This window comes from Astatotilapia calliptera, chromosome 14 (genome assembly GCF_900246225.1).
Source record: "Astatotilapia calliptera chromosome 14, fAstCal1.2, whole genome shotgun sequence".
In the NCBI taxonomy this organism is placed as follows: domain Eukaryota; kingdom Metazoa; phylum Chordata; class Actinopteri; order Cichliformes; family Cichlidae; genus Astatotilapia; species Astatotilapia calliptera.
In genome coordinates this window covers 22,258,121-22,380,016 of record NC_039315.1, presented here as the reverse complement: position 1 = coordinate 22,380,016, position 121,896 = coordinate 22,258,121, and the positions used below count along the sequence as shown (strand labels likewise).

The 121,896-nt window shown below is 40.3% G+C and overlaps 5 protein-coding genes and 1 pseudogene across 15 annotated transcripts; 1 reads left to right on the top strand and 5 right to left on the bottom strand.

The window, feature by feature from the left end:
- Positions 1 to 322: 322 nt before the first annotated feature.
- serpinh1b (serpin peptidase inhibitor, clade H (heat shock protein 47), member 1b) lies at positions 323 to 4,648 on the bottom strand. Of its 5 annotated transcripts, XM_026193257.1 has the most exons (8): positions 4,045 to 4,151; positions 3,359 to 3,390; positions 2,627 to 2,773; positions 2,340 to 2,532; positions 1,960 to 2,230; positions 1,770 to 1,868; positions 1,421 to 1,653; positions 323 to 1,314 (listed from the first exon to the last, which is right to left on the bottom strand). In XM_026193257.1, exons 3-8 carry the CDS (start codon positions 2,743 to 2,745, stop codon positions 1,012 to 1,014), a joined length of 1,218 nt encoding a protein of 405 aa, XP_026049042.1. In that variant the 5' UTR covers positions 2,746 to 2,773; positions 3,359 to 3,390; positions 4,045 to 4,151; the 3' UTR covers positions 323 to 1,011. The 5 variants fall into 5 exon arrangements, with proteins under 5 accessions (XP_026049042.1, XP_026049041.1, XP_026049039.1 ...); XM_026193256.1 differs by lacking the exon at positions 3,359 to 3,390 and having other exon boundaries at positions 4,045 to 4,648; XM_026193254.1 differs by having other exon boundaries at positions 2,627 to 3,390; positions 4,045 to 4,075.
- Positions 4,649 to 16,456: 11,808 nt separating this feature from the next.
- Positions 16,457 to 60,868, top strand: gdpd5b (glycerophosphodiester phosphodiesterase domain containing 5b). Of its 4 annotated transcripts, none has more exons than XR_003274376.1 (17): positions 16,466 to 16,961; positions 34,604 to 34,777; positions 44,269 to 44,372; positions 46,847 to 46,940; positions 47,095 to 47,154; positions 47,535 to 47,633; positions 48,454 to 48,547; positions 49,758 to 49,903; positions 51,044 to 51,126; positions 52,375 to 52,525; positions 54,760 to 54,981; positions 55,165 to 55,322; positions 55,441 to 55,588; positions 56,864 to 56,946; positions 58,836 to 58,948; positions 59,156 to 59,421; positions 59,592 to 59,658. XR_003274376.1 is itself a non-coding variant. In XM_026191300.1 (16 exons), the coding sequence occupies exons 2-16, from the start codon at positions 34,661 to 34,663 to the stop codon at positions 59,672 to 59,674; spliced, it is 1,755 nt and encodes a 584-aa protein (XP_026047085.1). In that variant the 5' UTR covers positions 16,463 to 16,961; positions 34,604 to 34,660; the 3' UTR covers positions 59,675 to 60,868. The 4 variants fall into 4 exon arrangements, 2 of the variants coding, with proteins under 2 accessions (XP_026047086.1, XP_026047085.1); XR_003274377.1 differs by having other exon boundaries at positions 59,156 to 59,430; XM_026191300.1 differs by lacking the exon at positions 59,156 to 59,421 and having other exon boundaries at positions 16,463 to 16,961; positions 59,592 to 60,868.
- A 366-nt stretch (positions 60,869 to 61,234) lies between these two features.
- On the bottom strand, positions 61,235 to 66,642 carry hspa13 (heat shock protein 70 family, member 13). Its single transcript, XM_026191302.1, has 5 exons — positions 66,472 to 66,642; positions 66,039 to 66,379; positions 65,684 to 65,897; positions 65,341 to 65,508; positions 61,235 to 63,246 (listed from the first exon to the last, which is right to left on the bottom strand). Exons 1-5 carry the CDS (start codon positions 66,494 to 66,496, stop codon positions 62,675 to 62,677), a joined length of 1,320 nt encoding a protein of 439 aa, XP_026047087.1. The 5' UTR covers positions 66,497 to 66,642; the 3' UTR covers positions 61,235 to 62,674.
- Positions 66,643 to 67,337: 695 nt separating this feature from the next.
- samsn1a (SAM domain, SH3 domain and nuclear localisation signals 1a) lies at positions 67,338 to 82,021 on the bottom strand. 4 transcript variants are annotated; one of them, XM_026193361.1, is made up of 15 exons: positions 81,843 to 82,021; positions 80,207 to 80,374; positions 79,850 to 79,896; positions 78,985 to 79,025; positions 78,602 to 78,685; positions 77,750 to 77,844; positions 76,677 to 76,800; positions 74,858 to 75,288; positions 71,821 to 71,901; positions 71,379 to 71,507; positions 70,738 to 70,855; positions 70,469 to 70,626; positions 70,144 to 70,356; positions 69,854 to 70,001; positions 67,338 to 68,125 (listed from the first exon to the last, which is right to left on the bottom strand). In XM_026193361.1, the coding sequence occupies exons 1-15, from the start codon at positions 81,864 to 81,866 to the stop codon at positions 67,971 to 67,973; spliced, it is 2,016 nt and encodes a 671-aa protein (XP_026049146.1). In that variant the 5' UTR covers positions 81,867 to 82,021; the 3' UTR covers positions 67,338 to 67,970. The 4 variants fall into 4 exon arrangements, with proteins under 4 accessions (XP_026049146.1, XP_026049147.1, XP_026049148.1 ...); XM_026193362.1 differs by having other exon boundaries at positions 70,469 to 70,620; XM_026193363.1 differs by lacking the exons at positions 74,858 to 75,288; positions 76,677 to 76,800; positions 77,750 to 77,844; ... (3 more) ...; positions 80,207 to 80,374; positions 81,843 to 82,021 and adding an exon at positions 72,661 to 74,848.
- Positions 82,022 to 84,476: 2,455 nt separating this feature from the next.
- LOC113036890 (lymphocyte antigen 6D) lies at positions 84,477 to 85,424 on the bottom strand. Its single transcript, XM_026193475.1, has 3 exons — positions 85,373 to 85,424; positions 85,090 to 85,194; positions 84,477 to 84,942 (listed from the first exon to the last, which is right to left on the bottom strand). Exons 1-3 carry the CDS (start codon positions 85,422 to 85,424, stop codon positions 84,863 to 84,865), a joined length of 237 nt encoding a protein of 78 aa, XP_026049260.1. The 3' UTR covers positions 84,477 to 84,862.
- An 18,132-nt stretch (positions 85,425 to 103,556) lies between these two features.
- On the bottom strand, positions 103,557 to 115,093 carry LOC113036406 (P2X purinoceptor 5-like; annotated as a pseudogene).
- Between the last annotated feature and the right edge of the window lie 6,803 nt (positions 115,094 to 121,896).

Below are 121,896 nucleotides of genomic sequence, written 5' to 3'. Positions count from 1 at the left end.
TGACAATGCAGACTCTACATTGTTTAAAAACTGGAGTGCGGGGTTCTCATGGTGAGTGGGAAATCTAATCTCCAGATGTTTGCGCATAGCAGGATGTAGCTGCAAGACAACAGCACACCGACAAAAGCACTGCATTCCAGACCTGGGAAGACTGTTTGACCTTCAGCCAGCTGGAAAAATTGTTATCCTTTAGAGATGTTAACACTAGCGTGCACACATTCTCCAGTTCAGCTCCCTATAGCACTCTATCATCCGTATTTGAATGGCATTCACGTGGTATTCATTCAGGAGATTCTCAACAAAGAAAAGAGCCACGCACAAATATGTTCTCTTCATTTTTTTTATTGAAAAAGGTCCACATTAATCACATAAATCACACCATTCCAACAGATTCTTTGTGGAAAATACCTACAGCAAGAAAACGACACAGAAGATGGTTTGCAACTTAAATTAAGCACCAGACGATTTGCCACCTTCCCCCTGCAAGCTCAGCTCGTGCAGGGGAACAGTTCAGTGCAGGCTGGAGGCAAAATGAGAGGGGGAATGAGACAGCACTGTAAAACAGCTTGTGCATCGATCTTTTTTCTCTTTAAACATTAAAGATATTGCAAAAAAAACAAAAACGCACACACAGGTCGTAGCCGAACACACGCAGGCAAAAACAGGATGTGAAAGAGGACTCGTACTTAATATAAGCATGCTGTCTGCTGTGCCGACTGCTGTTTGTTTGTGGAAGTCTTAAAAAAGGCACTTTTTTTTTAGATTATTCAAACCAGCATGTTCTTAAGACGAAGCCATGTAAACAGATTTGTTCCCTGGGAAAGTCGAATGTTTCTAAGCTCGGATATTCAGTCCACAGATTGTCAATTGGAATGTGCTACTGAGGTAACAATCATACCAAAAACAAAACATGCGCGCGCATAAAATCACACACAATTACACACGTGCACAGTTTCCTGCCATAATTTCACAAATAATAAAGCTACCCACCACAATTTATAACTTTAAACATTATAGCTCATCACGCATTTTGTCCCCTTTAGGTTTAACCACTCTGCCGATGTACAGGATGGAGTTGGTCTTGTTGTCCTTTACCAGGAAAATGAAGGGGTGATCTACGTAGAAGAGTTTGGGGTTTCTCAGCTTCTCAGTACCGAAGATGCTTGTGTCGTATGGGTTTCCTTCGATGTCAAGCTCCAGGGCTGATGCGTGGAAGACGCTGGAAAGGTAGAGATCCTTCTTTCCAGAGATGTTGGACAGGTCAGCCTTGGCTTTGTCCACAGCTTCTGTCAAGCCCAGCTCAGCCAGGTGTTTCTGCAAAACACAGATGAAGTTGCTCAGCGCTCTGGGTTCACAGTAATATTTTCTAACACTCTTAAAGTTACACTCCATTTGAGCCATCCAGTGTGCAAACATTTACCTGCAGGTTGTGGCTGACTTCCACTGAGATCTTAGGCAGGGAGATGGCTACGGCTCTGTTCTCCATCTTGCTGAGCCAAGTGTCCACCTGCTTCCTTGTCAAGAGTTTCTCCAGGCGCTCCAGGGGCTCCAGGTGATAGGGCATGATAAGGATCATGGAGGCCTGTTTCTGGCCCAGAGGCATGTTCAGCACAAAGACTTTATTTTCTGTGTCCTCGTAGAAATCATAAAGACCTGAGAGAGGGGCAGACAAAGCAGATCTTATCACATGTGTGTACTGGAAGGCGGGGTGGGTTATCAGCTTCTGGAGACATAATAAGATCAAAAAGAAAGATGAGAGAGAAACTCACCTGTGCGGTGCATCATGGGAACTCCGACAGTAAATGAGCGAGTAACCAGGAAACCACGGGTGTCCACCATTTTATCGTGGAATTTCTCCTCCCAGTGAGCTGTGAGGGGGGAAAAAGACACGAGGTCACAACTCTGCACAGGCGTCTGGCCTCACAAAGAGCTTCAGTCAGGCGTTAACGCCATACTCACGCTTAAAGAACATGGCGTTGACGATCATGGCTCCGTCTGGGTTTTGCACGTCCTTGGTGACCTCAGGCAGCTTGCCGCCTGTGGACTTGGCCGCCCACTCGTTGATGGAGTTCACTGCGCTCCTCTTGTCCCTGAAATTGATTTTGGAGTGGTCGTAGTTGTAGTGCTTCTTGCTGTTCTTCACAAACTCGTCAGCGAAGGACACAGAGCTGGGGCCGTAGAGGCGGTTGTTGATTTTCCAGGTGGTGTTGCGTGTCTTGGCGTTGCTCACCTGAGAAGAAGTGGCACATGTACGCCATTAATTTGTGATATAAAGACAACTCGGAGTCTATGGCCTGTGGTGATGATGGTGGAATTATGAAACAAGGGAAGCTCCTTACCTCAGTGAGGAGCTCTGACAGGCCTGCGTGCAGATGCTCATCCTTGAGTTTGTCAGCGCTGAGGACTGTTTTCACCTGGGAGGCAGTGGAGGCTTTGCCACCAAGAGCCACCAGCCCCAGAGAGGAGGCCACCACCACAGGAGAAATGATGATGTTCTCTGTGTCTTTCTCCTTTGCCATGGTGTGGTAGAGGCTAAAGTGAAATTAAAAAAATGCATATATTTATATATAAACACAGAGAATATTACTTTATGTTACAAGTGCGCCAGAATCAATAATATACAAACCTGAAGGCCAAGTTGGTGCTTTTATCAGCCAGCGCGGTGGCGTGGGTGCTCAGCTTCACATCCTCTGCAGAGGCCACCAAGGCCAGCAGACAAAGGCCTACAATGTTAGTCATCCACATCCTGTCTGTCTCCAACAGCAGCTGCACTCTGTGAAAAGGAAGCAAAGAGAACGATGATGACATTATTCCTTAAAAAGAACAAGAAGAAAAAGAAAAAGAAGAGCATGTTTGTGATATTCAGAAATATATTCATTTATTAAAATATATCTCAGAAAGAAAATGCCAGGGAGCCGACTACACTTGGGCTGTGGAGGAAGGGCAGAGTTGACCCAGCCCACTCAGGAGCTCTGGAATGTCCCGAGTTTGAGGGAGACATGTTTCGTGCCACGTCAGCAGCGACCGCCGCCTGAGCTGAACAGCTGAAACTCGACGTTTACTTGGATTGAGCTGGATCTCGCTTCTCCGGACACATTTTAAGTGATACAAATGGTTAATAGTGTCTCCTCAGATGCGAGGATCAGAAATCCCTTTGCAACAGTCTTGCGAGACATACAGTGCAGACTTTTTTCATGTTGCCTGCAGAGAAAGAAAAGGGCGTATGCCTGTAGGCTGCACCCAAATCATCCCATCTCTGGTTCAAACAATGGCTCTGAATAACCAGCTGCACTGGCATACTGTTTCTCATGCAGACTCACACTGCATCTGTTCCTCTGTGATTGCATGTTTGTGATACCTTGAGATGTTTTCATTTCTGCGATTTTCATTCTGAAAGACAAGAGGTGTATGTAGTAATCTCTGTGGAGCAGGCAGTGAGAACATATAGGCAGATTCTCATGGAGAGAAACTCTATGCACAGTACGAAGTCTAACGTCTCTGTTCTAGTTTCAAGTTTTCAACCACTAGAATTTAAACATTAAATATTAAGCTGCCAATCTAGTCAACCCACCGCTCATTCAAGATGAGGCACTTTTCACTGTTTGTTTCCCGACCCTGGAGGGGGGGAAATACTTTGATCCAATGAGCTCCAATGAGTCAAAGTGATACTCTTCCTAGTGGAAAGACAAGCTAAACTGGGTGCAGGCACGCTACTTTCCTGCAAACCTTTTTTTTATTTGTTTGAACTGAATGCATTTAAACTGTTGTCAAAGTTCTGACATGGAAGCAGCAGAAAGCCTGCGCCACCCTGCCAGCTGCATGACAACTTTCAGCTCTGATAACAGGTCAGGATTTGTTCCCTACTGGAAACAGAAGAAATACAAGAAGTATTCTCTGACAGACAGAGGAATCTCAGCTGCAGCTTTCAAACTGGGTAAAATGGAGGGTAGCTGAACTGCAGCTGTAACACATGATAACAAAGCAGTTCATTCAGTCGCCGCATTCCTCCCTGTGAAACAAAGACCGTTATCTTCTGATCCTTACCTGGCACAGATTATCGCAGGGTTGCTTCTCCGAGCTGTGTCCGGTGGATAGCGTGGCTGTGACAGACTTCCCTGGCTCTATATATCCTAAAAGAGAATTTTCTAGAAGTTGGGAATGGGATATTCAAATGAGGGTGTCTGTGTTTCCTCAGGAAGCTGGGAGCTGGGACATCCCCCTCTTGAAATCACAGGGTGGGATGAAAGCTGTGCCGACTGAAGTAAATGCTGGTCCTGGATCAGCGTTAAAACTTTCCCACAAAAGGCTCCTGAATAGAAAATCTGAATCCTGGTCAGTCTTAAGTTTCTGCCTCAGTCCCCTCGGTTTTTAACACTGCTTGCTGACTCAATCTTAAACTCTGGTTTCATCACATGATTGGAGATAAAGATTAAGCTGCCACTGACTGTGAATTAAATGATTGCTTTGCATGCATATAAATACAGTGTTAAAGTTCTTTTTGCACTCTTTGGCATTTGTGTGTATGAGCTTCTCTTCAAGTGTGGAACACCACCATGCATCAAAACAGTCTCCGCAGGCAGGATGTTACTCAGAAAGCATTTTTACTCCAGAATAAAAGCTGTAACTTGTTCCCTGGCTGTTGTTAAACTGCTGCTTAACTTCACATGGAAACATCCAGAAAGTTTCATGCAGCAGTATTCATGCCTCCCCAGAAGTTGCAGGAGCCTCAGCCCTACCCCCACACTGCCACGTCTGTCCAACTCAGCTGCTGATTGCAGGGTAGCTACTAAACGATGGGGGTTGTCTGGAAGACCACTGATGTTTAAAAAAAAAAAAGAAAAGCAGGATCTGCTTTCTTCGGAAAGAAAAGTTTCATAAAACTGCTGAGCCTTTTCTTTAGCACACAGATTAATGTTATTGTTGGTATTGTGATCTCAAAATCGCACATTTACATTCACAAGATTATCTGTCTCCTGTTTCATCTCTGATGTATATAAAGAGACCGAAACCTGCCTCCAGTACAAAGAGAGACATTTCATGCTATAGCTTTACTTATGCAGATAATAAAATATTGATCTGGGTGTCTGACACTGCAGGACTAGGTGTTCTCCAACTAAAGTATTTCCATCTATCTCTTGACCCCCCTCCCAGTGCTTTTCTTTTACTGCTCTCTACAAATTGCCCTGACATGCCAGCTGATGAGTGGCTTGACTTTTTTAGTGATGTGTTGGGGGAGGCATCTAGAACTTTCTATGAAATTTTGAGAGACAAAAAAGTCCACAACCCACTCATAGCCATGTTTAGAACTCACAAGTACCTGAAGCTGAGTTACATACATGACTACCCAACAAATGAGCTCATTAACAGTTTTTACAACCCACCCCACCCCCATGTTTGTTTGTCCTTCTGAAGGCCCAGGAGTGACAGTTTACACTGAGATTCCTCAGCATGTGCAGACTCGAGTTCAACCAGATGCCAATTAATCGAGACTAAATCATTAAGATAAAAATGCTTTTACTCTCTGCCTTGTGTGGTATAAAGGGACATGCATAAGAAATGATGTGGGGAGGAAACAGTTACCTGCTGTTCCCCTCACAGTGCCTCATCTGTGTGGTCTAAATATACACCACGTGTGTGTACGTGTCTGTGTGAGCATGCAGAAGCTTCCAGAGCTTTTCCCAACCAACATCAAACACACAACTGAATAACTGTGACATAATCACGTTCATCAGATAGAAGATGCCTAACCGCAACATGATGCAATTTTTCACCATTAGAAAATTAAAAGACCATCTGCAGATTGCGTTTTATAAAAATAAGCAAAAGTAAGGATGCAGGCACGTGCCAGACACGTTTTCTCTTCTGCAGAATCTGATGCAAGGGTGGGAATAGTCTTCAGAGGGTGGAGCAACTCTTACATAACTCCAGGGAAGAATTGCTATTCGAGGACAAGGAGCCTATGCAACATCTGGACGTCATTGCACCAGCCATCAGCAACGACGGCAACTTCTTTGCTTTCTGGAGTTTCTTCAGTAAACTCTTCTCTTGGATAATATATATATATATATATATATATATGGAGGTTGTGAACAGAGTTCAGTCTCTTCAGTCACTCCTGACATCTGTGTTAGTTTATCAAACAAAACAAAACCTAAGAGAGGCTTTCTCAATGGTGAGCTTCCTGTTTATCATTTTAAGATATATGCCTGTTTGGTTTCCTCCAAACGTACTTAATAGGGCCTGAAAATCTGTTTATGGATTCCAATATATACTCCATCCAGGTGGAATAGAGAGAAGAGGAACCTTTTTGTTACAAAAAAAAAAAAGTAATTTACCTAAGAAAAGTAAAAATGCATAAAAAGTTTTCTGCATGATTCAAAGTTCCCACATCAAAGTATAAAGTTTTAAACAATTTCAAGATGATATCCACGCAAACTACTAAAGGTAGGACTCCAAACTGAGAAACACAAAGTTGTCAGTGAAGAACTTAAAGCACAGCTGCAAGAAGATGACGCAAGACCAAAGAAATGTTTCAGCTCAACTGTATGATGTAACTGTGACGGGCCTAAGCTCACGGTCAGTATCAGTGGTTGGGCCTGCTTTTTACATTCTCCTTCTCAGGTCCAGGTTCCTCACTAGTGGTGTGCGGATCGATACTGAAACATCGATTCTTCCGGCTGTATAAATGTGTCGCAGCCCCTGGCGTGCACACTCACAACAATGGCTGAGCGCAAACAGAGTCCTGTGTGGACACGTTGTTGTGGCAACACCACTGACCTTGTCAAACACCTCGGAGTAAATCACATCACAGAATATGATAAGCTTATGTTGAGGCGAACTGAAGAGGAGGACAGGGACAGGTGCTGCTAGGGCGAGACAGACGTCTCTCGCAGAGTCCTTTAGTGCTGCAGGCAGGCAACATGCTCAAATAGCGTACAACGTCAGTTTTTTTTGTTTCTATATGATTATTCTGCATTATTAAGCAATAAAAACAAGTTGTCTAATGTCCTCTAATCATTATGAAGCAATATGGTTATGTTATTATTACAATTACATAATACAATTATATATTGTATTATGAAATGCAATGAAACATTAAGTTTTTGTACAGAGTATCGGTATCGGATCAGTATCGCCGATACCACCCTGAATTTTACTTGGTATCGGATCGGAAAGGAAATCGGTGGTATCGCACATCACTATTCCTCACATCTAATAAAGGACTTCATCTGCTTGGTAGTCTCTATGAGCTGAAATGTCCTTTGTCTTTTGAGCAGTTTTGTTCTTGGTCAGATTTACAACTGTAAAATGGAGTGCTTTTGGAGTGCTTTTTACAGTAAACACCAATCACACATCTTACTGTTGGTATCTTAGTATACTACCGGTCATGTTACAGAACTAAGTTAAACACACATACATTTGATGGTGTGCGTGTATCTTTACATAAATATATTCATAGATATATTCATCATTTCTGGATCCAACTTTTTTTTGGTACAAACAATAATCAAACCTTCAGTTAATGTATAAAATTTGTCAATCAGCCAGTTTAGTCCACTTTTATAAAAATACATACAGGCTTTTTAATCGGTCCTTGGTTTGTAAGTCTGAAATGACTCATATTAATGACAGATAAAATATTTTTTGCAATCGAATGCTAAATGAGAAAATGATTTAATGATTTTTAAGTAAACTGGAGAGTTACATGAGCTTTTAACTCACCCTGATCTAGAAGTTAAACTTCAGAGCCATCCCCCGATCACTGTAAACTTTTAAAATGATCCACCTGTTCAGCTGCATTAATAGAATTACTGACCCTTTTTTCTCCTGGTGCAAGTCCAGGAAAAAAAAAAATTATATATATATACACTGAACAAAAATATAAACGCAACACTTTTGTTTTCGCTCCCATTCCCCATGGGATGGACGTAGAGACCTAAAATTCTATTGTGTGCAGTTACACACAAGTTACACACAAGCACTCATATATATATTCAAATAATTTAAAAAAAATGTTCATTTACCTGTTACTACCACACACCAAATACCGTCGTTGGTACTTGCTGGCTTGTGTAGCCTCTAGGTAACAAAAACTCAACACTGCCCCTAGCATTCTGGAGCACTTCTGTTGTCTTTTGTACATGTTTTGGAGTTTTTACGTGCTTCTGAGTTTTTACGTGTTTTGAAATTTGTACGTGCTTTGTCTGTACGGGCGACCGTAAATATACTTTTATTTATTCACCCCACATACAATAATAAATAAATCATAATACAAAAACCAACTATTCACATTTCAACTTTTACCCTTTTACCCCTTTACCCCCTTTACACCCTGATTGGGACCCACACCCAGTTTCACACCTTGGCTCAGGCGATTAGAGGATCATCAGGGGGTCCTTTTGTCCCTCTGTGGGGGGAAACTCCCACTGAGTTTAAATCTGGGACTCCCCACCATTTGACCTTAGAACTGAAGAAGCTTCTCGGAAGAGAGGTGAAACGTCTTCAAGTAACTTAAAGAAGTCCAGACGCTTTTCTTTGCAAACTCCTTTGATTTCAACTTTTAAATATTTAAATTTTCAGCTTTTTCCTTTTAAACAAATTTAAAGTAAAACAACACAAAACACTGCAAACCACAACACAATTAAATATAAATTAAAATATGAAAACGAAAAGGACATGCATATTCTCTGTCATATGGGCCTGCATGAATAAACTTTCTGAATCCTTTATCAAAATAGTTGTGGATGATTACTATACCTTTGTCCCTGGCTCTCTTTCTCTCTCTTTCCCTCCCGCTCTGTTCCTGTGCTACTGCAAGTGTAACTACCGCCCCTCCCCCCTCTTCCCAGCGCAAAGGCGTGCAGAGTATAGCAGGAAAAAAGTGCGAGAGAGAGGGTGAGAGAAAGAAAAAAAACCCCACAGCTCGCGATAAGGAGCCGGCTCGCGTCGTTCACTTCAAAGACCCGGCTCTAAGAGCCGTTTCGTTTGCGACCGACACATCACTACAAGCGGTGCGGCTTCGTAGCTTAGCAAAGTCTTACTAAAACATTTGACAGATTTTTGAGCACCGTGTACCACATAAAATCGTTTCGAGGTCAGTAAACACAACCAGAATTCATACATAAGGCACATGGGACTATAAGGGGCACTGTCGATTTTCCGAAAAATTAAAGGATTGATTTTAAGTGTGCCGTATTTTCCAAAAAACACGGTAATAACAACGGCCCGCTAGCATGCTCTACCAGAAAATGTGCTTTGTTGTGTATCTGACGGACGAAAGCTAAACCAGTTTCACACCACTGAAGTTGCAGCATTTTAACAAAGCAATTCTGGTTCATCTGTTTCATTCAACGATCCGCTTTCGCCCTTCTTATTCTCCGTCACCGCCATGCTTTTTCCGCCATGTGTGTATGAAAACAAAGGCACTGCGCATGCGTGTCTTACCCGTATTCTATCGCCATATTTAATTTTCTTATCGTTGCCCAACATTATACCAGTATTACTGTGAATGGTATGATATGGCCCAGCTCTACTTGCATGCTTTGGTCGCATATGAGGTAAATTATATTAAAAAATTGAGTTTCATGATGTGACTGTGTAGCCACTATTGTTTTAAGGCTTTACAGTCATAATTGGTGACGATCCCAACCCAAGTTCCAAACATTAACCCTAAATTTGTAAATTCCTTTTCAACCAAGCAAACAGAAATAATTTTTTTGTAGGGAAACAGAATACATATCCTATAGGGTTAAATTTAGGGCTAAGGTCATCACCAGTCATGGCTTTCTCTTCAGAGGGCCTATATAGCATGAATATGCCCCCTGGTGGGACAAATGGAATGCTCCCTTAAAACATGACCATTTTGTTTTGTGTGTTATTGTTTTTTACTGTAATAAAAGTAGGAGATTATTTTCAGGTTTGAATTCTTTCTGGAGAAATTACTTTAAATTATTTAAAAATCTTTTTCTTAAAATAAAGGCAATGTACTGAATTGCAATAACGTTATTGCACTTTGGCACTACGGACATTAAAAGAAGATTTGCACAGAGCCATATCCCTTCCCCCCAAGACATGAAGCAGGCATGAAGAAGATCTGGGCCCCAGACATCTAGAGGCCCCCCAGAGCGCAAGAGCACAAGAAGAACTGAGGGCCCTCCACACCCCAGAAGGGACCTGGCCAAGCCACGGGGGTGAGGCCCTGCCAAGCAGCCACTGAGAGTGAGCAATACATACCTGGGCATCCATCCCCAGACACAGAGAACCACCAATACAATGACAGGTGGGGGCATCAGCCACTGGCACGAAGTGTGGTGGGGAGAGCTAGGCCTCCATACCTGGGTGTGGGGGCTGAGATGTACTGAGAGAGGTGCAGTCTAAGACCCAACCTGACGCACAGACACAGACAAACAGGCACACACAGACACAGAGATCCATTCCCACTCTCATGCACACATCCTGGAGCCAGCCACTGACCCTGGTAGGCACCCCTGTTCCCCGAAATCCAGCAAGGCGAGGGAGCCCGGGCCCATCCAGAATGGGGCCCACAGAAGCAGCACCGCCAAGCCCTACAGAGCTTGGGGTGGCCCAGCTGACCCCATTGCAGAGGAAAAAACACCCACCCCAACATTCAGTGAACTCCCACACTACATAAGACAACAGACACCCAGGATGAGTTCATCTTCCATCTCTGTTAGCCCAGCCAGCCCAGCCACTGGCAATCATTTCAAATTTGAAACAAATGCTAATCAGACCCACAGATAAAATGTGTGATGTGAATCAACAACCACTAGATGGCGCAAAAACACAACTTACTACATGACACCATTACACCACTGCAGTTTTTGGCAGCATCCTCAGAAATAAATTGCCAAAGCTGTAGTTGTTGTTATATTTAACTTTTGCCTCTTTTATGCATTTTAATTCATGGGCCAGTTTTTGGAAGTGCTACTGATCTTAACAATAAAACAATAAAACCATCGGGGTTTTATTGTTAGATCATTTTAAAATGATGTAACTGTTAAATCAAAGCCCCATCATCTCATATATTATATCTGTAAGAAAATGGGTATATTCTTACCCAGAACTGCCAAAGGTAACATAGTTTTTTTGTCATGTCTGTGCAGAGAAGTGGGGGAACTGCAGGGTGATGCTCAGAGCAGAGCAGCCATACCACAACCATATCTCAAACTTGTATCTCATGAAAGGTATCAAGTTGTTTTGAGCCAGAATGAACATTTAGCCTATGTACAATACAATAAGGCAGGGTCATAAAGATACTTGCAAAACAGGTTATTTTTAACTTCATAACTCATCTTTATTAAAGCCTATTTATCAATATAACCAAAAATGTTGGAGATTGCAAAAGCACTGGCACTCATGTTTCGGAACAACACCAGGCTGTGGACACACTTTTACTGTCATATTTTTACTGTAATTTAATTATTAAAATGTCTTCCTAATTTATTTATTTATTTCGTTAGTTATTTGTTGCCAATGTGAAGCCATTAAAAAAATCTGAGCTCTGTTTTTAATCCGTTCTTTATTTACATAATTACCGCATATTATCCCAAATTAATTTTGAGCTTCCCCACACTACTCTTCTTCTCTGATAATTAACTTATTTAGATGTGATAGTGATTGTGGTGCATGTTGCAGACTTTGTTTATTAGTGAATTTTTTAGTTTTAATTTGTAATGAAATCATCTGAATCATTTATAAAACTAATTTAAAAAGCCTAAAACTTACTCTTAAGTAATTATTTTCTCTGCTTTTCTCTGTGTCAAGCTGACCTGGCTGAATGAAGGACTCCATAGTATCATATTCTGTTCTCATACAATCTTTCAGTGCCTGATATACACAACCATATTTTGCACATAATGTTCTGACCGTATTCTGTGACCATGGCAGACAGATAACTTGTCTCTATTTGTATTATTATTATACTTAACCCCACCCCTTTTTTATTGTTATCTTTAAAACTGGTTTGATGTGTCATACATTAATTGTCGTTCAATCTATTCTTTTATTTTGTTTAGGGTTAGTAACTTGCATGCATTATTTACATGCTTTAAACTGTACCTGCTTACATTTAATATTTAGTCTTGCATTATTTATTTTGTTTTATGAATCCAACCTGCATGCTTCTCTGCATTTTAAGCAGCAAAATGTGCTTCGACATGGAATCAAATACACTATATACAAAATATTTTCCTTACTTTCTTTCATTTTTGATTCATTACATATCATGTATAACCATGCGTACACATGCTATATATAGTTCAGTTCAATTCAGTTTAGTTTTATTGGACTCACTTTTATTTATATAGCACCAAATCACAACAACAGTCACCTCAAGGCCCTTTGTGTACAGTGTTGTGGGAAACTATTTGCCTGCTTCTTGATTTCTTTGTTTTCTGCATATTGGTCACACTTACATGTTTCAGATCATCAGACCCATTTTCATTCTAAACAAAGATAACCTGAATGAATATAAAATGCATGTTTTAAATGAGAAAAAAATAGCTATTCTAACCTGGTCCTGTGTGGGAAAAATAATTGCCCCCCAAAACCAAATAAATAGTTTGAGCACCCTTGGCAATGAGCCTTTCACATCACTGTAGAGGAATTTTGACCTGTTCTTCTTTGCAGAATTGTTTTAATTCAATCGCACTGGACAGTTTTTGAACATGAACAGTCTGTTTAAGGTCAAGCCACAGCATCTCAACCTGATTTGAGTCTGGACTTTGATTAGGCCAAAAGCTTAATTTTGTCTTTTCTTTTTTTAAGCCATTCTGAGCTGGAATTGCTGCTGTGGTTTGGATCATTCTCCTGCTGCAAAACCCAAGTGGGCTTAAACTTTAAACTGATGGCCCGACATTCTCCTTTTGGGCTTTCTGACAGGGAGTAGAGTTCATTGTTCCTTTAATTACATCAGGTCATCCATGACTTGAAGCAGCAAAGCAGCCTCAGACCGTTACAATACCACCACCATATTTAACTGTTTGTATGATGTTCTTTTTTATGAAATGCTGTGTTCGTTTTATGCAGCTGTAACAGGACTCGAAGCTTCCAAAACGTTCAGCCTTTGTCTCGTCAGTCCACAGAATATTTTCCCAGAAGTCTTGGTAACCATCAAGTTGTTTTTTTGGAAAATGTGAGATGAGCTTTGAACTTTCCCATGGATGCCAATTTTATTCAGTCTCTTTCTCATTGCTGAATAATGAAGTCGGACGTTAACTAAGGCAAGTGAAGCCTGCAGTTCCTTAAATTATATTCTGAGTTCTTTTGTGAACCCCTGGATGAGTAATCAATGCACTCTTGGGGAAATTTTTGTAGACCAGCCATTCATGAGAAGGTTTAGTTTTCCACATTATAATAATTACATGTATAATTAATTAATAATTATAATAGCTCTCACCTGGTTCACAACACCTTAGAAATGGCGTTGTAGCTCGATTGATTGATGTCACTGACTTTGTTTTTCAGCTGTTCTTGACTTTCTTTAGACTATTTCATGAAGTGTTCCTTTTGGAGCTTTTTAAGCCTGCTTTAATTTGTCAAACAAGTTGGCAGCAAACAGGTAAGAGCTTTTTCTATTTACTCAGGTTTAAATTTGTTTGATCTGAAACATATAATTATGCAAAGCTGTGAGTTTGATAGTCAAGGAGTAGCACTTTCTGTCCCAATATTTTTTACATATCAAAACCAAAGGGAAACTGAAAAATCCTCCCAAAAGCATAAACCTTCAAGAGCTGACTGCTGGCTGCCAACGTCAGGAGACACCTCTTGGACTGTGGTTGAATATATGATGAAATCGCTTAAATCCGTCCAATAACTTCATCAGCTCCTCTACAAGATATTTTACTGAGTTGCTGCCATGCTAGCTCCTCTCTGAGTTGATGTGAGAACTATGAAAACATCATACCCAGCTGTGAAATTCCAGCAAACCTACAAAGTCAGAAGAAAGCCGCAGTGTTGGCTTTTTAGTCACTCAGTCTAGACTGTCTGTGCATTTCACCATTTCATCCATATTCAAATCTTTCCTGCTCTTTTCAAATTTTGTCTCATTCTAGTGAGCATCAGTCACAAGCTCTGCCATATTACATAATAATACCTGGAGGGGAGACCCCCACCAGCCATCCTGCCCTTCCTGTCTGTGCATGCTGGCTGGCATTTTAAAATGGGTGGAGTTCAAAAGCATGCACAGCAGCTGGAGCTGCTGACTAATGCCAACCTGTGGTGAGAGGACCAGGGAAGCCCGGGCCAGCCACATCAAATGGGGATTTGTCATAGGATCTCTTGCATCCTCATGCACAGAGGCACATAGAGAGGTAATGTCAAGGTGTGTGTGCCTCTGGTGACTCCATGTATGTGAGTATCCGAGGTGGCTGACAACATGTATCACCAGTGTGTGAATGTGTGTGTGAATGGGTGAATGACTGAATGTAGTGTAAAGCGCTTTGGGGTCCTATGGACTAGAAAAGCGCTATACAAATGCAGGCCATTTACCATGCAGGCCATGTATCTGAATTACTTGTGCCAGGAAACTAATGTGCTGTTTGACAACCAACACCTACCCTTACCCCATGAGTTCTCCCACCTGACCTTTTCTTTGTCATGTGACACTACATCTGCTCCCGCTGATCATCTCTCTGTGAAAGCAGACTGCATTATTTTTTACTGTTTTATGTAAGATAGCTTCAGCTCTTCATCTCCATTAGCTGAGAATCACTGGCACTGACTGTTTCCTTGGTGATAAACCTGATTTGGTTTAACCACAACTCCCACATCTCTTGACATAAGGAACACCCAAAGTTCAGGCAAAGCAATTAAATGCAACTCATCTTGAAAACGTTTGAAAATTTCAAATGCTCTATCTGCAGATGAGTCATTTCTCCCACTCGTGAACTTCCATTTTCTAAGACAACCAGATCATCACCGTGAGAATAAGTTTTACTTTTATCACAAGAAGCTTTATGTGCAGAGAAATTCTGCATGGTCTCTCCACATGTGGTCAATTTTTGCACATGAGTACTAAACATTTCACAGTGCGTCCAGCGGTCGATCATGAGGGACTGCTGCCATTACATGCTGTCTCTGATTATAACTGCAGATGGTGTTTGTTTGACAGAAATCAATAAATCGCTTTCGTTTGATGAGTCATAGACATGTGTCTGCATATCAAGTCTGAACTGAAAAAAAGGCTGAGTGCACAGACAAATGAGTGGTGGATTATTGTGATTTTTCTAAATGAATGTAATCAGATATAATGCTTTCAAGTGGTGCAAGAAGGTACACTGATCCAGAGCCCAAGCAATTTATTCTTGGGCCGATATTTGCTGTTTGTCGATCTGTCAAGATTACTATTTATTATGGCTGATAAATAAAATATTAAAAGTAAAGATGACATGGGAGATATTCAATCATGTTATAAGTGTTAATGCTGAATAAGTTGCCCACTAGAGGGCACTCTGCAAATGTCTTTAGAGCCACAAACACAACAAGCAGCTGATCTGAGCTGTTAGGAAGAGTATAAACTAATACATTAAAAAAAACCAACAAAAAAACCCCCAAACAAACTACAGATAATAAACGTGAGAGAAATGTGTTCATATGGCTGAAAGAAAAAAGTATCAGCTGATATATCGGAATACACACACATGTACACACACACACACACACACACGTAGAAAAATATCTAGTATACACATCCAGAAATGCATATACTATTATATATTGTACATATATTTATTAGTTTCAGATGTAGCCATTCTTGTATTTTGCTTGTTTACATTATTGTATTTTGCACAACTCTGTTGCTTGTGAAGCTCGCACACAAGAATTTCACTCACATGTGCTGTACCAATGTATCTGCACATGTGATGTGACAATAAAAGTGATTTGATTTGATTTGAATACCGAATTTTAAATGACAAAATATTGGCATCGGTATTGGTTTTAAAAGTCCTATAAAACAGAGCTTTAGCTATTCACTTGGTAAAGAGAATCACAGAAAATATGGACATCAAGAAATTATGTTTAAAATGGAATTTGGCTAAATGGAAAGACATTGTACCTTAATCAGTGACAGCAAAAACAAAACATTTAAAATCTATGCTAAGGCAGTTATGATGTCACGTATAAAGCAGATAAAAAATAATTTCAAGCTCAGATGGCTTTTGTTGCACTTGTCAAACAAAAGTCAGCTTTTGATCAAGATTTCTTAATGTCAGCTTGGTGAATTAGTTATGCAGTTAAGATAACAGATTAAACCAGTGCTCTTTGGTTTATAAACTACTGTATTTGAGTACTGATGCATTCGTGTCGCCTCGAATTTTCGGTTTACATCTCAGCTGATGGTAATGAGGGTACCGTTTGACGTCAGAGGTGTTAGTGCTGAAAGAAATTTATTTCGGCGGCATGATGTGTCCAAATTTAGCAGAAAACTGGTCACTTTTTTTCTTTTTGGTTAATTCAAACAAACTGGAGGGTTTGGGGGCTGTCTTTTTGATGTGTCATGAACGCGCAGGCCGGGAGTAAAGTCAGCCCGGTGACGCCTCCTCACTGTAACAGAGGGCTGGAGATAAAAGGACCGACACTCACTCCTCCCACTAGCCAGTACATTGAATTACTTTGTCGGTGTAAGTATCCGTATTCACGCAGGGGAGGCTGAGTTAACAGAGAAGAGAGGGGGAAAGAAAAACCCGGACGGAGCGGTTCAAAGATAAAGGAGACAGGAGTTATTTTAGCTAGGACATATACCGGTCACAGCGTCCGCACTCAGCCGGCATTTTTCTCCTTAGTTTTCTTGGTGAAACTTCGGCTCCTCATCCGTTACCGCTGGCACGGGGTGTCCCCGTTTGACTGTTGAGTCGGGGGCTTTTTTTTCTTTTTCAAAGGAAACGAAACTTTTTACACGGAACCTTCGAGCCAGCTGATAACAAATAAAGGCACCCAGAAAGGTGAGTGTATCTATCTTTAACCTGTTTTAGTTTATTTGCAGTTACACACCTCATTAAAATATGTTCCAGAGACTCTTGACCACTAGCCATCAGTCCCGTAACGTGTCGGCGGTTAAATATGAGGCAAGTCAAGTGTCCTTTTTCACATGCAGAGGTTAGAAGTACATGCAGTCCATTAGCTATGACCATGTGCATTTACGCATCACTTACGGCATATTGGTGGATACGCCCATGGTGATGTTTTCCCATTGGAGGGGCTCGAATCATACATCAGCTGCACTCTCTTCATTATCTATTGGACAGTAAGGTTCATAATGCAAGTGGAACTAAGGAAGCTGAACACGGGGTCCTCCATCCATATGCCCAATGTGCGTTTGCTGATGTGTTGTGGACTGCTCTTAGGTTACCACTTGCATAATTCATGGCACTATTATTTTTTTTTCTGTTTGGAGAGGTTGATTGCTGTTTGGATTTCCCTGGTGTACTACAAGAATACAAGATTACCCTCTAGATTTGTTTTATGAAGCACTTTATCGGAGGAAGTTTATTCATCTTCAGACTTTGTCCATTGGACAGCATCCATTTGGTCAACTGTTAATAACCTTCGTGGCAGCTTTAACACTTCCCCATCTGCTACTAATTACACTTTAGTAAAAAACAAAACAAACTAACACTTTCTGTTCAGAAAGTGTTAACAGATGGTATTTATTTATGTCTCACAGGCTACCTATTACTTTTGAAGGACTTGGAGCTTGCTTAGACGGAGTTTCAGTAAAATCAATGACTGAGACTGAGTAAAGACTTTCAAAGTGACTATGCAAGCTTTTTGGTCTCTTATGGATTAACTGTCTTTGGAGTGGAGTATGCTGATCCTGTATTTTTGAACCTCTATGGGATGGCACAGTGTAGGGGAGCTCCTTTTTTGATGGCAGCCAGAACATTATTTTTATTTATTTCTCTATTACCTTGAGGCAAAGTTATTGCTCCTCTTTCAACTGAGCAAAAGGATTTTAAAGCTATGTGTAAAAATTTAGACATAAATACAATAACCTGTACTGTTGTTTCTTTTGAAATTTTTAAGTATAAAAGGGCAGAGCTGTTTTTTTTTTTTTTTTTTTTTTTTTTTTTTATGTTTAAAGTTTATCAAATGCCTCTCAGCTGACTGTCTCAGGTTTGTCTGGGCGGGGAAAGATATACTTCTTAATAGGGACGTGAAATTTCACATAATTCCCAGGTTGTTTTTCTTCTTCTTTACTTACAAAAAATAAATTTATAAGTTAAAAAAAAAAAAAAAATCAGAGAATGCTTGAAGTCCTTAAATCAAACGTGTGTCTTTCAGTACCTAAGTGCATCAGGGCCCAGTCAATGTGACTGTTAAATCAGCCCCTCCACAGTAGATGCACATATTCGCTGCATTTAGTTACAGTTGGACAGATTATAAAAGTTTCACTATGAGCTGTGTGCAAAAAGGGAGTGATTCACTTTGATTCACACTGGAAGCCATTTGATATGACGTGTTGACCCGAGATCAAAGGAAGCCATATTTGCCGACTTTTAGCGAAATGACCACTGGTCAAGGGAAGTGGGTGGGACTCAAGAAAGCTCTTTCTTTAACTTCCAGGTGAACAATTAAATTGACTACTAATGAGAACCCAGGATACTGCTGGTAGACATATGACTTGGTAGTAGTTGTATCAGTTGATCACCTAGGCAACCAGAACCTTAAATGTCTGCAAGACACCAGCAATCAGCTCCATAGCTGTCTGCAATGAGCGACTGGTTTTGATGTGGAAACAGCTTGATGGTTGGCCACTGGTTGGGGTGGGGGAAAAATCAATACAGCAGCCTATTGTGACATTGTATCAATCCAGATATTGATGTTTTATTAAATATATTTAAATTCTTTAGGAATACTATGAATATCTCATGCAATACCACCTTGGGATGATCTTAACCATTGCAACTTGTTTTGACTAAATGGTTGCCCAGAGATCAATAGTGTTCCTCACAGATAGTCCTGTTGAGAAGGCAATTGCACAGGTTGCCTGATGAGAGGCAATTGCCAACCGGATCCCACTCAGTTGTGGATTTCTAGCAGTCTGAATCTGTCTTATGGCAGGTTTGAGTGTTATATGGAGGAAAATTTAATTTTGCAGCACAAAAAATAAAACTAAAACCAAAATATTTTTTCTGAAGCTGTAAAAGATTTTTTTTTATTTTTTTCCCCCTCTGCCTCCTTCATCAATGTCTGTGGTCACCATGTTGCTGTCAGTTGCTTGTCATTGTTCTGTCTTGTGAACCAGAGTCTAGTTTTATTTATGTAGTATACATTTTCCTTATGAACTGAATTTTAACTGCAAATATTTATTCAATTGTTTGATGCTTCAGGTGACTGATTAACAATGGATGCCAGTTCTGAAAAGTTGTTGGCAGGGTGGCATGTTGGGAAATGTTGCTTGTACTTCCTGAACTTGCACTCTGTGATATGTGAAAAATGTGCACAGATTAGAGCTGGGCGATATATCGAGTTTTTAAAAAATATCGATATATTTTTATACGAGATATAAGATGTGACAATATCCTTTATATCGATATAGTCTATGTTACGTTATAATTATACTTGTGGAGCCGCAGGTTTGCCTCTCTTTCGTCCACTTTCGTCTTTACGCAATGTTACTCGGCCTCGCCTCTCCTTCACTGAACACAACTCCTCGTCCCCCATCGCTTCACCTGCAGGAAGCGACAAGATGGACACGGCAAATCTCCGTTAACGAGTTACTGCGCATCGCCCCGTGCGTGGGGCTGGACGGCGTCAACGTGTTAGCTAGCTAACCACGCTAACGAGCTAACCACGCTAACGAGCTAACCACGCTAACGCCATGCAGCCCAGAGGTGCTGCACGGACTAAAATCCTTTCATTTTCTCAAAAGTTGACAGCGCACCTTATGTATGAATTCTGGTTGTGCTTGATGGCCGCGCACCGATTTTATGTGGAACACGGCGCTCAGCAATCTGTCAAAAAATGTTTTAGTACGACTTTAGTAAGCTACGCAGCTGCACCGCTTGATGGATTGTCGGAGCATTACGGCTGAGCCTCGCGGAGTGATACGTACTGTGCTTCAACGTAATATTACCCTACTGTGTATAAGGACTATAAATGGCACCTGTTAAGAGACGCGGTTGCGAAGCGGATTTCAAACTCCAGGCTGTCAGTCACGCAGTACAAGTTGGGAACAGAGCAGCTGTGAAATCTGTCTTTGTTATTGTGCTCAGCATCTTTTAGTTTACATTTTGACTGCACAATTGTGAGCTTTTTGTTATGCACAAAAACAACATTGTTTTCTTTTATTTATGGAGCATTATTATTTAATAAATGCTCAATTTATTTTTGAGTAAATTTTATGTACATCTGCTCTATGTTAATAAAAGTGCCTGTGTGACATCTGGGACACAGCTTTGACTAAGCACTCTCTTTTTGTTCTTACTTCATGGCTTTAAAAAAATATATCGAGATATATATCTTATATCGCCATCCAGCTAAAAAATATCGAGATATGAATTTTGGGTCATATCGCCCAGCCCTAGCACAGATCATCAACTGTGCAACAGTTTGTCTTATATAGTTGTTAGGCTTGTACCTAAATTATTTGAATGTCCGATCTCTAACAGCAGATCTAAAGGCCTGTAGAAACAACATTTTTGCTGGTCGTGGACTGATATTTTATTTCCAGTTTCTCATACAAAGGACATAATATTCTTTATAACATTCCAATAAGGGGAAAACATTTTATCCATCTTTAATGTGCTTTGGAAATGAGACGATGAACTAAATAATTCATTTTAATATATCCAAATGATGACTTTTCCTTTCTCATTTTTCCAACATAAATTACATATTTATATATGACAGCAAATATTCTTACTATTTCCTGGTTTTTATACACAGGGTCTAATTTTAATCCAGTGCCTTACTTTTACAATGAAAGATAAAATGGTCTACTTTACAACTGAAGGTAATCGGTTCAGAAGAACTGGTGACATACTGGGTCTAAGAACAGTGAAGTGTTCATTGCAGTGATTCACTTGTTTACCCTTTTCTTGTGTACACACACACACACACACACACACACACACACACACACACACACACACACACACACACACACACACACACACACACACACACACACACACAGTTAGTTAGAAATATTTAGAGCTTTTAAAAGAAGCTTTATGTGTTGGAGCTCTGCTCTGTGTAAAGTTGCAGTAGTGTTGGTTATATTTCCCTGTCAGAAAATATGCCAAATATCATCAATAGCTGATATGTAGGATGTATTATCTGAAAGCTCCATATATGAGAGAAGAAAGGAAAATGTCATTGGTGCTGTAAAGCTAGAAGGAAACCACATATCAAAGTGTATGCTCTGAACTCATAGTACCCATAGGGAAAAATGTTGTCATTCATTTGTTTACTCACTGAAGCTATAGCAAATGTTTAATGCAAATGTAATAGATAACTAAGTTGGATTAGGATTTAGATTTAGGGGAAAAATGAAACACTGTTTGTACAAAGCTGTATGTGATGATACATCCAGAAGACTATAATTTCCATAGCACTTCATATTGCAACCAATTTTTCCTCAAATTTCTGGGTGTTTTTCCCCAATTGTTGAACAGACTTGCTGTCTGTAATGGAGCAGATGTTGGCAAACCCAAGGGTGGAATTTGTGCTGAAGAGTTTTGAATCTGCTGGGTTGGAAGTTTGAGGTTTTTGCCTGTTGTAGCTTGCAGAGGTGTGGACTCGAGTCACATGACTTGGACTCGAGTCAGACTCGAGTCATTAATTTTATGACTTTAGACTTGACTTGAAAAAATGTTCTAAGACTTGTGACTTGACTTGGACTTTTACACCAATGACTTGGGACTTGAATTGGACTTGAACCGGTTTACTTGAAAAGACTTGATATTTTACCCCAAATATAAAATTTAACACGCATATTATATGGAGATTGAAAATGTGACGTCATTCACGGGTAGAACCGCAAAGGATTCTGGGAACTCGTGGCAAGCGGTACTAGCGCACACAGGCTTTCAATTAAAATCAGTTACACAGAGATAAAAAGAAACACAAAAATGTCAAGAAGCTGTTGTATTATTAACTGCAATAGCCGGTCGCATGACAGCCACGGAAAGCCGACGGGTAAAGAGATCGGTTGTTATCGGATTACGTTGTGGAAGAGAAATTGTTCGAGCCATGTTTCCGAAGTAACAAAGAGGCGACTGGATTGCAGCCATTCAAAGATCAAATATAACGTCCTAGAACACTCCAGCTCACAGGTTAGTCTGCTCCAAGCATTTACACAAAGGTCAGTCTGCTGTTGTAGTTAATGCGTCATTTTTCTTAACATAATTGGTGATATAGGTTACAAGCAAGTCTGGCGCTGAACAGAAATTGTCGCGCTATGCTCCTTTATTTATTGTGCATAAATAGTAAATTGTCCTGACACAATATTGTGTTTCGCTTCTGTTATTATGGTACACTGACAAAAACACATACTTTTATTCACAGGATAAAACAGTTTTTTTGTATCACTAATTGCCCAGTACGATTACAGCATACAATATTATTGTCACTGCTACATTTCTGTGATGGGTACCAGAAATTATTTCTACTACTAATTAATTACCGTTGAGCTCAAAGGTCCTATTAATAAACGGTTAACGAATGTGTATTTATGACGACGATTTGTGAGACTGGTAAACTTATGATACGTACGATGGTCTTTCGTTCTACATGGTGCATTTCAAGGTCCTGCACCCATCCGTCGGTAAACTGTACCTGGGCTTGTTGCAGTGACCGGAAGTTACTAAACTTCATGAGTGTATGCACTCACTCCAAGAACCGTATAATTATAAATATGCATATAAATATGCTAGGATGAGATAGCTGACTTCATCTAACTAGCAAATGTTTTCCAGGCTACGTTGGTGATACAGTTTTTTTTAATGTGTATATTTTTGTCATGCGATTTTAAAGCTGGTCCTACAACCGCATCCAAGAATAACATGCAGCGTATCTCAGAACTGTCGGTGAAAATTATTCTTGGAGCTAAGTTTAATTGAGCTGCATTTTAAAGAGGTGCAATTTCACAATTTGTGTATATTTTCTAAGTTCACTATTTTGTATGTGTTGAGAAAAACACAGATTTTAAAATTACATGGTCTAATATTTACATTTAGCATAACTGCAACATTATTTTTTCGTTTGTTTTTTTTAAAGACTCGAAAGGACTTGAAATTCAAAGTTTCAGACTTGTGACTTGACTCGGACTTTTACACCAGTGACTTGAGACTCGACTCTGACTTGCCTGACATTACTTGAGACTTGACTTGAGACTTGAGGATAAAGACTTGAGACTTACTTGAGACTTGCAAAACAATGACTTGGTCCCACCTCTGGTAGCTTGCTATGGAACTGTAGTTGACTGGTAATAAAAATGTATTTTTTTTTTTAAACAAGTTTGAAATGCACAAGCATCACAAGAATCTGTAGTTGTTTCCCTTATATTTAGACATGAACATGGTTTGTACCAGCTCTGGATGGTGACATAGTCAGATTACCTATTTAGCAGATTTGCATTTGCAGAAAAGTCAAATCAAGCATTGATATTTGGAATGCAAGTAGCAACATCCTGTTGTTACATGGACATGTCATGAAGCCACTTCATTAACTATAGCTTTTGATGAATTCTGGTTAAATAAGAGGCTGCTAAAGGGCCCGCCAGAAAATTCAGAAAACTTCTGCTTTCCTACGTGTCATCTTATTTCCGGAGAAAATTTCTCACCATCGTTAAGCTTTGAACATACACAAGTATGGAAGGATCTGTGTAGGTCTCAATAACGGCTTTCTGTGAATTCTCCAACTTCTTGATGGGACTAACTGTGTTTGCATCCTCCAATTCCCAACAGACGAGAAATTAAGACGAGAACTACTCATCAAGTGAATTTTATCCTGGCCTTAACTCCCAGAGGAAGACTGGGGGCTTTGGTGCACCGTCTTTCCTAGTTTACAACTTGAACTCTGTTCAAAGCCCAAAACGGCACGTTATTTTATCAGAGCTGAATGTTCCCCTTGAAAAAGGCAATTGTAGTTTCTTGACGGAAGTCTGTTTTGTCATGTGCAAGCAAAAACAAAATGTACATTTCTTTTCATATCTTTAGTGCCTCAGGTTATCATCTAATCTAAAATTATCATCTAATCTTATTGGCTGAAAACTCAGTTCAGTAGTGTTTTCCATTTATTTCTTGTTGCAAAGTAGTTATGTCACCTATGTTTAATCATCCCAAATTAAAGCAGCTAAATGTTCACCACCATGGCGGCATTGGCTTGCTTGTTCCTGCCTCTCAGCTTCAGATGGCAGTCACAGTGGAGGACAGAGACGGGTGTGATGTCAACACACAGATGGTGGAGAAGGGCCCCGTGCAGACTTACAGATGGCACCTTGATACCACATTGTAGTCCAACTACTTTTTTTTTTTTTCTTTTCCTGCTTCCCTGTGGAAAAACAAAGTGACTGAAGAGGTCTGAGTGAACTAAGCTAATTGTGTGGTCTGTACCACCAAACAAGAGTATTATCTCGGCATGGTATGGACATCCTTGTTAGCTGTTTATGTTCCAGGTCACGGTATCAGTTCTGAAACCTTTAAAGTGGTGATACTGCAAGCTGAATAATATTATAAATTGTTAAGAAAAAAAGAAAGCATAAAAGAAATATTCCCAGTAGGGCTGGGCCATATTATACCGTTCACGGTAATACCGGTATAATGTTAGGCAACGATAGGAAAATGAAATATCGCGATAGAATATGAGTAAAACGCGCATGCGCAGTGCCTTTGTTTTCATACGCACATGGCCGATTGTTGAGTGAAACAGATGAACCAGAATTGGTTTGTAAAAATGGTGCAACTTCCGTGATGTGGAACTGGTTTGGTGTTTGTCCGTCAGATACACAACAAAGCACATTTTTTTGCAGAACATGCAAGCGGCCGTTGTTATTGTCGTATTTGTCGGACTAAGATGCTCTTAAATCTGGGAGTAATCTGGGTCCTAAACTCCGTATACTTCAGGTCAAACAACACTGCAGCATCACTTAGAGTTAAAAACTGTCTAAATTCTTTCATCTTTAATAAAACGATCAGCATTGCTGCTTTACCAGGTGTAACTATAAAGTTTAACTTCCAGGCATCCATGAAAACAAAAGTTATTACATTTAACGGAGTTAGAAGTTAGCAGGAAGCTAGCGGAAGTTAGCTCGCTAGTTTCGCTAGTTACCTAAGCATGATATAGCATGTTCTGACTGAGAGATTTCTGGAAAAAAATCAAACGTACAGCTCTGCTATCACTTCCAACATAAATGAAGACAGGAAACTAAACAGCAGTGACGTTTGTAGGGTTACTGAAGTTGGGCTAGCTGGTATATAATGATGTGCTACGTGATCGCTGGCGACACAGCTATGTTAGCATAACATAAACAGTGAAGCTGGAGGACGAACACTAACACTTTTCCACTTATAAAAGTTAACGCGAAGGTTCTTCATGGTTAGAAACAAATGCAATCGCATGGCAGGATGCTGTAAACGGACCAAACTTCAGTCAGGTGAACAACTGAGATAATCCATCCACAATACGAGGTTAGTCATTACTATACTGCAACAACATGGGAATAGAGCAGCTGCCAGAGAATTCAACATTAATGAATCAATGGTACAGAAGTGGAGGAAGCAAGAAGAATGAGTTTAATAAAGTTTGATTTATCTGACTGCTTTGTTTCGCTTAATGTGCCTTATAATCCCGTGCACCTTGTGGTCCGAAAAATGCGTACTGCACACTGCAGTTTAATGTTGCAAAGCACCTCTTTTTAACTTCAGTGGATATTATACATAGTTATGCTCAGGATATGTCAGCCCATTTCTACTGGAAATGCCTTTTGGTTAAACTTTCAGCAAGGAATTTGTATTTGCACTGTTACATTTTTATAAAGCTTTAATGTACATAAAAACCAGCTTCTTGTTTAAGTGAAAATAAATGGAAGGTTGTCTTTTTGCGCTAGTAATGTTGTGGAGTTGTATTTTGTCTCGCATCAATTATATCGTCGGTTATATCGTTATCGCAAATTTTCAAATATATATCGTGATAAATATTTTTAGCCATATCGCCCTGCTCTAATTCCCAGGCTGAAAAGTGCTCGTCACAACTGCATGTCTGTTGCCTTTGGCTCCTTTCTCACAGTACATTTCGCAGATGCAGTAAATGGACTATTACCTTATCACTAGGCATTAGAGGAGAGTTATTCAAGGATAACTTTATATATTTTCCTTTTTCATTAATAGGCTCACGGGTCATTTTAATGAATTAATGTTATCTTTGAAAGCTGAAACATTCTATTTAATGGAAGCTTCTACATGCTGGGCACAGAACCTTAAAGCCTGGCTTTCATTCAATATCGAAGCTTTGATTAAATCCAGATGAAAGTGAGACTGTAAAGCTGCTTATAAGTCACTCTGCTTCATATAAGATGGGATCCAGATGTCATACACTGCAAGCAAACTTTGACAAAAGAAACAACACGCTCTTGTTCTTTTCCTTTGCCTTTCCCAAAGCATCCTTTGTAGTTCTGCAATTTTGTTGCTGCTTTCTTTCCTTTTTTAAAACACACAAGCTGTGTTTTTGTAGAGATGTTTTACCTACTTGTTCTTTTCTTGTTCTCTTTTTGAGCCACCAAAATGCTGACACTTTTCTTCAAGTGTAAAGCCACTTTAGTCTAGCTTACATGTTCTCGTTCTCCCCAAGATGCAATATAGTCACTTTAGCTATTCTCTGACTCATTTAGCATACCATCATTATGTTAGCATTACACTGAGTCATGCTTTGTTTTTTACTTATTGGTAGATGTTAGCATGCTAATATGTTAAACTGAGATGGGGAATGTGGTAGATGGTACGTCTACTTGATAGTTGTTAAAAGCATTTCAGCACTTTTCCATTTGCCACATGAAACCACGATATTTAACTTTGAAGTTTGGACTTCTTGTGAATTTTTGTGTGCGTATCCTGGACATAGTCATAAAACTCCATCCTCATAGCTCTTCAGAGCTTGACACTGTTCTGTGGTATTGACCTCCTATTCTGGATGCTTCTCCTCATCCTCGAAACATCTGAAATCACATGCTGTCCTAAGGTTGATGCGAAAGCACAGTGCATGTATACATTAAGCAGACAGGAGTCGGTGTGATCTTTATTTTAATGTGGTAATTATCCAAACCCACAAACAATCAGCTGCCTAACCAGTTGCAAGGCAGATGAGAGGACGGTACTGTCACATCACAACAGGAAGGAGTTCAAATCCTACAAGGTTGACTGAGATGTTTCTTTTCAAAGTGTGGATAAAAACGGGTGTTTAGGTGGCGTGCTTTCCAGATATATTCTACTATTAGGTCACCTTTAGGCCATGTAGAACGCTTCATACTGCAGCTGAAGCCCACTCCTTATTCTTACCTACGTTTTTAAAAAAAAAAAAAAAAAAAAAAAAATGGAACGTTACTTGACCCGTTTACTGATGCATCACTTGACCCACTTAACACCTTGTTTTGCCCGCCCTGAATTGAGTGGGGAGATTTTTCTCTGTGCTTGTGCTCCCTTGTTTTGCTCAAATAATGTAATGACAATAATGTCGCTTCCTCTTTCCGCTTTCAGTGTTCTAATTAAGAGACACTGATGGACTGTGATTAAATCAATTATTTTTCATCTGATTATTACTGACCTATATTTTTGCAGATTGATGAGCTGTCAGTTTGAAGAGCACTGCATTGTCTGAATGTTTTTGCACCCCACCCCCCACTGGCTCTATTAATTCTTCTATTTGCTGCTGAAATGATTGAAATACATCCCTTCTTTCAATACGTCCTCTATCTGACTTTCAGCCAAAGTAATACTCCGAATTAGCTCAGCTCTGGAGCTGGTCTTTTAAATCTCAGGCTTTATTGCAGAAAAATGCTGTGTTGTCTTCATCTGTTAAACTCAGTTGGACAACAGTGGAAAAATAATCATTGGCCATTCATTCCAATCGCGTCCAATCACGAAGGAATATGTCACTCACAGGAGCTCAGTGAATTCCAGCATGATGCCGTGATAGGAGGCCACCACAAGTCCAGTTGTGAAATTTTCCCTCTACTCTGTCGACTGTTGGTGGCATAACAAAATGGAAGGAACTGGGAACAACAGCAAGTCATAAGAAGAGTTGCAGATGTTATAGTTGCAAAGTGTAGGCCCACACCATATTAAACCCTATGGATTAAGAAAAGAGACTTAAGTTCATATGCGTGTGAAGGGCAATAAGTGTACCTAAGCGCCTGCAACTTCACATTGCATATCATTATTACTAATCACCAAATGTTACTGACAGTATCTCTGGTCAGCGCATTAATTTTTGCTTTCACCTTGACAACAAACTCTCAGACTGTCGTGCTGTTTAACATGTCCTGTTTAACTGCTATACGATTATAATGCATTTTCCAAAGTCCTCCTAATTCTATTCACCTAATTTAATAATTCTGTCTGTTTCAAAATTGGGGTACGTTATGGGGCAAATTATGACTTGTTCAAAATGTTGGTCATGAGCAGGAAAAACCTCAAAGAGCCTTTATTTGAGCTTTGTTTGTGCTGTTTTCCTCTTTTCTCAGGCCAGAATGTTCTGGCGTCAGCGACTCTCTACTCATGTGTTGAATATGCAGCTTTGCTTTTGTTTTTTGTTTCTTCATCTTGATATAAGCTTGAGAGCACTAGGGGAGCGTGAACACTGAAGCATGTTATTGAATATGCAACAGCCATAGGCCTTTGCTTATAGGTGAAACTGCATTAATTCTCATGAATACATGAAGGAATAGGCTTGAGGTCACCATGCTGACTTCAAATGACCTTTTGTGTCCCAGCTGAAATGAGATCTGCTTCCTTTTTTATTTTTATTTTTTATGATTTTAGTATGTTTGCCCACAATTACTAAATGATACCAAGTAAATACATTCACCAGCTATTGGTGAACCTTCTGTCACACTACACACACGTTTTTATCTTAAGGAGTGCTAAGGATGAAAAGTACTTGTAAATCATTACTAAAGTGTAACTGTTGTTCTTAGCCAAGTGCTGTTATTGTCTTACTAATGCATGTTGTGCAGTCTCAATTAGTATCTTTATACATTAATCACAATGTACCAGAATCTGTTGGTTGGAGTTATTTTCCCCTTGCGTCACCTGAAAGGTTGGTTTACATAAACACAGAAATTAAACAGTCAGTCAACTGGCCTGTTCTAACATGTCTCCAGATTTTTGGTTCCCCAGGAAACTCACCAGCCTCTTTCTCACGGTAATAGGAATTTGACATGCGTGCGCGTCTTTTCAGATGTCACATAACCTGGCTGATCTTTACATTAGGCAATTTAAGACTTGCAGAGGTTTCAATGCATTGTAATGCAGGGAACTATTTGGCTTTGTTATATTGTTTCTACTTTAATCATTATTTGTATTATTAATAAATATATAAATGTGAACAACATTGCACTGTTAACCTGTGAATCAGATGTGGTAAACACTGCAATCTTGTGATGCAGGTCTGTCATTAAAGTGCACAGGAAGTCATGGGGTTTTCTTAACAGTAAGCAGCAACAATGATTTGTTTATATTAAACACAAGAAAAGGAGGGTGTCAGAAATGTTGTTTGAAGTGCAATTGATCTTCCGTGGCCTAAATGCAAGACCTCTAGAATGAACTGGCTTTAACAGCTTTGATGTCAGTGCTCTCCCTTTGCTCCTTATAATAGGCTTTATCACCCATTAGCAAGGTCTCCATGGAGCTCAGTTACTAGGTATCTATTGCACATCTCAATAAGCATGTCAGAGTATTGGAACATGACATGCAGCTGCAGATTTTGCATTGTCAGAACTTCCTGGACCTCCTCTTGTTTCATTATGTATGTAACCCTTGGGTCATCTACTGAAAAGTTTGAGTGAGCATTTTCTCTGCATTCTCAGCAGGTCCATCCTCACTAGTTATCTTGTTTTGGGTTTGTTTTTTTTTGTTTTTTTGTTTTTTGTTTTTTTTTTGTTTTTTTAAATGGTCTTGATTACTTTGCAGCAGATGTGTAGAGGCAACCCCCCCCCCCCCCTTTTTTTTTTTTTTTTGTTTTTGTGAAGTATCTTTTTAAGAATATATTATTCACAATTAGCAGGTTTGCGTTTGGTCTTGCAGTTCTCTGCTGCTCGGTCTCTTTCAGTTCCCTGACCAAAGGAAGACGATGTTTTCTGCTGGGAAACTGCTGAAGCATTTCCTCCCCTGCTGACTGTTTTCTCTGGGTGTACTTTTGATTGGAGGAAATGAGGCAGCAGAAAAGAAGATGGTAAAAGCTGTTTAGGGGTTTTTCCATGCACCCCTCTCATGTTCTCCTCCTCTCCACACAAGTTCAGACACCTTGTGACAGACAGTAATGGCAGGAAGTCTGCTTCTCGTGTGACGAAAGCTTTGAGCACTTGTTGACTTTGCCGCTTAATCTGTTTGAGTTCAGAATGAGGCCATTTAGGTGACAGGATCTGAAAAGTTGCTCTATTCTTCTGATGTGTTGCTAAATATGCAGAAAGCTCTGCTCTTCTTACTGTGTAATTTTTGAAAGATTTTAATCAAAGTTTCAGTTTTTGTGGCTCGGTTGTTGTGTCTGTGACTCAGTGAGTCACTGTGACAGAGCAGCCCACACTGCTTATGGTGGTTACATTTCCACACCTACTGTGGTCAGAGGTGTCACATCCATGTTGGCAAAATATGATAGTGTAGCTCCAGTCTTGGCTGAACATGTATTCAGTCTGTGGTGAACATCACGACTTGTGCTGTAATTAACTAGGCTTCACTAATTCATTGCATCTTATTTAAGAATTAATTGTGTCCACTGGGCTGTATTTGGCTGATGAGTTTTTGCTTAGACATTATGCTGATAAAGGGATTAATGGAAGAGCATTTCTTTCTTTTATTCAGGCTTGAGGAGATGAGCGATGGGGGTATTTAACCCCAAAATGAAAAATGCATAAGCCTTCCATTTTAAGGTGACAAATCTGTGCTCTCGGTGCTGCTCCATCTACTTACGATGATATCATTCATCAAATAGGTGGAATTCTAAAGGCCCGTTTGATGTTTATCTCAACTAAAGTAGTTATGGCGTGTAATATTTTTTTGACTTTGAGAGTACAAGTGGATGTAACACTTTCATGAATGGAAGCTTTTGGGGGTAAACAAGTTATGACATCAGCCTTTCCTGTAACAACATGGAGGGGTTTCTGTGGCAACCGGTTGGAACATTATGTCAACAAAGAGATGGCATGACAGTGCTGAAAGTGTTTTTTAGTTTGCCTTTGTGATCACACCAAACTTTGCTGTGTCAGCTTCACATTTGTTTTCCTGTCTTAAAGGCTTGGTCGACAAGCCCAAACATAAATCCATATTTGTTTTTTGTTCCAGTGTCGGCAGCAGAAATGTGAAAAGCAGCTCTTTTCAGAATCTCGAATTGTTTGACTTCTGTTCATTTAAAAAAATATTAATTAAAATCATTTGTTTGTTTTGAGTCTTTGGCGCTTGAACTGTGTAATTCCACTAACTGAACTGAAACTCCAAACCACTGTGGGTTTTTGTTACAATCCCCAGCTAACATTTTGAAGATGTCAAAAGTGTGTGCGTGTGTTTTCCTCACTGAAGAGCTGAGCTGAATTTTGATTTTGATGCCTTTTTTTTTTTTTTTTTTTTTTTAGTCATTTTGACCAATCTACACTGTGCCTGATTTCAGCTAAAGCTGCTTACTACTGCTATTTTTCCACATCAACTTTAGAAAGTGTTTGGGCAGTGAGTTGAAGCATGTGAGAGGTTCCTTTCTCATGTGTATCACACAATGGGACATAATCCAATTTGCATTCTCTCTCACTACTATAAATACTGCGGTTTAACAAAAACATGCAGGAGGTGGGACACATGGGATTCACTCATATGACCTACGCTATTTCTGCTTATGAGATTGTGCTCATAAGCTTGTAGGTTAAAGACTATTTAATGTCAGACTTTTTTCCCACATAACTCTCTACTGATTAATGTCCTTTTTTTTTTTTTTTTTTTTTTTTTTAGGGCTGCATGTTTCAACAGAAAATGTTTGTTTCAAAACTGCTTATCAATTAGGACCCTTTTGTTTGTTTATAAACAGACTTGATGTGTTGTGTGTCGTGCCAGTAAAAGAACCTGAGACATTTTTCAGTTTCAATTCAATGTGTTTGTGCGCACACACAGGATGACGCAGAGTAGCAAGTGGTCAAGTGAAGATTGTGTGAGGGTCCACGAAGAAGCCAAACGTCTTACGTTAAGGCCACATTATCTGTATGTACACCCCTCCAGAATCTGGCCAGAATAGCAAGTATTCTCTCTGGCTCTCTGTTAACATTTCTGCTGCACCCCTGATGACAACACATTGGCTTTAATGTGCAGGCAGGTGGCAATTCACTTTCTTTTTTTTCTTTTTTTAATGTCATGATCAAACATGTCAAACTCTTTGCTGCCTCAAAATGAGGATTTTTATGCCATTAGTGTTTTGGCAGATTTGTAGATATTTTTCCGTAATTATGCTCCTAATCATGTCCTTACAAGGCTCTGATCTCTTTCAACTTGGCAGACATGGTTTGAGAAGAAATGTCACTTATAATGGCCATGGCAGCATGAAATAGTGCTCAGTCTGATCAAGGTCTAAATCCCTTAGGCTGCTTTGCAGCAGAGAGGCTGGCTACAAAGTAGTTTGATTTTGGCCAATATACTGGTGCAGTATAAGGTGATTAATGAACACACCTGTGCATTGTGTTGGACACAAGAAGTGAGTCTTTGTAATCATGTGATCTCTGTGCCTGGTTTTATTTGACAGCAATAATTTTATATCAGTCATTGAGTAATTATATTAACTGTGCAAGTATCAGTGAATTGATTTTCATTTCTTCAACACAGTACAAGCAATGAATTTGACAAGTACAGATCTTCAGACAGTCGATAACCTTTAGCATGACTAACTGTCCTGTAAGAGCACAGATTTTTTTTTTTTTTTTTTCTTATGAAAAAATGTTTGGCTTGTTAAGATATAATACTTATACAAAAGGCTTGTAAACAAAGCTGCTGCATTGGAGAAGTTACATTTAACACTTTTCATTTTAACCCACAAATCATTTATAACACACTGACTGACTGTCTTTGCGGTCCTGCTGGGGTGAGCTAGATTCATTATTGCCTGGGTCTAGCCCACCCTTTTCAGAGCAGTTTCGCTAATAACAGGAAACGTGGCCCATGCTGTAGATGCTAATGAGCAGCTGTCCAGAGACTGAGACAGCCTGATTACAGCAGGAAGAGTGCAGAATTACTGCATGTACTTGCATTTGAAACATCAGATGCAAGTACGCTACACACTAGCAACCGCTGCAAGGAAAAAGGAATATAACTAGCTTGAAGCAAGTCTGCATCTTGCTGTAGCCTCTTATTCATGTTTGTTTGCCTCTCATCGACACGGCTTGTTCACCCTGCCATTATATATGCATCATTTGCTGCTTTGAAAACACAAAGTTGCACTTTCAACCCCAGATTTGGTTGATGTGTGTTTTGCAGCTGCAGCACAACAGGCTCCATCGTGTCCCTGGAGAGTGAGGTAAACTTGTGATAACAGTCCGCACCGCTGTAATATCATTATTGTTATTATAGCTGATTACAAAGTCTTTATGCTGAATCAGCAGTAGGCTCATTGGTGAGGATTACTCATAACTCTAGTTATTCACACATAACACAGACTAGTCTTGCCTACCATGTTTACTAAAACGACATCAGACAAGGATGAAAGGAAAATCAAGACTTTTTTTTTCTTCTGAAGTATAATGTGCCTTGCTACTCCACCATGGTTTGTAGCCTTATTAATAGTGAGTGCTGGCAGTGTAAGACTTTCAGATAAGGTGCCAAATGATGCAGAGACCCCCTGCACATTATTAAAAAATAAATAAAGTGGTAGTGAGGACAATCATGTTGCTTTACCTGGAGGTTTAGTTGACATTTTGACCTTTTTAAAGTTTCCCAGAGGTTGAAAGGTTTTTGCTAAAATGTCACAGTTGTATTATTACACGTACACTTGTTGGTATTGCTTTTGCATTTCCTCATATTGGCCTGATTAATGGGAGAGGTGGTGCCTGCACGCTGTCTTGTCCCAGACCTATTATAAGTGGGTGATATATTCATGTTCTTGGTCATGTGATGTTCAATAGATAATCACTTTACCAATGTTCTTTGCCATGTTTTTTTCCTTGATCATATTGATGAAAAGCTGCTAGCAGTCCCAGTTGTCATTGGAAACATGCACAAGGTCTTAATTTGAAGCTGTGCTTTTTATCAGGACGAGCTTTTCAAGGCAGCATGTGTTTTCTATTAAAGTGCCAGACATGTTACTCCATTTGTTCCATGGGTTGTCAAACACAGCCTTTGTGGTTTCAACAATTTGTTGCTGCGTTGTTTGCTTCAATATTAACGCTGTTTGTAATTTCTCACAGGATCCTTCGCAGCCAGTGGGATGTTAGAGCTCTGGAAGCCGGACTGACTGAAGGAGCATGGTGAAACACCAACCCCTCCAAGTCTATGAGCGCCAGCTTTGTTTGTCATGCATCACTGGGATCTATGGTTGCAGATGGAAACGCTATCAACGCTCCCATGATGACACCACCAAGGTGAGAGGCCCCTTATTAAACAATGCAGAAACCTTACCATTTCTGTACAGTACATATTGCTATCCATGAGTTCCTTTCTGTAAAAGAGTAATGCCTCACACTGTACCATAGCACATAGTTCAACAACAAGAAGGGATTAAAAAATCATTTGTAGTCACCATCACTTTGTCAGTGTGGGATTATGTAAAGAAACTGCATAAAACTTGGACAAAATAAATCCATAGAAGCGTGAATACTTTCCGAAGTTGATTGGGACAACCTACCTGGCGAGTACCACGCAAACCAAGGTTTATTTGACATCACCTTCACTGTCCACTGTCAATCTGGTGCTGAGTGTTTATTGCACTACTTAGCAACTCTGCTTATATTGTGTGGGGGGCAAGTCCGCTGCTGTATGCCAAGAATGGAAACAACTTGGGCAGAAGCCCCCAGAGGCTGACTTCATGGTCGTTATGTTGGCCTAGCTGGAGCAACAAATATTACAGTAATGTCACAGTAGGTTGATTCTGTTTGACTGCTGCAACCCCCAGAGACTGTCATCCACTACCTTTGTTTGCTAGCTAAGCACTGACAATTCAGCTGACGTTACCTGTTTCAGAGTGTTAAGATGGGCTGCTGCATACAAACAACACGAGACTGACATAACCAAAACTCTGCTGATGTGACTGGGAACCATATTTTTTCTATTAAATGTAACATAGTCAGAGTTATCATTCATAACATTCCTAATACACTTTAGGGAAACCTCTGAGACAGGAGCACGCTACATGAATTAAAGGCTTTGTTGTCAGATTCAGTTCAGTTTTTTCCTAATTTTATTACAGAGTTGCTGCTCACACAGGTTCTTTTGACTATAAAAAGTCAGGTTACACTGAAATTAAAGTGAAAGGAAAAATTTGCAGTTTTTGGGATAGCCTGCATTCAAACCCATACAGATCATAGAATGACACCATCACAGCAATTGCGACCTGTTTATTTACAGTGTATTCTCAGGTTTGTCTAATTGTTTTAGAGATGCATACTAACGACACTAGCAGCCAGTCTGTTAATTGAAAGAATGACATTTGACTGACCTGATTTTTTTTTTTTTTTTCTTTCATTCTAACAGAGCTTTTGTTTGTATAGAAACTCTTATGATGGCTGGATTAGTGTATAGATTTACATAACACTGTGTACAAGAAGGACATCAGTAGGAAATGGAGTCAGTGCTGTCCCTGCTCTCATTCTTTGTTACAAGAGAATTTGAAGCTGTTCACGCACTCACGTGTGCCAGCGCACAGTTGTGGATGAATGAGATCCGATCATCTTGTTCTGTGCGCAATTTATTTTACCAAGGTCAGTTTCCCACAGTCCTTAGAGAATTTCACTCCCTTTCCACAAACAAGGTTTTCTGTTATTTATTGCTTAGTAATTAAACTCACTTACTTGGCTTTTTTATAGATCTTCCAGTGACCTTCAACCTACATTTTTAAGAGTAGCATCTTTATTAAAAAGTTGGCATTTCTCCTTAAAGTTTAATTGCTAAGTTTAAAAGCTATTATTATTGTATTGCTACAGTAATGTGGTGTGGGTTTTTTCTTTCTTTCTTTTTTCCTCACAGCCCTGAATAACAAGTTGGATGTGTAGGAGTTTTTACATTTTCTGTTGAATATACTACTGAAAAAATGCACAAATCCTATAAAACTGTTCTTATTCTTCCAAAGAGGTGTGCTTTTATATCCACACCATGATCTCCAAATACCCTAATTTACATACTAAGAAAAATACATGTGACCATATTATGTCCTTGCTGGCTTCTCCCTCATTCAATAACCTTGAGCTTTCTATGGTCAAGCTTGAAGTTATAATACTCCATTGTTTCTACCTGTATGTCATCACATACACTCTGCACCCTTTTTTTTTTCTTCTTTTTTTTTTTAAATTTTAAAAAAGGTTGATTTAGATTTTGTGCGCGTGTTGTTATTATTGAACTTCAAGCTTGTCACGTAAAGAAAACCCTGCAAGCATTCTGTAGAAGGGTCTCATTTATCACTGACAGGTCAGCAGACCTTGGGGTCCAAGTCATTTGTAAGTATAAATGCCTACATGGGGGAAAAAAATTTTTTAAACAATTTAATTTTGAAGGCTCATTTGGCTCATTTTTATAAAATTGCAGCACCATTAATATTAGCTGGATGCCAAAAGTATTGCATAAGGTGACCTTTCTTTCTGCTATTTTGGAAGGACACTTTGGTTATGTTGCTCCAACAGACTCAAACACACAGCACATGTCTTTGTTTACATTCATTTATTTATGCCCATATAATATACTCTAAACTGGCAGAAACAAAGGGCACAAGCGGGGACACACACACACACACACACACACACACACACACACACACACTGATGTGAGCAAATTACCTATATAAACCTGTTTAGGTGTATAAGTAAACACACAGAAATAACACAGCAAGGCAAAAAGGGTATATTTACCCGCATTTCATAAATGGAATACACTGGACCTCATTTTTTCCTCCTGTTTGGAGGGACCTGGACACAGTGTAGCTCTGTTTCCTGTTACAAGCACAAATGAATAAATGTTACCAAGTCAGCACCCCCACTCCCCCAAGGTGCTCATCCTTTGTTTTGAACCTGTGGTGCTGGGTAGCACTTATCTTGTCTCCAGTGCAAAAATGGACCCTTCAGTCTATTTTAATTCATTTGGATTCATTTAATATTTAAAATTGTCAGTGCTGATACTGGAAAAAAATTACTGTTGATTTCCATAGAGAATGTTTCTTAGCTTACAATGTGGTGATTTCATAAAAAAACTGCACCTTCACTGATCTCTGTAAGCAAACTGCGACTTGGAGCTGGTGTCAGGTATGTGTAACTGGACCTCAGCGAATCACAGGAGCTTGACAAGCAAGCAACAACTATAGACCCATTTATAATCCACAAGTGGGTTGTGTAGTTTCTCTCCCTTTTTCATCTTTGTTCACTCTAATGAGTCGTTCGGGTTGACTGGCTACCTTAGTGACGCTGCCTCCTGTCTGTTCAAGGTGCTTTGTAGGAAGACTGCCAACGTCACACAGTGCAAGCCGATCTGGCCTCTCAGTAATAATTGAAAGTATTTCCATCTAGCCAGTCTTTACAATTCAGTGGGACAAAGGCTTCAAAAATAGAAGCAAAGCTTTGGTAATCTTGTGGTCTACATTTGCCCTGGCTTGTGAAATACTGGACAGGAGCTAGAGCTAGCAGTTACTTGAAGCGATTGCTGCTCTGCAACATTGAATTTTTGTGCTAGCAGATAAAAAGGGAAGATATTTGAAGACTGAACAGTATTAGATTATAACAGTTGTTCCTTTTCTTTGGAACTGATGAACAGCAGCTTATTTTTACGAGTTTTAGTTTTTGGACCAGTGATTTGACAGACTAGACATTTAACATTAGTCTGTTTGCAGCATTGGACCGGTTTGTCCGTCTCCTACGCACTTGTTGGATTAAATATATGTGCAGTGTATTTCTGTTCTGGACTGTTGCCTTGGACATGAACATTTTGCAGATATCTTTTTTTCCTCTGCATTTACAGTCTTTTTTTTCTCTTTTTCTTTTTATGGCAGACGCAAATTATTATTGTTAAGGAAGTGAAACAAAGTACCGCAACTCTGCTAACATACTTACTTTATCTGCTTTGATTAGAAAATCCCTGAACTTCTTCCCAGTGTGTGCGTCCTCACCCCTGTAATCCAAACAGTGACTTTTCAACAAATTCTAAAATGTGTGGCCTCCTTCAAACAAGTAACATCTAGTAAATGTCTAAAGTTAGAGCTATTGGACAGTGACACATAGTGTATATCTGCTTCTGTACACAGAGGATTTTAAATCAATCAGCATGTAATTGAAGTGCATTCTTTGTTTTTTAGGATTTTTTTTTTTTTTTTTTTTACATGGTCTCCTATCCAGACCTTCCTATGGTTGGAAACATGTTTGAACATTTGACCGAGAGTTTACTGATCTACAGGGTTGAGATGGGTGTACTTCATGTTTCAGGAAGAAATGCTGGCTGTGTGTACATTTCTCATATATGCAAAATTACTTGAACTGAATCTTGTGTATGGAATTCGTTTTTTTTTTTTTTGTTTTTTTTTATGATAAAAGTAGTAATGTGGCCTTGAATTATTTTTCCCACTCATGCTATTGGCAGGCTGGTAATATAGCTGCATTTTAAAATGCTTACTCGGCTTGTGTGAAATGTCAGAGACTTAACTGGATCTGCTCAGGAATGTGACAAGTGACTGAGGTGTTATGTCCAGTGAAGATGGAGGCAAGGAGAGCGGAGCATGTTAGGTTGGAGTTTACAGGAAAAGGGTTTTTTGGGGGTTTTTTCTGCCTGTATTGATCTGTGGTAGCAGAAGGAAATTAAGCAGCATCCTGCAGTGTTGGCATGTTTAATTGCAGCATACTGTGTCAAGCTGCCATGTCTAATTAAATGTATCATTTAATTGTTTCTTGCAGAGCCTGACCAATGTCTAGGAAGTAAATAAATCTGATATCTGTTGAATACATTTGGTGACACAATATGCAATATATCCAAAGCATAAAAAAACAAAAGACTATTAAAGTTGTGACATTCCACCATTGGGCAGTTGGATTAGCTTTTTTCTTTTTTTTTTTTTAATCAATCTGTAATGTAAATGTGTACTTAAGAGAAGTTGTCATTAACACCAGAAATAATCTGAGCAAATAGAGTGAAATCAGAGCACAGCAGCCAAAAATGTTCCCGGCCTGAGGAGGTGAAGCTGCAGACAGAGGAGCAGAGGAGCAGGTTCAGTGATCAAAGCAGATTTGGACAAGATGATGAATTTTGACTGTGTTACTTTCACAATAATTATTTAAATGTGTCTTTCTTTTTGTAGCTCGGTCAATTTAAGATGTAGTCTGTGAGAATGTGTAGTTCAGTCTGTCTCACAGTGTGCACTCTGTGTTTGTACAGTATTTATTTTAATGTCACAAATTATCAAAATTAGTTTTTAACTTGTGTTAGTTATTTTGGTACATCTCCTCGTATTTATTAAATTTTTAGGGATTACATTAGATTGTGATCTCAAATACTTGTTTTGTCAAATCTTAATTAAAATTTGACAAATGAAATGAAAATGAACAACTTGAAGAAATTAACATCTTTGCTGTTACTGCTGTTGTTATGCAGGAACTTAACAGCCTAGTTCTGTCTGGGCTACACTTACAAATCAGATGCAAATGAAAGTATACACAATAGGCCATTTGCAGTTCTGTATAATAATCACACATCACGTGTTTTCTTCTGTGCAACCCTGTCCAAGTGTTGTTGTAGAACAGCTCATGGGTATAAATAGTTACCATCTTGAGTGTGAAACTGTGTAGACTCGATCCAGTCTGGCATATTGAGGCATTGTTGGAGAACACAGAACAGATTGAATCAGCCATATTGGCAGTTAGCAGTCACCCTTACAGTGAAAAGAAGGACAAAAGATCAAAACCTCTGTAACCACTATAGGTAGCATATTACCCACTGATACCTTGATTGTGCCGTCTTGTTAGATATGATGATGTTCAGTATTTACCTGATTTCCTTGCTTTAAATTTGACTGAGAACCAATTATCTGTCACAAAGTACCAACTGGAAGGAGCTAGCAAATCTCCACAAAAGCTACCACAGTGGATTCGAAATGATGCGGTCAAGGAGTGATTTCACTGTAGACCTTCAACTTTGATTCCAGGGGTCTAACAAAAGTAACACATCAACAGTTTGGGAATTAAAGACCTTTTGTGGTAGTCCATCCAAATTTACAAGCTCTAAAGTGGATTCATAATAGGATTCCTTTTAATGCAAATTCAATTGCTGCCTGAAAGTATGGAACCCATGGGCATGACCATTTGCTGAATTTGCTTTCTTGAGATTCTTTGCTGTTGTTTTTGTGGATTTTTTTTTTTACCCCTTATTTATGTCTGCAGTAAGTGTTGGGTTGAGTTAGGTTGATTCATTCCCACTTAACATTCCAAATGCCTTTAGCTGCACTCTAATGGGAATATTTACTAAGCTGCAACAAGGGGAAGACACTGAATTCGAGCTGACATTTTGAGTTGTTTTTAAACCATAAAATTCAAAAGAACATTACTGCAGACAGAGGAACAATCCAGTAGGCTTTATTTAATATATTGTTGGCTGCTGCAGTAATAATCCACTGTATTGGCCCTGCTATGAGCAGTTAAAAATAAAATGCTGCTGAAGAAGGAGGTGGGGAAGAGTAACTCATATAAATTTGTTTAGACTTCCTTTTTATTACTTTTATTTTATCCTGTGCAGGGGTTGTTCACAGCCCTTGGCCCCATAAGTAAGTCTTTGTGCAGCTTTTTAATTTAAAACAGCAATGTTTTCTCTGCTTTCAGCTGTCTTGGAAAAAGAGCAAAAGGTATATTTTTCCACACCACATACGGTTTGTGCTCCATACCTGACTTTTCCAGATATGAATTCACTGGTGTCGTTTTCTTGAGTGCAATAGAGAATCACAAATATTATTATTTTGACACTATTTAATGTTTTCTTAGGCAGCCTGTATATATATTTTTTTGACAGAGCATAAAGTACAGTACCATTTCATAAATGATGAATGCTTTATGTGACTGAAGGGATGTCGATGCTTTGTAGAAGCAGCATATCAACATTGTAGGTAAAAGCTTGTTATGGCATTTGTCTCCACTACTTGCAAAGAGTTTTGTGAACAAAGTGCAAGCGGAGGATTTTCTGGAATGTATCCTTTTAAGGTTTTAACACGAGTGTTTATATGCTGCAGCAATATTTTCCTTGATCCATTTGATCCTTCTATTTTTAGCAGTTAGCTCTGCCACTTCCAAGCTTTTCAAATATTTGCACTTTTTATTCAACATTTCAGAAATGCATTTGATTTAGTTCATTATGCAGTATGGACTGCATCATATATGTTGTCCTTTTAATATGGTCATTTCAGACACAGACACAGCCAAGATTATACATATAAGATAAATAAGCATAACTTAGATTCTAAGTTTGATTACATAACTGGTCTTCCTCAGGAGAATACACTCTTGTGATTTCCTAAAGAGTCAAACAACTTAGCACTCTACTTGGAAATGTTGTCATAATAAAGCCTGGAGAAGTGTTGGAGTGCTTTTCAAACACTCTGTTTCCCAGAGCTGCTTTGAATTTTCATAGATTTCCGTTGGCCCGCTGTTGGTCTGTGTCATGTGTTCTTTTGCCTGGATAAAAAGCCAGCTGTGCAGAATGGTAATGTGACGTTACGAGGGCAGGTCAAGTCATCTTTGACTGAATGAGCTCTGCTGCTGAGTGAGCTGGGAAACAGGAAGACGGACTAACAGACCCAACAAGATGATCTTTTTAAGAATTTTCTTCTTGACTTGTGGTTGTCTTGTTTGATTCCTTGTGTGCCATATTCATATTCATTCCGTATTAGTAGTAAAGACTTTGTGCATCATAGCAGCTCTCTCAGGTTCATCCAAAGAAAAGGAGAAGGTGGAGCATTTAATGAGAGGGGGGGCAGGCCAAACAATGGCTCCTCTCAAGGTCGGCTCTCCCAGGTGTCTCCAGGTAGTCATTAAGGGCCATGGGAACCCGGGCCAGACCTGCCTGTCACACACAGCTCTTCCTCCCACAGAGATCAGTGTAACCTCTTTGTAACCACGCTGAGCTGTTATCTGAATGTTAGGAAGGATCCAGGTAAATGTTTGTTATTTTGCAGTGGAAGCTAAGCAGTAGTTGTTTTTCAGAAAATAACTGAGTGTTTTTGAGAGGCTTATTTATTCATTATTATTGTAGTGTTTTTTTTTGTTAGTGAAATAACATGTTCCATCAGGAATTTCATAAGAGTCTGAATATGATTGGCATGCTGAAATTTAAGGAAGCTCTTAAAACTAGTTTGAGGTCAAAGTATGGCATTTAGATGCTGTGTTTAACATCATTTTAAGCTGAAAAGCTTATTCATGATCCACAAACCTTTAGCTCCAGCTTTTGGAAAGCTTTGAATATTAAAAAAAAAGAACGAGAGAGGAAAAAAAAAACCAACCCACCCACCCACACACCTTGAAAATGAGAGCTGATAAAAGCAGGTCAGGCATACTGCCTTACATCAGCTGGTTGAGGTGATAATGATCTGATCCTCAGCACTCAGCAGTGGTGCATTTTAGCTGCTTAGGCTATTTAACCAAGTGACTTTATCTTAACACTACAACCCACATAAAGCTCACAAGTTTTTTTTTTATACTTATGTTTTTTGATGTTTAGGCCAAAAGCAAGGATACATTCATCTGTTTTGTTTTTGCCTATTCTTTCATTTTTTAAAGATTAATTATTGTTATAAAATATTCATAAATGGTTTCTGGGAACTCAAAGTGGCTCTTCAAATATAAATTTACTTACAGAAGATAAACAAATACAACAAATAAAGAAGCTTAAACTAGTAAAAACAGTTTTCTTTTATTAATCAGTTATTTTATTAGTTGGATGTAATTTTTATACATACCAGATTCTATAAGCAACATCTTTAAACTTCATGCAGATATTTGGCTGACCGTCTCAGACTTCCTATAGACTCACCACACATTTACTACAGTTGCACTACAGTTACAGACACTTGTTTCTGACCCAGGAGCAGGTTTGAAAAGTCGATTTTCTTAGTAAATGTGTATCATGCAATTGGTCCAGATTACACAAAACTCTGACTTTTTATATAACTGTGATCAAACGGTGTGTATGATTTCCACAAAACTCACTGCATGTCACTGGTATCAAATCATTTAAAGTCGCATTACTCTTTAGCCCACGGGGTTTATTCAATCAGCTTTGTGTGCGTTACCTAAGGGTTTGTGAGCAATCATTGCTGATGCTTAGTTCATCAGGGCACAATGAGCTTTTCTTAAATCAAGCTTCTTTGCTTTAAGAAAAGGTCAGAAGGTTTTTGTCTGGATAATAGCACAACCGTAGATGTATTTAAAGTTTGCTGAGAACGGTGGAAATGCCTGTGTGCTCATCACCTCTTATGCATGTCCTCAGGGTCTCTTTCTGTCTCTGTGAAGATTTAGCCCATTTAATATTTGCCATAGTGCCAAAGTGCATGGAGATGAGGACAGTAATTAGTCAGCTTGCATACAAACTTTATTAAAAGCTGTTCCTTGCTAATGAGCAAAGTGTATAAGGGAATACTCGGGTCAGTTTGGTGCCATGTGCTCAGGTAAGTTTAGGAAAAGTTAACTTATTATGAACTCTGCTGGTCTCTCCTGTGGTACTTAAATTGTGACTGTCTATCCAATAATTTATACAGAGTGTCTCTATTACTGTGTGTAGAATTCAGCAGATTGTTTGTAATTCAGTTGTTTTTATTATTGTCAAAAGGACTTAAGTCATCTTCTCAAGTCTGTTATAATTAAATATGGAGGAGCCACATAAATAATTGTTTGTGTGTCTGTGTGTGCAGTGGGAGCTTCTGTGGTCCCTGATCCTCCTCCTTACCTTCTGTCTCCTGCTTGTCTGGTTCTACTTCTGGTGGGAGGCACATAATGACTACAGCGAGTTCAACTGGTGAGTACAAAAGTGCCCCTGTGTGTTGTCAGAGGCTGCCAGCATATAGTTTTGGCTGTAAACACATTCAACCCTTACTTGTTGGCTTGTTGTTTTTGTAAACAATCAGTTTAACCTGTTTTCTGCCAGAAGCCTCAATTATACTTCCAGCACCTTCAATCAGCTATGGTCCGCTCGGATCTGACTGACGTACATTTCACAATCAGTGAAAAGCAGTGAGCGCAAGGGTCTGTAGGGACATCTGCCTGCTTGTTTTTGTTTTTTGTTTGGGTTTTTTTGGGGGTTTTTATTTATTTATTTTAGCATTTTGTGACTATGCAGTCTTGTCTGCGAATAATTTATTCTACAATGCACCAACTACACATGCACCAAAGGCCACGAACTTCAAAGAAGTCAAATAGGAACGACCACTCAACTCTTCAGCTGTCCGTGTCTGCAACGGAGTATAATCAAGGCATTATTAATCTGAACAGAGACCACCCAACCCTGTGCAGATTACACCATTACGTCACAGAGGTCCTCACCCATCAACTTCCTGTTTTGTACACCACTCAGTCCTGGGCCACATTTAATCGAACAAATGTATATTTGACAATATACATTTGTATTTGTTAACCCACTACTGTTTTTTGGGACAACCACTTACATCTTCTCACAGAGCGGACACTACGGTTTAATCCTAGACTAAAAGAAAAATTCAGTGAAGGCCTCCTGTGTTTATGGTTGAGGAATGGGTTTAATCAATGTCTGTGGAAACTGAGCCTTTTAAGATACTAAATGCAAGGCAATGTTAACTGATTAGCGACACTGATGTTTCCATTTTAGTGCAAAATCTCTAAAGAGTATGCAGACATCACATGATTTCAGATGAAAACTTTCCCCTCCCTCTCCTCTCTCTGTTCTCCTCTCAGGGATCTCTGCAACAATGTCACCTTTTCCTCTTATTATCATCCGTTGCTTCCATTACCTTTCCTCGTTTCTTCACCTCTGTAGTTTTCAGTGATCTCCCAGCTCTTTTTTCATTTAAGGCCCAGCTTTTGATTCACAATAAGTAACAAAGCTGGGCCTTAAAATGGGCCTAAAGGCCTCAGACTAGTTTTGGGTAGATTTTTTTTTTTTTATTATTATTTTTTCCCCACTCATGGTCCTTTGCAGTTTAACTGAAAGCAAATATCCCTAAAATGACCATCTTAGGTGCACAGTTCACCCATTTCCTGTTTAGATCGAGTCTGCGAGGGGCAGCCAGACAGTAGAAAGTTATATGAAAGGGAGCTAAAACGGGCTGTTCCAGACAGTGGTTGAACTGAGTGGCTGCACCAAACCCAGGGCAGGATAAATAAGAATTATTTTTGAGTCATGCAAAACAACCCTAGTAGTATCCAAGAATATATGGAGCTGTAGTAGACTACAATGCCCCCTGTTGACCTTTTCCTTTGGCTATGTTTGCCATCCTCTTTGGAGTTCTGCAGACAGTCCAGTTTTATCTGCTGTCTAAGTTGTGTGTATTTATCCACATTTACATCTCCAATAGACATTTGCCATCCCTCTTTATAGCAAATTTCCTTCTTTTTACCCTGCTTTTGTGGGATTTCCAGAGATGATCGCAGCAATTGCCATCCCTGTCTTTATGACTGAGTGATTTAGCTGCAGGGAGTATCTCTGTCCATGTGTAGCATAAAAAGCATTCACAAAGGGCTGAGGAGCATCTGCACTAAGTGACCCTGCTGTGGCTCTATGCCACTAGAATCATGCACAAGGCTTTGAATGTAAAGGACCTAGCTGTCATTTAAAAATGTGCACACCCACACCCAAAGAAATGCACAGAAACAAATACATTCAGGCACTTCGTCTTTTCTCTGCAGCTGTGGACCTGGTGTTACACCCAGTGTCACTCTTCAGAGGATTTAAACTCAGAGTAGCATGCGTATATTTTTATGTCTATATATAGCTATATGTAGTTGCATGTTATAGTAAAGCATCCCATAAAACAGAAGCCAGTCCTCAATAATTTGTCCAACCATCCATTAATAATGTTACATAATCTATTTTTGTCAGATTTTCCCTGTGGCACAGAAACAGTGTCTGTGGTCACTGTGCAGAGTCTGTGCATTATTGTTGCTAACACAAAGCTTGAAAGCACTTTATTGATGTCTGCCTGTCAATCAGAGACCTTTAGTAAACCAATAGTTTCCATTTTCAGCTTTCTACATCAATGTCATGTTTCAACTGTAGATTGCATCATTTTGTCTCTTTGTACAAGTCTGCTTCTTTGTGGACTTCTGCAGCTAATCTAACATAATGTTGTTGGTAGTTTGTCAGTCATGTTTGTTTTGTAAGAAAGAAAAACGGCCGATAATAGGTAGGAGAAAATAGGGACACATATATACACTGACACTCTATTCTCACAAGCCTTCACACCCTTTTTTTATTAGGTGTGATGAAGACAAGAAATGTTGTTATCCTTGTTTCTGCAGGTTCCTGTACAACCGCTCTGGGGAGTGGAGTGATGGCACTGTTCCCATCCTAGCCACCACCGCTGCTGGCTTCACCTATATTGCTTTTCTAATTGTGAGTCGCATATCGTTGAAGAGATTTTAAAATTGTCTTCATGTGTTGCCAGATATGGTAACCACTTACATAACAACGATTAGCAAGTTGAGATCTGTAAGGCAGCAGGCTTGTTCTGAACCTTGTTCTTGTTTCTTTCTGTCTTTCTCTTCAGGTTTTAGCACTTTGCCACGTTGCACTTGGGCAGCAGTTAAATTTGCACTGGCTTCATAAGGTAACATGCCAAATGTGAAGCTGAGCAACTGTTAATGTGTCTGTGTGTGGTTTGTGAAAAATGGGTGGTGGGAGGGGGGTGGGCGAGTTTTACATATGTATTTTTAACTCTGTTATGTGTTTACTTAGTGTTTGTGTGTGTCGCTGTGTCCAATCGTTGCTGATCAGCTGAACTTCCCAACTTATAGTTTGGAGTTGTCCCAGCAGAGTTGCAAAATCCCAGAAAACAAGCTGTTCAGAAATGCTGTCAGCAAATCAAATACAGTTACCAAACACTGTTTGAGATGTGAAAGAGCTGCGAGCTACTCTGGGTTATTCTGGTGCATATGTGTGTCTAAACAAACAACCTCTTTTGGTGTCTCTCCCTCTTTCTCCACACAGATAGGAGTTACTGCTGCCTTGCTCACCACCATCATTGGGGTCATATCTGTCAATCAAACATGGGCGCAAGAGTGGGATGTCATCCCCATCTCCCTGCAGGTCAGCAGACTTAAATCACCCTAAACTACTTGTGATGGGTAGACATCACAGCTGGTGCTTAGGTTCCGTACTAAAGTGAGTGTTGTGATCCACAGGCGAGAGGCACAGTGTTATTTTCACACAACAACCAACACTTTGACCAGAGGTTGTCGGCCTTGATATAATAATGGCTCAGTAATGGAGCTATAATCAGTTTTCTTTCACAGAGACAGCCAGGGTGGACTGAAGTGTCTCTCCTTTGTAGTGCTGTGGAGGTTTGCACATGCCCATTTAAACTGGTGTAATTCCTACACTACACATCAGTGTCTACAACAATCGGTCCATCTTGTACATCCATATACAGCTTTTTTTTTTTTTTTTTTTTTTTTTTTAAATGTCCCTTTAAAATAATCGTTGTGTGCCTGCTGTAGCAGTTGATACTCTGCTGCTTGCCATTTGGAGGAATGTGTAATCATGTAAACTGTCTATGCGGTACTACAGCAACTGCAGTGTCTCTAAAATTAAATTACATCAGAGAAGTTTAAATAACCTTATAGTTAGTGTGTCCGTTTGGGATTGTTGCACCACCAGAAATGTGTGATTGAAGTGGACACATGATTTCACTCCAACTGTGGCCATTAAAATTAAATGCCAGTACAAATTACAGCTATTATCTCTAAATAGTGTTGCCAGTGCTTCAACTCCAGATAATATCTGTAATTCCATGTCTCTCTGTCTTCTTTGTCTTTGTTTCTCTCCTCCTCTACTCAATCGTTAACTCTGTCTAACCTTTTCTGTCTACATACCCCCGCATTCATTTCTGTTTCACACCTCTGTTCAGGCTACAGGCCCGTTCCTGCACATCGGGGCTCTCGCCGCAGTCACGGCACTATCTTGGATTGTGGCTGGACAGGTCACCCGTGCAGAAAAAATGAGTATGTGTGCTTCTGTAACACAACATTCAAGTCCATTCTTACCTGACGTTACCATCAGCCACAGATCAAACACACACATACACAGGAGGAGTTGTGAATGATTAACACTATGTAGACAAGAGGCCAAGACCTCCACCCAGGGTGTCCAAGATAACGAACATTCCTCCGGTCTCATGTGATGTTTTCCACCCAGGACATTTTGAATTGTTTGTCCTTGATTTCAGGACTCTTTGTGGGGATCGTTAGCTCTGAATGTGTGCTCTGTCCTCACTCTCACTGCCACTGGTGTCTGTAAAGCAGACACCTAAAAAGAACTTGAAAGTCTTTGTGATTTATGATTTTGAGATTTTGAACAAGGGGGAGCCACAGTGTTGGCTACCAAAAAACTGATGCATTAATGGTATATCATTAAGTGCTAATTACTTACAAGTTATTGTTTTTTCAAAGATAAATGTGTCTTTAGTGATAAAACCTGATACATCTAAATGATCATTGCTCAAGAGAATTTGCCCTTGTCTCTTTGAAAGATGGAAAATAACTTGCCTGACTGTTTAGTTGTTGGCTTCATTTTTTATGTTTATGTTTGAGGGTTTTTTTTTTTTTATATATATATACTTGATGAGGTGAAAAGGTCTTGGCAAAATTTATCTTATTCAGTGCAGAACAGCAACTGAATATCAAAGAGGGTATGAGTGTGTGTGTGTGCGAGTGAGAGGGTGGATGAGGGTTGTGTGAGTCTCCTGTGTGTAACAAGAGTTGGCTACTGAACCCCGCCCCGGAGCTGACCTTGAAACAAATACATTCCTGTGTGTGGGTGCCCACTTTCAGCCATTATTACACACTCATACAGAGTTGGACACAGGGTAATCTCTATGGCCCCGATGGATGTGTTGTTGGCCACTGTGTAGTTTTAAGCACTGCTGAACATTCAGATATTTACTGCCTTTGCACAGGTAACTGATTTTGGCACACTCCTAGCACCTAGCATCTTTCACAAACTGTGTATAATGAGCTGTTTGGTGAGCTTTGGAGGTGCTGAATGGTAGATTTTGTGTTACCCATTTCCCCTGTTCCAGTTATTATGCTATGCTCCTATTGGAGTGTTCTTACAGTAGTCATCATAAAAGCAAATTTCCCCAAAGTCAAACTAGACTTCATTATATCACAGCTAACAACTGTAACTGTGTTGATGCTGCATATCTTCTTCCAGTGTTCCAGGTGGTGGTGGTTTTGCTGTATGTCAGTGTGTTACTAGCACTCTACGTGGTGCCCCTACATATCACCTCTCCCTGCATCATGGACCCAGCCACCCTCAAACCACGCCCTGCTGTTATTGGCCATCAAGGAGCCCCTATGGTGAGTCAGCTGATGCCCAGCTTCCATTCTGAATGAGAATTTAAAACGAAATAAATAAATAAATTGATGTACATGTTCGTACAGTAACATACAGAGTCCAGATATTGGCTTAGCAGCAAGGCTCCCAGAGTCCCAGGAAAAATTGTGCTGCTTTATATTGTTATTTTTTTATATTAGTCCCTTGTTTTGTTTTTCTCACTTTTCTGAATGAAAAACAAAAGGACTGTGTCAGCATATTAACTTGTGTGCAACTGAAAAATAGAAAAACTATGTGAGCTGGGAGCGCTCCATACCTACATGTTCTTCTGGACTGCGGTGTAACCCAGCCAAAGACAAAGTGTTGTTTGTAGTTTTTTTTTTTTTTTTTAAGCACCAGTTAGACTCTTACTTGGAGCTGGAATGGTTAGCCACATTAACATATGATCTGTAAGCAAAGTGCATTTTTGCATGATTGATTTATGTGCTTGGGTTAATGCCATTGCTTCTTAACATCACCTGCAGACAAATTTAAGCCCTTGGCAAAACGTACTGTTGAGTATTACACAACTGTTAGAAGGAACGAGAAGATGGTTGTTCAGAACAGTTAGTCACGCACACGCTCAAAAACACACCCAGATTTTTGTGCTATTTGTGCAAGGCAATTGATTCTCACTGTGGAATCTAAATTTAGGAGTGGCTGTGGAAGGCTGTGAGACTCCCACTGGGAAACAGTGATCACATCACTGGACTCTTTGTCCCAGAATCACTCTGTATTGATTATAGCATCATTCCTTTCCTGTGGTTCCCAGGCAAGTAGCTTTACTCACAGGCTTTCATAGGATGATACTATTCTAGTAAGTGATGGTATGGTATTGATCATACCCTCGACCAGAAGAGTTAAAGGGCAAGCTGCAGCTGTGACTTTTTTCATTACACACAATCCTTTGTGTTCAGAGGGCAGAGTGTGTATTATTTTGTGAACAGGACAGAGTGTGAAAGCTTTATAAATACATGTAAAAACGTTTTCTCTGTGTCATTTTCTTATCAAGAGATGTAGCTCCAACTTCAGAAAAGTCAGAAGTTAGGTCATTGTTACGGGGCTATATGTTAAAATAAATAAAAAATTTCTGTGCTTGTCCTTTACTGTGAGTGTGTTTGTAGCTTGCTCCAGAGAACACAATTTGGTCCTTCCAGCGAGCGCTGCAGATGAACGTCACTGGGTTGGAGGCTGACGTGGCCATCAGGTACGCACATACAATCAATACAAGAGAATGATAAAGCAAAGCAAATAAAAGGTTTAGTGCCCCCCCCCCCCACACACACACACACACACACACACACACACACACACACACACACACACACACACACACACACACACTGGGTTTCATAGATTATCACAATCACTGGCTTTTCAAAAATTTCTCAATCAGTTCAGGACTAACGTCACACAGGACCACGTATCACATTTAGACCTGCTTGGGATTTTGTTTTTTGTTTTATTATTATTGTGTACTCCAAATACCAAAGGGACAATCTTAGGCATTATGCATTGAACATACCGCTGTTAAGTATAGTAGCAGTCCGTAGTTATCAATTCCTGCATGATTTTACCAACATAATGAAGACGGGCTGAGCTCAGAGAGGCACACTTGGAGGAAGGCAGGAAATTGGGTGGGTGGATACTCCAGTGGCCGTGCTATGTGATGAATAGTGGGTGCCCATGTCTACTCATGCATGTACGGCTATGGAGGATGAGTGATTGTGTGGAGGTGGAGAGTGATGCCGGCCACAAAGTGTGTGTTTGTGTTTTAGAGCCACATTTCATAGTGCAGAGTGTTTTAAGACCGTCAGTGCATCCTAATTTGATTAGATGTTTTTGAAGCAATCTTGTGTGTGTGTGTGTGTGTGTGTGTGTGTGTGTGTGTGTGTGTGTGGTCCTGAGAGAGGTGAATGGGTGTGTGATGTTCAGGCTGCTGACAGGTGGGCTCCTAACGGTGCTGAGTAATTAGACCTGATGACAGCCAGATCCACAAAGAGACTCCACTCCTGAAGCAGACTGGAGACAAATGCTCATGTGTGCACGCATTCATACTATAGAACATGATTTTTATTTATTTATTTTTTTCCCCACACATGATGATGCTGTTTTGGAAACTAACAGTTCAAACACAGACAAACACCCACCTATATGTGTTAGCAGAATATTTGTTAGTCAAATGCTTAGTTTGTTTTTCCGATTAGTATTTGAACGACAAATACAGAGAATGGAAGGGCTTTTTCCTTTTGTCTTTTCTTGGAAATGATCTTGATATGAGCTCAGGTTTTTTTTTTTTAGTTTTTTTTTAATTCACATATTGGTCAGCAGCAGCATTTTCCTTTTTTGGCACGATTTCAGCTCTTATCTCTTCTCTGCTATTTTCGGAACCTTCATCTCTCTCGTACACATCAGCTGCAAATATTAATTACTTCTTAATTCTTTTGTTTGCTAGCATGGATGGTGTTCCTTTCCTGATGCGTGACTTTACCCTGCGAAGGACCACAGACGTAGAGAAGGTTTTTCCAGATAGACAGATGGACGAAGCCTCACTTTTCAATTGGACGGATCTGCAGCAGCTCAACGCTGGACGTTGGTTCCTCAAGGTAGTTCTTGGTTTCTAATAAGGACTAAATCTGTGAATTTATTTGAAAGTAGTCTTAGCTTTAGCGTGCCGGGATGCACTGATGTGCAACAAAAGCCATTATCCCAGTGAGCCATAAATGCTATACGGCATCGCACATTGATCATTCTAGAGATGGACCGATCCGATATTACGTATCGGTATCGGTCCGATACTGACCTAAATTACTGGATCGGATATCGGAGAAAAATAAAAAATGTAATCCGATCCATTAAATATCACGAAAGCACCTCACAAAACTTGCAACACGCCGTAACTCACCTCAGAACGTTAGCACGTCGGAGCAGTATGCATCACGTGATAGAGCGGCTGTGGCATGCGGGACCTGTGGTCTGGATAGCATGTGGAGCTTCGCTAGCAACCCGGCATTTCATCTCCGACAAAGTTATCCCCGAGAGAAGTAAAGCAAGTGTGTAAGTCCATCTCTGAATGTTTGTAAAGCATTCCTGCGTTAAGCTTACCAAACGATATATGGAGCGACTGCCTCTTCTTGCTGCTACTTCAATCATGAAACTGCTTAATGATCAGCTGATCAGCTTTTCTGTCGCGAGTCCGTCTCTCTGGTTTGTTTTTGGCCCACTTTGCACCAGAAAGAGGAAACCAGCGGCTGAACAACAGCAGCACGTTTAAGCTTGATAAGCTGTTGTTACAATTTATTTAATATTACTTTCTACTCGAGGATCTTTTTCTACGTAGCTGACGGCTGGTAACTGTGCAGGGGCGGATCTAGCAAAGTTTAGCCAGGGGGGCCGATAGGGCATTAACAGGGAAAAGGGGGCACAAAGACATACTTTTCTTTCTTATTTTCATTTAAAATGTCTAGCTTTTAATAAATAATTATCCGAATCTTACACCCAAAGTTTTAATTTGATGTAAAATGAATAGAAGTCAATTACTGTATATAGTAACTATTAAGTCTAATATATATACCCTAGTAAGCTATAGTACTTTTTCCTTTGGGAAGGTACCATCTGTGCAGTCTGCAATTTTGTTGAAGAAAGATGTTGAATCTATTTAATATTTCTTGAAAAATAATTGATTTCTGTGCATTTTTTTTCACACTGCATCAAATTAAGGTTGATTACGTCGATTAAGCATCATGAGGTGGAGCGTGAGGGGTGGTTCCCTATTTTTTTATTTTTTTATTTTTGTTGTTGCTGGGAGTTGGAACCCTATTAGTTAGGTTGCTTAATATTTATGCTAAGTACTCTTTAAAATACCAGAATAGGGAGGATGGTGTAGGTTTAAGTTTATTAGATTGATCAGTATTGCTGAACTATGAAATATTTTTTTTTTTGCATATAGGTATAACAGAATAGCTTTAGTGTAGTTGTTGTTTTAAACTTGAGTATGAACTTATACAAAATGCAGCAAGATATTTTAAAAAAACAGTTTTGATTAAAAAACACTATATCGGATTCATATCGGTATCGGCAGATATCCAAATTTATGATATCGGTATCGGTATCGGACATAAAAAAGTGGTATCGTGCCATCTCTAGATCATTCATGATGTCGTTGGCTTTCATCAAAATGTTAACACTCACCAAAGCTTTACTGGGAGCTGCGGTGCGATGAGTGCCATGTTTCACTGTCATCCTCGTACATGAAACAGCCGTCACTCGAGGACTGCTTTTTCATTAATCTGTCCATGTCTAAAAGTGCAGGTTTGTTGCTTTAAAATGTTTCCTTCTTTAGCTTAGCTCTTATGAGGTGAGACCATGATGTGCAAAGACTGAGATGTGGCTGTCTGTATTTGTTTGAATCTTCATTACTTTCCCGTCTTGTGTTTACACTGCATGTGTGCACACTGTGTGGATAGATATTGCATTTCTAAGAAAAGCCGTACCACCACTCCATGTAATTTCAACAATGATTTTTCATCACCTAATCTGTAGTGTATATGTATTCTCCAATATATAAAAGGCAGAAATGAAGTGTTTTCTAGTCAAAAAAAGTGAAATGGCATCTTATCATAGATTAAAAGAATCTTCTCAGGATCTTCTCCAAAGGGAGTAAGCAGTGTAGCGAGAAATGTGGCGTCCTCCAACGATGTACTGAATGATCTTTTGAGTTTTTATGTTGATAAAAGTGTTATAAAGCTGTATTGTAACCTGTATTTTTCTTTCATTTAAACTGTAAACCTGATGATCACTTTTTTTTTTTCTTCCTTTTTTTGTGTGTGTGATGTTTCAGGATGACCCCTTCTGGACCGTGAACACGCTGCTTCAACGTGAGAAGGAACGGATCGCCAACCAGACCGTGTGCAGCCTGGAGCAGCTTCTAGAACTAGCCTCATATCACAACAGCACGGTGGTTTTCAGGCTGCGTAGACCTCCTCCCAAGCACCCCTGCTACGACAGCTGGATCAACGATACACTACAAGCTGTGCAGCAATCTGGGGTTCCTCAAAGCCTGGTAGTTATATAGGGATTAAATGGCAGTGTGTGTTTGCTCTTTTTCACTGCGTGATGTCCGGTGTTTCTTTGTTTGCATGCTACATGCAAAACGAATGAGTTCAAATGCAAATCCTATAAAAATAGTTGTGTTGGTGATAGAGTTTCAAAGCTGTAACTGTTTGACGTACTGTGCCGTGTCCAGGTGATGTGGACGCCTGATGACAATAGAGCCCAGGTGAGACAGCTAGCACCTGATCTGATCCAGACCTCAGTGGTGAAACGGAGCCCTCAAGTTCTGGAGCAGTCCGGCATCAGCAGCCTGCTGCTCAGATACAACCAAGTCAGTAGAGAGGAAATCAGGTAGGAAGACACACAGCCCTGATGTTGTGTTATCAGTCTGCAGCTTCAGCACAAAGATTTATAAGTGCCTGAATGTTTTCCTTTTTTTTTTTTTTTTTTTCTCCCCCTTTTTTCCCAGGAACTTTTCCGAGGCCCACATCAATCTCACCCTCTACACAGTCAACGAGCCCTGGCTGTACTCGGTGCTCTGGTGCAGCGGGGTGTCATCAGTCTCCTCAGAGGCCCCGCATGTCCTCCTAAAGGTGCCTTACCCCATCTGGTTAATGGTAAGGACTCATCACACACAGTAGTTTTATATAAGTCTTTTGGGTTCACATTTTGCTTTTAAGTTAATTGTTTTGGGGGGGGGTCTGATCTTCTATTTGAATGATTTCCTTTCTCCCCCCCACTTGCTCCTTTACTGCATTGAGATTTTTTCAGACCTTTTCTGCTCTCCAAATCTTGTTGCAGACGTGTCTTAAAATATGTGTATTCAGCAGGTGTTTTATTAATTTATAGAAAATCAAAGAGAATGACACATCCCATTTATAAACTGTAAGTTTGAGCCTCTTCTTCCAACCAGCAGGCATCATGTAGATCTCTTACTGTTTAAAATTCTTACTTTTACTCATGTCTGATTGCTGAGGTTTCTCTCTAATATTGAAGGCTCTTTACCTGTTTTTAATTGGTGCCAAACAAATAAAAATTAAATAAACTTGTATTCAGAGACTCAGTTATAGCAATCGCTGATTAGCTTGGCTCTATCCTGCTTCAACCAGTGGTCCTTAAGATGCTACTACAACTCGAGTGGAGCCCACCTGTATCTTAATTTAATTTGGACCTAATTAAGGGAGCTACTAGATACATGCTTATTGTAAAGGCTGCGAGGGCCCTCTTTAACCTCCCTCTCCTTCAGCTTCATCCTCTCTTTGACTAAATTAGATTTTACTGATTGATATCAAAAGGAGAGCCTAGCTTTGAACTGAACTCCTGTTTGCTGTAGTGTCATTCTTTTCTAGTTCAGTCTTCCTGTTGAAACTTCTCAACATGGGCAGCCTCTCTGCTATCCTTCCACTCGCCCTCATATGTGCAGCGCGCCAAACCGCTCCCCCCATCTGTGGCACCATACGGGAACTCTGCATGACAACATGTGGACATGACCTCCAGCTCACTGCTACGGCTCAGGGACAGTTTAGGCTTTCGTAGCATCTGCGGCGCTGTCTGTTAAACCCAACTGTGAAAAATATCCTCTCAAATATGCTATGAGTTGTCATTAAGACCAACAGAAGGTAATGGGGAAGGAAGTAGAGATTTGCATTTATGTTTGTAGTAAATGATAATGTTGACAGTGTCAGTGTTTGTTTAAAAAAACTGTTATTTTAGTGGGTTTATTCAGAAAAAAACAGTTCAGCACAATTCAGCTGAAATTAACTGTATTCTTTGGCATATAGCGCCACCCTGTGATGGATCCTGCTGTAAATGACTTCAAGACAAAACTCAGATCTATCGTGTGTGTGTGTGTGTGTGTGTGTGTGTGTGTGTGTGTGTGTGTGTGTTTCCAGAGACCAAATGTGTACTGCCTGGCGTGGGTGTCTGCAGACCTCATCTCCTTCGCTGTAGTCATAGGCATATTCATTTTCCAAAAGTAAGTACACACACAGCAGTGAGATCATTAAAGCGAGCTCTTACACAACAGCTAATGTTCCTCTATTTTTCTGCAGGTGTGTTATTCCTCTTTCACACTTAAATACACTCATTACTGCTAATTGACAAACACATTTACTCAGTAGACATCTCCCTGTCTGGAACACATCAGCAGCTCCTACATAATGATGCTGTTTTTTTAATCAAATGAGAATCTCTTTAAAACCCATTTTGTTTTGTGGCATTATAAGCAGTCATGTGTATTTCTGTTGTGTCCCAGGCTGGAGAAGGGTGAATGTTTTTATATAAACGTGTTTTCTCTTTGCTAAGCCCTTCACACTCCCTGCCCTGCGTTTCTGCTGTGTTAAAAGTGCTGTTTGTTTGTTTCTCTGATGACCCCAGAGACAGATGGCCTGTCCTCCTGTCATCACTGGCACCAAGGGCATTGATTTATTTATTAATCTGTTCCACAATAAGGGTTCAAAATGAGTCTGCTCTGAATATTGGAGCTATTTAATAGCTTCTGCTGGCTTCTAAACTGATCTCTTGTCTCCCGCCTTCTTTTGTCCTTTTTTTCTCTTTCCGCCTCTTCCTCGTCCTTTCTCCTCTGCCTGACGTGCATGCTCTTCTTCCTCCTCCTCCTGCTGCATTCTGGCATCTTCTCTCAGCTATCACATGATCAGGTAACTGGGTCGCCTCTCCTGACCCAAAGTCTTCTCTCCTTTCACCACCTTTCTACCTTTCATAATCTTTACCCATCATTCCTTTGTTTGATGCATCGTTGATTTCCTCTTTTTTTTTTTTTTTCTTTTTTTTTTCTGCTGTTACTATATCATCCATCTCATCCAGATTTTTTCTCTCCACCTTAGTTCCACTTCCTATATTTATTCTCACCTTCTTCTCTGTCTCACCTGAATGGATGTATTGCACTGCTGCTGTGCTTTCCTCTATGACAGCGACGACTTCTCATCCTCATTCTCCTCTGCTAAACAAATGAAATGTAATCTACCCACACAGCACAAAAAATAGTCCACAGTGAGAGTTTAAATGTCTCATCAGTCTTAATAAGTTAACGACTAAATGTCCAAAATGAATTGGAGCTCTCGATTCATCCAGGAAAGGCCTCAGGATTGGCTTTCTGAATCCTGGCTTGTTTGTGTCTCTAAATGCTTCTGTGCATTAGTCACAGTTCATTGTGACTAATGCTTCCAAGTTAATTGAATTGAAATCGGGGCTGTTTTCATTAAAACGAGGATGAAGTTGTGGCAGGCAGGAAATGAAATCAGTGGCCTGTCAGCAACGATAATCTAGCAAAGACAAAACAGTGATAAACCACTTGTATAAGAAAATAGTTGATATGTTTTTAATTGTTAACGAAACATTGTTTTTTTTTTTTTTTTCTATGAGTGACAGTATATTTTAAGAGAACAGTAGAGCGGTGAATATTGACTCATTAATTAAATGATCATTTTGCCAGCAAAATGCACATCTTTAATGAAATACGTTCAAGTGTTTCCAAAGATAAAGGAGTGATGCTTTTACCTTATTACTTACAATTAAACCCGATCAGTACCTATACATACATATATACACACTATGAGAAGTCTGTTGTTTTTTGTTCGTTTGTTTTTTTTCCTCCAAATTGAACGCCATACTTCATACACTTGACCGATATCGGTTGGATGTTGCATCATAGCATGTGAAGTATCAAACAAACAATTCCTGAACATAATTTGTTCCAATCTGTACATTTTAACAGAGTGAGGCATGCACACAGACCAGGTTGCTTATTACAATTTGAAATGTCCAGGCTGTAATCCAGTGCAGCTGTCTTTAGGGTGTCCTTGTGTCTCGTGGTGATTTCTGATGCAGCCTGTGCAAACACTGCAGGTATCGGATGAGCGGTATGCGCAGCTACAACCCTGAACAGATCATGCTGAATGCTGCGGTCAGGAGGTCCAGTGGAGACATCAACGTCATGAAGGAGAAACTTATTTTCTCTGGTAAGGCCCGTGCAGTGAAATAAAGAAAAATTGAATTATTTACCAGTCTTTATTTATTTATTTATTTTTCATTAATTTGGGCTCTTGAACCTCCATAACCTGTTTTTTAGACTTCAGGTGCCCAAATAGCATGCCAGTCCATCCCAGCATGCATCTGAGTGTCTGTAAATCTTCTTGGTCCTCCTCTTCCTCTCTTCCATGTTGAAGGTCAGCCCCAGTAACAGCCTCCCTCCTACATCCTCCGTGTGATGTTCAGCACCTTTTCATCCTTCACAAGCAGTGACTTCTTCCTTTGTTCCCTTCATCCGTTGCATCCCTTGTTACCTTCCACCTCTCTGCCTACTTTGCCCTTTTTCCCCATCATCATACCTGCATCCATCCATCCCTTCACACATCTGTCCTCCCCCAAAATCCTGCCAGGGGAAAATCATGTCCCAGTCTGTGTAGACAGCCCTTGGTACTGGAGGTCAAAGGTGAGTGATGTAAGTGCCAGCTGTTTGTGGTTCTTTATCATTTTTCCAATCCTTCAGTGTTGTTAACCTGCTGGGGAAAGATGTTTGTGTAAATGAGAAGAGGTCAGAAAGAGCTGGAAATGTATCATTGAAACAAGTTGTTTTGTTTCTTGTCCTTTGGCGCCCTCCAGAGGTGAGGAACGGAGTTGGCAGTGCCGAGGAGCTCTATGGAGACAGCTACGACTACTACGCCAATCAGGGCATCAGCCAGTGATCTCGCCTCACAGGATGAAAACAACACTACTCAGCGATCCCGTCATTCCAGTTTATCAGTGTAAAAGTGTCTCTCTGCCTCTGCTGCCCCGATTAACCGGCAGACTGCAGTATCCTTGTGTATACTCTGTAAATAGTACTATTTTTCCTCCCCCTCACACATACTGTACAATTTCAAAGAGCACTTTGTACTGATTGAATTTTGTCTCCTCCTCCTCTCACTTCCAAATGTTCCTCTGAGTTCCCATGGCCTGTTTCTTTACAAAGATCAACTTTCTTTATTTCTTTTGAGCTAATTTCCCAAAGCAGTTCATTCTTTTAAGCGCCATCAGATATTCTTCAGATGAATTTTATTTTTTATTGTGGCTTTGTCGCAGCATGGGGCTAATAGCTTACAGCCCATTGTATCCTGCCTCCTGGCAGCACTATGCTGTAGTTTATAGTAAACTTACCAACAGTAATATTTATATTTAAATAGAAAAGGAAAAAAAAATTCAGAAGCTGTTTACAGAAGTCCTGCCTTCTCCTCCAGGTGACAAACTCACATGGTGTATGTAAGAGAATTATTTTGATAGAGGCTCAGAGCCCTGCTGTCCTACCAATGCATGTAACTCTAAGTATCCCTTCTACTGACTCATGTGAGCTGTGCTCCCAGTACACCTGGTTTAAATGGTCCGGGGGGGGGGAGACTTGTGCTCCTGTTTTTATGGTAAATGGTGAATGTACATTTTTAATGTGTATTATGTGTTTGACTGGGTATATAAATGTGTGCAGTGCTGAGTGTGTAATTGTATGTAAAAGGTGATTAATGCGTGAGATGCTCTAGCCCACAAAGGCATCTGAACTTACGTGACAGTTTAGCAATAGTCTGGTCCTATTAGATTTCACTTCCTGTGCAGCCTTTGAGTTCAAGTACAGCAGTCAAGTCTTGTGGTATTTCAGTGCAGACGAACAAAATGCATCTAAAGCTTGGTTGCTGTTGTGAAACTGACCGCTGTGAGGTAGATGAAGTGGGCACCAAATGTGAAAATGAAGCTGCAAGTTAATCTAAGGGATACGACTGGTATCAGAACAGGTCAAGAGATGATTACCTTTTTGTGTTTTCTTATGTTGGGTATTACTGTGCCTCAGAAGCAAATGTTATAAACTCTAAATTAAAGTCTTAAGGAATGAAATAAAACAAAGTGTTTTGGGATATATTTCCCTTTTCTCTTGCACAGCTTTTGAAATCATGTTTGTCTGGATAAGTGTAAAGCGTGTAGGTTCAATAATTCTCAGAAGGGTGCAGTGTCCTCATTAAGATCTTAAAAAGGGTTATTTAAGTTATCTGGTAAAGGTCACTTGGCAGAAGTGAAACTGTTATTTTGAGTAACTCATGTATGTCAGAGCTTAAATGTATTTATGTTAATGGGAGGTATTACAGCTTCACTCATCTACTCTCTGAACTTCTCCGCCTTCTATTAGAGGCCTCAGATAAAATTTAGATGAGTACATGAGCTTCATCTGCATCACCCCACCTCAGTACCCGACAGTCATAAATACAAAACTGAAAAAAGTTTGACTTTGCAAAAGGAAAGGACAGTGAAGAAGACAGAAACTCATTTTTAATAGGTCAAAAAGCAGACTGTTGACATTTTCAGGCAAATACACTTAAACTTGGTAAAAGTTGCAATATAAAAATAGATCCTGGTATTATTCCTGTTAGGAATTGAAATGATTCATACAGTATCTTTACTGGAGGCTCTAACACATCAAAATGTGAAATACAAAAGCAGGTGTGAATACACCTATTTATGAATTACAACAGGGGGGGAAAAACAGTTTGCGATACTTCAAAGGAATGTGGGCACACTGAATTCTTGGTCGAAATAAAGTAAAACTATCAGAGCGGCTTTTCTGTTTGTTTTCCAGAGATGAACTTCCAAATTGGATATACACCAAAAATTTCTTGTATCTCGTTCAAACACGTTCTTAAATATCCAAATGTGACAGGAACACATTTCTCAGCATCAAACACACAAGGCACCGATGAGTGACGCTTTGGTCATCCTCATCTTGAACTACAGCAGCAAAAGCAGTCCGTCCTCCCAAATATTTAAATAAAGCAGCTCTATTGCACAAAAAAGTCTCATTGGTCAACATGTGGAGTCCTTAAAGTGCAACACTGAGCACGTTTCCTCAGTCCCTTTTAAAGGCAAATAACCTTATGTGGATTTTTCTCACGATGCTAATGATTTACAGTACTGTAAAAAAACAAAACAAAAAAAAAAAACGAAGGCTTTCCACAGCACGTACCTTCATCTGTTGACTGAACTCTGCACCTCACAGTTACACTACATTTGAGTGTTTTAAAAGCATATGGACACATTTTAACTGGTCTCACTTAGTTGCTGTGACTTCTACAAAATTATGAACAGGACGAAGGCCTCTGAGGGAGCAGGTCAAACAATGTAGCAGCTCCTTTGAAAGGCATGTCCATAATTAAGAACTCAAATTAAAGGTCAATTAAACACCTACACGCATTGTCTCTCTCACACGAACACAATCAGACCCACACAATTTACACATAAATAAATAAATAGCTAGAGCAGTACTGGCTAGTCTTGATGTTTTCGAAAGGTGTGGCTGTTCCCTGAACACAAGTTAAGTATCTGATGCCACTAAGCCTCGACTGCTGAAGCTGAACGGTGCAGCAGATACGTGACAGAGACACTGTCTTACTGCAAGTTTGCGCACAACAAAAGCAGCTGTTACTCAGAATGTGAAACCAGACGGTTCACCTCTGATGTTACAAGTCGCTGTAGAGGAATGTTGTTTCAGTACACCGTCTGCTTTCTTTGATGTCCACTCGATTTCCACAACCGAGCAGAAGGACCGCTGTGCATCGTAAGCTTTTTGGTGACGGGTTTATTGTGTGTGTGTTTATTTTCCCTCCCATCAGCAGATGTTAAAGAAGCGCATTAAAGAAGCATGAAATACTAATAAAACACTGGAACAGAGATTAGCTGAAGTTCGTCTTGCGCAGATTTTTGTTGGGTATTTCTATGGCACTGACTTGTAAAGGCCAGGAGCCGCTCATGATGCCGGCCTGTATGGCCACGCCGGTGACCACAGCCAGGTCAGGGTCCACTGATGTGTTGGGCTCCTTTCCAAAGTACTCACTAATTAGCCTCCTAATTCGCGGGATCCTGGTGGAGCCTCCAACCAAAACGATCTCATCCACCTCCTCCTTGTCCAAGTGACCCTCAGCTAACACGGTCTCCACAGGTGCCAGAATCTTCTGGAAGAGGTCCTCATTGAGCTCCTCGAAAAGCGTGCGAGTGATTACGGCCTGGAAGAGAACTGGAGGCGGAGTGGAGCTGTCTAAGCTGTCGAGAGTGCGAAGGTGCAGGGGCACCCGGATGGTTACGCTAGGTTGGAGGGTCAGGTTGAGCTTGGCAGCTTCTACAGCCTGCCGGAGATGGTGGATGTCCTCCTTGAGGGTGGGTGGGACTCCAAACTCCTGCCGGACTCGCTCTGTTGTGTACTGGAGCAACCTCTGGCTGAAGTCCTGACCTCCCAAATTATTATTACCTGAAAGCAAACAAACAAAAGAGCCCTTTAACATTATAGACTGATAGTATAGAGGTACAGTATACACAATACAACACTGTCACAATACAGAGTATATCAAAAAGAGTAAGTGCTTTCATTCTGCAGCCATTCACGAGTAATGATTGAAACAGATGGGATTTTTGAGTATCAAGTGGTTGCCAGTAGGAATCCTGTTCTGCAGAAATACAACAAGATTACATTCAGCAGACAGCCAGTTGAGTCAAGTCCCCTTGAGTTGTGCTCATCGCCAAAGACTCAACCAGACTGTCTGCATTTAGAAATGATACAATTATTTGCAAACCTTTAACATTCTCAAAGTGATTGCAGTCCGTCCAAGTCAGACTGCAACTGTTTTGCAGAAAGGTTGCCTCCTATCAGACAACCTGTGCAACTGCCTTTTGTTCAAAAGTGGTCAGGAATGTGCAACACCCAAAAAATGTAGTCGCCACAAGTTATAATATGTCGTAGAATGTGAAAATATTCAATATAATCACCAGGCAGCCACCAATTTCTTTGTAGACATAAACAAGTTGCTGTCCTATTTTTAATTGAGTGGCTGAGCTGTTAACTTGCTTTGAACAAGTAGGTAGATTTGTCAAAGCTAGTTGGATAGTTTTTAACACATTCGAGTGGACTGCATGTAAGTTTGCTTGGCTAACATCATCTCAGGAGTGCACGAGGTGAGCCCTCTTGTTTACAGTCTTCCCAAATTCTTTTCATTTATTTAATAAAATGTTGAATATGGATGTCCCTGTATCAATACAATGTCGCCATACAAAATACCGCAATACTATGCTGTATCGATGCCCCATCCCACCCCCACCCCACCCTTAGCGTAACGTTTCTCTGAGGTGACACCACAACAACAGTGACACAGTACTCCTGTAATCTTACCTAACACCACTTTGAACCACAAGATGCAGTAAGTCACTTATTTGGTAGTCAGAAGAGCAGCAGCTATGCAGCTTTTTAAAAATAAACACACAAACATGAGGTCATTTAGCATGCAAGGCATATTTCAAAGACGAAGACCACTGCTGAGCAAAAGAAAAAAAGACTTGTCGCAGTTTTGCCAGAAAACATCTTGATGATCCCCAAGACTTTTGGAAAAATACTCTGTGGACTAACAAGACAAAAGCTGAACTTTTTGAAGGGTGCGTGTCCCATTACATCTGACGTAAAAGTAACACACAATTTCAGAAAAGGAACATAACGCCAACAGTAAAATATGGTGGTGGTAGTTTGATGGTCTGGGACTGTTTTGCTGCCTCAGAAGCCTGGTAGACTTGCTGTGGTAAATGGGACCATGAATTCTGTTGTCTACCAAAACATCCTGTCCAGCCACCTGTTCATGACCTCAAACTGAAACATGCTTGCGTTCTGCAGCAGGACAATGACTCAAATCACACCAACAAGTCCACTTCTGAATGGCTTAAGAAAAACAAAATGAAGACTTTGGAGTGGCCTAGTCAAAGTCCTGACCTGAATCTGATTGAGATGCTGTGGCATGATCTTAAAAAGATGGTTCATGCTCAAAAACCCACCAATGTGACTGAATTACAACAATTCTGCAAAGATGAGTGGGCCAGAATTCCTCCACAGCGCTGTAAAAGACGCCTAATTGCAGTTGTTGCTGCTAAGGGTGGCCCATCCAGTTATTAGGTTAGGGTGGAATCACTTTTACACAAAGGTCCAAGTAGGTTTGTATTTTTTCCTCGTTAATAACAAACACCTTCATTTAGAAACTGCATTTTTTTTGTTTACTTGTCTCATCTTTGTCTAATATTTACATTTGTTTGATGACTGCTGAAACTGTTGAACCAAGTGTGAAATAAATAAATAAATGAAATGATCAGAAACTTAAGTGTGACAAACATAAAAAAAGGTTCTAGAGTATATAGAAGCATGTAACGTTGCTTGTTTGTTAACATGGTGTTTTAAAATTATATTCTACAGTCAGGAATGGTGGGGTTTATCGAGAGGCAGGGTACACCCTGGAAAGGGTCGCTAGTCTATCGCAACTTTATTACAACTATACCAAACTTTTATTTCTGGAGCTGTGAAGCACATTACCTGCCATTGCCCTAGTGAGGAACATGCCTCCCTGTTTGCTGAGTAAAGACACATCCAAAGTCCCTCCTCCCAAGTCCACCACCAGCACGTTAAACACGTCCACCTTGTGCAGGCCGTAGGCCATTGCTGCAGCCGTGGGCTCGTTGATCACACGTAAGACTGCCAAGCCTGGAAGACAGCGAAGGAAGAGTTAGCGTGCACACACTTCTAACATTAATGTGGGGTACGAGTTGTTTTTAATGATGCCTGAGAAGAAGCGCTGTAATGGATTCAAAGACTGGGTAAAGCTCTCTGTAAACCCAGTTTAATTATGTGCAGTCTTGAGACTCATTAGTAAACTGACCAGCAAGGTTAGCAGCCCTCGCTGTGTAGTCCCTCTGCCTCTCATCAAACTCTGCAGGCACTGAGATGACGGCCTGCTGCACCACCACACCCAGCTGTCGCTCAGCCATCTTCCTCAGCTTCAGCAGCAGCCTGGAGCCGATGAACTCTGGGGTAACGGTGAAGGTGTGGTTGGTGGAGATCACAAACTCTGCACTGCCCTTGTTGTTTATCACCTATGGCAAGAGAAGGATGAGAGGATGCTTTTTTTTAAAGTGTGGATCTAATATCACTGCATACACATAGTTAGGAAAGGTGGCTAGATTGGTTGCCTGTCTGAGCTGAAAACTTTCCAAACCCAGCCCAGGATGACCCACCTTGAACGGGTACCTAGCGCTCTCCTTCTCTAGGACCTCTGGCTCAAAAATCTTCCCGATGAACCTTTTGGCATCGTAGATGGTGTTTTGGGGGTTGATGTCAGCTAGGTCCACGGCTTCGTGTCCGGCCAGCACCGCGGTGGTGGTGAAAGAGACCGCGCTAGGGATGCTCTTCCTCCCCTCTTCATCCGCTATCACCTCCACCTCCCCGCTGCCCGGGTGGAAGACCCCCACGGAGCAGAAGGTGGTGCCCAAGTCCAAACCGATCACCTTGGGTTTTGGGGGAGGCAGGTACTGCTGACCCAGGTAGCCAGCCAAGAACAGGGCCAGAATCACCGAACCTGTGGGACGGTAACAGCACGCGCATCACAGGTGGACCAAACCATTATTAGCTCATGAATTAGCACCCTAAAACGGCTATGCTTCTACTCACCAATCATGGAGATTTCTCCGGCCATCGTCACAAGCCGTTACGAAGTCAACGGACGCTTAAAATTCACAAAAAATGTATTAAAAGCTGTGTCGAAACCGTGTCCGGCTTTTGACAACTGGATGACGACAAACGGGAAATTTTCAGTTCACCAACAAAATACACGTCAACTTTGCACGGCTCGTGGGGAATGCTGGGTAATGTAGTTTACGTCGTTTACGCAAACGCTACCAGAAACCCAGAACTCGGCCGCTTTGTACTACAAATCCCATATAGCTAGCAACGCCAACCGCAAAGGGAGCATTTTGAAACGTATGCACGAGGTTAACCAATCAGGGAAAGGCGAAACAATTATTTTTTTATTTATAAATTACTATCGATACAAACATGAACAAATAAAAGTAAAATATAATAAATTAATTATTAACTAAATATTATTATTATTATTAGTAGTAGTAGTATTAGCAATAGTACTATTAAAAGTAGACCTTAATTTAATCAGAATCAGAATCAGAAAGGGTTTTATTGCCAAATGTTGAGCAGGTTTACAACATTAGGAAATTGCTGCGGTGCTTCAGTGCAAACATAGTGTCATAAATTAAGCTAAAATAGACATGAAAATAAAAATAAGCATAAGAATTAAAAGTGCTAAGTAGATAGATATGAGTGCAGGTGGTGATCAGTGCCAAACATGGAATGATGCAGTGAACACAGTGTAGGGTCATGTGTTAGTGGTAATTAAGCTAAATTCATGTAGAGGTGCAATCCGTGTGTACAGATGTACTTGTGGACTTGGCTCTATCAGAGACTGTACTCTTGTATTACTTAGAGTCTTTAAATAAACACAAACCACATATTTAACTCTATTTTTAAAATGCTTTATTTACAAAAAGTTTTGAAAATAAATGAATGCTCCTTTTCACAGGAATGCTCACACACAGGCTCTCTCACACACAATCTCATTCAAATGCACTTTCAGAAAAAAGTATACTTGTCAATCTGTAGAGTATGCATTACAGACAAGATCTGAATATACAAACAGCTGTTAAATCACAGGAAAGGAAAGTAGACCGAAAGTTAAACAGAGATCAGACGTAACAAGAAAGGTCAAAATGATGCAGCTGTGATAAATAAAAGCTTTACACGCAAAAACAATTCAAGATTTAGAATGCAATAAATACAAATGACATTAATGTGACAAAATTTTGGCAACTTACTGCCAAAACTCAATGCCTATACCTATCATAGTGATAAAGTGACAAAAAGATAATATGAAGTTAAGAATATTGTCTCTTCTTTGTATATGCTAAAGCTTCCACATTAGAAAGCTTTAGCATATACAAAGCAAATTGTATCCCTTGTTCCCTCACTGGAACAAGGGATACAATTGTGACATTTTCAGAAAGTTATGGAATGAGTCTTTTAAAACCATTTTCATCAAAGTCACAAGAAAATGTGCAACTTAAACTCTGATCAAAGTATACAAATGACAAACATGTGCTTTAGGACTCCACGGCGTCTGTGACGGGCTCTGTGTCCTCCTTGCTGTCTGAACACTCTGACGGGATGAAGCAGCCCGAGTCTCTGGGACAGTCGCTGTCTTCCTCCTGCAGACTGTGGGAAGATTTGAGCTCCTCCGCATCCCTGACATCATCACCTGCAGCCACAAACCAAACTGAATTCAATTAAATGTCATAATATTCAAATCTGTACTACTTTACAGAATTGAAGCCATATTTAGATGCGGAAGGGTGACACCGTTTAATTTTAATATGATTTATTGCGATGATAGCGACGCATTATCGCAAATGTTGCTTATTGGTGTCAGACCAGAGGATGTTCTGGTGAGTTGTCACATGACCCAAATACATATGATTTGAAGCAGGAAACTCTAGAAGAAAATATGTCACCTAATTTTTTTTCCTGTAAACTGCAAAAATATTCTTCCTCATTGTTTTTTAAACTAACTAACAGAAGCCGCTAATCCGACTAATCTAGCTCAGCTTGATTAAATTACTGGTGTCTAATGTGAGCTTGGCAGGGTCACGCTGCAGCAGCTGCCATCTGTTTAGTTTCACTGTCAACCAAGCCGAGCTAAAAAAGAAATTACACTGACATTTACTTTGACTTTGTGCACATCTGCTTAAATTACACAAAGTAAAACATGAACGAAGCCACAAAAAAGGCCTGTGGATGTTTTTCCACTGTCATATTGGATTGTTTTGGAAAGTTTTGCTTTCATTCATGCAGGGATTTCTGATAATCAGTCAGACTGCTTCCAGACTTCAGATTACAGGAACACCTTCTGTCATGTTAAGCACTTTCTATCTAAGTAACAGGAAGTCACCAATAAGCTTCTCACAGTGTGCATGATGTATTTCTATTCTCTACGGCACAAATGTCTCAGCCTTTACCTGTTTCTACCCACATATTTACAGAGTGAACCCTTTTTTTATTGTCCCACAGAAATAAAGTGACAGAATTACACTTCCATTCATTTTATATTTATGGTAAATATAAAATATTTTTCTTAATTTAAAAAAGAGAGTTTTTATTTAATACAGTCTTTACCTTATCTTGCTGTTTGTTTGAATGCTCACTTCTGATTGGCTAATGAGTAAATTCTACCATGTTTTAACCACAATCAAACAAAGCAGCTCCACATGCTGCTTAAAAGACTTTAGGGATGTAATTGTATTTAATTACTGGACAAAGATTTTGCTGTCTGTACAGACACACACACACACACACACACACACACACACACACACACACACACACACACACACACACACAGAGTTATTATTTACTCAGAAAATGTAACTCTCATGACTGCTGGTTAAAAGACGAGAGCCAATTGTACAGTTTTTATTCTTTGTTTTATGGTTGCTGGGACGGGTTACAGACAGGAAATAAAGGGTAGGACTGGAAACAAAGGTTTAGGTTTTTATGTATTTTTCTATTATGTTAAAAGCATTTAGTTTGTGTATAATAAAATGTGCTATTAAATAAAATTGTGATTGACAATAAGTGAGGTAGCTATTAGCTTCTTTAATATACAGTCTCTGTGAAGACTGTATTGTATTTACAGCTGCTTCACATTCAGTGTGGTGTTACTTTCAGGCTTAACATAACACCGATTGAGCCTGCTAACAAAAATTGTTAGTCTCATTTGCTGACTCCTGCATCTCTGCTGCGAGCCAGTCTGTGCAGCCCACTTCTGAATACTGAAACCTTCATGAGAGGATCTTTATTTTTATTTTTCAGAATGTTCATTTTTCAAGAGTGAACTCTTATGAAGCAGTATCTCCCTTGACTAAGTGCTACATATTGTTACTTGTTAGCATTAGAACCAGTCACAATGATTGCTCGGTGTGTTTCTGACCTTCTGTGTAGTGGTATTCAGCAGCAGTGAGTAGCTTCTGTCTGTGCTCTGGGTCTTTGACGTTCAGCTCTATAAGATGTTTCTCCTGCAGGTGCATCAGGGACTCCACTGTTTCATAGCCATTTAGCATCAGTGCAGAAGCATATTCCTAAAACAAGAGCAACCACCGACTGTAAAACTAAAGCACAAATCTTTAAATGTTTTGCTGTCATGACTAAGTCTTTGAAAACTTTGTGATTCGTCCCCTAAACTAAGACAAAAGACCCCAGGTGAGCAGATCTGGTCCTCACCTCCAGATTCAAGCGTTCCAGTAACTCCAGCAGTGTTTTAGGTCGAGGTCTTTTGCACAGCTTCTGCTGTCTGATTTTGGGAGTCTCCTCTTCTTCTTCTTTCTCCACCAAAACGTCGACATAGATGAACTTGAAGTTGCCCACTTTGTTGTTGAGCATGCCTGTCCAAATGCCCATTGGAGGCTTACTGATGATGTTGATGATGTCACCAACCTTGGAAAAAAAAATCTATTAAAAGATGGTTGAGACTGCTTCATTGTTACTGCAGATGTTTCCCTGTCTAAGTACAGCCATGTCCATGTAAAGCGTGGACATGGAGAGTTACCTTGAGTTTGAGGGAGTCCGTGTCATATGGACTGGGAACAAAATCCGTGTGGACTCGAGCTCGGCCACAGAACTGTCCGTGATACGAGCCGTCCTCCTCCAGCCTCAGACTGTCTCTCTGACCAGAGCCATTGGACTCACTGGTCACACCACCTGAACCCACAAACACAACACAGCACAGGAGGATTACACACTCATCTAAGAGTATTACTGGTTAACACCACACATTTATTCACTATGTCTGGGTGTGCATTATGAGCAGATACTTACTGGAGGAGCTCTGGCCACTGTAAAGACTCTCCAAGGAGTTGCTTGTCTGTGTGGAGTTTTTCTCAGCTGGAGGGCTGCTTTCTGTCTCTGCATCTGGCTCTTTGTCTGTGTCATCGCCCTGAAGGAAAGAAAAAAAACGACAAGGCCCACGGTTTTAAAAGGCAGCAACGTTACATAAACAGATAAACAGGGACGGAGTGTGCACAATTAGGCAGACTATTCGAACGACTCCATGTAAAAGTGGAGGTGGAGGTGTAGGCTATGAAATTTCCAAAGCTAATCAAAACATCTTATCTTTCAATCGCTGTTTGAGAAAAACACAGATACTGCAGGAAGACACTTTTCGATGCAGATGACAGCAAACAGTCATCTAAATATCGCCAACAACCGCGTCACAGTTTGAGGATGTGGTTTCAGAGGAGATGAAAGTGATAAACAGAGCAGGTTTGCAGTAAGTGATGTCCGTGGCCTCGAATTTGTTGCACGCTGAGGGACTTTTTGATCACTTGCGCACAAATTCTTTAGAATAAAACAGCGCTGGAGAACTGAAGCATTAATGTGTGTATGTGAACGGTCAAAAACCTTATCAGAGTGCTCGGTTAATTGATGTAAAAGTGTGTGTGAGTGATTCAGCGACTCACTGTCTCCTCGGATAAAGACTTGGCATGTTTTTTGCCCATTTTTCTGCGCATGGTCAGTGAAATCTCCTTCATCTTCTTCCGGAGTCCAGCTGAGTTGTTTGGGTCTGAACTTTCACATTCTTCTGTGACCTGTGTGAAGAAACATGGTTTAGTACAAACTGAACGGGGATATTAAGGAATACGACCTAAAATAAAAACAAACAAAAACAAAACACCAACTCTTTTTCTTTTCTACAATTCTACAATTATATTTAGTATTGACAACATGTTTTTCTGTTCTCAAAAAATCCAGTGTGTCGCTTTCAGTCCGCTTTTTAATGTATGAGTGAAAAACCTGCATTAAGTATGGCAGTCTCATGCATCGGTTACACTATTATTGCTATTGAAGTAAATTTTGCTGACATCAGGGTTACAAAAGTGAAAAACAAGCACATCTACAAACCATAGCGGTTCCATTTTCCTTCGGTTTGGCCTGTGATGAGTGATGTCTGAGACCTTCAAATTTGCCAAAGCTTGTGGAGCGCTGTGGGGAAGGGTAAAAAGAGATGTCACACAAAGACGGCTAAACAATGTCTGAATAGCACAATCGTGCTGTGACCCGAGATTTCACAGGCCAAATATAATCAGTTTTTCTTTTAACAGTCTTAAAACATCTAGGACAAGACAAAAACCAACAAGAAAAGAAAAAAAAACCCTTCCTTTAAAATCTACGATTTTAAGTCAAGTACACACTAAATGAGAGCTTGTGTTTTAAACTTAAACGAATACACAAGTACGTTGATAAAACCAGTTTACCCTCAGCGCACTGGTGACACGACAAGTCGTTGCTGCTCTGGCTCAATTTTAATTCTTTCAGCTCCCCCCCCCGGGTTTTCATAAAACTAATAGTCAGCCTAATCTCTCCCAAGCCTCCATCATCTCCCCAGCACAGCACCAAAAATAATCATATAAATGAATAATCCCTGGAAATCCTGGTTAAATATGAGCTCCATACTCCTAGACAGCCCTGTGCAGACTGATTTAATGCAGCTCTGAGTGCACTCTCTGACTGAAAATACACTGGCAGAAATCAAGGTTTTATTTTAAAGACTTTCTTCACCATTTAAAAAATGAACTGTGACATATTCTCCAAAAACATCGCGCTGCTTCCAGCAGACTGTAGTTTTTAATTCAGTAATTGGTGATGTTAGATTGAGCCTCATCTTCTACAAATTTGTAACGGAGTCGATGTCACAAGTGAAATTTGGACCCTGAAGCTTTGATCATAATTATTTTCACCCACCTTTGGTTTGCTCCTTGCTTTGTCTGACACATTAGATGCAGCCCTCTGTAACATTTTCTAACTCCTTTTTTTTTCTTTCAAGGTGTTAGTCGGATCTTAGTCCTTTGCTCTTGTCTTTGCTGTACTCCTCTACAGAGAAGTGTTAACTGACACACAGATTATCTGTCTGATGGGCTGGCTGGCTCACTTCCTTAGAACGCACAGGATGTGAGGCAATTCACACTGTTTCTTTCAGTGCAGCTCTGAAAGGGGAAAAATACGAATGCTTATGTGTGCATTTTGTGGCCGGCTCAGCGAAACAACTAGAACCACTTCCAGGAATAGCGGCACTTCAGTTTTATAAATGTGGCATTTGCTTGTTCAAACATCTGTCTTGTATCTGCTACTCGTCTTTTAGACGCTGATGGTGAGCCACACCACCATGTTGGTCTGTAACTGTGCATAAGTATGCCACAATCACATACATGTAGCCACTCAACTCAGGTTCAATTATCCAATGAGGCTAAAAGCTTCACAGTGAAAGCTATTTTATGTAGTTCAGGAATAAAAAGAAGACAAAACCTCTTTTGTTTAATTCAATTCTTCTTTCAATATACCTCAAATTTTCCCTTTTATCAGCAATGGGGAACTCTGTTGCGGTAAATGATGCTGGAGTAATTATTCTTCTGAGTTCATTTCCTAATGTGGGGCAGAACGCTTTTGAGGAAGTGTGGATTTATGACAGAGGAACAGCTGAAAGTGGCAACTTTGGTGTGTCGAAATACCTTCCGGTCGACCTCCCCTCTCGGTGTGGAACTGAGGGTTTTTTGGCTTTATGTCTTTTTGGATACACTAAAACAAGTCACCCTTTTTCTAAAATCGGTGACGAATGATAAAAGTTACAAAACTCTTATCTACAAACACACCCACACACTCATAGTGTTTCCACTGAATCAGAAAAGGTGAGGGAGTTTTTAGCCTCCACAGGATTCCACCTTGCCTCTCTCATGTCGCCACATTGGGGATTTGCCATGTTTACACTGCGGTCGGTTGTGGAAAAGGGAATTCTGCAGACCTAAACCTCAGTCTAATCCTGCTGCTTGCAATCAACAACAACAACAAAAGAAACTCATTTTGTTCTAGATCAAGATTTTAAATTTCTTACTTTAGTGGTTTCCTGTCTGATTTAAAAAAAAAAAATCCACCCTATCTTCATTGAAATATTTTGTTGAGATACAGTTTTATGCCAAAAGTATATCAAAACTGTTCTGACATGCATTGTGTGCACTGTTAGTTCTGCAGAGCTAATGTTAACTTCCCCAGTGACAAAACAAGAAATAAGCAAATTCAGAGGAAATTAAATTAAAACCACTTCACTTGATTGTTTTCTTTTCTTATCACTATCTCACGGGAAGTTCGTAAAAGGACAAGATAGAGTCTTAACACCCTGCGCCATCTCTGTTTATAGTCCTCTGGGGATTTATTCTCTGTTAAATGACTTTCTGACTCTAAGAACGAATGACACCACAGATCCATGGGGATTTTGTAATCTCTGCACTGGATGGTTGTTTTCATCAGACAATTTTCTCCCTAGTCATCCTGGGCTTTGACAACTGTTTTTGCGTAACACATGGCTCACACGCCACACGTGCTCACCGAGTATCGCTTAGAGTCTAAAGCTTTGAGAGATGTCATGTGCGTGCAAATGTGCACTCCGTTGCGTGATGTTAGCAATGAGCTGCGCAATGAGGAAAATCCACAAAGTCATCAATTTCCACACCTACATCTCAATGTTCAACCAATATTAGCATCTGTAGGAGACGTTTTTAAAGAAAATGCAAAATGTTCTGTATGGGAGGAGGCTGGGTACATGTCAATAGCGCTGACATAGTGACCAGAATTAATTCTCATAGACCACAAAATGTCATCAGCAAGGCACCTAATTGGTCTTAAATGCATTCGACTGCATTTGACAAACCACAGACAACTATCTTGAGTGACAAGACAGATATGAATCCTACAGCTGATCACATGTCCACCACAAAACCCTCAGCTCAGCGTCATCCAGTCAGCCTGGGTCGAAAGGCAGCTGAAACACTCAGAGGAAGTTCTCTTGGGACAACCAATCTGCTGAGTACCTTGAAAAACTGTTGCCATTTTTAGTTCACTGCTCTTTAGTTCAGTCTCAGTACTGTGTGGCAATCAGCATGAAACTTACATTTGGTTCGGACAGGTCCACATCAGTGATAGATCGCGGCACCCTTGGGGGAATCTCAGGTTTACAGTCCTGCTTCAAGCAACCATCCTGGGCCACTACCTGCCGGTGCTCCTGTCTTCCTTCCCACTCCTTCACGTGCGCCGTGATGAAGTCATGGGAGTAGACACGATACTCTGTTAGAGGCCTGCGGCAGGTGTGCTGTACGGTCCCCCAGGCTAGACTGCTGTCAGCAGGGTTACTCCACCGCTGGTGGTGGGTGGGCGTCGCTCCACCGGGAAGGCTGGCCATGTCAGTGCATCGGCCTGGGGTTGTGTTCTCCTGAGAGGGGAGGGTGGAGAATTTACCCGGGTAGGGCCTCCTGTCTGATCTGTACGGCACTTCGGGAAAGTGGTGTCCCATCTGTGGGCTCATCATGCCAGGTGGGGAGCACACTGAGAGAGGGGACAAGAAAAAAAGTGACTTACAGTCAACAATTCTCACCATTCTCAAACTGGGATCAGACTCAAGTGTAACTTTATTTAACTTAGATGATGCAATGATTTGCTGTTTAACCCTCATCAGAGTTAAACTGAACTGGAAATGACTTAGTCAAATGAGACAGTTCACTGTGAGGATCACTTTACATGTCGAAGCAGTACCGAAAAGAGAGGAGGAAACAGGAGGTTGGCCAAACAGAGTATGTGTAGTATGTCCTTGGCTTTTGTAACCCTCACATCCTGAACCGCTGTGGCCCTCTGAGAGGTGTGAGGATGCCGCAGACACGTAATTTGAAGGTGCTGCAACTCTTAAAAGCAGAAGTAGAATTTAAAGTTGATTACTTTTTTAAAGGGCATTAACTGGAGTTGCCACATAACTGTAGCTGTTCTGCTATTTTGAGCCAAAATCTTTCTTAGTCATAGAGTCATAGAAATTCTAGAAACGTCAGGAAGGACAAAGGCAAGATTTAAAAATAACAATATCATTTTAAAAAAAAAACTCTTTTACTATTGTAAAGTTGTAAGCAATGTTTCTGATCTTTGTTTTAAGGCAGCGGGGTGTAGGTGAAGGTTAGAGTAAATGCTGAAAAATTGAATTTTATTCACTAGTGTTTTAAATAGGTTCAGGAAGAGACTGTGGTTTGGTTTAAAATGCAACAAGTTAGGAGCAACGTCACTATTGTTACAACAGGTCACAGTGGCGACACTAAAGGATGTCCGGTGCGCTATCAGTGACTTTGACTAAACAGTTAAAGTTGACCCTCTGGGAATGAAAACAGCAGCAAGAATGAAACCTGTTCTACAAAACCACAAAAACCTTTGGTCATGATTAAGAGATACACGAAGTGTTAGATGTTTTCACATCATCATAATGCAAGTATTACTTTTATCAGCTATGATGTCAATGCATAAAACACTATATTAAATGTTAAAGTTGTCATTTAGTGTGCGCTTGCCTCATTTACTCATTCACACACACTCACACTGCAATGAATGCATCCTGAGCAGCTCAGGGTTCAGTAGCCTGTCTTGCTCAAGGATACTTTAGCATGCAGACATGGATTGAACCACCAATCTTCCGACATGTAATTTGTACCGTGAATACATTTTAAATTTACTGATGATTACTAGACATTAATTCTTTTGTATTAAATATACTATAGTGCTTTACACGTTTGCGTAACGAGCTAAAGATACCTGGTTTGATTCTAGAAGGAGACACAAAGCCATTTGGGGTTGTGTCCGGTCTAAAATATTAAACAGCTGATTGCTGTGTTAACCACTGTGAATAAAGGTGCAACCAAGAGTTTGAAATGATGGTTAATGTTGGTGAAAGCTCCTACCTCTGGAGCTGTTTGCTTTCTTTGTCCCTTCTTTCCCACTTTTCCCGCCTGCTTTCTTGCTGTTTTTGGGGTTTCTCCTGACAGCTGCTTTGGACTCTGTTGCCACTCCGTTGGCATGGACACTCTGAAAAGATAAACAAATGCACACACACTCACCATTTAAACACTTTCATTCCAGAACCTCTAATATCCCACACCCCTTAACATTGATTCATTGTGTGTGACCTTCTGGCAGGGAGTGTTTAACAGGCTTGATGAGAGCAATTGAAAATTTAGGGGGTTGAGTTTAGATTCTTTCAGCTGGTCCACTGACTTCTAGTTTAGATCTGTGAGGAGACAGATAGCAAGGGTGCCTGCTCTCTGTTAGAGGGGAGAGCTGTGCAGGACTACTACAAACAGGCAGAGTTGAATGGGTGAGGAAAATCTCATTACCATTAATAGTAATGAGATTCAATTAACAAAGGATAACAGGATTGCAAGATTTGTAAACATTATAAGTCTTTGCAGATATGCGCTCAGCGATCATGTGACAATGTCAGTGTTGTCATAATGTGTTTTGAGGAAGGAAAAATGCTGCTGAACCGGTTTTGGCAAGCTATGCTTTGTTTTCATTTAACTATGATGGCAATAGGTAGATTGGCCATTGAGAAACCTGGCATGAGGCCTTTAAACCTTTCTAAACACGCACGCACACACAGAGTTTTCACATCCCTCTCTGCCATGTGGTCCAGAGATTACACAGAGAGGTGCACCCCTCTTTGAACCATCTGCACTGTATTATCTCTCAGCAAGTCACATCAGGTGGTGGTGTCGGTGCTGTTAAATGCTCTGCTGTGGTGTGTTGAAGGTGCTCAAACATGATGCTGGCACAGATTTATCAGCCTTTTGGGAGCAATAAACTTCAGAGTAGGCATTAAAACCAGCCAACCAAATGAACAAAATGGTCTTAAAACCTAAAACCAAACTGATACCGCTGTGGTACCCACAAAGATCTGAATGCATTGCATGACTGAAACATGTCTGCAGAGAGGGTTTTGAGTGAAACAGTCTAAAAGTGAAACGACTCTTCTAACCTGGCTTGAGGTCTGTTTCTCCTTTTTCTTGGTGCCAGAATGATGACTTCCTTTACCACCTCTGGTTTCTGTCCTCTGTTTCATCTTTCGCATCTCTGCAACAACACAATGTGTACACCTGAGGACTTTTTAAGGAATTTGCCTCAATGATTAGCAAATCTTAGAATTAAATTAAACATTCTCTCACTTGTTGTTTTCGACATCATTGCATATTGTCCCGACCAATGTTAAACATAAGGCCTGGGGACCAGAGTCAGGCCCTAAAATGACTCCAATCTGGCCCACTGGACATCTTTGGAATTTCGCTACATTTTACAGCTTGTCCTGCTGACAGAGACCTCCCTCCATTGCTGTTCATACTACACCAAAGTAACTAAATAATAGGTAAACAATTGAATGATCTACTATAGAAACTCTCCAAAAAGAACTGGGTATTTCCATTAACAGTCTGGACAAATGAGCATCCAGAACCTTTTCTCTATTTGTATTCATTTATTTCCTAAAACCCGAGCACAGAGAGTTGTGCTGACAGCATTTTTTCCATTTACTGCATCAGCATTTCTTTTTCATGTAGACAAATTGAGACAGTTTGCTAAAATTGCACTTCTTCTTCTTATATTAAGACATCTCAGGGTTTAGATTAAATGGGCTGATAAATTACTTTATACTAACAGAAAGGCGAATTTCAATGGTCCCGCCCATTTAAGATCACAGTGGCCGATAGTCTGGGGTCATTTTTTAATGCTGAATTGGGTTCGAAATCCCCACCCTGCCTTTGAGCGTCCTGCTGGGACTCCAGATGAGTGCTGGCATAAACTTTAGATGAGCTTAGCCTCTTTATTTCCTGCTTACCTTCATTGTGATTGTTGGCGATGTGAACTAAATCTTCTCTGCTCCTGGCATGCTGCCACACTGCAGTATTACAGCCGGGAGTGTCTGCCGTGGAGAGAGACGAGCGTTGGAGGTTTTAAAGCGAAAAGTTGGGGTGAATGGAAGCCACTGATAGTAAAATCATTATCAGCATTATGAGACACGGACATAAAGCCTGGTAGCTCGCTGGAAGTTTGAATATAAATAATATTAGAAGCTTCCAAAATACACATTTATTTCATCGCAGTCTACCTCAGGGTTTGTGAAAGGGAGTCAGGGCTGTAACACATGTTGTAAACAGTCATTATGCACAAGTTACACTTTAGCACTAATAAAAAGTGAAGTTTAGAAATTGTTATACTCACCTAGTGTTTCATTATCTGATGCAGATTTGGATATATGTGTCCTAAAAGTAAAATAACAAAGAAATATTTCATTATCTTGGATTATTATTTTTATTTAAAACAAATTAGACATTATTATTTTCTTCACAACACAAAGTAAAGAGCCTGGGACTTCAAAAAGGCAACTATGGAGCACATAAACCACAAAACATGACCACAAGACTGCAGACTCATGCTGTGCAGATGTCCACTGTGTTAAATCTTTCTATGCGTTTACAGCGTCAACAAAGTTGTACGTTGTCCAAAGAAAGGCCAAGGGAGTAAAAGGTGTTGACCTTGAATCCGCTTAGTCCAGCTAGCCCAAAGCCGTAATCTGCCTTCTGCTGGCCCAACAGTGTGAAGGGTCCTTCTTCTCAAAATACAGTTCTCTGTCAACAAAGCTGAACAATTTATAGATTTTTTTGGTTCCTATTGTGTCTTACGGATGTCAATCCCTCTTCTTTAAGCACAGCATTCCAATTTATTCTGCTCTGCTGCAGGAAGGATTTACAGTATTAACCCACAGCGAAAATAAACAGGGAGCCTTTCAAGCCATATTATTACTCAATGGGAAAGCTCTGTCACTGGCAGGGCAGCTTTATGCTTTCTGCACGCTCGACCAACAAAAGAAAGAGAAATAAGGCCACAGCACGCACTAGACGAACAGAAGCCTTAATTCCTTCCAGGATTACTTGATGTTTTTAATACAATTTTCCTGTCCGTTCGAAGCGGAGTGACATACATAATATGTGGAGATAGAGCAGATTGAGCTTCGAGCTTAAAGCATTGTAATGTGGGGGATATAGGACGATCTTAACATTCTTGAGTAATTTACGTCTGAGCTCACCTTCTTTTCTTCTTGTTCGAGTTGGCTCTCTGCGTCTGAGGCATCTCCTGAAAGAAAACAAAGCATTTAAGGCTGTCTGTACTAAATGAGCAACTTGCCACATTCAACAAAATCCTCCAGCTGATTCATGTAGAGATTCACTGAAACTGAACATTTGGCCTCGCCTCAGAGGCAGCTGTCAACTGGCTCTGCTCATCATTTAATAATCAGCTTTATTTTTTTTAGGTTCAATCTGGTTACATGTCACAGCTCCTCAAGGCCGTGACCCCATACAATCTGGTCATGATTGTTCACAAGCCCGCACCGCTCACAGTCTGTACAACATGCTTCAATGTACGAGATTTTCATGACACACACCATGGATATAGATCTTCCAGAGCCTCGCCACTTTGTGCCATCATTCAGCAAGACTGCCGGGCTGCAGGAGCGGCTGCACAAGCGGCTGGAGGAGCGGCTCGGGACAGGCTGTGGTGGGCCGTCGCTGGAGCTCTGCACCGCCTCGTACAGGCTGTCCATAGATCCCTCCTGATGCCCAGTGGACAGACAAAAAGACACACAGTTGTTAGAGGGCTGCAGTTTGGCAGCCGGATATGAAATTCATCTGTTTCCATCCATGTTTCCAGCACATAAATCTGCATTTCATTGTAATCAGATGCAAAATATGAAAATTTTAGTTATGAGGATTTGATATGACTGCAGGGAAATGTCACCAATGCTGCTCCAAAGCTCCTTTAAATTTGCTTGTCAACCATGGATGAGGGAATTTCGACAGAACTGATTTCAGCGTGGATTAAATTTTGTTTGATTCGTTGGGATTCCTTCTAGGAACGCATAACCAATTTCTCTCGTCAGCTCATCTTGACTGTACTGTGACGTCTCATCGGTGTACATGATAAAAGATAGTGCAGAGTATTGATTTTGTATTCTTTCTCTACTCAACCATTCCTGGTTAAACCAAACCACAAAATTCTTAATGAGTGGTCTGAGACAGAACTGGAGTCCTCCATCTTTTAGAAAATCAATCCCTGACTCATATGACTGTGGGCCAATAACAGGTCTTTACAGAGTACTCAAAATGTAAGATGTAGTGCAAAATGGTTTAAACAAAAAGCTTCCAAATGAAGTGTAAGTTCCTGTATTTGCAGGGGAACAAGTGTGTATTTTGAGATGCTGCTGCTTTGCTGCTGTGTTTGTTTTTTCTCTTTTCTAGATTTCTACCTGGGTTAACGGGCAGCACGAAAACTTGCTGTATGTGCTATTTGAGCAGAGTGGTTAAAAGGTGCGACATCCGTTAGAGATTCTAGGCAATGATGAATCAGTCTGATCATTTGTAAACATCCCCAACATCTGTGCAGAGACAAGTTTAAAGTATCCAACCCACATGTCACATCCCCACGTGCAGCATGACAGCTGCAGGAGCATCTGAGGTACCCATGTGTATATTGTGCACACGTGTGTATTCCTGCTTCTTATCTTAGCTTTTGTGGCTTCATTAATAAACACTTTTAACAGCACTTGTAGGCATAAAGAAATTAGTCAGTAATACATAAACCAGGGCTTCAAAATACATACTGTAATAAAAGAACTGCTGTGAAATGTTGCTTAAAACTTTATGGCAAACAAAGCTTAAAGTTTTCAGACAAAGGAAGATAAGAAGACAAGGTCGGTGTCAGGAGGACTTGTCTAATGATCAAACTTTCTGCAGCAGGTTATCAATGATCTATTTACCGAGAAGATGTAGCAGCAACCATTCTCATTAGATTAGTGCCGCGCTTTAGCATCATGTTTTGCTTCTTTGTAGGAAAACTGCGATTAAAAACCTAGATAGACACTCTGTAGCTTCCCACACATTTACGTATGCATAGTGTGTTATTTATTGATCTTCACGATATATTTCTTGTGGCTAACCTCAAATTTGCAACTCAAGTTTCTCTTTTACTCTGCGACTCACACACAGACTGTTCTGTAAAGAAGACAAATGCATGCATCTTACCAGAGAAAAGCAGAAAAGGTTCATGTTGGCTGCGAGGTCTCGGGTTCAGTTTGCTTTGGTGCGTCAGATGGAGGACAAACAGCGAGCCGAGTGAAAGCCAGAGGCTGAAAGACACAACAGCTCAGTCTGAGGCCAGCCTCGGTCGCCTGCTGTCTTCTCAGATTAATACCACAGTGAAATCCCTCCACTAATCCAATAGATGGCCCACCATTACTCTAGCAGCTAAAGCAGGATTCACTCTTGACAACAAGCCCACTATTGGTGGATCAGCAGACTCTGTCTTTGTTTTGATTCTTTTCTTTTTTTTCCAGTAGGGAAGCAGCGAGCAGCCATGTTATTTATTTATTCTGACCTAAGTGAAATTACAAAAACAAAAATTTACAGGTAAATTTCCTCATTAAAGGCAACTTAGGAAGACTTAAGACTAAAAAGTCTTTTGCCTAAATAATATTATCAATCATAAATATTAATCAATAATTATGAGGATCACTGGTAAAATCAAGGTAAAATTAATCATTCCATTAAGAACAATTGACTAGAGATGACATTAGTTTTTGAGATCAATAATATATGAATGTATAAGCAGCGTTTTCATGCGTTTTATTGGAAAAGTCATTTTCTTATATCCACTTTACTCCAGCGGTGCACATTGTATACACTGGACTGATCATAAAGGTCATGGTTTAAATCTGGGCACACTGAGCTGATTAACGGAGTGCAAGAATAAACATCTGGACCTGCTGGGGTAATCTTTAAAACATATATTTAAAAAAAAAAAACATATCCTGTGATTCTGAGGCAACACACAAAAACCCAGATTCAAGACTTTTTATTGTTATTATGCAAACTGAGGCATTAATCTCTGCCATGATGCAAGGTAAGTAGTGGAGTTTCAATACTTTCTGTCATCATCATCTATAGCTTTAAGTGCTAAGATGTGTTCCTCCTTACATCAGTGGGAATTTAATGTAGGTTTTATATCTATCTGTAACGCTGTAATCAGTTAGCATTAATACAAAATTGAAACCAAATGTAGTAGTAATGTAGTAATTAACCACCTGCATCTTTATACTAGTCAAATTACACAGGCCCATAAACAGATTGTTTACATAAAGTTACATCAAATACTACTTACGGTATGCTGTCATGGATGTGATGGCAACTATATGTGCTTTAAGTATATGTAAGCTGTGCTTTAATGTAGCAGTTGGAGTAGTTTTGAAGTTGCAGTTTATTTTTCACAGTTATGGGGAGATTATTTAAATACATGTGCATTGTATGTGTTAAAATCTGAACTTGAAGGTAATAAATGTAGTGAGGTAAAACAATGTGTATATCTGTGCTTGGCTTAACAAGTTAGGAATTTAAAGACAGCATAGCAAAAGGGAATGTAATGTGTGGAAAAAAATGCACTTGAAAGGAGACTGTTCATCTGTGACAACCATGCCCTCAGGCAGGTTTTTAGACAATAAAACAAACACTACACTGAGCGCGCTGCACACAATTTCTCACGTGCTCAGTAACAGCTCTTTCCTGTGTGGGCAACAGCTGCAGGCAAGTATTTTTCCACAGCTTTGAAATATTTAAAGTAACTTTTTGACAAACCACAATAAATGTAGGAAAGTTTTCACATATCAGTTTGTGGTGAGGCACAAAAAATATAAGGTTATTTTTGCATGCAATGCATTTCTTCTTGTTGTTTTTTGTTACCTAGAGACTAATCGATCATCCCTCTGGAGTGGTTCAAAGCGCACTAAGTTGTAACACATGAAGTGTGAAGTTGGTGCTCTTTTAATCCACAAATCATACTGTCTGAGCTCCTCTAATGCAGAGCAGAAAACAGCTGGAGAGATTAAAAAATATGACCTATATTTTCACAAACATGAAAATAAAAGAAGTACTTCAAAGAAAACGACGTGATGCTGAAATGTATTTTGCTGCCTTTCAGCTCATTTCGATTAGTCATGTCACTGTTGTCTTCTAGTGTCAGATGTTGTGGTGGTTATGCCTTTTGCACAGCAAGGTAAGCGTAATAATAACAAGTCCTAAATGAACCACATACGGTAATCACTTCGTGGCTGACTTCAGCCAACCTCCCATGATTTAATGAGCCTCTTTAAAATGGCCTTCTAGTCTGTATACAGTTCTGCAGTATTTTTATCTCTCCATCAACAAAACAATGCACAGTGCAGCAGTGCATTGTTTCTGAGAACAAGTCTGGCCTGTTGCATACTGTGGGTTCTTAACAACAACAGGTGTGACATATCTGAAAACAAAGCAGGATGCGTGAATGCTGCTAGGCGAGTGACCTGTGCCAACCACAAGTGTGACTGTGTTTGCATGCATGTAAAAAAAAAAGGATTAAATGAAAAATCTTAAATCATTTGAGCATCGAATCATTATAGACCTCATGTTGAACCATTAAAAAGAGATGTTCGTTTTATGGTCCGTGGTTATCAGCTCAGTTTCACCTCACCCAAACGAAACCAGTGAGGGAGTCTTACAGTGGCCACATGGGGCCGTGTGAAAATGTATGAAGATTTTAATGTGTGAAACAGGCAAGACACTTGTGCCCTGTAAGAAAAGACAGCTGGAACAAATAGATTAAGACAACAGCTTTTAATGTTTTTTTTTTTTTTTTTAGCAGTTTAAAAAAATAGTCCAACTTTTATTACAGTGGAGATAGACAGTGACCCACATAGCATTGCTTATTGCTCTGACCCACTAAGTCACTCAGGAAAGGATTAAGAGGGTGTGGGTGTGTTTCGCCCTGTTTCCCACATCTATTCATTAAGAAAAACAAAAAAATACAAGAAAATCCATGACCGTAATCACCAGTCATGTATTTGGGATCATAATGAATGAGAGCAAGTCAAACTCTAATCAAGTGTGTGTGATTTTGATAGATTCCGTTTGGGTAAATAAACAAATGACATTGCATTCAGATTAATGTAATTTCATTTTTTTCATTGTATTTGATTAAGCAGAAAGTGAAAGTGAACGGGAGGGGTGCTTCAGGCCTAGCACAAATCCTCTCTGCAACAGGTTGTGAAATAGTCCTCAGCACAGAACTCCTCACATGATCGAGAAATTCTGTCACCTGTTTAAAAATAAAAAATAAAAATACAATCACTATACCATCACACCATTGTTGGAATTGTATTATTTTACATGATATATGAGCGCACATATTAGATCATGAACATGAGAACAAACAAAATGAAAGTAGAAAACAAATCCTACGCACCATTCAGGCTGGTTTTACAGTACTGCGCTGACAGTGGACAAACTGTCTCTGTCTTACAGCTTGTGTCATTTTCATCCACACAGATGTAGCAATTGAGAGTGAGCACTAATTAAAAAAAAGGATAAAATCCATCAAAACATGTTACAATACTAAGACAACAGCCTTCATCTCAGTCAGGAAGTCCAGGTGTAATCAAATGATTCCCTCAGATCAAACCTATTTTCTAGCCCAATCAGAAGTTTGCTTTTAAAATGGAATATAAGCTAGAATGACAAGGCCTCACCTTGGGTGCTACACAGCAGCACGAAGAGCAGCGTAAGCAGCAGGACCTTCATGTTGTCAGATGGTATGTGGATAATCCTCCCGCTCAGGTACTTTTATACTAAAACACCACATACCAAACTACAACTCAGTCATGCACTTCCTTGTGATAAATGTGCCAGTAAATTATGTCTAATGTTTTTGTTTCAACTCTTTTGTCTCAAAGAAGAAGAAAGCGAAAGACTTTTTACGGTAACAGATTAACGTGGATTTTTTTTTTTTTTTTTGCAGCGTGTATAAGAGCTCCTAAAGTCTAGTTCAACCTGCTACTATGAATTATTATCAGTGTTGCTATATTTACCTTTCGATTTCTCTGATGAGATCTGTGATTAGTTTTGATCTATCTATTTGTATTTCAAAACACATATCCCACATCGAGAGAACACCTTTTCAGTTTTGTCCTTGTTTTCTTATCACCCAGTGCTCAAGGTAACTCTGCAGTGCATTCATACTATGAAATGAGAGCACACTATTTGGGGGTCATTTTCTAAAGATTATTTTTAAAATCAATTTCTTTACTGGACTTTTTATCGTTCAGCTTTCAGCCTGTTCAGTTTAATCATGTCAACTGCTTTGTAAGGCTTTTTGAACGGTTAACACAAGAGTGATGTGAGCTAAACGCGAGTCAACATACAATAAACGACATTTATGATATGTAACAGACAATAGGCTGCACAAATGATGGACACAGCAACAGAAGCATCACCAGTCTGTTTGTTCTAAAGCACTTAGTTTGGCATTTCAGGTGTTCCCATAGGAACATAAGCCAAATGTGACCATATTTGGGGAGTTGCGTCTCAGTAGGAATTCACCAAGCAGCAAACTTCACAGCTAAATAAAAAATCATGTAGTGGCTTCAAAGGCTTCAAAGTGAGTCGATCCTCATACATGCCAATGTTAAAGTTTTACAACATTAAAAACATATATTAACAGGATGATCTATCTGATTCTCTTTGAGCAGGGCTGGACTGGGACAAAAAAAGGTTGGTTTTAACCAGTTGGTACAGCTTACTTTCGATGCACTGAAGCATGTGACAATTAAAAGTCACACTTAAGCTCAGGTGTGGGGGGCCTCAAGGGCTGGTGTCCTGCAGGTTTTAGATGTATCCTTGATCCAACACAGCTGATTTATATGGCTAAATTATGGCTCAACATATCTTGAAGTTCTCCAGCTGCCTGGTAGTGAACTAATCGTTTGACTCTGGTGTGTTGACCCAGGGTGATATCTAAAACCTGCAGGACACTCGCCTAAGGGCCTGGAGTTCTTCACCCCTACTTTAGCTATTAGAAGTGGACAAAAATCATTTGCTAGAAATTGTACTTTTTTCCATCTTTTTTTTTTTTTTTGCCTGTCCCGTTTGGCTCTTTTGCCATCAGAATTGTTGTCTAAAGGCAAAGAAAGATGCCCAACGGATTTACTTTAGCAAATTGACCATCCCAGGCTTGCCGTAATGGTCCATTTGATTCACCTTTTATTGTTTATTTTATTTTCACTTACTGAATACGGGACAGACTTGACTGGGGGAAAGAAGGGGAGAAAGAAAGAGGGAAAGAGAAACAGCTGAGAAGAGGGACGGGGGAGAAGGGCAAAAGACAAAAACCAACAGAACGGGCAGAAAAAGAAAAAAGAAAAAAAATGCATATATCAATCACCTGGATCACCTGCTGAGAAAGAAAAAAGAAAACAAGCAGAAGAGAACAAGAGTAATAGAATAAACAACATCACAATGATATATGGGAATATGACAGTAAATACTAAATATTAAACATTATTGTGCAGCACATAAGATCAACAGAACACAGTGTGCTTTGAGGTAGGAGCCAAAAAGGGTGTAGTTTGTGGGTGTGATCACCCGTGTGTACACCTGTGAGCATGGACGCGCTTGTTTTTTTTTAAAAGGTTCCTTCATGTAATGATCTGCTAGAGGGTGTGGGGGGGCCACAGCCCCGTCCTCCAGGGCGTGAAGCAGGTATGGAGGAGATCAAGACTCCAGACATCCAGAGGCCCCCAGAACACAAGAGACCAAGGAAGACCAACAGAGGGGCAGCCACGCCACTGTCCCAGAAAGAGCTGAGGAGAGTCCCAGATGAGGGCTCACTCAGCAGCCGCGGAGCAGAAGCCAGGGGGAGTTGCAGTGACGCGCCCGTGAGCTCCGCCAGCAGCCAGCTGCACCTGAGTGACCGAGCCCCAGGCCGAGAGGCCGGGGGCACCCCACCTCCGAAGTGGCCCGAGCGAGCCCCAGGCTCCAGGCCCCGATAAAGGTTCGGGGCGTGAGCCGGTGTGTACCTGGACGCCCATCCCTGGACACAAAGAACCACCAACGCACCGATGTCTGAGGGAGTCCGCCACTGGCAGGGGAAGTGGTGGTAGGGGGAGATAGGCCTCCAAACCTTGGAGGGCCTGAGATGTCCCCAGAGAGGTGGCGTCTGACACCCAACCTGACATACTTTTTTCCATCTTTTGTTCAAATACAAATCCTCCCTGCAAAACCGTCCGGGAAGGGGGGAGAATGACTGAAGATTTCATCGTTAATATGTAAGTAGGAGTTAATGATTTCGGATCCGAGGGATCATTAAGATACTCCACACTTAACGGTCTGCTGTTAATGATGCCATTGACTTGTAAAGGAGTGTTCTTAGACTAGTTGTATCAAGCCTATTTGAGGACTTGTCTAGCATTGTTGTTAGTATGCTTCATACTGTCCGAATTTGGCGTTCCCAGATACCTCCCATATGGCTAGCTGATGGAAAATTCATTACAAATTTTCATAGCTGTGCGGTTCCATCTTGTCGTCAACCAACAAGAGTTTCTGAATTTCCATCTAATGATTTTATTTGTGGCATTACAGCTGCACAGCCAGCAAACTTTCTCAACTCACTTCCATCCTTGGAGCTTATTTAAGGCTAACTGTGAAGTTTGTCTCTAAAGCGTTTTCTGTAGTGAAAAGATCTCCAAATAGCTTTTCCAGCACTTCCCAAGCTGAGTTGTATGCTTCATCTCTGTCCACTAGGAGAAATCCTTCAACTGCTCTCTTTGTGGGTCTACCGAGTTACTTCCTGAGATAATAGTCTTTCATTCTTTGAAATGTTTTTTCTTTCAATCATGGTTTCAAATGACAACTGCCAGACTTCAAACTTTAGAGGGTCATCAGTTTGACCTGAACAACTTTTAGACCTTCTTGATTTTGACCTTGATTTGGTACTTTGAGATCCTAAGCACGACCCAACATCTGGCCATGGCTCTTAATCACTATCTGCAAAGTCTCCTTGTAGCTGTTTTTCAGCTCTTTTAACAATGAATGAGGAAAGTGAAGTACACTACTTTGCGCTTTGCGTCTGAATCTGCAGTTTGTATTTGGTGTATCCATCCATCCATCTTCTTCCGCTTTATCCGGGGCTGGGTCGCAGGGGGCAGCAGCCTAAGCAGAGAAGCCCAGACCTCCCTCTCCCCAGCCACCTCCTCCAGCTTATCCGGGGGAACACCAAGGCATTCCCAGGCCAGCCGAGAGATACAATCTCTCCAGCGTGTCCTTTGGCGTATTTGTTCATAAATGGTTTGTACATCTCTGCAGGTGACATTATGTTGTTAATCACCTCATTCAATTCGCGCTCTGAAAGTTTCTCCTCTTGATCTCTTTACCCTTTTCAGTGTTCTTACTCTTTCACTTTTACAAACAGTCTGTAGTTAGAATCGAAGAATAATCCTTTAATTGTCCCACAAGGGGAAATCTGGTTGTAACAGCAGCCAGAAAGACACATATACAAATAAACAGTACACAGGACACGGAACAGAAACATACACAATTTTTTCTTACATATTTACATCAAGGACAATGGTTACTATAAACAGAGTACTGTACAATTATTAAATTAAATAAAATTAACTACAGATAAGAGGCAAACCCAGGTTGTAGTGCGAATCGGTTGATTAAATTATTGCAGTTACAGTGCAGATGTAAACATCTATGTTTGTTGGGAGCAGTTTTGATTGTACAGTCTGACAGCTGCTGGGAGGAAGGACCCGCGGAAACGCTCCTTCATGCATCGAGCATGCAGCAGTCTGTCACTGAAGGAGCTCTGCAGTTCAGCAACATTTACATGCATGGGGTGGAAGACTCTGTCCATCAGAGATGTTATTTTGGCCAGAGTCCTTCCGTCTCCCACCACCTGCACTGGGTCCAGGTTGCATCCCAGAACAGAGCTGGCCTTCCTGATGAGTTTATCCAACCTCTTCCTCTCAGCTGCCGATAAACTGCTGCTCCAACATACTACACTATAAAAAATGACAGATGCCACCACAGAGTCATAGAAGGTCTCCCTGTACTCCAAATGACCTCAGCCGCCTCAGCAGGTAGACTCTGCTCTGACCCTTCCTGTAAAGGGCGTCAGTGTTGTGGCTCCAGTCCAGTTTATTATTCAGGTGAACACCCAGGTACCTATAAGAGTCCACTATCTCAATGTTCACTCCCTGGATGTTCACCGGTGTCAGTGTGGTGAGTCTGCATCTCCGGAAGTCCACCACCTACTCCTTGGTTTTCCTGGAGTTGATCAGCAGGTGGTTCTGCTGACACCAGTCTACAAAGTCCAGAGTCCACTGTCTGTATTCTGAGTCGTCCTCACCTGTGATGAGGCCGACTATGACAGAGTCGTCAGAGAACTTCTGTAGATGACAGCGTGGGGAGTTGATGGAGAAGTCTGCAGTGTAGAGGGTGAAGAGGAACGGTGCCAGCACAGTTCCCTGTGGGGCCCCCGAACTGCAGACCAGCATATCAGAGACACAGCCCTTTGTCCTCACATACTGAGGGCGTTCTGTGAGGTAGTCCAGTATCCACTTGGACATGTGGCGGTCCACTCCTGATAGCTCCAGCTTGTCTCTCAGAAGTCGTGGCTGGATGGTGTTGAAAGCACTGGAGAAATCAAAGAACATGATCCTCACAGTGCTTCCAGGCTTCTCTGGGTGAGTCAGAGCTCGGTGCAGGAGGTAGATGATGGCGTCCTCCACCCTAATGCCAGGCTAGTAAGCAAACTGCAGCGGCTCCAATGAAGACCTCACCAGGGGGCACAGATGGTTCAGAACCAACCTCTCGAGGGTCTTCATCAGATGTGATGTCAGGGCTACCGGCCTGTAGCTGCTGAGGTCCTTGGGATGGGAGGTCTTTGGTACCGATACCACACAGGATGTCTTCCACAGCTGTGGTACTTTCCCCAGGAACGATGCTGGGGGAGGGGTGGGTGGTTGATCAAACCTATTAAAATATTTATTTAGGTCATTCACCCAGCCCAAGTCTCCTGCACCCTGTGGGGTTGGTTTTTGTCCTGAGATTGTCTTCAGGCTGTTCAAAACCTCTCTGATGTTGTCCTGTTGCAGCTGCTCTTCCATCTTCCTCCTGTAGTTTTCCTTTCCTTGCCTTATCTTCCATTTCAGCTTCTTCTGGACAACTCTCAGCTCCTGTTTCTCTCCAGATATAAGGACTCTCCTCTTGTCCTTGAGGAGAGCCTTAATTTCAGGATTTATCCATGGCTTGTTGTTAGAAAAACACCGAACCTTTATGCTGGGTATGGTGTTGTCCACACAGAAGTTCATGTAATCCGTAATGCAGTCTGTGATGCTGTTGAGGTCATCCTCCAGGGGGCTGCAGAGGTTGTCCCACACAGCAGAACGGAAACAGTCCCTTCAGTCTCTGCCGACCATTTCCTTACTGTGCGTTTCACAACTGGTTCTCTGTGTACTAGAGGTTTATACACAGGCTGGAGATGAACCAGGTTGTGATCTGAGCCCCCCAGGGGAGGCAGAGGTGATGAGCTGTATGCCTCCTTGGTGTTAGCATACAATAAGTCCAATGTTTTATTGTCTCTGGTGTGGCAGGTGACATACTGGGTGAAGGTGGGGAGAGTGGAGGACAGGGAGATGTGATTAAAGTCCCCAGAGATCAGGAAAAGGGCCTGAGGATGCTGTGTTTGGAGTCTGCTGGTTACAGTGTGCAGGACCTCACAGGCTGCTGCAGTGTTAGCAGAGGGCGTGGACATACACAGCTATCACAATAACGTGTGTAAACTCTCACGGTAGACAGCTAACCGCTAGCAGATCAATGTCCTTACAGCATAGCATCTCTTTGATAGATAAATGCCCAGAGTTACACCATCTATCGTTCACAAACGCAGCCAGACCCCCTCCTCTCTTCTTACCACTCTCCGTTGTTCTGTCTGCCCGGATCAGATGTGTGTTTATGTGTGAGTCCGGAGTTAGCGCGGTTAGCCACGACTCTGTGAAGCACATCAGGCTGCACTCCCTGTAGCTCCTCTGATGTCGGGTAAGAGCCGCCAGCTCGTCTACTTTATTGGGGAGAGATCTCACATTCCCCATAATAATAGATGGAATTGCTGGCCAGTACCTCCTAACTTTACTGCGACGCCCGATCCCGGCCTGAGTACCGCGTCTCTTCCTCCTCACCTCGCAGGGGATGTTGGCTTGCTCGGCGGTAGGCAGGGCAGCGGAGGCCCAGAGGGCTAACAGCTGATCCCTGCTGAAAACAATGGGAGGTCGGACCTCCACGCGCTCTCTGGACACAGATGCGGTAAAAAATGTAATAAAGAACACGATTGTCCATAGAATTCTGAGCTCCATTGTGGGGAACAGCAGTCCACAATAGAAAAACAAAAACAAGAAACACAAGAACAACAAAGAAGCATATATTAAAGAGAAAAAAGGACTCGGTCAGGTCGGAGCTGCTGATGCTGGCTGCCAGCTCGGAGTGGTGCCGGAAGTTATATTATATATAGTTCTGTAATCTGCTCAGCAGTATTGCTCTTCATGATCATTGTCAGCCATCTTGTGAGTCTAGTTAAATGTCAGTCAATACACTAAGCTTTGATCATTACTGTTACTATATACTTTAGCTATAACGACTTTCATTCTTAATATATGTGTACTTTAACTTGAAGAACTTTGTAAACTTCACATGTAATTTTACCTTATACAAACACACAAAACACTTTCATAAACTACAAAGCATCACTTTGAAGTACAGTAGAAATTAAGTAACCTTTGACAGATGTGTTATAGAAATTCGCTGTGGATTTAAACCACTCTTACTCTACTTTTAACACTGCCCTTTGTTAATTTCCAATTTACTCCAGTTATATAACGTTGTTGCTATTGTGCTTGGCTGCTTGTGAGTGGTGAGCTTGTGTGATAGCGACCTCTTGTGTCGCACCACTGCACCGTCACACACCACTCTTCTTAAGTCAGGGGTCAGCATCCTTTTCATTTCAAAGGGCCCCTTTTCCCCCTGCTGCTACAAAGCCTGTCTAGAGCCTAAAAAAAGAAAGAGCCTATAAATATCTAGAAAATGAGTTGTTGTGTCGTGTAAGCTATGGAAATGTAAATAAAAATGCTTATTTTTAGATTTGATAAGACAATGAATCATCAAAGCTTTATATCGGAAAAAAGTATTTGTTAAAATGAAGCCAGCTACGTGAGTCCTTTCCATAATAATTGAAAATTAGGAAAGATGGGCAACCAACTTGAAAATTACAGTAAACAGATTTGAACCTAAGAAACATTAAATCACTTTTAAAAGCCTTGTACATTCAGTGAATAGTCAATGCAGATATTTCATAAAAAAAACCAAACTGTTAACAGAACCCTTTCTTGTTGTCTTTATAATAAAAAAATGACTTACTTGGACTTGGACTTATAAGACTTATAAGAGCCACAGTGGAGGGGCCGGTGAGCCACATGTTGCCTAGGTGCTGTGGAATATTCAGTTTTCTACACGTAGGTAACAACCTATCAAAGCAAACACTTCATTTTTTCTGAGACAGCTACATTAATAATAATGAACATATATAATTCAAAACAAAATCATAGAGGCCAACTGGGTATGTAAAAAATAATAATAATTTAGGTATACATGAATCACTTCACATGAAACTCAGTTTTGCCACAGAAAAAATAAAAACTTTAGCCTACCTTGTGTACGTTTCTGCACTAGTAACAAAAGAAATATTGACCTTTGCGCTGAATAAATTGTGTTACTAAAGTGTAAACTAATAAAAGTTAATATGCAGCAAGCCTAGAAAAAGTGAAAAACTCCACAGCTGCTGAAACTCACTGCCACAGACACTGGTGTTATACAGTGTAGGCCGCAATAATTAAAATCATTATATCTCAGATACTGTAGCAGCACAAACGCTAATTTTACCTGCACAAATCAGCACAAACGTAGCACTAACCGCTCCGCCTATTTACCTTTACGTTTCAAGTGGGTGGGGGGTCAGCTTCACTCTGCTAAATAATAGTATAGTCTTGTGGGTTCTGAAATTAACATATAAAGTAATGTGAACGCCACTGGCGGTCCTAGCTTGTTTGGCGCCCTGGGCGAACACTCCCTCTGGCGTGTTTGTTGGTTTGTTTTTATTTTGTGAGTTGGTTATTAGATGCTGCTCCAGCCGGTCAGAGAATCCCCCGCCGCCCCGCCCTCTCCTCTCTGCGCCACAAGCAGCAGGCGCACCTCGCAGACGAAGGGCGCCCTTACTCCCAGGAAATGGGCGACAGAAAACCAATCGGTGCCTATGCCATTCCCAATATGCGCTGGCTGACGTCGGGCAGCATGAGTACGAGCATTTTTTTTTTTTTTTTGCCGATGCCCGTGATGCCGCCCCCCACCACAATGCCGCCCCGAGCAACCGCCCGTGTCGCCCGTATCTAAAACCGCTACTGGTGAACACCATACATTACAAATTTGCAGACTATTACAACACAATTATAACAAATACCTTGTACAGCTAGTGGATGAACCGCAGGCCTCACAGTTTCTTATAAACACGCCCAAACCTCGCGATAATAGCGGGGCAACAAAAATTGTTGTCATACACAAGAGAAAACACACCTTAACAATATGGTCCAACAAAAATATTTTAACTGCAGAAACCTAAATATTAATCTCTTTTATACTGTACGTTCCCTGAGGGTCTAGGGGGAGGGGAGTAAAAAGTGACGGTCAGAAAAGATCAGGAGGCAAGACAGTTAATAAACATTTTTTGAAGTAATTTAACTAAAAGACGGACAGCCTTATCCTAAAAAACAAAAAAACTCAGGCGTCGTTCAGTAAGGCAAAGTCAAAGCAAACGCAGCTCACTACTGACAACCACAAAACACAGCCACAGATGGAAAACCACAAAACACTCAGCTCACTAGCTGTAAACCACACAAATGGCACTCTGGCCCAGAGCTCACCTTTCCCTGGGCTTAAATCTCCTTGATTACTGACGAGAGTCAGCTGCACAAAAGGGAAAGGTGGCACCTCAGGCAGAAGAGGTAGTGTGACACGCCCACACAGGCACCTTCAGGAGGAGGCCCTGCTAGGGCCGTAACACCCCCTCCCATAAATACAAACCCGTGGTTTGTCAAATGATTATGATAACCAAAACAACTAATCAAGTCCGTAACCATCGCATCAACAAATCGCAGGCTTTCCACCTACCAAACCCCATAGCAACGGTTAGGCATTGCCTGCGGAAGCTGCCAACCCCATCTCAACGGGTTCAAAATACTGACTGAGGGTGGCCGCAGACCCTCAAAACAATGTCTCATGTGGTGGCTAGGGCTTTTTTGAGCCATCACATGTGGAGAACACAGCAGGCAGTCAGAAGACCTTACTGCAACAGTTTTCAGACGATTGCTCAGGTCACGGGTACAGGCATGTTTGTTAGTCAGGGGTGCAGGTCTGAGTGGTGGTGTTATACATGATCTGTCCACCTGCAGGTCATGTTGAGGAACGGGGACATTGTCAACCAGCAGCAGCTCAGGGTTAGTTGACCTCTCACACTGACTACATGACACGATTGAGCAATTATGCTCCAAGTGTAGCCTTTTACTAGGCCTGGCAACCTGGTCGGTTTGAGAACCACGACTAGCTTTTCTCAAAGCAGGCACTTGTTGCTTTGAGTCGGCTTTCCGTTTGAGTTTCAAATTTGAACAGTCAGCAATGAGGTGTCCAGGGTTGTGGCAGAAGAAACAAAGTTTTGTTTTGGGTCTCGAAACCACAACTTTTTCAGCCTTGTTAGCTGGCTCCCTCCTAGCTCTCCAAGATGTGTTACCGTGAGAAGGGATGTCACATTCCACCGCGTTTGTTTTATGAGTTAGGGTAAACCCATCCGCCAGTATGGCAGCCTGCTGTAGAGTGGAAACCCTTTGCTCACTTAAATAACAAGAAATAGACTCAGGAACAGAGTTTTTGAAATCCTCCACAAGCATGAGCTCACGTAACGACCCCAAACTGTTAACCTGGCTTGCAGAGCACCACCTACCAAAAAGCTTTGCCTTCTCCCGAGCAAAGTCAAGGTAGGACTGACCCTGTGCCAACTCCAAATCTCGAAAGTTCTGCCTATAGGCCTCAGGCACATGTTCATAGGCTTGGAGGACGGCGCTTTTAATCTTTTCATAAACTAGGCTGTCCTGCCTAGACAGACCAGAGCAAGCTTCCTGAGCCTTAGCTGTGAATTTACACAGCAACATCACCCCCCACACATCTTCAGGCCACTGTAATGCAGTTGCTATGCTTTCAAACACACTGAAGAAGCTCTCAACACTGGATTCACAGAAAACGGGAACCAGGTGGACGTTATTGCTTACAAACGAGCTTCTAGACACCTGTGCACTGATGGCTTCATCAGCCATTTTAGGGGCCGGAGAAGGGTTAGAAAACACACCCTAATTAAGACACAACCACACCTCTCTGCCAACTCACTCCAAAACTACACAACTTAGTTTAAATGACCAACTTACCTCTTACAGTTTACACAATAAACAAACACAACTTACCCAGTTCCTAAGCACAACAAACTTTACCTATCTTCTGGAGCGTGCCGGGCTCGAGGCAACTTGAAAGGCGAAACTTCAGCGACTGGAGCCCTGAATTGCCTACCCCCAACAGGGAACTAATCCCCGCCCAGGATTACTCCGAAAATAAAAAAGGCAAAACAACAAAAGAGTGCCCGAAGGAAGAACTTAAAACAAAGCTCAGCTGGACACTCATCTAACTAAACTGGGAAGTTGAATCTCCAAAGGTAAAAAACAGCCAGATAATCAAAAACCAATTCCAACTCAAAACTCCCTTTTCAACGATCCCGGACGAGCCCCCACTTGATTAGTTGTTTTGGTTATCATAATCATTTGACAAACCACGGGTTTGTATTTATGGGAGGGGGTGTTACGGCCCTAGCAGGCACCTTCAGGAGGAGGCCCTGCTAGGGCCGTAACATATACAAAAGCCATTTGAGTGACAATTACATTAATAATTAATTAAACATGTTATTAAAAGAGGCTGACAGTATTACATAAGTCACAGAACTGAATAAAATTCTGTTCAACAGGGAACCTATTTTTGTGTCTTTGTCCTTCTCAACTTTATGAAGAACAAGTCTTACAGACAACAGAGGGTTGAGGCCTTAGAATATGAGAACCAACACATGATTATCAATAATACAGCACCAATTTATCTTAAGGAACTTTTAACCCCCTATGCCCCTGCTAGGACTTTAAGGTCATCCTCGCAGTCATTGTTAGTTCAGTCTAGATCTCGATTGAAATCTAGAGGCGATCGATCGTTTGCTGTTGCTGCACCTGTGTTATGGAACAGCCTCCCGATTGGCATCCGGGAGTCTGATTCCATTTACTCCTTTAAAGCACGGCTTAAAACTTTTGAGCGTGAGATTTATTTTTTCGTAAATAGAAAGCATAATTAAATTATTTATGTATATCAAAGAACGAGGCAAAGGTAACTTCTCTATTTGTAAGTCTTTTATCGGTCTTAGATGTTTTACCTCAAATACACACGTGCAAAGGTTTGTCTCATGATTGTCATGTTGTCATTATCAACATTAAGAATATGTAGAGATTTAAGTTTTTATCACATTATTAAATTAGCACAGAATTGTGTATCAGACAATATAAGAGTTTGATCAAAAAGCTCCACAACTCCACTCACAGGTAGAGTGATCACCATCATGACTTCCATGCATCGATCTAAAAATAACAGCATCAAGCCCTAACTGTATGGTTGATCAAAAAGGAAAGCTTTAAGCCTAATCTTAAAATTAGAGAAGGAGTCTGTCTCCTTAATCCGAGCTGGGATCTGGTTCCACAGAAGAGGGGCCTGGAAGCTAAAGGTTCTGCCTCCCATTTTACTTTTAAATAGGCTACTCTAGGGACTACAAGTAAGCCTGCAGCCCAAGGGCGTAGATTTGGCATGGAAGGGACATGTCCCCACCAATATCCAGCGATTATTGAATTGTCTCCACCAATAATTTGATCTCTGCCAGTAAAGAAAAACGACAGAAAGAAAAAAACGATCTGTCAACGTCTCATTCACCCAGTGGAGCAGAAAGAGTTAAATTACGTTCTCTACTGGAGTCCTACATCATGTGACAAATATGGCCAATGTGATTGGCTGTGCCTTTCAGGGAGCTCTGTTTAGTTTTAGCAGCGGCAAGGAGGATGGCAGCAAAAAGGAAGAACCTGGATATAAGAAAATATTTTTCAAAGAAACCTGTAAGTCAATTAAAGCCAAGTTCACTCATAAAATGTGTCCGCCATAATAACGTTACAGGCCATGCTAGGCTTTGGCCCACGTCAGTCTAAAACTTTATGTAACCATGAATAATGTGTTTTGGAAACTAACTGCACAACAGGCAGCACTATTAGTTATCCCAGTCTCAGAGTAGCATTTCTAATTTTGATTGAAACTGTCAGAGAAAACGGCAGCCTCGAGCAAGCCAGGATATTAGTTTACAGAGGCTGTTAAAATTACATGTCTAACGTTAAAATGTTGGTGACACAATAATTTCATCCTAATGGTACTGACATATTCATAGAGTTAATGTTTGAGACAAAATATCAAGAGGTAGTCATGATTTTGCAAATATTCCACCTTGTAGTGCAGTTTGCACAAATTGTTTTAAAAATGCACTCACCCTACAAACATCACCGATGAGTCAAGATCTGCACAAATTGACAGAAACACTGAAGCAGCTACACATTTTATTCTTCTTGTCATGTATGTCCTATTTGTCAGGTGACAGAAGAACCAACACAAAGCTCAGAGAGTAATGGTGATACAAGATCACAGGAGAGATTGGATGATGACTTGGTGGTTCATTACTGTTTTTGAAGCACATGTGTGACTGCATGTATGTGGAATGTCTCACTGTTATTTATCAGGTGACAGAGGCAGCTCTGCCATGTTGTAGCTCAGACAGAGGTGAAGATGTGAGGTCACAGGTGACTGACTGATGATTCGGTGCTATAGATTAACTAGTATTTATTATCATGACAATTGTTAGGCTGCTGATGTAAATTGATTTATTAGTGTATATTTGACAAAGAATCTGAATTGACATGTCTCACTTTTTATATGGCACGAATCAATGTGTTATTTTATCAGGTGGCAATATGTCCTAGTGCAGTTAGAGGGGAAGAGCCAGGGCCAAAGCTGAGGCACATCAAGCACATAATAATAATTTTAATCTGAGGATAAAACACATGTACTGAGGCTGAAAGAAGCTTAAGTGCTCTCAGAAGACTAAAAACATGGCTAAGGTCAACAATGACACAAATGAGTTTAAACAATGCTGCGGTGTGCCATGTCCACCAGGAGAGACTGGACAGTATCGATGTAAAACAAATATGCCAGCAGTTTATCTCAGTTAACGAGAGGAGCAGGCGTGTGTTTGGCTCCTTCACATAGTGGACATTGAGTTGTTGTGTGGGACACCAGTAGTCCATGTCTGTTGCTGTAACAGGGGCAATAGTGCGCCTAAAATGTTGCATAATTTTGCTGAGAGATCTTTTACTTTGTGGAAATCTTAGATGAGTAGTTTTATGGACAAAAACCACCAGGTCATTCAGTGTTCCCTTAGTGCTCATGTATAAGAGATGTTGGTGTACTATAACTGAAGTAATGTTGTTAAGTCCTTAAAGTCATATTCTTTTATTGTCATGACTGTATTTGAAGCTATTTTTTATTTTTGTATGATATCTGATTTATATGGAATATGGCTGAAGTAAACTAAAGTCTAAAATACTTAGTCAGTCATTTGTTTAATAGTAATTTAACATTATATAATTCACATATAAAACTATGAATTGTAATTTTAAATAGTTTAAAAGCATGTAGAATAGCATATGTAGGCAAGTATATTACTCCTTTTTTTTTCTATCAAGAAGCAAAGACAAAAAGCGAAAAAATAGAAAAAGAAACAGGGCAGACTTCAGTGGTTGAATTATCCGTCCCCACCAATGCCAAAACCAAATCTACGCCCTTGCTGCAGCCTGAGAGCAAAATGCTCTAATGGGGTGATATGGTACTATAAGATCATTAGGATAAGATGGGGTCTGGTTATTCAAGACCCTTGGATGTGATGAGAAGGATTTTTAATTTGATTCAGGATTTAACAGGGAGCCAATGAAGAGAAGCCAATATAGGAGAAATATGCTCTCTCTTTCTAGTTCCTGTTAATAATCTTGTCACAGCATTTTGGATCAAACCTTTCAGGTAGGTTTCAGGCTTCCTGATAATAACAAATTACAGTAGCCCAAACGAGATGTAATGAATGAACTATGTCAACTAGTTTTTTATTGTCACTATTTAATATTTATTTGATGCCCCCTACAGTTTATTTAAGGTGTCCTGTGTTAAATGGCTCCTGGTGGCGCCTCCTGGTCTTTGGATGACATCTGGGCTCCTCAGGTCTGAGGAGCTGAACAATCTGGCTTCTCAGTGCAAACACGCCCTACTGCTATTCTTTGTTTTAATATTTGTGTTAGTTCGGGAGGTAGAGTTCTTTTATTATTAAATCAAAGTCCTGCTTTACTAGTCTCCTATACAGTGCTTTCCAGTATTCTTTTGAAAGAGATTTAGACACAGCGTTTTTTGTCTTTTGTTGTCAGAAAGCATTATTCAGCTGTGCAACCATTGCTATCTTTTAGGCATACTGTGCAAGGTCAAAGGAGCTTGGAAAGAAGAAGTCCAGACGGTTTTCTTTCCAAGCTTCTTACCTGGACGTGACCTGGATGACTGAGAACCTTCACAGAGCTACTGTGCAAGCTACAGTTGTGAAGCTGTCCTTTGGTGACATCTGTAGGCAACACTGAGGAGGTGCAAACTAGTGTGTTTTCCACTAATTCAATCAGAGAAATTATGTCTAAGTCGGTTTGTTTGGGGCCAAAAACCTTAATGTTGTGTTTGTGTTATTACACTCTTACTTTTAATATTGACAAAGTATTTAATATTGTTACTCTGACAATTACATTAACAAAGTTACATTATCATAGTTATGTTAACATAAGAAGTTGTAATACTATTTGCATTATTTACATTATAATTTAAACAATGTTTTAAATTATAAAGGAAAATAGAAATACAAATTCAGATCAAATCATTGTCATTTTCTAAATGAAAATAACACACACATATATTAATTTATCATTCATCTATATGAAGTATACATTAAAAATGCACTTCCACAGCTAAGGTTTAAAAGTTATTTGTTCAGCAGAAAGTTCTTTTTAAAATGATGTCAATGATGATCAATGATGTCACCATGAATAAACAAACTATTTTAACCGACAGCTGGCTGACTAAATCCCCTATCTGAGAAAAAAAGGAAGGAATGCATTTCACGTTGGCTGTGCTGCAATATTTACACAATCTATAAACAAGAACTGATCAACTGTCACACAGCATCTGTGCAAGTGTCTCCACTGTGTGTAGATGTGTACATAGGAGTGTTACAAAAGTGTTTTAGACACAGCGTTTATTTGTTGTCAGAAAGCATTATTCAGCTGTGCAACCATTGCTATCTTTTAGGGATAGTGTGCAAGGTCTGAAGAACTTCTCAGATGAGAGATGAAACATCTTCAAGCAATTTCAAAAAGTCCAGACGGTTTTCTTTCCAAGCTTCTTACCTGGACGTGACCTGGATGACTGAGAACCTTCACAGAGCTACTGTGCAAGCTACAGTTGTGAAGCTGTCCTTTGGTGACATCTGTAGGCAACACTGAGGAGGTGCAAACTAGTGTGTTTTCCACTAATTCAATCAGAGAAATTATGTCTAAGTCGGTTTGTTTGGGGCCAAAAACCTTAATGTTGTGTTTGTGTTATTACACTCTTACTTTTAATATTGACAAAGTATTTAATATTGTTACTCTGACAATTACATTAACAAAGTTACATTATCATAGTTATGTTAACATAAGAAGTTCAGTAGTTGTAATACTATTTGCATTATTTACATTATAATTTAAAACATTGTGGATATAAAGGAAAATAGAAATACAAATTCAGATCAAATCATTGTCATTTTCTAAATGAAAATAACACACACATATATTAATTTATCATTCATCTATATGAAGTATACATTAAAAATGCACTTCCACCGCTAAGGTTTAAAAATTACTTGTTCAGCATAAAGTTCTTTTTAAAATCTGATTATTTCAATGATGTCACCATGAATAAACTATATTAACCGACAGCTGGCTGACTAAATCCCCTATCTGAGAAAAAAAGGAAGGAATGCATTTCACGTTGGCTGTGCTGCAATATTTACACAATCTATAAACAAGAACTGATCAACTGTCACACAGCATCTGTGCAAGTGTCTCCACTGTGTGTAGATGTGTACATAGGAGTGTTACAAAAGATCACACCAAGGAAGCAACTAAAAGGTATGATAGAAACAACACATAATTTCTTATCAACATCTTTATTTGAAGTTTTTCAAAATCATATAAAGTATGAAAAACAATAGTGTCAGAAGATGACACTGAATGCCCATTTCATACATGAGGTGTCCAATATTTAACAATGAAAATCAAGCATACACAGACCAACCGTTCTGAATGACTGCAGACTTTCTCTTTCTTTTTCTTTTTTTGCTCAGTTCAGATATTACAAACAATTTTTCTTCAAACTTCATGTGTAGCTAGGTTGGCTAAGCATTTGACCTTGACCTTCACTGTTAGTACCCAAGGTCATAGTTGACCCAGAAAAATTATAGTATATATTGTTTCAAGGTCAAAGATCAGGGATCAGTGTGTTGTTATAAAAGCAGGCTGATGTAGCATTTTTTAATAAAACCAGCCCAGCACCAGCGTGACGCAACAGAAACGACATAAATTACTAAAGTTTTCGTATGACCACTTTCTTTCTGTGGGGATTTGTGCTCTCTGAAGCTCTTGTTCAATTCACTTCAATTCAGTTCAGTTGAAATAAATTCAGTTTAACCTATATAATACCAAAACAGAACAACGGCTGCTTCAGGGTACTTAAACTAAAACATACAATGAACATTTAACAGTATTTCTAAAGAACACAGCACAGCACTGGAAAACACTAGATGTCTTTCTGAAGTGATGTAATCAAATTTAAAGAAGTGCTTCCTCCTTTGTTATGCTCTTCAGTGGGATGTGCGAACAAAATACAAAGCAGCCACCTAAACTTTGCTCCCACAGAGGTTGATCTGGTTGGTTATAGTGGTACATGCTCACTGCAAATTGTTTGTTACTCTACTAAAACAAAAGCCCTCCATGACGCTTGGACATTCTACTATTCATCACACATTCATGGAGTTCCACAGGGGTCTGTGCTTGTATCAGTAATTTTTACATTATACATGCTTATACATCGTTAGTCAATTTAAATAAAAATGTAGCACTGATTTCTTTCATCTACACAGTATCTCTTAAATGGAAACTTTCCTATATAGGAGTGATGCTGAAAATATAGCTAATGCTTGCATTTTTTGTAGGCTGGACTATTAATCCAAAGTAAGTAAATAAATGGCAGATAGAAATGAGTCCTGCGTTTCATGTATGCGCAGGACTGGAATTTTTGGCCGTTTTAGTGAGGGCACACAACTCTGTGAAAACAACTGAAAACGATAGTGTGGACATGGAGCATTTTCAAACGAAAATGCCATTTTTAAATTTATCCGGGCTAGTGTGGACGTAGCATAAAGCACCTTGAGGTGACTGTTATTGTGAAGTGGGGTTACATAAATAACTCTAAATTGAACTGAATAGTGTTAAAAGAAAAAAAAAGTCACAGCCATGAAAGTAAACAGATAAAAGTTCAGTAAACTTGGTTTATGTTCTTCATAATAATGCTAAAATATTTTATGGCTAAACTTGTGAAATGAGGTTAGGACATGACCTTTGAACACTTAATAGTTGATATGTTACACTATTTTGATTGTCCTTTTCCATTTTGTTCTTCATATCTTTCATGGCACAGTTTCTGCAGATCAGAGACCTGTTGTAACAAATAGTAAAGAAGCGTAAATTAACCACAGATCACACCAGAAATGCATTTTTCTAGTCATAAATGAACATATATCCTTAACTAGAAATCAAAATCCACACAAACACACATGCACGCGCAACAATACAGTCTTTAAAGACAAATGAGAGCAGAAACATACCCCTCTGACAGCCCATTACTGCATTTCCTGGACGTTTTCACCTTTCTTCACTTTTTCCTGACTGAAATTTGTAAAAACTGTATTACTTCAATAGTTAGATAATAATGAATGATGTAGGATCTTTTTATTAACAACAAGTAATAAACCACAATGAAAACACCTCACTACAAATGAAACTGGGAACTTGTAATAAAGTGATTATCAGTGTTGTAGGGCTCAGCATGACTCCTGGAAATGTTTAAGGTTAAGCATGTTTTATGTCCTGTGAGGACCATAATAGCTTTTAATTAACCCCAAAACACAAGCTTATGTCTTGATTTTAAATAGCATATGTTATTGGACTCAATTATTAAATCAATCAAACTATTCAAATTATATATCATATTAAATATATGTATTTTAAAAAAATCTAATGTGAAGTTATTCTAGCTCATTATTCTCTATACACACATACTGTGGTCCTTTCAATATGGAAAAAAACCTAAGAAATGTCTACATCTGTACTCGTGTGTTGCTTTTCATACTTTAAGACTTCAAACTTCTGGTCTTTGTAAGACTTCTTCCCCGTAGTTAAATAAAGGAGGACAATGTCGCAAAAGAAGGTTCCCTGTTGAAAAGAATTTTATTCAATTCTGTGATATATATGTAAAAAAATGCTGTTCAATTCATTTAATATCATGTTGATTTAATTATTAATGATACTCACAGCTCCCATCACAGCCAGTCCTGAACCAATATTGACAACCAAGGGGACTATGGCAAACTTTCCAGCCTGTGGAGGAGATCAGAAACCCAAGAGATGTTTTTAAATAGGAGTTTATTACAATTTATTTTTGTTCAAAGAGCAAAGACTGCAGTGCTCTTTTCAAATCATTCCTTTTTTCTTTTCTTTTTTTTTCACCAGTCCCGTTTGGTTCTTTTGCCATCAGAATTATTGTCTAAAGGCAAAGAAAGAGGACAACCCACCTGACCCCACCACAGAGAAAACTGCACCCACCCCGTCATCCACTCATCTTCCAGACTACACAAGACAATAGACACCCAGGCTGAGTTCTTCTCCTGTATCTCCTGTATCTCCCCCATCTGCAGAGTGAGTTCCTGGAGAGAGGAGACCTCCTGCAAGATATAACAGCCTCCCCCACCAGTTGAAGAGCCCCTCAGGTGGCTCGATGTACTGGCGGCACCCTGCGCCAGGGCTGAGCCCCCATACACCCATACACCCACCCACAACCCCGGCGACATACCAACCAGGACCCAAGGCCCAGCCAGGGCCCCAGCCCGGAGACGGAGCACCCTCAGAACCCCACACCCGACCCGGACCCACCCAGGGGCAGCCAGGCTACCAGGTCAGTAACCCACGTCCATCAGCACAGACCCTCCCCTATCCCCGCTGCATGCAGCCACGAGGAAACCATCACCTAAGAGCCAAGAGAGCCCTTAACAGGACATGACCGCAACCCCAGGTTGAGCCCTCCAAGGAAGACGCCCCTGGGGAATCCCCCGACGCCCCAAGCCTGTCTCTACCCCCAATCACAACAGCGAAGGTGGGACCAAACTATAACCCCCCACCCCCACTAGGTGATGGAGCTGATCAAAGGAGCCCAGAGCAATTGATTTGATGTGGTGGCAGAGGCTGTATCTATTAGATAATTTCTATATTGGTTAGAATTAAGATTATTTTTTATTTTTCCCGTTCATGAGGACTGTTTTCTTGGCAATGCATAGGGCAGTGAAAAAAGTTAAGTTAACTGATAAATCCACTTCCCATTTTGCAATAGGAAGTGATATTGATTCATCTGTTTTAGAAAGCATTCTGTATATTTTGGAGAGTAATTTTGGGGTTTTACGAGTAAGAAATTGTACCACACTCGATGGTGTTTGTAGTTCAACTTGACAGGGTTTAAATTTCTTTTTTTTACTATGGATTTAATTTGTTGATATTCTAAAAATCTTTTCTTGCAAATTCTTGCAAAAGAGTTTATCAATGCAATCACCCCAGAGAGATTGGTTTGTGAGTTTTGGAGAAAAAGTAACACATCATCCGCATAAAGTCTGATTTTATGTTCCACGTTCTTGCAGTTTATGCCCTTAATTACTGTATTCTGTCTAATTGTCAAATCATTCCTAATAACCCCTCTCCTAAGAAGAGAGGATACTACTACTAATAATAATGGTATTTTTGCATTGGTGTTATATGTATTGGCTTTATTACATAAATTATCTTATTGTAATGCATTGGCACAGTTTGTGCATTCATTCTGTCTCTGATGCATTGTACATACCTTCCCATATACCAGGATATGAAATCGTATGCCATAAACTTTGTATAGAGATCGATAGCTTTCACCAGCAGCATTTTTAAAGTATCTTGCATGTCTGTTAGAGAAGAAAACAAAAATATAAAAAATAAAATAAAGATAAACATAAATAACCTTTAGGTAATTTAGAATGGTTATGGTTCTTTATTCCTTTCATAAGTTGCAAAGATGATTACATGTCTGTGCACCATGCCAACAAAGATGCTCTGCAGTGAGCCTCACCTGAAGTTAAATCCTGTTGCGATGCTCTTGTTGGAGACAGTGGCATCCAGGCGAGTGAACTGGTACTCTGGATTACAGTGAGAGGTGCCTTTGTCAAGGTCACAGTCCCACTGTATCACAATGCCAATAGCGCCACCCTAACAAAACAGCCAAAACATGCTTATTCTAAGATTTTTATTTTTATACATGTATTCAAATTTGGATACTTGTATGCATTCCATTAGTGGTGTTTTACCTGCGTTCATTCACAGCTGTATAGAAAACATTTGTTAAACATTAGCTACATCCTGCTAGTACCAGATCAGACCCCTTTAATCCTTCAGAACACGAAGAACTAATTCTTCATGGCACTGAACATTCCACAGAGAACAGTCCACATGACATGACAGAACCACGAACCGCCGACCTTCCGATCATGGGGCGACCACTTTACCTACTGAGCTATCCCTGCAAGGGATTAATTTCCCATTTCACCACATTCCACAGGTTCTCTGTTAGCTCTTGTGACTGGAGGCCATTATAGTTAAGTGAGCTCATTGCCATGTTCAAAAACAGTTTGAGATCAGGTTTTGTCAGAGTTTTGTGACATGGTGCGTTATCCTGCTGGAAGAAGCTGTCAGAAAATGGGTACACTGTGGCTATCAAGGAATAGAACTACAGAAAGTAATCTTGATCATGTCTTAATTCCTAAATGGATTGACTTGGTGCATTGTAATTGGCTGATTAGATATTCCACTTAATGATCCCAAATCATTAAGTGGAATGATTTGGGACAGTTGAACAGTTGTACCTAATGAAGTAGGAAACATGAGAAACTTTGTTCAGTGGGACATGTTTCGGTTGTCTCACAATTTCTCCCAAGAACAATGAGCAAAGGTCATGACTAATAACAGTAACTAAAAAAAACCTTTAAGTCATGGATTCAGTCATCATAATTATTTTGGGGTATAAACTCTATGTGTGTTAGAAAGTAACATTTGAGGTTATATCACATTAACACAATCTTGAGAAAATACAATGTAATACTAACAAGTGTGGCCATGTCTTGGAAGTTGCATCCAGCTCTTCTCGTAATGTCTCCCAGGCGAAAGATGGGGCAGTAGGGGTATTGCTTCTCATCATATCTGCATTTCTTCAAGTAGGATTGATCAGTTGTTTTGAGGATGTTGGACCTCAGAGTTAAGAAAAACACATATTTATGGATGTGAACTGCTTATTGCACACAGCAATATCCAGCTAGTCAGCAAGTACAAGGAGATATTGTTGTAAATGTTAAAGAGGACTTACTTTGAAAATGAGAATTTAGGAAACTGGATGAAATTCTTGATGTAGATGGTGAAGTTTTCAGCATTTTTGAGCAAAGGCTTTCTGTGAAAACAAAATGTTAAGTAAATATACATTTTTGTGAATAAATGTATAAGACAACAATAAAAACAAATCAAAGTCAAACCTTCCTGTAGCAGATAGAGAGGGATTGTGATTGAATTGCTGAGTGGGAAATGAACCCATCTATGACCCAGTGCTGTTTAATGTGAGCTGATACAATACTATTATAAGACTGGGTCATGAAGCTGAGTGTCTCAGTGTAGGACATCCTTAGTTTAGATTTAGTGCCAAACCTGTTGTGCTGACCCGATAAATGACAACTACACGTGATTTGCCTGAATGTTTGTGCATGTTAGTGCAGAGAGAAAGGAGGATTGGTCATTTCAAATTTGTCCTCACTGTGGTTTGATGTTTTTTTCAGTTGGACACCAGCCAAAGATTTCACAGGTCCCATTGGACTTTTCATTGTTTCTTATGCATTTGCCGCTCATGACTCCTTTAGACAACAGACAACAACAAAAAAAACTGTTTAAAAACATCTAGATGATCATGTGAAAAGAGTTTCTGATTCAGACATGTTTCACAATACTGATTTAATATCAGGATGTTTCTTTCTCACCATGACCAGACTCCACCATCTTTCCCTTTTTACAGTCCTCATCAACACTACAGTGGCCATTAAGCACTTTGTGGCTCTGAGAACAAAAAAAGGACAGAGGCAATGTAAAAAACAAAACAAAAAACACAACACAGAACCAAGTGTGATATAGTATATCGAACTAAATGATAAATACAGTGGGGCAAAAAAGTATTTAGTCAAATCAAATCAAATCAAATCACTTTTATTGTCACATCACATGTGCAGGTACATTGGTACAGCACATGTGAGTGAAATTCTTGTGTGCGAGCCCCACAAGCAACAGAGTTGTGCAAAATACAATAATGTAAACAAGCAAAATACAAGAATGGCTACATCTGAAACTAATAAATATATGTACAATATATAATAGTATATGCATTTCTGGATGTGTATACTAAATATTTTTCTACGTGTGTGTGTGTGTGTGTGTGTGTGTGTACACATATTTTACAATTTAAATAGAGTAAACAATAAATAAAATATATAAAATAAAATATACAGAGTTGAGACATGTGCAAAACAGTGGCATTACTGTACAGTGTGTAGTGCATAATGTTAAAGTTCCAGTAGTGAAGCTGAGGTGTCTATGACGTGTTCAGCAGTCTGATGGCCTGGTGGAAGAAGCTGTCTCTCAGTCTGCTGGTACGGGACCGGATGCTGCAGAACCTCTTTCCTGATGGAAGCAGTCTGAACAGTTTATGGCTGGGGTGACTGGAGTCCTTGATGATCCTCCCCGCTTTCCTCAGGCACCGCTTCCTGTAGATGTCTTGGAGGGAGGGAAGCTCACCTCCAATTATCCCTTCAGAGCACCGCACTACTCGCTGGAGAGCTTTGCAGTTGTAGGCGGTGCTGTTGCCATACCAGGTGGTGATGCATCCAGTGAGGATGCTCTCAATGGCACAGTGATAGAAGGTCCTGAGGATGCGGGGGCTCATGCCGAATCTTTTCAGTCTCCTGAGAAAGAAGAGGCGCTGCTGCGCCTTCTTCACTGTTTTGTTTGTGTGTACTGACCACGTAAGATCCTCAGCCAGCTGTACACCAAGGAACCGGAAGCTGCTCACTCTCTCCACAGCAGCGCCGTTGATGGTGATGGGGGTGTGTACTTCTCTGCACCTCCGGAAGTCCACTATCAACTCCTTGTCAGCCACCGATTGTGCAAGTTCCCCCACTTAAAATGATGACAGAGGTCAGTAATTTGCACCAGAGGTACACTTCAACTGTGAGAGACAGAATGTGAAAAACAAATCCATGAATCCACATGGTAGGTTTTGTAAAGAATTTATTCGTAAATCAGGGTGGAAAATAAGTATTTGGTCACCTCAAACAAGGAAAATCTCTGGCTCTCACAGACCTGTAACGTCTTCTGTAAGAAGCTTTTCTGTCCCCCACTCGTTACCTGTATGAATGGCACCTGTTTGAACTCATCATCTGTATAAAAGACACCTGTCCACAGCCTCAAACAGTCAGACTCCAAACTCCGCCATGGCCAAGACCAAAGAGCTTTCGAAGGACACCAGGAAAAGTATTGTAGACCTGCACCAGACTGGGAAGAGTGAATCTACAATAGGCAAGCAGCTTGGTGTGAAAAAATCAACTGTGGGAGCAATCAGCAGAAAATGGAAGACATACAAGACCACTGATAATCTCCCTCGATCTGGGGCTCCACGCAAGATCTCATCCCGTGGGGTCAAAATGATCATGAGAACGGTGAGCAAAGATCCCAGAACCACACGGGGGGAACCTGGTGAATGACCTGCAGAGAGCTGGGACCAAAGTAACAAAGGTCACCATCAGTAACACACTACAACGGCAGGGAATCAAATCCCGCAGTGCCAGACGTGTTCCGCTGCTGAAGCCAGTGCATGTCCAGGACCGTCTGAAGTTTGCCAGAGAGCACATGGATGATACAGCAGAGGATTGGGAGAATGTCATGTGGTCAGATGAAACCAAAGTAGAACTTTTTGGTATAAACTCAACTCGTCGTGTTTGGAGGAAGAAGAATACTGAGTTGCATCCCAAGAACACCATACCTACTGTGAAGCATGGGGGTGGAAACATCATGCTATGGGGCTGTTTTTCTGCCAAGGGGACAGGACGACTGATCCGTGTTAAGGACAGAATGAATGGGGCCATGTATCGTGAGATTTTGAGCCAAAACCTCCTTCCATCAGTGAGAACTTTGAAGATGAAACGAGGCTGGGTCTTCCAACATGACAATGATCCAAAACACACCGCCCGGGCAACAAAGGAGTGGCTCCGTAAGAAGCATTTGAAAGTCCTGGAGTGGCCTAGCCAGTCTCCAGACCTCAACCCCATAGAAAATCTGTGGCGGGAGTTGAAAGTCCGTGTTGCTCGGCGACAGCCCCAAAACATCACTGCTCTCGAGAAGATCTGCATGGAGGAATGGGCCAAAATACCAGCTACTGTGTGTGCAAACCTGGTAAAGACCTATAGTAAACGTTTGACCTCTGTTATTGCCAACAAAGGTTATGTTACAAAGTATTGAGTTGTATTTTTGTTATTGACCAAATACTTATTTTCCACCCTGATTTACGAATAAATTCTTTACAAATCCTACCATGTGGATTCATGGATTTTTTTTTCACATTCTGTCTCTCACAGTTGAAGTGTACCTCTGGTGCAAATTACTGACCTCTGTCATCATTTTAGGTGGGGCAACTTGCACAATCGGTGGCTGACTAAATACTTTTTTGCCCCACTGTACATATGTAAATGTAAGTCAAAAATAAGGGATACAAAGTCAGAATTTACAAATATAACACAAAAAGTAAATTTCAGTATATTTAATGCAGTCAGAACTTGTTAGCATCCAAGAATATCTTAATCTAAAATAGAAGATTTCTGTATTCTAGCAACATGGTGAATATGAAAGTTAAATGAAGCCAAGAGTGTTAAATGGATGCATGTCTGTGCTTTTTCTATTTTACTAGAACTCAACCGTTAAAAATGGCACATGCTGCATGATACCAAAAGGCTCCCCTGCAAGTGTCAGACCCTGCTCTCGGTTTCGGTCAATATTTATAAGAGCAAATTTTTATAGCTGTTTGTTTCTTCTTAGCTGATGGCTATCAGGCAGGCAACCCAGAGAGTCTTCTGGGTTTACATACTGTATATTGTGAGCTGAAAATAAATCATGAATACTGACACACATACACACTCATATGATGATGATGGAGGTGACAAAATGGGTTAAGAGGTGTGAGGAAAACACTTCTCTGCTACCGTGCAAACAATATGTTACCATGAAGGAGAGGAATTACAGGTCAGCCACAAACCAATGTGTATGACTTTAAACACATCACGCTATTGTCAGGTGGGCCATGAAGCACTGGAGGAAGCCTCCCCAGTCTGTTATATTCACATGCAGAGTGATAAAGTAGTTTCATAAAATATCATTCTTCCACATTCTGGCACTTTATGGTGTTACCTATCTCATGTAATCACTTATTGAAAAAAAGTTTTTTCCTGTAAGTAACAGACAAAATGAAACAAATCCCCTAAATAAATAGTGGATACTCTCCTTAGAGTTAACATCATTTACTTGCAACACAGTATGACACACTCTATCTAACCTGTACTTGCAAGAGGAAACTGTCTGTGGTGTGGTGCATGCTAGAAAAATTGGGCTGGCAGGTGAAAGGTTAAAGTGAAAGTGAAATCAACAGGAGAGGCAATATTTCCGTTGTCAGTAAAACAAGGGAATGTTAGAAGAATTGTTTTATTTGATGGCAAATGAGTCTGTAGAATGACCAGCAATTAAAACTGAGACAACGACCTGATCATCACCGCTGCCATTCATCAAATCTAAAAACAATGAAAACACCTCTTAGTTAAAGTTAGAAATACCATCACTGTGGTCTATTATGTCCAGTCAGTGATTTAAAGTGAAAACAAAATGTTCTCACCTCAGCACAGTAACCCATCTTCTGGTTTGGTGTCTCTAAGAAGCTGGTTACAACAAACAGAACATCTTCACCCTGAATGACAAAAAGAAAATAACAGACAAAATGTCAAAGTCTCATCAGCAGTGCATGGCTTTAATCTAGTCTGAAATAATAAAAGTGTTCTCACCTGTGGGGGGATGACATACTCCTCAGGTCCCCACACAAGCAGACCAGATTCACTGGTGTTGGTCACCGCAGTTCCCTTCACTTTAGTTATGACAGAACTCTGGATGGCATCATCTATCTCCTGGTAGCCTTGCTTGACTATGAAAACCCACCTTTAAATCAAAGCAGAACTACCCAGTGTTCTCGCAGGTCTTTGGTAAAAGCTTTGGTGCAAACCTTATGCAGATATTTTATATGTTTTTGCCTTTTTCAACTGTCTTTTGTGACATACAGTATGCATTGAGGGGTGATACTGCTAGTCAGGTGTATCAAAGTGGTTGGCTTAGTGGGACTCTCTAACCTTGCAAGGCCTGGAATGAAGAGTTTGTTTTTTTGTTTACATTTTTATTATTATTAATTAATTAGTTCCATAAGTAAATTGCCCAAATGAACTGGCTGTGTGACTGAACTTTGATTTCAACATATTGTGGAGGCTCAGGGGTCCTTTCATCTCTTAAAAAGAACCAAAATGGTTTAGTCCACACTGCGATTTACATTGTTCGCATAGGCAGAATAAAATACTTTAGCATATTTAGCAGATTGGAGGTTATACTGAAAGCTTACAAATACTAACCTCAAGTAAAATTTGGGCTTATTGAATGAGGGACCAGTGGTTCTCAGAGGACGTGCTGTGAGACAATGAGAACGTTCGGAGGACTTTCCGAATGTTTCCTGACTCTGTGTTTGCAAGGGGCACTTTAAACCACGGCCAGCTACTGGCTCTGAGATTGTAGCTGTTCTCCAGGGCAATGAACTTGGTGTAGTTTAATTATCGCTTCTCACTTTCTGCTTTATTTTGATAGTTAATTGTCCCTTGTGCTTTTCATTTAGTTTTGCTTCGCCTTCTCACATCCTCCGTGATTTAGTTCAACTATATCTACTTCCCCGATTGCCCTTCTGTGTTTATAGAAAATGCCATCTTCCTGTGTCATCTGTCCCATCAGTCTCCTGGTCCCAGTTTGTTCCCATGCCTCAGTTTAGTTTCTTCTCTTAGGGTTCTGTTTTGCCTTTTGGACTTTTTACAACAGCCAAATAAAGCAGATTGTTTTGTTGCTAAACCCCTGCCTGTGTTCTGTATTTACATCACACTCAAAACAGTCTCCCAAATCAGCAAACTGTGACAATATACAAGCAGTCTCAGCGACCCTCTTCCATGTTGACCCACATCTCTGACGAATGTTTTAAAGGAATAAGTTAGCCAGCGGCTGTACATGACAATCAGTGGGTATTGTTGGGGTGGCCAGTAATGAGCAGTTCATATGCCATGTTCAATGAAAATCAATGATAAAGGTTTTCCACAAAGTCTGCACAGTTTGAAACCTCCCCACATTTGCAATCCTCAAAAATGATTCCTAATAATACTTTTTAGTTGCCACTAAACGATCTCACCTTGTGTCACATCATTTGGAGAAGGACCTGCTGTTTCATTGTGTTCAGCTGTCCTCATTAACACTGTGTCACATCTGATATTAACAGCAGCTCATAGCCAAATGATTTCTTAGTCACATTTGTGTGCTTTTCATATTCTTCTTTATTTGAGGTAAGACCACAGTAACAGTGTGCATTAGCAGTAACCTAATATCTTAGCTGTGAAATTGGTCTAACCCATTTTTCTAATTTTGCTAAGGGATAAAAGCAACATCAAAGCCTCCACTATTAATATAAACAAAGTTTGGATTATGAATGAGTGGGTAGCCCCCCTTTTCCTCCCACTATAACAGGGAGACTCTGATCTTTGTGCTGATAACATTAAAGGAATCCTAACAGATCGTGGTTCAAACACTGCACGTCATAAACCTAATATAATCTGACGCATTTTCACACACCAAAACATTTAAACTCAGTTATAAAGATAAGTGTTGTGTAAAAATTGTTTTGTGCAGACTTATATGCACAGTTCTCTACATTCTACCCACATGACACCTAAAGATTACTGTATGCGGTTTTCGGCTGTCATCGGTAAGCCAGGAATAGACCCCTTGTGTTCCGTTTCCGCCTGTTGTGTCCCAGGTAACACTTTTGAATTGTGTCGGGTAAAGCGAGACGCTGAACCGCATGCCACAAGTGCGCATAGGTTCGGGCAAAAACAAAAAACAAAACAGCGAAAGAGAAACGTTCATGTGGTATTTGCTCAAACGCACAGGTCAAAATTCTGACATTTTAAGCATTTTATTTTTAATTTTGCTTACTTCTTTAAAGTATAAAATAAGCGTGTAACGTGCGAATAGTCTACTATTCAATACAATAAATGAACCGCTCATTCAAAAATTAATATTTTTTGTTTGTTTGTTTTATTCTGTTTACCAAACGATATGCTACAGACAAAGCCCAAATGTTATTATATTTGTTCAGTGACTTATTTTAAGTTAACCCGTTAAATAATAACATGTACAGTGCAGGAAATTATACGTGGCAATAATGCACTTACCCTATTATGTAACCAATGACAGATAACTGAAAAAGTCTGTGCAACACTCCGACTGCCTTATTTTTTGTATCAATGTATTTTTCTGTTTTGTAGTTCAGTAAGGAGTTGATCGCGGCCGTGGCCATCACGCAGCTCTTAGTCTGCAGTTTGATGTCAGTGTTAAAACGAAACTTGATTGTAATGGAAAGATTCGATGCGAGCTCTTACAGCAAACACCGCGTGGGAGGCGAAAACACACCTCATTGCACAACCACCGCCAAGCGTACATTAGCCACAATATGTATTTAGGTATTACTGTTGGACTTCCCTAGTATCAAAGGCAAGGCAGAATGGAAAAGGTAAAAGAACATCAACACGCAACAATTAACTGTAAAAACAAATTAAGCAAGGAAAAACAGGAAAGGGTCTCCTATAAAATGCCTGATTAAAATCTGTATTCATTGTTACGTTTGTTAATCCAGTTACTTGTTTTTAAACTGCATGATTTGTTATTTTTTAAAATTTACTTATTTATTTTAATCCAATTCCAATCCAATTTTATTCATAAAGCACTTTAAAATACCCAGCACAGGAACAAAGTGCTGTACAGAAAATAAGTTAAAACAATAGAAAAACAGAAAACAGCAAAATAAATAAATAAAACATAAAATTAAAACAGCCCTACATTAAAACAAAAACAAGATAAAACAGCATTGAATCACCTAAAAACAACTGAAATAAAAATAAAAACCAACATCTCACGTGGTGTCGGTAAAGAGGTGGGTTTCCAAGAGTGACAGATAAAGAACTGGCCTGTCTAATCTCTAAAGGAAGCTCGTTCCACAGTTTTGGAGCTTCTACAGCAAAAGCACGATCTCCTCTAAGTTTACGGCCAGTCCTGGGTATCTTCAGGAGCAGCTGATCATCTGACCTGAGAGAGCAGGTGGGTGTATAAGGCTGTAGCAGCTCAGAGAGATAAGATGGGGCTAGGCCATGGAGAGCTTTCAAAGTAAATAAAAGAATTTTAAAATGAATCCTACAAGAAATGGGCAGCCAGTGAAGTGAAGCTAAAACAGGGGAAGTGTGCTTAAAATTTCGAGTGCCAGTTAAAAGACGAGCTGCGGCATTTTGCACCCTCTGTAGATGACTAATATATGATGCGCTGACCCCAATATAAAGTGCATTACAGTAATCCAGCCGAGTGCTAACAATGGTGTGGATCACTGTCTCAAAGTGCTCAAAGAATTGGCTTTATTTTTGCCAGCTGCCTGAGGTGAAAGAAGCTAGATTTTACCACTGCCTTAATTTGATTGTTAAACTTCAGATCACAGTCCACTTTGACCCCTAGGTTTGTGACAGTTGGCTTAACATACTGGGCCAGGGAATCTACATACACATTGGGGTCTCAGTGGGGCTACCAAAAACCATCACCTCTGTCTTTTTATCATTGAATTTTAAAAAGTTAACAGACATCCAAACCTTAATGTCATCGAGACACTGAAGTAATGGCTGTGTAAGGTATCTGCCTTTTTTCTTTAGAGGGACATAGATCTGACAGTCATCAGCATAAAAGTGGAAAGCAATGCCGTGCTTTCTCAGTACAGAACCAAGAGGAAGCAGATATAAAGAGAAGAGGAGGGGGCCTAGAACTGAGCCCTGTGGGACACCACACAAGAGGGGAGCGGAGGACGACACATAGTCACCGAGGCTGACACAAAAAATTCGCCCCGCCAAGTAGGACCTGAACCACTCCAGTGCTGGGCCCCTAATGCCCACCCAGTGCTCCAAACGAGAGAATAAAATGGCATGATCCACGGTATCAAACGCAGCTGTCAAAAAAAGCACAAGAACAACACAGTCCCCAGCATCAGTCGCTAAAAATATGTCATTAAAAACTTTTAAAAGGGCTGATTCAGTGCTATGAAAGGGTTTTAAACCAGATTGGAAAACTTCTAACACATTTTGCTTTTCCAGGAAGGCCATTATTTGGCTGTAAACTACCTTTTCAAGAATTTTGGAAAGAAAAGGTAGTTTGGAGATAGGACTGTAATTTGCAAGAACCGTAGGATCAAGAGCAGGTTTTTTAATCAGGGGTTTGACTACTGCATGTTTAAAATCTTTAGGGACAACACCTGACATCAGACTATGGTTTACCAGCTCAAGAACCAAAGGACCAACTGTAGGTAACACCCCTTTTAAAAGTCGAGGAGGGACAGCATCATTTGGAGACCCTGCAGGCTTAAGATGACCAACAGTCTCCTTTAAAAAGGACAGAGTCACAGGCTCAAACCTGTCAAAGGCAGCAGAGCAGGAAACAGAGACTGAGAGGTCATGAGCATGAGGAGAGATTTGAGCCCTTGTGGAGGAGACCTTGTCAATAAAAAAGTGTAAAAAAATTTCACAGGCTTCTGATGAGGGCTCGATACAGTCAGTATATGGTGCATTAAGAACAGAGTTAATAGTTTTAAATAAAACACGGCAGTTTGACAAAAATAATGTCATATAAGTGTTTTCTTTTGGCATCTTTTGCAGTTCTTTGATATTGACGCCAACAGTCCTTCAGCATCTGGAATGACACTTGTAGTTTGTCCTTTTTCACTTGCGCTCAGCTCGACGGCAGTCGAGTCCGACAGCTCGGGTCATGTCGTTCAGCCAGGGCTCAGATTTAGTTTTAGGCAGTCTGGTTTTTAATGGAGCCACAGTGTCCATATAGGCACTGACGTTGTGTTGTTTTTAAGCCCCCCCCCCCCCCCCCCCCCTTAACTGCTTTTCTGTTTATTTAATTTGTAATGTAATCACTTATAATCCCGCCTTAATTACCCATTAAGATATAAAATTGAAATGCTTTGGATTGTAAACAGTTAATTTGCCGTGATACGTTATTATTTAGTAAATATTGATATCTATGACTAGCTAGTTTATTGTGATGGTGCTTTGTTTTCTCTATTATTATGTTGCTCTTTGTTGTTTGCTGTCTCCTCTGTTTGTTTTTTTTGTTTGTTTTTTTTTTCTCTCCATACAGGTGACCCAGGAGTTCTTTTTTTTTTCTCTCTCTTCCCCCCCCTTCTCACCGTCTCTTCTCCCCTTTGGTTTTTTTTTTTTCTCTCCCCCTCTTTCTTTCATTCATTCCCCCTGTCCTATTTATTAAAAAAAAAAAAAAAAAAAAAAAATGACAAAGGATGAACTGAAGCTCTGCCATCACGTAATGTCGCATACTGCTGTTTCTGATGTCATTTAGAAAAAAAAAAAAAAAAATATATATATATATATATATAATTTACCAACCCCCTACTCTATTATAGCTACTCTATTTGTCCTTATATTTGTCCTTGTTGTCATAGGTTGGGCTAATGTCTCTTCCCTCCTGATTAACCTTCCTGCAGACAGAATTTAGGAATTTTGGATACAATTCTTGATGTAGATGATGTAGCTTTTAGCATTATTGAGCATTAACATTCTGTCCAAACAAAAAGTAAATATACTTTCTTGAGAATGAATGTATAAGAAATGATTAAAACAAATCAAGAAATCAAACTTTCCCATAGCAGATATAGAGGGATTGTGATTGAATTGCTGAGTGGGAAATTAACCCATCTATGATCCAGTGCACTTTAATATGAGCTGATTCAATGCTAAAAGAGTGGGTCATGCAGCTGAACGTCTCGGTGTAAGACTTCAGTGGAGTATAGAGACACAATCAAGGAGCTAAGGCACATCAGAAATGAAAACAGATCATCAAGACATACTGTAATGATTGTAAATAGTGCAATTTTCAGCATACCTGTGAAAAATTAATTGAATGTCCAAACATGTTTGTTTTTATGGAACTTTAACACTGATGTTAGAGTCGCTTTTATGATATAATGTCATACTTGGCGCTCTTCTGGACAGAGATCTCTGGTGTTCTTCTTACTGGAAACCCTTTCTTGGATGTCTGCCACCGTGATGGTTACTGGACCCTGTTCTGGGAAGTTGCTATGGTCTACACTTAGAGCCACTAGCCACTGAGCATTGTGGTTATGGGTTGCGTCCTTCTCCCATATGCTCTTCCAGTACTGCTCCATCTACAGGCTTGCTGGCGCTGTTCTCATATTGTTCCCCTGCTACTGAGAGTACACCTTGGATGGTTCTGTGGAGTATTATCCTGCCTTCTATTTCTCTGGTATACCTCTTCAATCTGGCCAAAGCTGTGAGTCTTTGCTTGGCAGTTTCCAAAGCTTCAGGTATGGACAGATCGCCATACTTCTTAGGCACCTTCTTCATTACACCTTTCTGTAACTCCATTAGTTGGCTAACTTCCTCTAGTCTCCTTCTCCATGGAGGGTGCTGCTCTTTGTGGCTTCCCTTTTTGTAGCCAAGCATCTCATTAATCACTGCTGCCGCAGTGTTGATCAGCTGATAAGTCTTGGTGATGGTTGCAGTAGGAATTGTTCAGTGTTGTATTCACATCATTAAGTAGACCTTTAGAGGGCACTTCGTGCCAACATGTTAACTAGCTATGGAGGGTCCAGGTTTCAAGTGTCGCCATGATCCTATCTTTCAGGTTAGTTCCTCTCACACACCCCTTCTACTATTGTATTTGGGGCTTGGTGCGCAATCTTGGGTTGGGGTGATGATGATATCTCCCCCGACCTTTTCCTGGCTCCCTCTTGCTGTAGTATACGTGTTGTACCTCAGCAATCTCTAACTGTGAGAGCAGTTCCTTATACTAGTTGTTTTCCCATCAGATTCCATAGGTCCCACATCCTATTCATGTAACCCCTTCCACTTCATGTCAACAAGCATGATACTTGCACATTCGTCTCTCTCTACATAAATAGTGTAGTTAAGCACCATGGTGTTTTTTCATATAACAAAAAAGACATATCTCTGTATATGTACTTGTGTGTTGCTTCTCAAATTTTGAGATTTTTTGTGCTTCTATTGTCTCTAAGATTTCTTTTTCTTTGTAAAATGGAGAAGGATAATGTCACAGACGAAGGTTTCCTGTAAACAGAATTTAATTCAGTGCTGTGACATTTAAACAATCTTGTTCCAGTCTTTTAAGAACATTTATACTTATTAATGACACTCACAGCTCCAATCAAAGCCATCCCAGAACCAATATTGATGACTGTGGGGACAATGCTAAACTTTCTAGCTTATGGATGTGAGTAGAAATACAATAAGCATGTGTTTGAATGTGATTTCATGTGAATTTATCTTATCTCTTTTTTAAGAGAGATAAAGAGAGCTGCATTGTAAATCGTCTACTTTCTTTTACATTAACCAACCACTTAATTAGTTAAACCTTGTTAATACCTGCTCCACCCCTAACGAGGATATTAATGGGGCGATTGTGGCTCAAGAGTTGTGAGTTCGCCTTGTAATCAGAAGGTTGCCGGTTCTAGCCCCGGCTTGGACAGTCGTGGTCGTTGTGTCCTTGGGCAAGACACTTCACCCGTTGCCTACTGGTAGTGGTCAGAGAGCCCGGTGACGCCAGTGTCCAGCAGCCTCGCCTCTGTCAGTGCGCCCCAGGGTGCCTGTGGCTACAATGTAGCCAGTGTGTGAATGGGTGGATGACTGGATGTGTAAAGCGCTTTGGGGTCCTTAGGGACTAGTAAAAGCGCTATACAAATACAGGCCATTTACCATATTAGTTTTTTTCTTTGTGAAATAATGCCTTGTGTTTTGTCTAGGCTTCACCTCCTCTGTCCTGGGTGCTGCTGCCTTAATCAAGTTTTTATTAACAGTGTGAATGGCCCAGGAGAAGAATCTGTGAGTCTGGAGGTGCACAGGAGACAATTTAACTAGTGATTCCAAGCCTTAAATGCACTGGACATTTATCATCCATATGCTAGTCTAGGCAATCTATTTAACCCTTGTGTGGTGTTCGTATTTTTGTTACTCAGCCAGTGTTCATGGGTCTGGTGGACCCGCTAGAGTTTTGGCTTTCCAAATTAACACTATCAAACAATTTTATGTTAAATTACTCAACAGATGTTTACTTCATCCCAATTACAAGACATATGAACAGCAAACATGGTTAATTTTTTCCCTTTACCTTTGTTAGATCACATTTATGAATTAATGTGCTTCTCGTTTTTCTTTTATATAAAATGTTATAAATAAATCAGTTATAATCAAGTGGAGTGAGTGGAAAGACACAACACATTTACACGTGAAAAAATAATTAATTGTTTAATTTTTCTTTTGAAAAAAACTGAACACGGGTCTCACAGACCCGAACACCATACAAGGGTTAAATGTTCTTGTGTTACCAGATGAGCCTGTCTAAATGTGTTATTAATTGTTAACAATTACCAGTTCTATTTGCATTTTTGTTGTCATTTTTTAATGAGTAATATGTAAACTACACATCCATGTTTCTGGGAGAATCAAGAGTGCTTACTAACCATCTCCATTTGCACTATTTGCCTATTTGCACTACTATGCCTCCTTACTTGAATATTGTATATTGTATATTGCATAGCTTTTTTTTTTTGTTATACGTAAAATTGTATTGTATTTATTTAAATTTTTACTTTTTAATTATTTTATTTGCATTTTTTAATCACTAGGGTTTGAGAGTAACGGAATTTCTATTCTCTGTATGTCCTGTACATGTGGCAGAATTGACAAATAAAGTTGACTTGACTTGACTTAACAGTGGCTACTGATTTGCAGTAGGCGGATGCAGGCGGATTAGGATTATCAGCAAATTCAAACCCAAGAGAGAGAAGCTCAACAAATGCAGGTAGAGGCACTAAAGGCCTTAATTAAGCACCCTGACAGCAGTTGTCATGCACAACAGGAAGGTTAAAGGAAGCAGAGGAAGTGTTGAAAGTGGCCAAACTTGTTACTTCTCTCCTCAAATCATCAAATCCAACCTAGTTATATTCCACCCACTGGGGCAGAAATGCTAGTTGCTTCTGCTTATGGCATTCCTAGACCTTCATTGTTGTTGCTTTTTTGTTGTTG

What these genes read in the sequence shown, in the direction of transcription:
- serpinh1b (XM_026193253.1), bottom strand. Translation starts at nt 3,444, where the DNA reads ATGTTCTCACTGCCTGCTCCACAGAGATTACTACATACACCTCTTGTC. An exon ending in AGCACCAACTTGGCCTTCAG is followed by an intron (nt 2,533 to 2,626) that starts GTTTGTATATTA and finishes ATTTCACTTTAG; the next exon opens with CCTCTACCACACCATGGCAA. An exon ending in AAGTCAGCCACAACCTGCAG is followed by an intron (nt 1,315 to 1,420) that starts GTAAATGTTTGC and finishes TGTGTTTTGCAG; the next exon opens with AAACACCTGGCTGAGCTGGG.
- gdpd5b (XM_026191300.1), top strand. Translation starts at nt 34,661, where the DNA reads ATGGTGAAACACCAACCCCTCCAAGTCTATGAGCGCCAGCTTTGTTTG. An exon ending in GACTACAGCGAGTTCAACTG is followed by an intron (nt 44,373 to 46,846) that starts GTGAGTACAAAA and finishes TTGTTTCTGCAG; the next exon opens with GTTCCTGTACAACCGCTCTG. An exon ending in CTGGGGTTCCTCAAAGCCTG is followed by an intron (nt 54,982 to 55,164) that starts GTAGTTATATAG and finishes TGCCGTGTCCAG; the next exon opens with GTGATGTGGACGCCTGATGA.
- hspa13 (XM_026191302.1), bottom strand. Translation starts at nt 66,496, where the DNA reads ATGGCCGGAGAAATCTCCATGATTG. An exon ending in GCGCTAGGTACCCGTTCAAG is followed by an intron (nt 65,898 to 66,038) that starts GTGGGTCATCCT and finishes CTCTTGCCATAG; the next exon opens with GTGATAAACAACAAGGGCAG. An exon ending in CCTCACTAGGGCAATGGCAG is followed by an intron (nt 63,247 to 65,340) that starts GTAATGTGCTTC and finishes GTTTGCTTTCAG; the next exon opens with GTAATAATAATTTGGGAGGT.
- samsn1a (XM_026193361.1), bottom strand. Translation starts at nt 81,866, where the DNA reads ATGAACCTTTTCTGCTTTTCTCTG. An exon ending in CGGACTCCCTCAAACTCAAG is followed by an intron (nt 70,357 to 70,468) that starts GTAACTCTCCAT and finishes TTTTTTTCCAAG; the next exon opens with GTTGGTGACATCATCAACAT. An exon ending in TGGAACGCTTGAATCTGGAG is followed by an intron (nt 70,002 to 70,143) that starts GTGAGGACCAGA and finishes CTCTTGTTTTAG; the next exon opens with GAATATGCTTCTGCACTGAT.
- LOC113036890 (XM_026193475.1), bottom strand. Translation starts at nt 85,424, where the DNA reads ATGAAGGTCCTGCTGCTTACGCTGCTCTTCGTGCTGCTGTGTAGCACC. An exon ending in GCTGCTGTGTAGCACCCAAG is followed by an intron (nt 85,195 to 85,372) that starts GTGAGGCCTTGT and finishes TTTTTTAATTAG; the next exon opens with TGCTCACTCTCAATTGCTAC. An exon ending in CTGTAAAACCAGCCTGAATG is followed by an intron (nt 84,943 to 85,089) that starts GTGCGTAGGATT and finishes ATTTTTAAACAG; the next exon opens with GTGACAGAATTTCTCGATCA.